Source organism: Hyaena hyaena, unplaced genomic scaffold (assembly GCF_003009895.1).
Source record: "Hyaena hyaena isolate Hyena2069 unplaced genomic scaffold, ASM300989v1 scaffold_371, whole genome shotgun sequence".
Taxonomy (NCBI): domain Eukaryota; kingdom Metazoa; phylum Chordata; class Mammalia; order Carnivora; family Hyaenidae; genus Hyaena; species Hyaena hyaena.
In genome coordinates this window covers 490,265-634,443 of record NW_024081003.1, presented here as the reverse complement: position 1 = coordinate 634,443, position 144,179 = coordinate 490,265, and the positions used below count along the sequence as shown (strand labels likewise).

General features: G+C 40.3%; 1 protein-coding gene across 9 annotated transcripts; it reads right to left on the bottom strand.

Annotated features, from left to right (window-relative positions):
* Positions 1-22,640: 22,640 nt before the first annotated feature.
* On the bottom strand, positions 22,641-143,339 carry RHOBTB1 (Rho related BTB domain containing 1). 9 transcript variants are annotated; one of them, XM_039250497.1, is made up of 13 exons: positions 143,235-143,339; positions 142,333-142,479; positions 128,304-128,403; positions 124,252-124,401; positions 59,327-59,528; positions 58,866-58,969; positions 41,206-41,391; positions 36,755-37,734; positions 35,022-35,140; positions 29,029-29,179; positions 26,140-26,228; positions 23,599-23,704; positions 22,641-23,073 (listed from the first exon to the last, which is right to left on the bottom strand). In XM_039250497.1, the coding sequence occupies exons 5-13, from the start codon at positions 59,516-59,518 to the stop codon at positions 22,904-22,906; spliced, it is 2,097 nt and encodes a 698-aa protein (XP_039106428.1). In that variant the 5' UTR covers positions 59,519-59,528; positions 124,252-124,401; positions 128,304-128,403; positions 142,333-142,479; positions 143,235-143,339; the 3' UTR covers positions 22,641-22,903. The 9 variants fall into 9 exon arrangements, with proteins under 9 accessions (XP_039106428.1, XP_039106423.1, XP_039106425.1 ...); XM_039250492.1 differs by lacking the exon at positions 124,252-124,401 and adding an exon at positions 84,093-84,143; XM_039250494.1 differs by lacking the exons at positions 124,252-124,401; positions 143,235-143,339 and adding exons at positions 84,093-84,143; positions 142,837-142,872.
* Positions 143,340-144,179: the final 840 nt, after the last annotated feature.

The following is a 144,179-nucleotide window of genomic DNA, read 5'->3' as shown; positions in this document are numbered from 1 at the left end:
CTTCCTGCTCTATGTTATCTGTGCCTTACTCTCTCTCTACTGAAGTGTGTGGTCCACAGACCAGAAGTATCTACCTCCCCTTGTTAAAAATGCACAATCTTTGACTCCATCTCAGACCTTCTAAGTTAGAGCCTGCATTTTAACAAGATCCCCAGGTAATATATATGCATATTAAACTTTGAGAAGCACTGCTTTATGACTCTTTTTCCAGCGCCCTTCTGTCTGGGGAAAGAGACTTAATAAATTGGCAAGGCAACGTTCTAAGGGCCTTTCAAATGTTAACTCTTCTAATCACCCATCAGCCACATCACTGCATTCTTCCTGCCTGATGCCTGTGTCAAGGCCCCCTGCAATGACCAGGAGGGTGGCAGGTGCCCTGTTATATGGAGCCCCCACACCAGCCCAGCCACTGGAGGTGATTGGAACCTCTTTCTGGGGTCCAGCAAAGAGCAGAGTCTGGTGTGAGAGGGGGGAGATTTGGATGTGAGGGAGCACTCTATCTCCAATAGTCGTTTCTAAGTTTCTTGGAAAGCTTTCTGGGCTCTGACAGCGATTGCATTTCAGAAATGCGATTGGTAGGTTGGCTTCCACCCTCTTTCCAACCACTCTTGAACCTCCAGAATACTGCTGTTTTAAATTTCAAGTCCTGCCTTTGGGGTGAGTCTCTGGAGGGGAGACCCTGAGGTGGGTGTGCGACTTGGAGCTGCATAGAGCAGTGGTTTAGAGCATGGACTCTGAAATTAGCCTTCCGGGATTGAAATCTGCGTTCTGGCACTTGTTAGTGGTATGGACCTTGAATAAATTACTTACCATCTCTGTGCCTCAGTTTCCCATGTAAAAGGGGTATTTGAAGTACCTACCTTACAGAGATGTGGTAAGGATTAAGCAAATTAATACATGTAAGGTACTTAAACACACTTGATGTTACCTGTTATCGTTCTGTCTCAAGCAGACATAACATCTTTTCTCCATCCTGACAGTGGTGGGTGGCTCTGCTATTCAGTAGGGCCAGAACCAACCTGGAAGATCCCATATCCCCAAAACTGAAGAAGGAGATTGGTGGGTCTCTCAAGGTGAAGAGAGATTAAGGACTACTGTATTACTTTCCTATTCCTACTGTTACACATTTAGTGCCTTAGAACAACTAAGACAAATTTACCATATTAACTCCTGGAGGTCAGAAATCTGACGCAGGTTTCACCTGGCTAAAATCAAGGTGTTGGCTAAAGGCTCTAAGAAAGAAAGCATTTCTTGCCTTTTTCATTTTCTAGAGAGTTACCTGTATTTCTTGGTTCATGACCCCTTCCTCAAGCATCAAAGCTGGCAGCCTGTCATCCAACAGTCTGCCTTGCATGACTCCAACCTCTGCTCTGGTCTTAACAACTCCTTATTTGACTCTCACTTCCCTGCTTTCACCTGTAAGGACCCTTGTGCTCACAATGGGCTCACCTGGATAATCTGGGCTAGACTCCTCATCTCACAATCCCTAATTTCAGCACATCTGCAAAATCGCCTTTGCCATGTAAGGGAACCCATACAGATTCTGGGGAGGTGGGCATGGATATTTTGGGAAGTGAGCCTCTTATTATTCTGCCTGCCCCAAGGGCCAGAGGTTTTCAGCAGCAATTTACTTGGCTGAGTGAATAAAGAAAGCCCCAGTTAATGCTCAGAGGAGGTGGATCAGAAGTTCTTGGTAATCAGAAGCCGCTACCATTATTGGGGGGCATTCCTATATGCCGCGTCCCACTGTAGGTACTCGTATGGTTTTTACCATTTAACTTGCACACTCACCCATTTTATAAATGAGGGAACAGAGGTTGAGGGACATGGGGTCGCTTCTGTAGGGGCAGGGCTGATGTTGGAGCTCAGGTGTTCAGCTCTGGTTGTGAAGTCCATCTTCTTCCCTCCACACTGTGCCTTTTCTTTAGAGGAAGCTGAGCCCAGAGAGGCATGCCTATTTGGAGGCTTAATCTCCTCCCTCAATGGCATGCATTTATACAAATATTGTTTGAATATTTCTACAGCTGAAAGCTGGCCAGAGTAGAATTTGGCAGTAAGCCTTTGGAGTCTCATTACCCAACGGAGGCAAGGGTATTGAGAGCCCCTTGGGGAGGAGGCCTCAGTGTGCTCTGCCCTCCTCTCCCCCTGCCCCTGGCCCCATCTCAATACTTCATGGTTTTGAAGACAATGTGGTCCAGAAACCCAATGCCCTGCACTGCCTAGACCCCCTGACACCTCTCCCAGGGTAGGATCCTCTCAGAGAAACAAATGAGTGTATCTTACTTGTGCAAAGCACTCTGCAAAATTGATTCTGCCCCTCTGGCAGCTTTTGGGATTAGGACTATCAGAAGAGTTCAAGAATAATGGAGATCACTCTAAATGGCATGGGAGAGAGAAACACGGTTTGACGAAATGTGGTTTTGTCATCACAAACTTTGTAAGTGGAACATTCAAGAGCACAAGCAAACTTGGGCAAAGACCCTCCCCAATGGGATCAAGGGCAAGGGGAGACGGCCCAGGGGCGATGGCGGTGCTCTAATTCTGGCAGCGGGTGGTGCTTTCTCCATAGGAACTGTGGAGTAGTCCCATATGGCGGCGTCCCCTGGGATCAGCACTGGGCGGTCCCAGTGAGCAAACAGGCTGGAAAGGGAAATGATAGGGAAGCAAACTCCTTCTTGTGAGAAAGAGCTTCTAGCAATTAGAGCTGCCCAAGAGTGCAATGGGCCAACATAGAGAGCAGGGAGCTCCCTGTCATCAGAATTATTTAAGAGGTCACATGAAAATCTGTTAGGAAGCATAGAGAAAGAAAGAAAGAAAGAAAGAAAGAAAGAAAGAAAGAAAGAAAGAAAGAAAGAAAGAAAGAAAGAAAGAGAGAGAGAAAGAGAGAAAGAAAGAAGGAAAGAAGGAAAGAAGGAAAGAAGGAAAGAAGGAAAGAAGGAAAGAAAGGAAGGAAGGAAGGAAGGAAGGAATCTCTGCTTTGTAGTGTTTTCTAATTTCTGTGGTACACATACTCCCATACTCATTGCAAGCTACCAACTTGTCAAATGTCTTGCAAAATCCCTAAAATTCTAACAACTGATTCTTATAAACTGCTGTGGGTCAACTCCAGTACAACACTGGCGGAAAGTTTCTGTTTCTGTTTGTCATTCAGAGCCCCTGCTGCTTGTGGCCAGAATGTATGATGAAAGCAGCTGCTTGGTTTCTGTTTGGAGCACTTTTTTCCACAGGGGACCAGTCCAAAGTTCTTAGAGCAGGCTAGGGGACTATGTGCTCTCCTTATTTACTTCATCCTCACCCTTGCCTACCTCCTGCACTAGAAGCCTGAGGACCCTTGCAATAAAACCCTCACAGCTGGGATCCGTAGGCTGTCTGTGTTTCAGCTTTGTGACCCCGAGGACTTTGACTGAAGATTTGGAACTTCACCTCCAGTTTAAAAAAAAAAAATTATTTAAATCCAAGTTAGTTAACATATTGTGTAATAATGATTTCAGGAGTAGAATTTAGTGATTCATTACTAACATATCACACCCATATCACACACATATCACTCATCCCAACAAGTGTCCTCCTTAATGCCCATCACCCATTTAGCCCATCCCCCACCCAACACCTCTCCAGCAACCTTAGTTTTTCTCTATTTAAGAATCTCTGGGGGCGCCTGGGTGGCTTAGTCGGTTAAGCGTCCGACTTTCGCTTAGGTCATGATCTCGCGGTTCGTGGGTTCGAGCCCCGCATCGGGCTCTGCGCTGACTGCCAGCTCGGAGCCTGGAGCCTGTTTCAGTCTGTAACTCCCTCTCTCTCTGACCTTCCCCTGCTCACGCTCTCTCTCTCTCTCTCCTAGAAATAAATAAAAACATTAAAAAAAAAAGAATCTCTGATGGTGTGCTTCCCTTTTTGTTTTTATCTTTTTTCCTTCCCTTCCCCCATGTTCATCTGTTTTTTTTTCCTTAAATTTAATGTATGAGTGAAATCATATATTTGTCTTTCTCTGACTGACTGACTTCGCTTAGCATACTCTCTAGTTCCATCCACATTGTTGCAAAGGCAAGATTTCATTTTTTAATCACTAAATAATATTCCATTATATATACACCACACCTTCTTTATCCATTCATAAGTCGATGGACATTTGGGCTCTGGATAATTTGGCTATTGTTGATAATGCTGCTATAAACATTGGAGTGCATGTGCCCCTTTAAATCAACATTTTTGTATCCTTTGGATAAATACCTAGACCTCCAATTCCTGGGTCATAGGGTAGTTCTATTTTTAATTTTCTGAGGAGCCTCCATACTGTTTTCCAGAGTGGCTGCACCAGCTTACATTCCCACCAGCAGTGCAAAAGGGTTCTTTCCCTGCATCCTTGCCAACTGTTGTTTCTTGAGTTGTTCATTTTAGTTATTCTGACAGGTATGAAGTGGTGTCTCATTGTTAACCTCCAGTTTTAACTCGTCATTCAAGAATCAGGATGTCAAATCACCATATGCCAGATTCTCCAATATCACAGGACCTGACGGCATACTTTGCTGGACCAGGATGAGGGGGAATCTCCAATGGTTCAGCATCTTCACCCAAAGTGACAACGGAGACCACACGGTCTGCTGTGAGCAGCAAGGGCTGGAGCAGCTGTGCCGTGTACTACTGTATACAGGAAGTACTACTGTATACAGGAAGTACTATGTATGGAAGATGTCTTTGGGCAGGGAATGGAGATAAACCAAATGGCACTCGGGCAAGACTCTTTCAGTAACCATATGCCTTGGTGATATAGAGCCTCGCTCACTCTGCTTCTTATCCTCCCCTCTCTGAGCTCCAGCATGTGCTGGCGAGATACTCTGACATTGATTACCAAGGATCTCCTACTGGGATCACACTGATGCTTCCTGAAAGACTAGTGGTTGGTTTACCATTCAGGTCCCTTCCATCTTCCTCATTTCTGAATTTGCTGCCAGCACACTTGAGGGCACAGAATAGGTTTCCTGTGTCATTGTTATCTCTCCCAAAGAGGTGTCTTTTTAACAGAGGTGCCTGGAGAGATACTGCATCCAGCTCGCCTCCGCCCTCTCCAGAGAACAAAGACGTCACCCATGTCTGCCAGACTCAGGGCTCATCTGTTACCTATCCCTGCAGATTATAGCACTGGTGAACTCTGGACGACTTCAGAATCTCATCACAGGTTAAGCACTAGCCAACTAGCGAGGTGGAAAGGAGATGCACATTTCATGCCCGGGACCCTGGAACCTAACGCTGCAACTCTGGGCACCCAGTGATCAGAGGGCTTGGTGGGTGTCAGAGACAGTCTGCAGACACACACTCGAAGAGAGAACAGCAGGGTTGTCAGTAGTGTCAGAGATTACAGTGGGGAGCATGCTCAAATATGTGAGTATGGCCCAAGAAACTGACCCGAGACCTAATAGCTTCCACTAACTCTGTGCACTGGGGCATACCACATTCTCTGGCCCTCAGGAGCCTAATGAATACATTTCTCATTTTATTTGTTTATTTGTTTCATTTCATTTTTTAAAATTTGAGACAGAGAGGGACACGGAGTGAGTGGGGAAACAGCTGAGGAAGAGAGAGAGAGAGAGAGAGAGAGAGAGAGAGAGAGAGAATTTCAAGCAGGCTTCATGCTCAGCACAGAACCCGACTTGGGGCTCAATCTCAGGCCTTGAGACCATGACCTGAGCCAAAATCAGGAGTCAGATGTTCAACTGACTAAGCCACCCAGGCACCCCCATTTCTCATTTTAAATAATTGAAACTATCAGTTTTTTTCTTTTGTTTTCTGAAGTTGAGAATCAGTAATAAATGTTGTTCCTCTCCTAAGAGATTCACCCACAGTTTTGTATTGGTTCTGTGGTTATTTCTTTTGTTTTACAGTGAGATTTGTAAGGTTAAAAATGATGTGAAAGTATGGACTTTATTTTTTCTTTTCAAATGGCTATCCATGTGTCTCAACAGCATTTCTTAAAAATTACATCTCTTCCCCTCCCATATGAGGGACAACTTGAATCACAGCACAAACATACTCTGTTGTGCTTGTTTCTATATTTTCTATTCTATGCCACTTTTCTGTCTGTTCTTGGGCTGGCATTAACTGTGTGAATTATAATGTTAGATATTTTAATATCCAATAAGGCTATTCATGTCCTATTTTTTCTCCTGTTTTTAGAGATCTCTTTTGTTATAGCCTATATAACAAAATACCATAGACAGGATGGCTTATAAACAGAAATTTATTTCTCAGGTTCTGCAGGCTGGAGGTCTGAGGTCAGGGTACTAGCAGATTCTGTGTCTGCTGGAACCCCTTTGTGGCTCATAGAAGGCTGTCCTTATACAGGAAGGGGAGAAGGAACTCTCTGAGGTCTCTTCTATAAGGGCATTGATCCTATTCACAGGGCTCCACCCCTATGACCTAATCACCCCCAAAGGCCTCATCATCTAGCTCATCGGGGGTAGGTTTCAACTTATGAATTTGGGTGATGGGGGACGTAAGCACTCGGTCTATAGCACATGGCCATTGTTATCTATCTCTAAGAACTTTAAAATAAATTTGTCTAAATCCAGTAAACAGACAAACACATGGAGGGAAGACTGATTCAGTGAATGGGTATTGAAATGAGTTAGAATCCCTGCTCTGGCACCAAAGTTGGAAACTCCCTAAGCTATGTAGTCTCTCTGGGTTTGTATTCTCATTTGTGAAGCAAGTGGGAAGTTGTACAACAGAGCACTTCAGGATAGATTTAGGAATCAGACAGACTGGGGTCCTACCTCGGGTAAATGACTTATCCTCCCCCAGCCTCGGCCTCTTCACTTGGACACAGGGTTAGTGGCAGGGCGATGGCATGCTCTCAATGAGTGGAAAGAACAAAAAGTAGTGGGTATGTGCTTGGGGGAGCCATTTAGTCACTTCTTCCTGCCTCCAGGTTCTAACCAATAGAGAAAAAGTGCAAGCAGCTAGAAGGTGAACAAGGTCTCAGCTATAGTCGTGGGTTCAGCTGCCCAACAATCCTGAATTTCAGGGTTTCCCCATGAAGCTGGATTGGGAAAGCTTGTCTGAGGCCTTGGGCCAAGTGAGGGCCTCCTGTTGCTTCTCAGATCCCACCTTAGCCCCTGTTGGTGGGGAGCACTCCATGGCACAGTAGGCTCAGGGCACACTTACCCAGCTGGCTTCTGGGTGGGCTGCAGCCTGCTCAATCCATTGCCAGCAGACAAAGGAAGGCCCCTGAAAAGTTGGTGGCCTCCAGCCTGCCTTCCAAAGTCCTGACTCAGAGGTTCTCTCTGTGGCAGGGAACACAAGAGAGTCTTGGTCCTTCTTGCACTTCCTCAAGGCAAGGAAGAGCCAGACTGACTGAGCAACCTTGTCCAGTGAGTGTCATGCTCCCGCCAACCATGTCAGCCACTTCTGTGGGGCAGGAGACAGCAGGAGGGGAGAGAAGCTCAGGAAGTGTTGCCCCAAGACCGCACCAACATGAGAGGGGTGTGAAAACGCTGCTCAGACATGGATGGGGGCTGAGGGTGCCCTTCCAAAACAGTTGTGCCCATGGTGATGAGAAAGTTCTACCACCAAGATGCTTGCAAGTTGGCATTTGGATGATTCCAGGAAACCTGTTGAATGAATGTCATTTCCTACACCTTGCTCTGACACGGTCTGCCTTGTACCCTTCCTCTTGAATGACCTGAATATCTGTTCCTGTTGAAGTTTGTGGGAGCAAGTGCAGAACATCTGGAACTTTGTGGTGCCAGATGCCCAAGATTACATATGAGTTGGTGATTTTGATTAAAAGAAACAGGATGCCTATTTTTAGAAAGGTTACCCTGGGGGAAGGGAGACCTTTTTCCTCTCTGAAACTCCCCTCCTTTGGCCCTCATCTCTGCACTGGGGCTTCCTAGCTGATACCCCTGCTGGCTGCTGCCTCGCACTCCACTCCTGACATGCTCACAACCACTTTAGAATCAGAGAGAAGGAGCAGCCAGAGGTGGTTGGGGTTATGACCAGGCCAGAGGGTTTGATCAAAGGTACAACATGAGCTTACCTAGAACCATCAAGGGGCCATTTTCAGAGAAGAGACAAGTAGGAGGCCAGGTCACTACTGCTTTGCTCTGATGATAAAACATACAAGGTGTGTAAATTACAGATCTTCAAGGCTGACTTCTTTTCCAGCTCTAAGCTGAGGTGGCTGCTTTTAGTTCCTTGATGATGGTTATACACATGGATTGAAACTCAAAGAAGCCTATGTGGTGGGACCTCCATGGAAGCATAGTACTGCTTCTTGAAGCATTTGTGGTCCCGGTGCAGGTCCTAGAATTTAGGAGTTAGTCAAGCAGGTAACTGGGGAAAGGACATCTGATGGCTAAGGCAAAAGTATGTGCAGAGACCATTGGACAAGAACACACCTGGCGCCTGGGTGGCTCAGTCGGTTAAGTGTCTGACTCTTGGTTTCCAGCTCAGGTCATGATCTTCATGTCTCATGAGATTGAGCCCCACATTGGGCTTGGCACTGAGTATGGATACTGCTTGGAATTCTCTTTCTCCCTCTCCCCCGTTCATGCTATCTCCCTCTCAAAATAAATAAATAAACATTAAAAAAAAATAAAGAACATATGTGGCCTATCAAGGGCACATCAAGGAGAGCAGTGGGGCTGGAACACAACAGGCAAGGGGAAGAAGTGGCCAGGAAGGGGGTCAGGACAGATCGGATGGCACAGCAGTTCTCTACCTCCATGAGCATTACAGTCATGCAGTGTGCTTTAAAAACTCAAGATAACTTGGGGCTGCCCCACTGGTATTTCATGTTGACTTTTAGGCCCTGGTTTCTCCACTGAAAATGAATATTGCTACTGCTATTGTTTATGAAGAAATACTTGTTCTGTGAACTTTTACTGAGCCAAAGACCATTAACTCAAGCAGTTCAGACCCTCTTTGGAGAGTTTGTGTGAGGATAATGAGAGAACATGCCTTTAAAGAGGTTGTTTCTTACCTAGGAGATCTGATAGGAAAATAGCTGGGCTTCAGTGGGGGAAGGGGGGTGTCAGTAATCTTTAGACAGTTGAAGCTGCTAAAATATGGTGGCTGTCCTAGCTGGAGAGGAAAGCATCTTGATGAGCTAGGTTGAGGTGGATGGAGTCCTTTTGGTTACATGGGTTAATGTAGGAGTGAAGCAGGAAAGGTCAGGGAGCAGCCCTGGCAGTAGTTTTGCATGTGGAAGATGTCAGATAACAAAGTAAGTGGTGGTGGAGCATTTGCTGCTTGCTCTGAGTCCTGACGCTCCCTTTGGGTGTTGGGTATGCTTCATTGCCTCTCCATCTCCCCTCTCTCCCTCCTCCAGTCAAACTGGAAAACCAGCCAACTCTTTCACTCTAAGATATTGCAGCAGATGGGAACAATAGTGTCTCCCATTCCATGTGTTGTTCTTTCAAGTTGATTTTCCTCCCATTGAGTGGTGGAGTCTGTGCTTTTCCCCCTTGAACTTGAAACTTTTGGCTGCCTCAAACAATAGAGTACAGTAGAAGAGACATGACTTCTGAGACTAAATAAAAAATATGCCCTATACTTCTACCTTCTTCTCTGGGGACACTCAGTCTTGGAACCCAGCTGTCCAAACAAGCCCAGGGAGAGGGACCCCATGCAGAGACCCTAGACAGGTGTCCTAATCAACAGCCTTTCTGAGGTCTGAGTCAAGTGCCAGCATTAACCACCAAATATGTGAGTGTAGCTACCTCCAGATGATTCTAGCCCCTAGCCATTTAATTATCCCTGGCTTCCAGGTCTTAGTGGAAGCTCCAAACATTGTGAAGCCATATTCTCTCTGAATCTCTGAGTCACTTAGTTTAAGTCTCTACTTAAATAATACCTCCTTGGAAGATCACTTCCCCGGCCACCTTTGTCTAAAATGGTATTTTTTAAAAAATTGAGATATTGACATATAACATTATATTAGTTTCAGGTGTATAACATAATGATTCAATACTTGTATATATTCCTAAATAATCATCTCAATAAATCTAGTTAACATCCATCACAACACATAGTTACAATGCTTTTTCCTTGTGTTGAGAACTTTTAAGATCTACTGTCTTGGGGCACCTGGCTGGCTCAGTTGGTTAAACGTCTGACTTCAGCTCAGGCAATGATCTCACGGTTCATGGGTTTGGGCCCTGCATCGGGATCTATGCTGACAGTTCAGAGCTTGGACCCTGCTTTGGATTCTGTGTCTCTCTCACTCTCCGACCCTCCTCCACTCATGCTCTCTCTCACTTTCTCAAAAATAAACATTAAAAAAATTAAAAATAAGATCTACTATTCTTAGCAATTTACATGATCTCACGGTTCGTGGGTTTGGGCCTTGCATCGGGATCTATGCTGACAGTTCAGAGCTTGGACCCTGCTTTGGATTCTGTGTCTCTCTCACTCTCCGACCCTCCTCCACTCATGCTCTCTCTCACTTTCTCAAAAATAAACATTAAAAAAATTAAAAATAAGATCTACTATTCTTAGCAATTTAAAAATATAAAGTACAGTATTACTATTATTTTTTCCTTTTTAAATTAAATTAAATTTAAAATTCCAGTATAGTGAGCTTACAGTATTTTATATATATATATGTATATAATATTATATACATATTGTTTTGAGAGAGAGAGAAAGAGAGAGAGAGAACAACCAAGGGAGGGCAGAGGGAGGGAGAGAGAGAATCCTAAGCAGGCTCCACACTCAGCTCCTGACAGAGTGCTTGATTTCACAACTGTAAGATCATGACCTGAACTGAAATCAGAAGTCAGATGCTTAACTGACTGAGCTACCCAGGCATTCCACAAGTGTGCAATATAGTGATTCAACACTTCCATACATCTCCGGTGCTCATCACAAGTGCACTCCTTAATCCCCATCACCTACTTCACCCAACCCCCATCCATCTCCCCTCTGGTGACCATCAGTTTGTTCTCTATAGTTTGTCTCTCTCTTTTTCTTTTTCTCTCTCTCCTTTTCCCCTTTGCTCAGTTTTGTTTGTTTGTTACTTAACTTCCACATATGGTATTTGTTTTTCTCTGACTTATTTTGCTTAGCATAATACCCTCTTGTTCCATCTTGCATAATTGCAAATGGCAAGATTTCATTATGTTTGCTGGCTGAATAATATTCCATTGTGTACAATACTGTATTATTAACTATAGTCACCATGCTATACACTGCATCCCCAGGATTGACTTATTTTATATCTGGAAGTTTATAGCTGTTGACCACCTTCACCCATTTTGCCTTAAAATATTATTTTTGATTATTTCCTATACTCTTCTTTTTTTCCTTCATAGCACTTACCAGGTAGTCACCACAGGCTTCCCACAGTGGAATGTGAACTCTGTAATGATAGGGACATTGGCATTTAGAGATGTGCCTACACATATTAGGTAGGTGTCTGCACAATAAATGTTTGTAGGATAAATAAAACTTGGCAATTACCACTAGTTCACTCTCCCAAGTCAGGTTAGATACTTAAAAAATTTTTCTTTTTCTTTTTTTTTTTAATGAACACTTGTTTATTTATTTATTTTTGAAATTTACATCCAATTAGTTAGCATATAGTGTAATGATGATTTCAGGAGTAGAATCCAGTGATTTGTCCCTTACATATAACACCCAGTGTTTATCCCAATAAGTGTCCTCCTTAAGGCCCATTTAGCCCATCCCTCAACCCACAACCCTTCAAGCAACCCTTAGTTTATTCTCTATATTTAAGAGTCTCTTATGTTTTGTCTCCCTGCCTGTTTTGTATTATTTTTGTTTCCCTTCTTTTCCATTCATTTGCTTTGTAGCTTAAATTCCTCATAAGAGTGAAGCCACATGATATTTGTCTTTCTCTGATTGACTAATTTCGCTTAGCATAATACACTCTAGCTCCATCCATGTTGTTGCAAATGGCAAGATTTCATTCCTTTTGATTGCCGAGTAATACTCCATTGTATATATATACCACTTCTTCTTTATCCGTTCAATTGACATCAGACACTTTTAAGCAATCCCAGCACTCTTTGCCCTGGAGCCTGCATCATGCCTCAGAATAATTCAACACAATCATGCATTACTATTCTGAGTTAGCAGATGAAATTAAACCTGTTTCCTATATCTGATCTATAGAATTAATTTTGACATGTTCATTTATTATCTTTACTGTTGTTATCTGGGTGTGTCCCACCAGATACTAGATACCTCTGGGGCCATAGACTGAGTCACATACTATTTTTAGCACATAGAAGTTCAAAAAGTTCTAGATGATTGTAATAATCATCAGATCAACCCTTTACCAAGGTAGAAGGAGGACTTAATCAACATGTGATCAAGAGGCTTCCCAAGATAAGAGGTGAATACTTCACATCAGTACAAGAAATTTTGTAGACTGAATGAAAGAAGCTATTTTCTGGCAAATATAGTGGATGAAAAAGTCAATTCTGATGCCAGAGATTTGGGGTTACAAGGTATTCAATATGAAGCTCTGTAGGATTTAAAAAGTGGACCCTTTTCACCTAACCCACCACAAAGCATCCAGATCTTTATTTGCATCATCTGCTTGCTTTTGGTATGATGTGGGGCAAATGGAATTTCTATAGGGCCAAGCCTAGTAGTAGAGGTCAGGCTTGGGGTGAGGGAAAAGGTGGGGTGGAAAAGTGACAGCTGTAATGCATTCTTCCAGACTTAAAGATCAAAAGGACACCATTGACAGAGTTTGCTGCGAATTTGCTCATTTGTTTTAGGACAAATGAGATCTAGAATAATCTTTAACCTGGGAGGCCCTGGCTTCCTGAGTGGATTTTGGGTCAAGTTTTTCTTAATAGAAGCCTATTTTCATGGCAGTCATCTGAGGGCCTCACTCATGCCAAGTATTTTTAAGACAGGAGAGATACATCCCAATTGGTTATGAATGCAATCATTTTGGCTTCAGGATATGCATAATCAAGAAGAACATTCTCAATGAAATTGAAGATAAATACTATTTTCAGAAAGCACTAGTTCCATAAAAAATTACCATCACACATAGAGATATCATCCAACCCTGTTACTGATACATCCGTTCAGCAGAAATAATCCAACCTATGAACAGAATACAAAAAGCTATTCCACTGGAATGAGCTCAGATGTTTACCCCTCCCTGTACCTCCCACCTCGGTGAGTTACAAACAGATATATGGATCAATAAAACCATTTTCTTCCTCAGTGAACTGTTGGAATAAACCAGAACGATGATCCAATGGAAGACACTGCCCTATGGCTGCAGCTGGAAGGGTTGCTTAGTTTTGGGGCAGTTGGAGGAATCCTCTGTTAAATTGAGGAGATAAGTCTAGATTCCAAAGCTTAGGGTCCATGCAATGACTTTACTTTAGGTCCTATGGTAGGCTCAATAAAAATCAGGCAGTGAACACCATGAAAATCAAGCAGTTCTTATTGTAAAAGTCTACCTTAACTCTATAGTCTTTAATCATTTCTCCTGGACTGATTCTGTGTGTGTGTGTGGTGGGGTGAGGAGGTGGGCGGGAAAGGGGAGATTGTGGGGATATCAAGGGGGAATCAGAATTGCCATCCTGAGCCTTTTCCAGAAATTGCTGTAAGTCTATAAAATGCTGTGTGGCAGGAATCTGTTTAGGTTCAAGTAAATAATTATTAAATTTGTTTTGCATAATCTAGGGAAAATTCAATGATGATCTTTCAAAAAGGCACTGTGTACATTTTTGGGAGGATGATTATGTTTGAGATTCTGTAATTTTGGCAAGTTAATCAAGGTGAATTTATCTTTTGATGTTGTTCAAAATGATTTCAGTAGCTTTTTGACACAGAAGCAAAAGAGGATGCAAAGTTTCCCACCCGTATTTACTCACCAGCACATGGCATTTCCATCAACGTGCCCATCAAATTGTCCAGGTGGTTTTTCAGAAGTTCAAAATAGAGGTTAGTAGGCAGATTAGTCTGTTCTCCCAGATGCCCTCGGGTTCTTCTTACTCTTCTGAATGTCCCCTCCATGACTTCTGGTAACCTTTAACAGCCCACACCTGTGACTCTCATGGGATAGGTTTCTTCAGGGTTCTGGAGCCACTTCCTTCAATTCTCTGATGCTAGAGAGGCTTAAATCGTCAGGGGTTTACAATTATCCCCTCCTCCTCCTCTACCCAGAGCGCTTAGCCTTTGATCACCATTGCAGGAATAAGAAAGCCAAATCTGAGGTGTAGTTCATACTCCAGGGCATGCTTTGATATTCAGCTAAGGGTGGCACTCCCTAAAACTGTCCCCTCCTCCTTTCTTCCTTCCTCTTTCTTGATGGTCTCACTTAAGGGCACTTCCTAAATAAATCACTAGAATGTGAATCTTCATCTCAGAGTCTGCTTCTGGGGAACACATTACCTTTCCCATAAGGTAATGCTATGAAAATTAAATGAGATAAATGCATGTAAAGTATTTGTCATAGTGGTTGGCCATGATATATATGGAAAATGTGACTTATTATTATTATGGTTCTCGTATCAGTTATTTTAGACTCTGGTAGATTGGTGCCAAGGCTTGGAACATCAATCCAACTGGTGGCACTGTGAAGAAACACTTGTATACAATTGGGAGAGCGTGTGAGAGTTCATGCTAGCAGTCTTATCACTCAGGCTGTCAACACAAATGTAAGCAAAATGAAAGTAAGGGTAACCAGCAGTACAGAATTTGCTGGGGAGATAGTCCAGATTATTATTTATCATAATCACTAAATATTGGTGAGCCCATTTCTTTAAGAGTTGAGGATCTGAGTTAAGAAGGACCCACTATGACAACTTATTTTTATTTTTTTAGTGTTTATTTTATTTTTGAGGGAGGAAGAACACGCACACATGTGGCATAAGGAGACAGGCGTGAGAGGGGCAGAGAGAGAGGGAGACAGAAGATTCAAAGCAGGCTCTGTGCTGACAGCAGAGAGCCCAGCAGAAAACCCGATGCAAGGCTTGAACTCACGAACCGTGAATCAAGACCTGAACCAAAGTCAGCCACTTAACTGACTAACTACCCAGGGGCCCCATCTATGACTGCTTATTTTTAAAGAGATCTCTGTGATTCACTAAGTAAAAGGCTATCTTGGCAGTTGTGACAGTGAAGTCTGAACATCCCAGTGTTGGTGGGGCTGGGAGGGAAATCACAGTGGTCTGAACATGCTCTATCTGATGAATTAGGAGATATCGTTCTTGGCCGACCACCAAGGGTAGGAAACTAGGGAAAAGGCAAGTTTTATATTCAAGTTGATAGATCCTAGGGAATTTAAGAGTCATAAAGAATCTGAAAGTCTCCAAGAGAGTTTGAACAATCTACTGAATTTGTACTAGCAGGTTACTTTTTCTTTAGACTTCATGTGACATAAAATTCGAAGGCAACCTCCAATGAGCATGCACAAGCTCAGCAGCGATTCTTTTAAGGCAGAAAATCAGGAATGTTAGTGTTCAAGGAGCTCCTGAGAATCCATCTTGTCCCTTTGCCTTTCATGAGAGTCATATGACACAAACTGCCAGAGCAAGATGGGATTGAGTAACTCATTCCAGTACGCCACAACTTTCACCATCAGGAGAGCCTCTTAAAGCCTCTCAGGTGGCAGGGAGGTAAGCCCACTTTCTCTTCTTGCAGGCCAGAAGACAGCAAATGTGTGGGCTGGGTCAGAGTCTTTCAGGTTTTAGCGTCTTGAATTCTATAGAATCCTATCAACTGAGTGCTAGGAGCAGGGAAGGGTTTTCATCACTGAGTTCACTCACCAGTGAGTTCCCACATGTGTCCATCAGCTCAGAGATGTTGATTTATACATCTGGAGGGAGTCCTAGAATCTGCTTTTTAGATCTTGACCCCAAGGTGTGTGTGAAGAAGTTCGTTTGCAATGCCAGGGAGTGAGAATTGACTAGTCTTCCCAACACTAGTGGGGTTGGAGAGTGAAATGTGGATAAGATCTAAGGAACACTATGCGGTCATGGGAGGCACAGGACTGGATGCAGTGTTATGTGGCTGGGCTTTCAAAAAACAATGTGGAGCCTGAAAAGCAGATCAATGAAATTAATGATCCCAACCTGATCTAAGGATATCCACACATGTAAAGACATACATTGAACATGTTATGGGAGTGGGTATGATGGAAGAAGAAGGATCTTGTAGGACTGAAGCTGATAATGCTAAGCACTCAGGGCTTCGAGGAGCCTAGTTAACTAGACTCTTTGCATCCGAAATAAGAAAAAAAAGGTGTCTGTGAGGAATGCAAGAGAAAGTGCTCCTAATGAATCAGAGGCTCAGCCAAGCTTGGCCTTGGGGTGGTGCAGCCCTTAATCCACAGGGACAGGGCAGCCCAGGGAAGGGCCCTCGTGGAAAGTACTATACCCTACGCCATGCTCCTACCACCTGCCTTTTCTCTCTGGCTTGTTCCTTTTTCCTTTATTTTCCCATAGCTCTTATTTTCTAATGTGTAAATCACTGTCATGAAGCATTAAGCATCAAGGTGGGCATTTGTTTTAAAAGAAATGAAGAAAAGCCAACATTGTTCTATTCTGAAACATGCAGTGTTGTCCTCGCTCAGATTTCTTACCTTGATAGTCAACACCCTTGGTTCACAGATTCATTTACTGAGGGCTTAGTATATGCCAGGCACTGTGCTGAGTGTTTTGTTTAAATCATCTCCTTTAATTTGCACCCAAAAACTCAGTGAAAACCATTCCCCTGTTTTAGATGACTACAGCTTAGAGAAGTTGTGTATCTTTCCACACAAAAGTTAAGCTTATCCCCTGGGTAGATACCCACTCTGATTGGAACCACCATGAATCATCAGCTCAAAAGGATGTTTCTTTTTATCAGTCTGGGAAGGAATAATAATAATAATTTTTTAAAAATCCCAAACTTTGGTGTGTCAATCTTAAAAATAAAATAGCCAATTATTTCCTAGCAAAATGAGTTTATTCAGGAATAGCAGGGGAGTTGCAGTTCAGAACATGCAAGCTGTGATGAACCACAGGCAAAGGGAAGGTCAGTTTTTATTAGGTTTCAGGAGGAAATTGAAGGGCGTTGTTTAAACAGCAGTTCATTGGAGAAGAACAAGAGTTTAAGGTTGTGGTGGTTTCTCATTGGCTGCAAGTAGGAGGTTAGTGCGCTGTTGCTGGGGCAAGGAAGGGTCTTCCAAGTTTTTCTTAAAAGTAGGAGATGAAATTCCTATGTGAAAAATATCCTGTCGTGTCAAGATGATTCTTCTTTGAGCGGTTTGTGCAGGCTGGAGAATGGTATATTCGTGAGAGCGCCCCCTTCAGGGCTTCCCACTTTATTTTAAATAAGGTTTCCTTTATTTTCACCGTGGGCATCTAAGCAGAGAGAGAAGTGAATCAAGTTCTTTCCTCAATGATTGCCTGCAAAAATCTAACCATTCTTGTCTTTGGAATGAGAATGTGTTCAGAATCAAAGGATTCAAATACTTCTTCCATGGCGCCACATTTGGGTATCACCCATTTCATCTACATTCTATTGGATATTGTGTCACCGAGATGTTGTGTTCCTAGAAATTGTTGGGATCAACAGGAGTGATTGCTGACAAGTCACTTCATGTCTCCTATCGTTGCTTCTACCACTTTCATGTTTGTGGATGTGCAGCTACATGATCGGTTTCCACCCAACAGTTACTGCTCCTAAATTATTTCCATATTTTGTAGACTGCAGTCTGATAATATCTAACTTACGAGGCGCCTGCACATGAACCCAGTGAAAAACCATGCATCTATATAGTTTAAGTACAAATATATAATTTAAAGGCACAAGATAGGATTTTCAAATCTAGCCAGAGGGGACAGAACAGCTTTTCAGAAGCTTTGCTTTTACAAGTCAACAGTGTTGCCACGCCAGTGCCTTTTCATGTTGCACACATCACCTGTCTTTTAACTGGAAATTCAAGACAGCAAAGTCTTCATCTGAAAATAAATTAAGTCATAAGATATGTAGTCACTGCATAACTTAGCATTTTTAAAGAAAGAGAATACATCTCTGTCTCAGAGTGCTTAATACAACCTCTGTGGTTTTGGTCAGTGCTCGTTCTCCATTTTTCCTTTTCTTTCTTTTTTAAAATTGCCTTTAGCATTTTGTTTGTTTGCTTGCTTTGTTGAGGTCCTTCTTCATTACTAAAAATATAACAGAAACATGTTCTGTTTGGTTGACTTTTAACTCTATATCTTTTTCTTTGTTTTTTTAAGAGAGTGTGTGAGCAAATGGGGGAGGGGCCCACAGAGAGGGAGAGAGAGAATGCCAAACAAGCTCTGCATTGTCAGCATAGAGTCTGACTCGGGGATCAAACTCACAAACTATGAGATCATGATCTGAGGCAAAATCAAGAGTCAGATGCTTAACCGACTGGGCCACCCAGGTGACACTTAACTCTGTATCTTTAATGCAATAGTCACATTCTTCTAGATAAGAGGAGTTATTGCTACTTGTCCACTAGAATCCAATTAGGGTATTGGATTAAATAAATGCCCAATACAAGAAAAATCCTGGTGGCTAAAATTAACAACTCAGGAAACAATAGATGTTGGCAAAGAGGAGGAGAAAGGGAACACTTTTGTATTCTTGGTGGGAATGCAAACTGGTGCAGCCACTGTGGAGAACAGTATGGAGGTTCTTAAAAAGTTAAAAATAGAGCTACTCTACCACCCAACAATTGCACTGCTAGGTATTTATCCACAGGATACAAAAATGCTGATTTGAAGGGGCACATGCACCCCATTTATACCAGTACTATCGACAGTAGCCAAAGTATGGAAAGAAGCCAAATGTCTATTGACTGATAAATGGATAAAGAAGATGTGAGATATATATATATATATATATATATATATATATATATATACATATATATATACACACACACACACACACACACACACACACACACACACAATGGAATTTTACTCAGCGATCAAAAAGAATGAAATCTTGCCATTTGCAACAGTGTGGAAGGAATTAGAGTGTATTATGTTAAGCAAAATAAGTCAGTCAGAGAAAGATAAATATCATATAATTTCACTCATATATGGAAATTAAGAAACACAACAGATGAACATAGGGGAAAGGAAGGAAAAATAAGATAAAAACAAGAGAGGGAAGGAAACAATAAGAGACTCTTAAATACAGAGAACAAACTGAGGATTGCTGGAAGGTAGGTGGGTGGGGGGATGGGTTAAACAGGTTGATGGGAATTAAGGAGAGCACTTGTTAGGCTGAGTACTGGGTGTTATATGTAAGTGATGAAAATCACTAAATTCTACTTCTGAAATCATTATTACACTATATGTTAACTAACTTGGATTTAAATAATAAAAAGAAAAGAAATAACCTGGTAAATCTTTAGCTTGCAGAAAAGCATTCATTTAAGAAATGCTATACTTGTAAAATGGTTTTGAAACTCGAGATTCATTTCGTTCTTTCCTCTGACTAGTAAAAGTAAGTGTCACAGTGATGAAAACTGAATTTTGATAACTGACGTACAATACAATGGAAGTAAGTGTGAAAAAAAATTGTTAGCAACATGGCATTCTTGCTTTTAAATGTCTGTAAAGAAAATACTTGAGTTACCTTGGAACTAGTAGGATTTGTGGTTATTATAATGCCAAAGTAGGATTGTTGAAATCTTTGGTGGTTTACCAAGCATTGCTCTGGGAGAAACATAGATCAGTGTTTTATATAGGTAAGACTCCACTGTTATAGATTATGTACATGATGCCATGATATGGAGTACCCACCTTTGATACATGTGGGAAGTTGTTGGAAGTCTCACTGTCTTCTCTCTGAAGTTATTTTGTATAGTTGTCAACTCCTTTCCATGGAGTTATAGGAGATACACCGCTCAGAAGAGTACCACTATGAGCTCTTATTGGAGACCCCTCTTTCCTCTGAGTTTGTGTAGACTTTACACTAGCTAGAAGTCTAGAAATTGTTTACAGATTTTCCCACAGTCTTTTGTAGATTTGTTTTCAAAGAAAATATTGATCTTCATAAGCCCACAATGTAACCTTTTACTTAATTGCTGGCAGAATTGTCCAAACCCCAGATTATAATAAATCCATTAGGGTAGAGACATTTATTTCCCCTTTCTCCCTCCCTCCTTTCTTCCCTCCCTCCCTCCCTCTTTTCTTCCCTCCCTCCCATCCTTCCTTCCTTCCTCTCTCTTTATTTATTTATTTTGAGAGAGACAGAGAGAGCACCAGCTCGGAGGAGGGGCAGAGAGAGAGGGAGAGCGAGAATCCCAAGCAGGCTCCATGCTGCCAGTGCAGAGCCCAATGTGGGGCTTGATTTCACTAAATGTGAGATCATGACCTGACCCAAAATCAAGACTCAGATGCTTAACTGACTGAGCCTCCCAGGCACCCTGAGACCCCATATCTTTTTTTTTAAGTTTATTTATTTTGAGAGAGAGTGAACACAATTGGAAAAGGGCAGACAGAGGGAGAGAGAGACTCACAAGCAGGGTCTGTGCTTTCAGCACAGAGTCCAATGTGGGATTTGATCTCACAAAACGTGAGAACATGACCTGAGCCTAAATCGAGAGTTGGATGCTTAACTGACTGAGCCACCCAGGTGGCCCACACCGTTTCTGCTTTTTCCAATGCTTATGTCATGTCAGTTAAGTCATGACATAACTGTGTTATCCAAGAACAAAGAGCCAGATCCCTCATTTATTTTATGGCACTGGATTCTCTGCTGGCAATACCAAAAAGATGACAGTCATTTAGCCTGCTTTGTTATGGAAGCACACCCAGCCCCCATGACCCAGCACCTTTAAAGTTTTGACATTTGTTTTTTAAAAAGCTATTAAAATTACATACATGATATTTTGGTAGGCCTTAAAAACAAAGAGGAGACATTTTATAGCTAAACAATTTTATTGACTTTTTGTGAAATAAAAAACACGAAACAAACCACCATGGTTAAAGGCCATAATCAGCATCAACCAAATGAACCAGCCACTTGGTTACAGTAGCTGATGACAAACACTAGTGGATATTATTGCTTATTCCCCAGGTTCATTTACATGTCCATTATGTTTTGGCAAGATTACAATCACATGGGAGCTTTGGTTATATAAATTCAACTCTGACCATTCACTAAAAACCCAACTGTTACCATTTTATGGTGGGATATATGTCAATTCTTCCTGAGTCTTGACATTTATCCTCTCATTCTGTCTCCTTTCTCCTTCTGTTAATGCTTTACAGCCCTACTGACCAAAAGTTAAAGTAAATGCATTTACAACCATCCATCTCTACTCTAGTGCCCTCTCCTTTGTCATGAGAGGGTGATGCATTTCTGGGCCTCTCCAAACTCTTGTATCTGGTGTATATCCACTGCCAGTAAATAAATGTCCATCTGTAATCTGGATAGATTTTCAAATGCATATCGTTGTCAACACTGGGGTTAGGACTCAACTCTCTTCTAACTCCTGAAAGCTAGAAAAAAAAGAATCAACAGCCTTTAGCATCAGTAAGTTGACCTCCCAACAAAATAAGCCCCAGCCCCCACCATACAACATCCCATGGCAGGTAAGGAGCTGTGGCCTTAAAATGCTGTGTATGAGTGCTGTAACATTTTAATGTACAGAGAAGCAATGATTGACTGCTTCTCTAAAGCTCCCCTGCTCAATGCTTTCCATTTTAACACTGAAAACTCAGAATGACAAAGGGTCAGGACTAACTCACAATAGCACCATTTCCTAGACTCTTGGAATAAGATTCCTGTCTGTGTTGGAGAATGCAAGGACCTCAGACGACCCAGCCTCCAGCTTTGCGCTTTCATAGGTCTTGCTGAATTTCAGCAGTGGTGGGTGGTCTGCCTCAGCCTACTTCTACAGTGGCATGAATTTTCCCTGGGAAGAATTAAAAATGTGTGTCTTACAAAGTGAAGTTGGCTGCAGGTGAGAGACCTGAGGAAGCCTGTTTCGGTTGGTAAGATGATGGGACAAAGTCTGGAGATCCTTTCCCTTGCCCATCTCAATTCAAGTCATTAGAGAATCTGCATGCAGAAGCATGGCAAGATCAGGGAATACTGAGAGACACAAACCCTAACACAGCAATCCAAACACCAACGCTCTTACGGTATCTTTTGTATTCAGGTCCACTGGTGGGTTTGCCCTGGATAATGCTGGGATTTAATAAGCCCTTCTAATGATTATAAAGATTATCCTCTTGAATCTGGACATTTTAAACAACAGAAGATTTGATATCACTATATTTTACATGGCACATATAACCATATAATTACTAGCACTTACACAGCAAATATTGTAAATACACATTCTTGGAGTTGACTTGGTAATTATACCAATGTTATTCAACAGAACAAAGATTAAGTACTCTCTAACTTGCGCTTGGGGAAATTTCATTCCAACCCTTTACTTTACCATGAAAGGATAACCCTCTAATTATGTAATAATGCTTGGTGGTCATGTGGGCAAAGAGAATCACAGGGTGACTTCATGGTTAATTTGTGGCCTGTAAAATAAAGTAATACATAGTATTTTCATTTCAACAAAATACAAGACCATATAAAAATATTTTCCAATTTGGAATTTGAAACATGAAAGCTGGATTTTTTTTTCCTTTGTATAAAAAGAAACGGAATAACGGACTAAAGTTTATTAAGCCTTCTAACAAAAAATATACATAGAAGTTTAAGGAATGCAGTGAGCGTCAACTTCCCTTTTTGTCCAGGCTCATTGAAGGGGAGGCTTGTGCTTTGATCCCAACAAAGATAAATGCACAAAAGTGGAGGAAGATCAGTGCCTGAAACCCGAACTACAATTTATCTCTAATAATAGGACTAATTTTACAGTAGTGCTTTTAAAAGTGTGTGTCAGATTACTAATTTTTGTTTCTCTTCCTCCTCAGGCAACTGCTGGAGATGAATTCCAGAAGCACCACTTTCGTCTCGAGTGATGTTTATTTAGTGCAATGTCTTCCTTCTCTCGTTCCCTTTTCACGCGCTGGTAGTGGTCTTCTTCCTTCAGGTACCAGACAGGGGGCCAGCGGTGCCGCTCAAAGTATTCCTGGTTGTCTGGTGAAGGAAAGATGAAGATGATAATACCCTTGGTTCATCAGATGCTTCTATATTCTAGGTTCTGTGCCTAATGCTTCTCATATACACTATCTTACATACTCTCTCAACAACCCACTGTGTAAGGATTAGGTGTAGGACCATTTGCAGATTGTGACACTCAAGTTTTGATAGTTACAATGACTTGCCTGAAGTAGCTGGGCAAAGAGGAACTGAACCCAGAACCTCCTGACTTCAGAGTGTAGGCTTGCCCCCCAGACCAGTGTGAGCAATGACTACAGCACGCTGTGCAGCAGGGAACCCCAAACCCCACTCCACCCAAATCCCTCAAGTATGAAGTTCTTCAAGGAGAATTCCCAACCCACAATTCCTTGTGTCATGTCACATGCGTGTGACTGCCAACTGGTCATAGGGAATTCTCCATGAGCTGCCTGCTGCTTGTGGACCTTCTCCACAAGGGCACAGAGGGTAAATGCTTCAGTTGGAGGGGATGACAGCTGGAAAGATGGGGACCCATAGTCTCACCTGCAGATTTCGATTTGATTTCCTTGCGGAACTTGGAACAAACACTGTTGTAGTTGGTGCAGATGTGGTGCAAACACCAGGCGGCCAACTGGTGGGCATTGTGGAACTACAGGGAAGTGACCAAAAGGGGGGATCAGACTTTGCTTTCTAAAACGGGGCCACAAAGAATAGGAAGGCATGGGAGGAGTGAAGGAGGTAAAGGGCCCACATGACTAATTCAGTACACCTCTTGTTTTGACTACAGTGTTTTGACTCTGGCCATGGTTCCAACGCCAGCCAAATATAGTGTTTGGCACACCCCTTCCTTACCCCTGTGATAGGTGCACTGAAAATAATCGCTGTGTCAGATCAGGAGCTGAGGGTGTGCCTTACCTCCCAGCCTCCCCCACCGCAGGCCCACTCGTGACAAAGAACTGTGGCCTCAGGAAGGTGCCAGCTGGCAGCGGAGCAGGGATACTGACTCTGTTTAAGGAAGCCTCGGCCACGGAGGACTCCGTGTCGCATGTCAGAGCTCGGCTTGCTGGGGCCAAAGATCTGAAAGAGGAGACTGTGGAATGTGTGACTGTCCTATACCTGTCATTTGGTTACATAAGAAGAGCGGGTGGTGTGGGCAGGGTGGCAGAGACTCGACACTCACAGCATCTCGTTTCTGAGTAGATGCCTGGGGAGGTAGCAGCTGAGGGAGCTGTGATCACAACAGACTTGTTGTTCAAAGTCTACAGTCACTGCCCCATACCTCCCTAAATTTGGCCGGTTTCCCCTACACCCCACACTCTGTCCACATCTTTCTCAGACATCCATTAAATTTGTTGGTCTTGAGGTTCTTTGATCGGGTGAAGCCCCGAAACTGACAGCGTGCTTTCTCTGGGTCCCACATCTCTACTGTGAATGAAGGCCCATAGGAAAGCTGAAGTACTCAGAAAATAACTCAATAAACTCTGAGAATTGCAACCCCAACATTATAGACAATTTTGGCTGATGCTTCCCACTTCTCTTGATATCAGGTTTCATTTGGAAAGTAAGGGTACTGGTGTCCTGGCGTTGGCCCATACCTGCCCAAGGGAGTCAATTGTGCACATTTCTTCCCTACTCTGAGTTCAGCAATTTCATGTTGTTAAGGCGGGGGGATTTACACCATGGAAACTAGAAAATGCAACATATTAGGGTCTCAACCTGTCCCCAGGCTCATCATGAAATAAGCCCAGCATGCCACGAGGCTAAGGTCTAATAAATGAGCTAAGATATGTGAGACGCCATCTTAAACTCTTCCTGCCAAGGCTTGTCAGGGCAGGGACACAGAGCAAATTGACACAACTGCAAATCATTACTTCAAGTGGACTGGCCCTATATGGAATTCTCGGTCATTTCATTTTTTCTCCAGGATGAGTACTTACTAGAGAGAGCACAAGTCATAAACTATGCTCCAGGCCTGTTTCAAAAGACCTCAGATTCTAAGTGTGGACAACCAGTTAAACAATTTTTTAAAAAAAATGTATTGCTTATTTTTGAGAGAGAGAGAGAGAGAGACAAAGCGTGAGCAGGAGAGAGGCAGAGAGAGGGGGAGTCACAGAATCCGAAGCAGGCTCTAAGTGGTCAGCACAGAGCCTGATGCTGGACTCAAACCCATGAATCGTGAGATCATGACCCAAGCAGAGGTTGATGCCCAACCAAATGAGCCACCCAGGTACCCCTGGTTTTGATGGGGGCTTGCTAATCTTACTGCAATAGATGTCTCTTCTTGGTTTTAATTCTAACCTCTACTAGCCTGTGTTTCCCATTGGGTTTTAGTAATTTGTGCTTCGATTTCTCTCACTGCCTATGACTGCCCCAAAGGCAGAGAATCTACCATTTGTATCCACACGTCGTTTTGTCTAGGGCAGTGTCTGATATGTGGGGAGAAAATAACAAATTCTTGTTGCGTGCTAAGTTACAACATGCAGGTTGCTGGAAAGTACTATTTTGCCTTTTCTCCTTTGGAATCCAAGCCATCTCCTCTGCCCGCAGGTGGAATGGCAGCTTGGCTGGCTACTCCTCCCTCCTCTCCCTGAAACCACTTCCTCTCCCTTAATGGAGAATGATCTAAGACTTAGTAAACCACTGCCTTAACAGAGAGAGAGAGAGTGAAAACCAAAGCCAATGGTCTGAAGAAAGGACTGAAGAATTTTTTACCCTTCTCTTAGAGTTCCTTTGGGGAGTTCTAGAAACTGTCTGATCTTGGCCATATGTGTCCAAGGTTTCAAACAAGGAGAGACAAAACCTTCCCCTATCATGCCCCAAGTTGTTCTCCCACATGTGAAGCTGGTGCCTCGGGGGACAATGGGGCTGGCGTGGGGTAGGGTCCTTGTTGTTTTCTCAAACGAAGCCCAGCAGGGTGAATGGTGCATGAAACGTGAAACTCTCAGATCTTCTCAGTGTACACAGGGCCCTCTGTGACTCAGTGGTGACATCTTTATTTAGACAGATGCAACAGCGGAATGTTTTATCAGCATTAAATGAACTGGTTGAACACACTGAAAAGGTGAAAGGCAAACTGTTACAGACCTGGGCCAGTTCCAAATAAGAGAGCACTTCCCCGTCGATGCCCACGCCGCTCATTGCGGCCTTGGTCAGCTCCTGAACAGCATACTGCTCTGGGGAAGAGAGGGAACGGGAGAAACGTGAACCATACTCCATAAGCCGGACATCTCACCTAAAGGGTCTGGTCTGGGACGACCTAACTGGAGAGGAAGTATGGGACAGCTCTGGTAGCCAACCGAACTCAGCTCAGGGTGGCCTGTCAGCATGGGAGGTTCTGGTACCCGGCCACTGCACCAGCAACTGTGGGACGCTCAGCTCATTTGCACTCCTGAAATAGCCAGAGTCCTTCAGACATTCACTGTCCAGTGTGATAACTACTGGCCACATGAGATGATTTCAACTTAAATTAAAATTAACTAAAATTAAAAATTCATGCCCTCAGTCACACTGAGGTGCTCAATAGCTACATGTGTATTCGGCAACACAGACATGAAACATTTCCATCCCTGCAAAGAGTTCTATTGGATGGTGCTGCTCTAGAGAGTCGTGCGCCTTCATAGAATCCTCTAGACTCTCTGCTACCTTCCTGTTGACAGCTTCCCCACTCCTAGCACTCCAATTCTCAATAATCACTCACAATAGAGGGACTGAGTAACAGAAAAATGGATCCATATGGGGAATTAAAAATGTGAATGCATATGTCTGTCTCAACAGCTGAAGATGGGTGACATCTTTACTGTTCAGCCTCTTAGATTCTGAAGACTGTAGAAACCTTCACCCAGAGGTAACAAAAACCTGGTTGGGAGAGCCACTTATGGCTGGGAGCTGTGTCTAAGGCTTCCAAGCTGAACTGAAATAGTGGTTCTGAGACTGAGATGTCTTTTGCCTCTGTTTGGGGCCATCACCTGCATTTGGGATTGACCTGTGTGGGTACAATCTAGGCCCTCCATTTCTCGCTCCTTTATGTCAAGGTGCTTTTTTTTCATCTCTAGCCACTGCATCTATTCTTCTAATCCAGTAGATTGCCTTAATCATGCTTACCTTCTGTTCTGGCTCTATGTACTTAGTCAAGATGCCTCTATCTGGTCAATATGAGATATAGGTTTGAATGATTTCTTTGGCAAAACCTTCCTTGACTGGACTGACAAAGAACTATTTGGAACTAAATTTTCCAAAGAAGTCATCAGACTTTTTAATTTCAAGTTAATAGCAACATTTCTTGATATTCATTTAAAAAAATGTTGTAAACACTCTATACTAACCAAAGATTATAAATGATTAAGGGAATTTTCTTAGGAAGCTCTATATTAATCATAATAATAATGATTAATAATATTAATATTAATAATTTAATAACAAAAAGAAAGATGCACAGAAGTCTGTAGTTCACCCAAGAAGCTCTCTTTGGTTCAGTTCATTTCACAGAGAAGTCAGCCCCATGTTTTTCTCATCATACTTAATATTTAAGCAGAAATGGAATTAATTTAAGATTAATCACAAAACTTCTCCAGCAGATTTGGCCCAAATTGGTTTTGACTATTTTTTAAAAAATCAATTCATCCTCAAAGGATAAGTACTTGTAAAAACTGGATAGTCAAATGGATCAGAATCTTTACCTCTGAAAAAAGGAACCACTTCCTGCACTCTACAGAGTTAGCATTTAAGAAGAAAGTACACTCCTCTAGATCTGTGACTTTGGGTGTACTGGTTAAAAATAGTTTTTAGAAAGTCAAATAGCAATGCTTCAACGATCTCTTTCTGTCTTTTTATACAGTGGGGGAAGAAGCAAGGCAAGGAGGATTTTGATCTCCTAGTAGAAACCTGGAGTCCAGAGAAATACATTTTTTTTCCCCTAAAGAAACTGCCAGAAAGTCAAGGGCATATAAGACTTAGTTTGTTCCAACATTCATTTTCATTCACTTAATGATTCAACAGGTATTTACTGGGAAGCTAATATGCTCAGGCACTTTTCTGCATGTGGGAGACAGGCAGGTCAATGTATGAAACTGGCACTATTTCTGTTTTCATGGTTAACAGGCATCAGATAACCTAGTGACAAACACCCAGATCGCTAACTGACACCTGTGGAGAATGAAGCTGAAGGTTTACAAAAAAAAAAATAAAAGGTATATGAATATACATATCCTATTCAGACCTGTTTCAGCTTAATGACTAAACAAATCCAGAAATGATACATAGATTTTGAGAAGTGAAGCCAAGTCCCCCTTTTTTCTTTCTCCCAAAATGCTCTTGACAATGTCAGAACATTTTCTAAAATAGCTTTAAAAAAAAAACACTTACATAATGCTTACTAGGTGCCAGACACTGTTCTGAGAACTTTATATATATATATCTTAACTCCTTAATCTTCATAACAACTCTATGGTAGAATAACATGGTCCCTATTCCCAAGAGAGAGAATGTGGAGACAGAGTGGTTAAGTGTGAAGTCATCCAGCCAGGAAATGGTGGAGTCAGGATCTGAGCCCGAAAAATCTGGCTCTGTAGCCTATGTTCTTAGCCACTGCCTCCTACTGCCTCTTTCTTAAAGACTGTGTCTGAGCACACATTATGGTAATAATATGGATATAATAGTTTTATTTCAAATTCCATGGTCCACAATGAGGCAGAATGTATAGAGCATGGGTCCCAAGAGCAGGGATCATGCATTATTCATCTTGATAACTGCATCACCCGACAGGGCTTACCATGAGGTAGGTGCTTGCGAGATATTTGTGGAATTGAATTGGGCTGTCTGATATGTCTGATCAATTCCTATCATCCTGCACAAGACAGTCCTATATTGGGTGATACAAAGTTAATTTTGATTCCTTGGAAATGTTATTTTTGTTTAAATATAATTTTGACAAACATGACAGTCAGACGCTGCATGGCACCCAGTCATCGGCCTTACCTGCAAGTGCAACCAAGTGTGGCAGGCAAAATCTGTTTGCCAAGGCAATTAATTCCAGTGGGTCCAGGTCCAAGTTAGGCGACAACTGCTTGGTGTAAAGATAATCCAATACCGCTTGCATTGACATCTTGTTTATGTTCGGGAGATATACCTGAAACATCATTTGAAAAGCTAAGTTCTGCTGAAGAATGTGGTGGGTACATTTTCAGGCTATACTGCTTATAAATATCCCAACTGTACAATTTGATATTGGCAAGTCTGGGACACTTGCTTTGAGGCTGCGTGTAGAAGTCATTCGCTATTTACTGCTTTAAACATAACAGTTTGATTTGTAGATGACAAAAGAGTGGGGCTGCCTGACAAAGCGTGATTTGGAATTTTTAAATGGCTATTTGGACTTATAAATCAGACAAATGGGCTGTAAATGTATGATGACATTATGGGCTCTCTTTGCCAAGTACCCTATAATACTCTATTGTGGGGAAAGAAATCTCCTAGCAACATGACAGGTGTTGGGGGGAGCTGCAAACCACACTGTTGCTGACACACGATAGAGCCCAGCTCTCTAAGATGTCAAAACAGAGAATGAGGAACTACCCTAGTTGCCACAGTGACTGGCTTGATTCCAACATTCTATCAATATCGGCTAACACAATATACACGCTTCATTGTTTTTCCTATGACATGGCCACATAGATTCAAAATTACTGGAACATCCGGTATCAGCAGATTCAGAGAATCCAGAGAACTCCTTACCTGGGCCATCTGGGGAATAGTCGGTTGGGCACCGTAAACTCTCCTTTGTAGGATTTACCTAACCTCTCTCCTGAGCACCTGCAGTTGTTGCTAATATTAATACATGCTGGAGTTCACTAGAGAGCCAGGGCATGGATCAATGAGGATGCACACTGCATGGCAGCATACAGACTCCAAGTAAGTCCACAAGATGGACCCCAGCATAGTACAGAACAGTACCATCGGTGTTAACTACTGGAATGATGATGATAAAAATTAATCTTAATTGAAGGCTTCTTATACACAAGTTACTGTGATTTACTCTGATCCTTATATCCTCCCCAGGAAGAAGAGACTATTGTTTTTGCCATTTTATAGATAAGGAAATTGAGGTTTAGGGAGGTTTAGTCCTGTATCTAAGGTCACAGAGCTAGTCAGTGTCTGAGATTTGAACCTAGGGAGTATAATTCTAAGGTCTGTGCTCAGAACCACTGTGCAGTACAAGAACCCTTTCATGGCAAGGAAGCAAAGGTTTGTTTGGCTCACAGTAAAATAAAGTACTGTATTTCACTAACAGTTTTTAAGAATCACATTTCTAAGTTCAAAAGGATGAACAGTTATAAACTTCTTCTTTCCAGTACTTAATAAATCTCTGTACACCACATAAAGATGATTACATCTCTATTATACATGATTACATTTATATTATACATCTAATCTCTCCCCCCCCCCCCTCTCTTCCTCTGTCTCTGTCTCTCTCCACAATCTACATGGGTCTCATGGCTAATGCATTCTGGTGTTGTGGTTCCACAATCATTTAAGCTATCACAACCTTCCATGTCATCTTCTTGCATGGCCACCAGCCATGTCAGATGGGACAATCCTTTCCGACAGAGCTTTCTCTTCATGTATTAGAGAGAAGACCCCCGAAACTTGTCAGAAATATTAAGAAAATTCCACACACACACCCTTTCAGTCATAGTCAATGAAAACAATCATAATTTGGTAAATAAGCTACACGGGTTATTACTATCTCGGATTTGAAACAAGGGTCCTCATTTCAAGTTTCTAGTGCAACCTCTACAATAGATAGAACCTGGCAAGTAGAAACTGTTACTGATGCAATTTTAAAGTAAAGAAGCTGTTGTAATTAATTGCTATTTCAGTGAATCTAACATTAGTTGTACTTGCACATTATGCTTACATACATATACATTTATGTACACATGCATTTATCTTACACAGATCGTGTTTGAATTAGTACAATTTTATAAATAATTGAAGGTTAAGTTATGAAACTTTAAAATTTGGACCATTTTGGTAGTGGAGGTATGTCCATTTTACGAAGTCCTAAGTGCTATAAAGTGTTAGTGCTCATACATATAGAAAGTCCCAGAGCTTTCTGTGAACACCTGCTCTTTCAGCTGTGGGGAGGTCTGCTGTTTTGGAAAATAACAGCTTGGATGCCAGGGCAAGAGGCTGGGACAGGACATTTGTCACTAAAATGAGTGTGACCTTCGACAAATCATTCACCCTCTCTGGCCCTCAGTTTCCTCATCTGTTACATGGGAGAGATTTGGAAGAGGTGATAACCTCCAGCTCTTTCTTCTTCATGGAGACTCTGGATTGGGAAGATATTCAGATTACTTTAGCATCTTTTGGCAAGAGTGTGTTTTAAGTCATGACAAAAAGAAAAGAGAAAAGAAACTGTTTCTGGCAACAAGAGATGACTGATTCCTGTAAGCAGCCCTGGCCCAATACTTCCAATGTCTCTGGAGTGTTCTGACATTTGATTAAAAAATGTTTTTAATGTTTATTTATTTTTGAGAGACACACAGAGAGAAAAATTGTGAGCAGGGGAGGGGCAGAGAAAGCCTGAGACACAAAATCCGAAGCAGGCTTCTGGCTCCTGGCTGTCAGCACAGAGCCCGATGCGGGTCTCAAACTCATAAGCCTCAAATCATGACCTGAGCAGAAGTCGGATGCCAACTCAGCCACCCCGCCGCCTGTGGAGTGTTCTGGCATTTATAGTCATCTGTGACTTGCTCTTTCCTTCTTGTGTAACAGGAGGCAAACAATTTTTTGAAGTGATGGCTTTTTTGGGGCAAATATGCTAGGGACCCTAAGAGCAAATGAAAACCCAACTGAAAACACGTTCAGAGCACACACCTTTCTTGTGTTTGTTTTTTTTTTAATCCTATTTCTGTGATTTCAATATTTATGATTAACCAAATAACACTGGAGAGACTACTTTATAGAACTTAAAAATTTATAAATAAAGCTACATAAGAAATGGAGTTAAGAATTTTGCATCCTACCTGCCGGATGTAGCTTAAAAGAAATGAGTCAGCAAAGAGACTATAACTCTATCCGAAACGATGTCTCTTATTCTAGTATCGTTGGTTTAAAATTTTAATTGCAAAGATCAGCTCAGACTATTAGGCTTATAATTAGAGGCAGTCTCATAGAGAATGAGAAAGTTTTCCAGAATCAGAGCATTGCTTACTACAATTCAGGCATGCATTTTTAATGAACCACTTGCTGAGCACCTCTGGGGAGAGAATTATGCTTACTGCTACATTAAAAGTAATGAGAAAAATAGAAATAAAATACAATGTCTTCTTAAATATTAAATGACAAAAAATGTTAAAGCCACATCAATGGGTATATTTTATTCCTTTCTGGATATGTATCAGAATTCTATTAATGCCAAAAAGAAAGACTGAATTTTGAGGTTCGGGAAGTCAAGTTTTCACAGAACAATAAATAGTTAAAAGGTGGCCTAGAAAAGACAGATCCCAAGTGCAAAGACAAGCCTATCAGTTGTGGAATATTTACTGAGCATTTAACTGATGTTCCTCCCTCCACCAGGGCTAGTTTAGGAAGTGTGGAACTGGGGGCTTTTTAACTCAGGGCTTTCAGGGGACAAAGATTTTCAACCAAAGAATTTAACAAGGATCCTCTGGGACAATGATCACCAACATTCCTTGAGCTTTCACATGTTCCAAGCACCAAATTCCATGTTTTACTCTCATGACTTATCTGTCCACTGAAGAAGGCTCTCTTGTTAGCTCCATATTAAAGATGTGGACACAGGTTTGGAGAGGGTCAGTCACTTGCCCAAGGTCAAACTGAGACTACAGTTCAAACTATGTAACCATTATCGTCTACTCTGGAAATCAAGAGAAGGGGCAGGCAAGGGCACACATGTCAACAGCTCATGGCATTCCTGATTCACTGGCTAAAGGAATTTGGCACAGACCTCTTGTTGCTTGGGTCCATGGTCTCTGTCTTCTAAGCTGGGTAAAAGCCATCCATATCTACTCACCTCAGCTATCGTTCTAAGCGGCAAATGACCTAGTCTTTCTAGGAGATAGTGCTAAACAGGTGGCCCCTTCTGGGAAAGGCTGTGTGCATAGACAAGTGCATTCATGTTCACTGCCAAGTTTTTGTTTTGGTCACCTCTCCTGCCCATTTTAATCTGGAGACGATTACAGTCCATTCTGGGAAGGGATAAAGGGGATTAGCATTTGTGAGGTCAGCTCTGACAGTGTCTCTTTGTGGCTAGGTTCCTGACCTTGATCAAGTTCTCTGCTGGGTTAGTAGCAGGCGCTCTGTCACACCATCAGCACACATTTCAGTGAGCTGGACAAATAAGGGAAGTAACCCTTTGGGCTCTTCATCTCTGGAGATTACTGGAGTTGGTGAAGTGCCATTCGGATGAAGTTTTATTAATCAGTTGCTTCCCCAAATTTTCTTGGAAGTATGAGTGAAAGAATATAAACACTACTGACATCAAAAATAACACTAATGGCAGCTCTTGAGCATCTGCAAGTGTTGACTTTTGCACCTTACCACCACACTGTGGCTATTATCCTGCTCTCCAGAGAGGGAAGCTTCCCAGGGCCACACGTAGTTTATACATAGGGAGCTGAGATTCGAGCCCTGCGCCCTTCACTGGGTGGCCTGAAGCACGCTGCTTTGGTCTCAGTGACACAGCTCGGAAACATCTTTGGTTGCACAGGAAAGACTTCACTACTTAGCTGTGGACCTCTGGGCTTATAAAGGCTGGTAGACAGCTAGAGAGGTCATCAGAGCAATCCTAACATTTCTCCTCCCCCCACAGCAGACAGCCTTTTGCTGGGGGTTGGTTTAGGAGCAGCTGCAGTTTGTTCTGGAAGGGGGAGGTGGCCTAGTGACCTCCTCTGCCCCAGCCATCCCTGTTTGTTATGCGGTGACTCTGCTTCCCTACTTGGGGATGCAAATGCAGGCTCTCGGGTCATGGTGGGAGTGCTCAGATTTCTGGTGTGAGTGCCCCTTTTGAGAAGTTAGCTCTTGTTTTCTCTATTTCTTTTAAAGTGTGGAGAGATGCTGAGATCAGCAAATCAAGTCTCTTAGGACAATAAACTTGATGGGGTCTCCCCCTTTAAAAAAAGATGGTTAAAAAATACTTTCAGAACTCAACAAAAATGCTTGCCCTTCTAGACTAAAGTTAGAAGTGCTTGAATGGAATTTTTCTTTCTTTTCCAACAGGGTTTGTGAAAAACTGAACATAGAGTGTCTTCAAGATACTGTTTGCTCTGCTCTAAGAATATCCTTTTTTTGGAGATAAGGCCAGTGACTGAGAAGTGACTCAGTGGCTTCCACTACATCTAAGCATTGCGAATCATATGTTCAGAGGAGTGGCCATTTTCTCTATTACTGTTTCCCCCCAGTTAACAAAGCCTTGGAGAAGGTAAGTTGGGGCAGAGCTTCGGGCAGCATTGTAGCTCAACGAGATGTCGAGGGCCGTCCAGCATACCCCTCATGGTGAGGATGAGGAGAAAGAGGCACGAAGATGTGGCTTATGAAGGCCCGCTGTCTGGTTAGGGGCTCAACTGAGCCCAAGATGCGGGTGACTGAAGAAACTTTTCACTGCCCTGAACTTCAGGAGACAGACTCTGCTCCTATTGGATGTGATTTTGACAGTGTCTTGCTTGGTGACATTTGTAAAAAAATTATAGCTGATCATGTTTTACAAATGATAGCAGTGACCATAAAAGGTTGATGCACAGATACCACTCAGGTGCTCACACACCACGAGTGAACAGCTGACAATGGCTCCTCATTACAGCAAAATTAAGAAGAGGGTGACCTGACACTCAAGCACTGCCCACAGAACTGGCCCATGGAAGCAGTTAAAGAGTTGAGGTTATCTGGTTAATCAAACACACACACAGTCATAAAGATACCACTCAGGCTTCTCAGAAGGCACATACCTCACTGTTGGCACTTTCCACAAACGAGCCCCCGAACATAGCAGCCATCCACTTGCAGCTACAGATCAGCAATGGTTTGTGGGCACTGATGGCTCCATCATCCAACCTAAATGTCACATCTGCCCAAGGATTGAGGAAACAGAACCATGAGCTGGCATTGCTGAGAGATCTACCCATAGTCATCAACCTACATCTCTTACTCTCTCTTCCGTATCTCTACTTAGTGATTTTGTATCAACCTCTACCTGTGGAACACCCAGCTCCCTCCGTGTCATCCGAGGGTTAAGGAGTAAGTATAGAAGATTACACATAGGATCACAACACAAATTCTCTGAACTATATGATAACATAAAGAAGAGGAATAGTTTTTCCTCCTTACTATGAAAATTTTCAAACATATAGAACAGTGGAAGAAACAGTACAATGATAACTCATTTATTACACTGTTAACATTTTGCCATGGCTCACTTTAACTATAGGTGAATGTGTATGTGTGTGTGTATAGTGAATACGTGTGTTTATGTACATACACATGTATATGTATATGTATATATGTGTGGAGATATTCTTAATAGCACGACACTTCTAACTACTTTATCAAGAGTTTTCTAAAAATAAGAACATTCTTCTAGATAATCATACCATTATTACTGCTAAGAAAATTAGTAATATTATCCATTATCTACTTCATACTCAAAAATTTTCAATTATCTCTAAATTGTATTTATAGTTTTTTTTTTAAGACAATCCAGTTGAAGCTCCATGTTGTATTTGGCCATTATGCCTTTTCATTAAGGGGAGGGCAATTCAATCCATTTCACTTAACGTCCATTGTTTTAATTTATAATATTTCTTTTCATTAACTTTCAAGATTGCTTCTATTTCATGATGGCCAATGTTTCAAGTAAATATTATTCATAAGCTTTGAAATTAATGAATAGACTCAGTAATCAATTATTGAATGTATAGTGCTAGATTTGTATTACCAGCCTAGGCATTATGAAAGATAAAGACAAAACAGAAGTATCCACATCAATAAAAGTCAGGAAGTCAAATTTTGTAATGACACACACACACACACACACACACAGGGCGATTTCAGAAGTTAGAAGAAGTATGTACAAGCAATTATGTGAGGACACTGTGGGCAGCATATCGCATAGTTATCAAGGATAAAAAAGAGACAAGAGAAATCTAGAAGAGCAGGGTGAGAAAAGAAAGGGGGGGAGAGATGGAGAGATGAGGTTCCCCCGATAGGAATGCAGAGGGCTGCCAAAATAACCTCAAGGATTTCAGGGCCAAAGGGTCAGTGGGGAGCAGACGTGGTCAGGGAAGGGAGCCCGAGGGAGCAGTGTGAGCATCGAGCTGACTTGCCTTGGTTCTGGCTTCAGCGCAGGCTCGGGATGAATGTGACCTACCTATGAGAATTACCATGAGGGTACTTCAGAATGTAGCTTGTGTGCAAATCCTGGCTCTACCATTTACTACCTGTACAACTTTGGGCAATATACCAAACCTGTCTGTCAGTTTCCCCGTCTTCAAAATGGAATAGTATTTAGCCCATTAGTCTGATAAGAATTACGTAGATGGATACATGCAAACTAGAAGGATACATTAAAAAAATAAGCATGTACACGTGTTAGTGCTTGTTACTGTCTTGCCTATTCGTGTATGGCTTATGTTTAAAAAAACCCAACCAAAGGGATCGATGAGTTTACCGTTGGACCCCTCACCTGAGAATGACCCTTTGCTGAGGCACTCTTTTATCCGATTGGCCTTCCTGACGTGAAAGGCTTTTGTAATCTCCTGGTTCATGAAGGCTTCCTTATTCATGATGTTTTCCACCATCATCCTCAAATCAAACATCTCCAGAATCTCTGCAATCTGAGCCAGGCCTACCAAGTCCTTTTCTTTTTCATTCAGCTGTCCCGTGTAGAGAAACTGGAGCAGGGTCCGGAAGGGGCCAGGCTGGACAGAGGGGTCCATCCTGACCACAGTGACGGGGCCCACCCGCTTTGAAACGGGATTGACCTGCATCTCCTTGTGCATGCCCAGGAACCCCTTGCTCCAGCCTGATAAGGTCTGCGTCTCCAGAACCGAGCTCTCGCCTTCCAGCCCCAGGCTCTCCTGCTGGGACAGGTTCTGGCTCCAGGACGTCCACTGATTGGCCTGAGGTGTCCTCGGGGTTCCTTCCTCCCGCTCTTCGTCTGGGTCAAGGCTCAATGCTTGTCCCTGGCAATCCCGGCTCTGCTTCTCTTTCTCACCAGCTCCTTCGCTCCAATTTGGGGTTTCTTCACATTCCATTAAAAAAAGATCGTAAAATTTGGAAGAGGAGGTAGCGAGGTAAATTCGATGTGCAAAGATGTGCTCCTGGTCCTGAAGGATGAACAGGACGTCGGCACACAGAGGGTTGTCCAGTAAACAGGCAGCTTCACTTGTCCCCATGGAGGGACATTCTGGAACCTTGATGACTGGCGGAGGGGCTTTTGGAGGTAGGAATGGTGCCTGAAGCAAAGGCTTCTGGACTTTCTTTAGGTGAGACTTCCAGAACTGCAGGTGTCGGCGGGAGATCAGTGCAGCTCGGATCGCATTGTCAAACACATCCTTGATTCCGAACTGGTCAAACACACTCGTCTCATAGTATGGTATGCCCAGCTCCTTAGCAACCTCTCGGCCTTTTTCTGGGGGCAGAATATCCCCTCTCTTTATGGGCCTAAAATGGAGTATTTAAAAAAATTATAATCAGCCTTATTTTAGGGAAAAAAATGGTAATGAGGGCCTATTAAAGCACCTGATAGAACTGTGCCTTTAGAGTCCCTATACAGACTCTTAATAAGGTTCTTGAAAAATCGATCAACCTTACGTTTTCCAAATATAAAAGACCAGGCCTGCAGGGGGAAAATACTTTCAGTAGTAACTATAATAACTGAGGTATCAGCCATTTGCTCACTATTTTGTCCGGGGCAAGTTACTTTACCTTCTGAAGCCTCGGTTCTCCCAACTGTAAAATAGGAATAGTAATAATAAACACCTACATCTTAAAGGACTACTGAGAACTTGAAATGAGATAATATGCTTAGCACAGTACCTGGTCCACAGATATTAGTTGCTACCACAATCACCACTGTGACCGTCTTCATCTTCACCACCATGTTATGCTTACGTTTCGCTTTATATCTTTACAATGAACTCATATACTTTTTCTATGTTGAGCCTCACAATAACCCTAGGGGTGTTATTTTCATTCCACCTGCAGAAGAAACTGAGGCAGAAATTTCTAAAGGTTTTGCCTCAGGTCACATTAGCAAGTTGCTGAGAGATGCCTGCTCAGCCATTAGAGTCTAGAAGTCCCTAGTCCTAGACTAGTTAAATGGACCCCATCCAACAGCCAATTAAGTTTCTTTCATCAGATCCGTGAGTCTCCTTTCAAGCCTAACTGCTTCTCTTCTCTTCCACCTCTGCAGTCATACCCTCAACTTCTTTCATTTGGACTACAGTATTAGCCTCTTCATTGTCTTTCTTCAGACTCTTTCAGCCTATGGTTTCCACTGCTGCATGAAAAATCCTTACAGCACAAAAGCATGACTTTCAGTTCTAAGTCTTTTAAAAAACTTCCTCTGGATCCACACAGCCACTGGAAGAAAGTCTATACCCTTCAGGTTGGCACACAAGGCCCCTTTACAATCTAATCAAACTCAGGGAGGCCAAACCTTTGGAAGCAGTACAGGTGGAAGAGTGCTATGACTATGGCATAGCACAGCAAAAGATGGATTCCAGAACATAATTAACTTTGTTGTTCCATTTTTCACAAACACACACTTGATGCTGAGACACCCTCTTAGGAATTGATCTTCCTAAATAAATATTTGGCCATCAAAACTGAAGGTAATGTGTGTGAAAGGCACTGGCTTTAGGAGAAATATGGTCATCCTGGTTACAATTTGGCTCTGAAGCCCTGGATAGACAGAACATGAGGAAAAAGGCAGGGTGTTGCAAAGGCAGAGAGGTGAGTGCAGGGAAGAAGGCTTCACTTCAAAGTTTGCTCCCCAGGGCATTTTGTGCTCCTCGTTCCTGGGGCTGACTTGAAAATCACTGACTGGTGAAACTCTTCAAGGCTGAGCACAAATATCAGCTTCTGCATGGAATCTCAGAGCTCCGCTCTAGAAGGGACTATTCCCTATGCTGTCCTCTAGCTCTCTGTAACTCTCTCCAGTCCTCCACCCATCTATGGTTGTGAGGCCTGATTATCTCAGCCTGCTCTTTTACAGAAAGTTCTGGATGCCAGGGGAAGTCTCTCTTTCACTGTGAGTCCCCTTTCCCTCTATGAGGCTTCTGACATTCAACTCCTAGTCCAGGCATTTAATAGAGGGACTGTGAAAAAAAACATGAGACATTTTCAGAAATTTATTTGAAAGGCACCACGAACATCAGAAATTGTCTAATGAAAGTACTATTTGCTTTTGCTATGAGAGTGTAAAAAGCTGTATCTGCACAAAATTTTTGCAACAAGCCTATTAGGCAAACATTGAAGGAAGGTATTAATATCAACACATTTGGGGAAGCTATGCTCTCTAGCACAAAATGAAGTTAAACATAAAATATAAATAAAATTATTTTTTATGATAAGAATATGGAAAGGGCATGGGTTTAAGAAAACTCTTACTTCCCTCTAAAACTGGTATTCACATTTTATGCTAAGTAAAACAAATCCCCCTTCAGGTTGATTTTTAAACTTGTGACATTTTTAAAAACATAACTACTAGATGGAGCGCTTGGGTGTCCCAGTGAGTTAACTGTGTAACTTCGGCTCAGGTCATGATATCGTGGTTTCCGGGTTCAAGCCCTGCATCCGGCTCTGCGCGGACAGCTCAGAGCCTGTAGCCTGTTTTAGATTCTGTGTTTCCCTCTCTCTCTGCCCTCCTTTGCTCATGCTCTCTCTCTCTCTCAGAAAATAAACATTAAAAAATTTAAAAACATAACTACTAGAGACATTTAAACACTAGTGTTGCTATTTTGCAACTATAGGTCCATAAGATTTTTTAAAACTATACACCACCATTTTGAGAATGAAACTTTCTGAGGTTGGATTGGGGAAATGAGAAGGTTAAAAACACTTGGATATGTGTATTTGCATGAACCTGATGTTCTGGGGGCCAAGAACTGGACTATTCACTGAATGCTCATTAGCTTTATTATAATAATCATAGTTTTAAGAATGACATTATTATGAGTAGCTAATATTTTGTTTAGTATTTTGCAAATTTCAAGGCATTTAAAAATTTTTTCATGTTTATTAACTTTTTGAGAGAGAGAGACAGAGGCAAAGACAAGTGGGGGAGGGGCAGAAAGAGAGGGAGACACAGAATCAGAAGTAGGCTCCAGGCTCTGAGCTGTCAGCACAGAGCCTGACACAGGGCTTGAAATCATCAACCACAAGATCATGATCTTAGCTGAAATCAGGCACGTAACTGAGCCACCCAGGTGCCTGAAGGCACTTTTTAAAAAAAGTTTATTGGGGTGCCTGGGTGGCTTAGTCAGTTTAGCGTCTGACTTTGGCTCAGGTCATGATTTCACAGTTCGTGGATTGGAGCCCCGCGTCCGGCTCTGTGCTGACAGCTAGCTCAGAGCCTGGAGCCTGCTTCAGATTCTGTGTCTCCCTCTCTCTCTGCCCCTCCCCTGCTCACACGGTCTTTCTCTCTCCCAGAAGTATATATAAAAAATATTTTAAAAAATTAAAAAGTTTGTTTATTTATTTATTTTGAGAGAGTGGGAGGGGCAGAGAGAGAGGGAGAGAGAGAATCCCAATCAGGTTCCACACTGACAGTGCAACTCAGGGCTTGATTGAACTCATGAACCATGAGATCATGGCCTGAGCCCAAACCAGGAGTTGGTTACTTAACTGACTGAGACACCCAGGCATCCTCAAGGCACTTTTATTCACACCACGTCAAAATTAGAAAATTGACTTCCAGCACTGGACACCCCTTTTCCAAAAATGGGTTCCTCACCTAAGAGGGAATGGTGAGCATGAGAAAGGTCAGGATTAACAAACTAACTTAAAGCATGTGGCTGATTAATGGGGCCCCAGAACCACTGAAGAGCATAACCCTAGGCTACAGGGACATCTGTTACCTCTAAACTTTAATTTGGCTAGCACAGCAAAACACTGAGTCCCTTGGCTTACCTCGCTAAAGGGCGTCTGGCTCGATTAACAGCTTCAAGATCAGCATAGCGGAGATCTAGCTGGCAGCCTACTAGAACAACAGGTGTGCGAGGGCAAAAGTGCTTGATTTCTTGATACCACATGGTTTTCACATGATTTAGGGAATTGGGATTAGCGATCGAAAAACAGAGGACCACAACATCAGACCTAAAAGGAAATCACAAAAGAAGCTGTATTGCCATACAACTTTTTTTCCTTTTGTCATTATGGCTCCTCCCCTCCCCCATCCATCTAATGCCATATCATGTCACAATAAAAAAAAAATAGATAATATAATACATCTCAGAGTCATGCAAACAGCCGGATAAGCCCCCACATCCCAGCACCAAACACAGCCTGAGTTCATTTTCATATTGCACTGCAGAACGCCTATGTATTGAAGTTTCCAATGATGTTCTTTTACAATATAGATGACTATCCAAAGTTGATTCAGTACTGGAGCCACAACATGCTGAACTATTTCTGTTTATCACAAGAAATAGTTTCAAGATAAAATAAAATAATTAGAACTACCTTTTACCAGTTTAAACATAAAGGTGACGATGACTCAACCCAATGAGATAATGCAAACAGTTTAAACATTACTGAAAACATAACAGGTATTTGCTGTACAGGGCCAACAAATACATAGAAGGATTTCTGCCCTTCTTCTCACTTAAGCACACATGTAGAGTGTACAACCACTTATCTGTTTCTGAAAAGAATGTCCTGAATTTGCAGGAATTTTGACTCTTTACTAGGTATATGGCAAGAAGGTAGTATTTAACAGAAAACTAGCAATAGTTAGATGGATGGGTAATAAGAGAATGTTGAAAGCAGATTTCTCAAATGTTATATATGACACAGCAGGTAAACAGGGAAAAGAAAAAGTATTTTGTGGTCAATTTTGACATAAGTATCTTCTATTTTTATATAATAACTTACCATTCTAGAAGCCAAAGAACCATTTCATAAAATGGTTGTTCAATTATGGTGTTTGATAGCTGCTAAAAAGTGTCTTTAATAAGAGGTTAAACCAATCATATAGGTTAAAATATGCTGAATGGTGCCTTTGAAAACATTGAGGCAAAAGAATATAAAGAACAGGAAAAATTATGCCCAAGATTCAAGATTATCTTGCAGCTAAATTCAAAAATAAACTCTTACAATTTTATTAGATGTTAATTTATTGCCTTTATTGTTTATGTAATGAGAAGAATCAAGTCGATGAATCAAAACACCTTCTTTTTAAATCATTAATGAGCTTTCACCCCTACATATCAATGAAGACAAACAAATATATCCAGGCAACCATAAAATTTCTAAAAATAATCATTTGCAATGCAGAAAACTGCAGGGTGCTTACATTAAATGTAATTCACAAGTTGAGTCTTTAAATTTATACTCCAGAAAAACTGCACCAGACCACAGCAAGTAGAGAAGAAAATCCTGAGATTAAAATATTTACAAATTGTAAAAGAGGACCTAGGACTCAAAGCAGATGAATGTATTAATCTGCATGTTTAGAATGTCCTTGAAATAAAGATATTATCAGAGATTCATAGATACTGGAAAATATAATATGTGTAAAAATATGCATAAATATATAAATGAAAGGGAAGCCTGTCTTGTCATCGGGATTCTGATTTAGTTAGTGGAATATTCTGTGCACAGCCTTACTTCTAATCAGCATAAATAACGGTACCCAGGAAAGCCAAGAATACTTTGAATTTTACATTTTTTAGGAGCTGAGTTTTCTATTATTCATAATCCTATTTATATAGGATATCTGATACAGCTCTGCTATAAGCTTCATCCAGATCACAAAACAAAGCCACCGTGAATTTTGGCACAGTGAGATTAACATGGCAATATGTGAGGTTCAATATTATAGAGAAAGAATTGAGGAAATGTACCCAGCACCTAAATGTGGAATAGTATGTATATGCATAAAATTGTTCTAATTGGTGTCTATTTCCATATTGAAGCTCATGGCTATAAAGGAAATATTCTCAGAGCTTAATTTATATGACAGACATGTAGCTAAATGTCAATTCTGTTATCTAATTTTATGATACAGCATGAGAGGTTTTGAAATTAGAGCTGGCTCCGTTGCCAAGGTTACAGTGATAACACTCACGCCACTGAGCACACACGAGTTACTATTCCGTTGACCTGTAAACAAGTACAGACAGAACCTTGGGGGTTGGAAACAATGGAATCTCTTGACGATAGTGCATAACGCTGTCACCCAATACAAGTCCGGAGGGCCTGACTTCTAACTGTGTCGCAGCAATATCTCAACGCATAAAATGCTGTTGGAAAGCTAGAAAAATAATTCAATGTTCTGTAAATATTTTGCTTCAAAAGGATGATAGTTAAAGAGAAGGGATTGTACTGAGAGCAATAACATCTTTGAAGCTAAAATAACTTATTGAGTCAAAATTCTTCTTATATCCTTGGAATAAAGAAATTCTTTTTTTCTTTATTTTTTTCTAATTGCAGTTAGGGACTATGAGAATGTATCTCCATTATTTTACACTCAAAGCAGTTAAGAAATAAGATCATATTTTACCTACTAACTTGCTTCAATGTCTTTGGTTTTTAACCGTTGTTTATCTAAATATGAATGCAAGTTAAAACGTTCTATACAAATTACGGAGAATCCTATCTTTAGGCCTGCCATAATAATGTAGTCCCATAACCCTGATTTTAACCAAAAGGCTGGGAATCAATGTAGTGATAGAGCTGCAGAAAGATACTGTTTTGACACATTCTTCCTTATTCTTTTCTAATTCTACATTCTTTTCTAATTCCTAATTCTTCATACAGCAGCATCCTCTGCAATATAAACACCTATACAATCAAGTAACTATTTTGAGAACGCTATATGTTCCCTCTAGATTTTGAGCCACTTTTCTCTCTAGTCAAGGAAGGCACAGGACCTGTAGCTAAGAATATCTCCTACTTTCGGCAGAATTCCAAGGAACTAGAGATATTAAATAACTTTTAACCAAAACATTCATTCCTGTGTGGAGACTGTTCAGTGTCTGACACAAGCTCGTGTTTAAAAATGCCATTCCTGTGGAAGATAAAAAGAAAAAGGCAGGTTCTAGCATTTCCACTTCAATGGCTCTGTTACATTATTTTACTTTGAAGAGTTGAGTTTAAAAATAATTGGGAGGGGAATGTGTGATGAGGGCATTCTCACATATTATGCAGCAGGGGTAGCCTAGAAATGACCTCAGGGTTCCTATTTCAGCTGTAAAAAGAATCTGATAGGATTTAAACGGTGTCCTACAGCTATTTGGAGTAGAAAGCACAAGAATTTGAGATTTCTTTGCAGAAGGAAAGCACAGAGTAGACAAAACTCTAAACTCCAGAACTTGAATATTGAGAAGGGGTAAGAAGAGGTTTGGAAAAAACAAATTTTTTTGTGGACCTGGCTAAGTGGCTTTATTAAAGAAAGCCAGGGTTACAAAGGATTTAAGAGTGCAGGGTCTCAGTTGCTTGCCTACCGAGTATTTATTTTGGGGAGAAAAATGTAATTTCTTTTCCCTAAGGGGAAAATGTTAATATAATATAAAAGTTTCGCTTGGGTACCAACACATCAAATAATGCCCATGAAATGATGTTTTGATTAGTTAAGTAAAAAAGAATCCAAAATAAATCTGTGTATGGAAACAATTGCAAATCTTGCTTCAAACAGGGGTAGGAGGTAGGGAGGGGATCCCAAAAGGCCCAAGTCCTCCAAAAATGCTTGCGGTGATAAAGCCAACCTGAGTTGTACAGTTTTTCTTCAGATATTAAACAAACAAGACAGCATATTTTTTCAGTTAACTTTCAAGGAGAACCCAGGCCAAAGATAGCATGTAAAAAATTGGCAAAGGTATTTGGATAACATAAGGAGTGTGTGCAAAGTTGGGGCCAATCTTTGTTGAAGGACAAAAGATAAAAAATCTGAACACAGGGCATCTTCCCCAGATATCTTGGCCCGAGCTAGCCTTGAAACAGCAAAGGCCGTGCAAGTTCCCAAGGCCTGTCTTTATGTCTACAGTCAAATATAGCAAACGTGGTGGGAAAAGGTCAGAGAAACAACCAGAAGCAACACTGCTTTTCCAATCTGAAATACCAAATTCATCCTTTGAAGAAGTGGTTGAAAAAGGGTAGATAGTCACTATAAAAAAATGTGTTGTTACGAATGAATTTTCCAAGTTCTTTCCTATCACACAAGTGCTCTTATCTTCTTGGTTTATCTTTCCTTTCCTAGTCCCCTCCAGTCTGCCACCACTGTCTAGCTAGGTGGCTTCGGGCCTTGAGTTTTCTTATCTGGTTAAGTAAAGGAAAAATACCTAAATTATCCTTTATTTAAGTCCCCAACATCAGGCCAATCTGATGGGCCATTGTGAAAGTTCATGGATTCCATATGGTTCTCCAGATAGCTGTGAGCAGAATGGCCAAATGCCCTTCTCCCACAGGCCAGTTCCTGGTTGAGCCTCTTGCTGATGGACACTTGGTGACCAATAAGAATGTCCTTGTTAACATGCCCCTTTAAGTCTTTCATTCTGTGGTAGGACCCCACCTCTTTAATATGTCTTTACTACTTCTTATTTCCTTTTTGAGTAAAGCCTCCTATATCTTTTAATATTGGTAAAGATCATCATCATATTTAAATGGGCTTCTTTCCTTCGCCAATGAGCACAGGTCTCCTTCCAGTGAAGGTTCATAAAGGGGTCCCTGACCTCCTCCTTTGGGGATTCAAGCTTCCTTCTCCCCTTACGACCTAGGTAGGTTCTTTACAGAAACATTTTTGAAACCATTCATGTCAACAACACACCTTTCATGCATATAGTCTGACAGCGCTATGCAAACAGATCAAAACAGCAGAGAACAGCTGGGAGCATGGCAGAGAAAAGGGATGTGTAACACATGGCTTTGGAGGATTTTAGTAGGGAAGCAGCCCGGTGTGTATGAGATGCAGAGGGGTTGTCAGTGATCAGTGAACATAACCACCAGGAGATGAATGGCTCTGTAAGCTCATACTCATGGAAGATGGAGAGGTCTGTGAGGGAGCGCCTGGCAAGGGATCTGGGGAGAGCAGGGCAGGACCATGCAGTGCCCTGGATGTGAGCAGAGAAATCAAGTCAATACTTTACCAATAGCAGTGAGGCTTCTTAAGTACAGATGTTATGTGGGGAAAACTGTCAAAACACCCTGAAATATATCCAGATTTGGGAGTGATTAGCATGCGCAACTATTTATTCTAAGCCCACAACTGCATGTTTATTAGGAAGCAACATTGTAAACCAGTCTTCCCCCACCCTCCAAAACTGAGTAGCCAAAGCAATGCACGCTCTTAAGTGCAGGAAAGCCATATCAGCATCCTGCCAATGCCACCAAACCCTGAGACAGATAAACCTTGAGTCTTAAGAATGGTTGGTTCTTCTATCTTGATACAAATATCACAGGGGCACTGGCCTTACCACAGAAGGTTGTGGGTTACCATCCAATAGAAACTGGGTATTTTTCACTCTATAACCATTTTCCATAGTTGGCAATCTATGCTCCCTCTAGTATATTCTTAAATCTCATACAATCATCAGAAAAAGTTGAATGCATGGGAAATTGGGTGAAGCACAAGCAATTTATTAGAAGAAATCTTATTTAATTCCTGGTTAGTGAGAATAGGATGCATTGGCATAAAAAAAAGCTTGCTTAACAGGAGAAAGTGAAATTGTGGTAATAAATTCCTTCCCCAAAACACCTCTCATTTTCATTCCTCTTTGGCTTTCCCTGATGAGAAATGATGGAGGTACTTCTTTCCTGTACTGTTCATGTTTCCTCCTGAGAGCAAGACTAGCTGTAGATACAAGAAAGCCTCCATATCAACCTGAATGCCAGATAGGAGGTCTCTGGGATTAATCTTCCTACGAACTCTTTTGAAATGAAACTATGTAAACCAGCAAGATAATTCCACCACACAAGAAAGTGTGAAGCGAAAGGGTAAAGGGACTTTACACAGACCTCTCAGCAATCCTCTATAAATTCATAAAGGTACAAGGACTTGTCCCATCTCACTTATCCAATAGCAATAAGCAATCATTTCTCTCAGCAATATTAACCAACAATGCATGATGTATCAGGCACTCTTCTAGACACTGAGGACACAACAATTAGTTAAAGATACAGATAAAGATACTGCCCTTGTGCTCATCACCATGCTCATGTCTTAGTGGAGGACAGAGGCAATAAGCAAGAAAAATATGTAATCTAGGTGGTGTGTTAGGTACTGACAAGTGCCAAGCAGAACATAAATGAAGAGGGACAGAAATATTAGGGAGCAGAAGTTGCTTTTGGAATGAGCTGCCCAGGGAAGGCCTCATTTCAGGAAAGACCTGAGGAAGTGAGGGAGCTAACATGCTGCTATCTGAGGGGAGAGCCTTGTGGAAAAAGAAACAGCTCATGCAAAGGCCCTGAGGCAGGATGTCTCCCTTGGATGAGGGAGGAAACAGCAAGAACTGAGCTCAGGAAGGCAATGCTGGACCAAGGTAGGGAGGGCCTCATGGGCTCTGGCTCTTATTTTGAATGAACTGGTGGACTGATGTTTTTTGTTTTTTTGTTTTTTAAAGCAGAATGTCATAATTTACGTTTCAACGGGTGGTGGTGGTGGAGAGTGTCAGGGAAAAAGGCAGAAGGATAGGACCAGTGGAGACGTAACAAACCCAAGAGAGGTGATTGGACTTTGCCCTGGGAGCAGTGCAGATGGTGAGAGGTGGCTGCATTCCATATATATGTGCAGCGGTGAGCCAGCAGGGTTTGCTGAAGGACCGAGTGTGAGATATGTATGCCCAAGTGGAGTCAGGGATGATGCTAGAGTGCTTACCCTGAGCGGCTCTGTCTTCCCTGTTCCTGGTGCTGACATCTGTAGTTCAGCATCTCTAACCCTGAGCTGTAATTATTTATGTTGCTGTCTCCCTGCTGTACCTCGAGTTGCTTCTTCGGGGACTTTGTTCCGTTGCTATTAGTTCCTCTTCCCTTGTGTATATATAACACAGTGTGTGACAAAAGAGGCTCCCAATGACTGTTTATCAAGTAAAACGGCTTTCTAGATATTGAAGGATAAAAGATGTAGACGCAAATGTGTTTGCAGTCCTAACAACTAAAAGAAGGGAGTTCAAGCCTAGAGTAAGTCAGTTATGGAATACATTTTAATAAAGAATGAAAACAGTATGTGAGCTATTATATTTCTTCACACAATTACTGCTGAAAGACAGCCATATAATATCTCTGGTATACAGCGGAGATTAAGCAGTTAATATTTATTTTTAATTATTGGAATTTATCTAAAAAATCCACTTACCCCATCTAATTGGATACTTTTATAACACTGGGATAACAACATATTAATGCTCTCTTCATGAAATTAGATAATGTCCAGAAGTAAAGGAAATGTAAAGAAGCAGGCAGGTTAGTTTAAACCCATTAATTTCTGTGTTACACAGAATTAAGGCTGAAGGGAACACACTCTACTTCACAGACCATCTTGTTTTTTTAAAAAGAAAAAACATAGCGAACACTAAAAAAAATCAGTAAGATAGAAAGATAGCCAAGGTGATAAATTGAAAAGACAATCTGCTAATTTGGTTTATCTTTCTGTAATTCAGCACTTTGTCCTTCTGATATCTAGGCTGGGGACACTGGGGTTCCAGGGGGAGAATAAAGTGGTGGAATGATTTTGGAAACCTAACGAATGGCCAATATTAAAAGTCACTGATAGAACTGTTGATAAAGTTCACTAAGAAACATATCTGTGAAAATGTTCTGTAAACTTTACAGTACCAATTATTGTCTGACAAACATGATCATGGGTTCAAAAGTCACCACAGGATATATTTTGTATGTTGCAGCCGATAAGAATGGCAACACATTCTCATCAAGAGATGTTTCCCTTTTGGTGTACCAGCTCTGTCCCTAATTGAAATGTAACTGCTGAAAGCTAGTAACAGAATCATCTTCGGAAGACATTGCAGAATTACTCAACAGTCTCATTTTTCTTACCACCTAATTTAAAAGGAAAAACTGTACATGCTGAAATATATTTCCTCATCAAAATATTCTAGTATAGAAACATCACCAACTGATGAAAAGTTAACAAAAACAGCTATTATTTGATCCAACTGGTCAAGCTTGCAGTTATTAAATAGTAATAGAAAAAAAGGTAAAAAGAAGGCAGAACACAAGACATTAATACACTGAACAATGCATGTGTCCTTTTTTTAAAAAAATTTTTTAATGTTTTCTTTATTTCTGAGAGAGAGAGAGTGAGACAGCACGAGCAGGGGAGCAGGGAGAGAGGGAGACACAGAATCCAAGGCAGGCTCCAGGCTCTGAGCTGTCAGCATAGAGCCTGACACGGGGCTCAAACTCACAAGATACAGGATAATGACTTGAGCTGAAGCTGGACGCTTAACCGACTGAGCCACCCAGGTGCCCCACAATCCATGTGTCCTATTCTCCTTACCTATCCCAGCGGCCTCATTATTCATATCTCTATGGCACCTTTTGAGGCCATCAGTGCTTTTCTGGGCTATCTTTCCTAGCCGCGTGACCAGTGTTTGGGCAGCAGCCAGTATCTGTCTAGGTCCTGGAACATGAGCGACCCCAGTCATCAATCAAGTCCTGTTGCTATCTCATTTGACACTGCTATTTTCAAGGACAAATCCATCCTGGGGACAGGGCTCAGTTGGACAAAGAAATCCCAGCTTTCTGACGTTTTGTCTTCTGGTCATAATACAAGGTTTACCAGTTCAGAGCAGGAAGGACGGTGTGGGACAGCAGGTCGGGGGTGGTACAGGGCACCGCATATTTTCTGTTGGCCAGATGACTTGGCCTCTTGGCAATCCTATGTTTGAGTGTTTTAGTGTTTTAGTGCAGAATCTATACATTTCCACCACATTTAGGTTTTTGAATCTTTTGTATGCATTTAGTCTAATGCATTTTTGTTTGTTTGTTTATTTATTTATTGGTTAAGCACAAAGCAGTAATAATCCACCTTCAATTTTTCTACTTGCTGCCCTCATCTTTGGGCAAATGGATTTAAAATAAATAAATAAATAAATAAATAAGTTTAAAAATATGATTATTTTAAAAAGTTTTTTATAGTGTTTATTTTTGAAAGAGAGTAAGAGAGAGAGCATGAGTGGAGGAGGGACAGAGAGAGAGAGAGGGAGACACAGAATCCAAAGAAAGCAGGCTCCAGGCTCTGAGCTGTCAGTACAGAGTCCAATGTGGGGCTCGATCCCACAAACCGAACTGTGAGATCATAACCTGAGCCAAAGTCAGACGCTTAACTGACTGAGCCATCCAGGTGCCCCTAAAATCTGATTCTTATAAGGATCTTGGAAATAACACTCAGAGGACAAACAACTTATAGCTGGAAAATCGTTAGTACCAATATAAGTAATTTTCTGTTTAAGAATACTCATTCAAACAAGGCCTTACAAAAATAATTCACAAATCTAAAAATATTTGTGGGGAAAAGGTGGGTTTCAGCGTGTGACTCAGCGTACTTGTCGCCTTTTTCTCCTGGCCTATCTCATCTCCCAGCTCATCTTTTCATTTGCTCATTCGTTAAGAAGACGGTAGGCACGCATGTTTTCCATCTTCATCACCTTCACATTGGTACATGATTTGTGATTCTTACTATGAAAGTGCAAACATAAAATTCAACCTAGTGAAATAGTTTGGAGTTTGTTACAATGGCATTTCCTTGTAAATGCCTTAGAAGAGCCTGCCACGTATAAGACGGATTGACAGATCGTGCACTTATTCAACTAACATTTATTAAACCCCTACTATGTGTCAGGCTCAGGCACTGGAGACACAAAGTAGACAGACAAAATTCCTGCTCTACAGACAGTAGGAGTAATAGCATAAGGCAACTGAAGAAGATGATGAAGGAGCCAATTTTCAAGCGGTGTGATCATGGCGATGAGAGGGACTTGCCAAGGAGTCTTGAGAAACGTAAGGAGAGACATTTCACCTGGATTCTGAAGGTGACAGGGAGTGGGGGAGAGTTTGGAGGGGACGTCTGGGAATTTGTGGCTCTTGTTCTAAAGTCTTAGTATCATTGCGGTAATTAAGTAGGTAAAGAATAGGAAGGTGGGGGTGTAATTTCTATATGGAGGTGATGCATGTTTGTGGACAGAGAGACTACAGAGCACACAGAACTACAAATATTGGTATGTCTGGAGCAAGACACGAGGCTGGACAGGCAGGCTGGGGACTCAGTCCAGAGAAACAAACCAGAGTGGAGTCTCATATCTGACGTGCAGCTATCTCACCCAGGGAAAGGACACTCCTCCTGCAGCTCTGCACCTGATTCTCAGCCAGGGTGACTGCATACAAAATGGACAAGGTCATCTGTATATTCCACTGGTTCTCATTGCACCCTCCAATTCTAGACTGAACCAACTACAAAAGACTACATTGTTACTGCTTCATGGAGAAACAGAGAAATAGAAAACTTTCAGGGAACTTGGGGTCAGCTAACACAGGGTACCTGGTCTAATGTATCTTCTTAGAAAAAGATACAAACATAACCACAGCCTAAGACACAGGCCACTTGGTCAGACTCTGATCCATATAGCTGAGGGCTTATTTCTGGGAAAAGGTAATCAGTATGATTTGGGGACAATTTGATAGTGTTTCATCCTTGAGCCTTGAGATTCTAGAACCATCCCGTTTCCCATAGTAATCTATTCAGGATCTGGTCCCATTTCCTCCCCTAAGTTCACTTTTCAGTGAGAATTTGTATTTTCAGTGAGAATTAACTCTAAGTTCTATAAATTAAAACATATGTTGTCTAACATGCACAATTCTTCACATATCATAGATTACTTTGTTCATAAAAATATTTGTATTTAAAAAAAATATTTGAGATGCAACTTAAATATAATAAACCTTGCAGACTTAAAGTGTTCAGTTTGATTAGCTTTGACTTACAGTAGCACCCCAATACTAACATCTCTATCAAAATTCCAAACATTTTCATCACCTCTCAAGTTTTCCACCCTCTTCATCCCTTTCCCAGGCAGCCAGTGATCTACTTCCTATCACCCTGGATTGCATTTTCCAGAATTTTATAGACATGGAATCACACAGTATGTGTTCCTTTCCTCTGGTTTCCTTCACTTAAAATCTCTGTCTCTCATCTTTAAGAGATTCTTCCCTCTTGGCTGAGGTTCAGTAAAGAGCATGATAATCATGATGATTCCATGGTAGTGCTTACCAAAGCATGGCTTGAGGAGCACCTGCTTTATAATCACCCAGGGCCTGGCTGAGATTTGCTGATTTACCTCTCCCTAGAACCCAGACATCAGAACAGCCAGCATGTGTGGGCATACTCAAACCTGCAGTTTAGTTCAGCCTCTTAGGGAACAACGATTCCTGTTTTTGGGTCTAGCTAGCTATTCTTCTCAGTCTTTCTATTGTATGTTTTTTCTATTTTTTAAAAAGAGATTTATTCATTTTTAAAAGACAGAGAGAGACAGAGTGTGAGTGGGGGAGGAGCAGACAGAGAGGGAGACACAGAATCCAAAGCAGGCTCCAGTCTCTGAGCTGTCAGCACAGAGCCTGACACGGGGCTCAAACTCACAAGATACAGGATCATGACTTGAACTGAAGTTGGACGCTTAACCGACTGAGCTACCCAGGCTCCCTGGTCTTTCTACCCAGGCAAACCTTAGTTCTTTAGGCCACAGCAGGACCCAGGACTTTAGGACAGAGGTGGTAATAATTTTCCTAGATTTCTTTGTGTCTACGTTTAGAAGCGTGGTCTGAGTTACTTTTCCATACAGTACACACATTGGGAACTTTCCTTCTTTTGCCACTTTGCTATCTATTTTCAAGTCTACCATTGGGGTCAGACTCCAGTGAAAGCAGTTCTGAGAGTGACTAAGACTCTTTTATCCCAGGTGCAAAATCCAGTGAGGTGCCAAAAAAAACCCCGATGTAATCTAGGTGCCCCATATTAGAACAACAACAAACAAACAAAAAATCAAAATTAAGGCAAAATAAGAACAAAATATCAAAATATTAAATAAAGTCAGGACCTGTAACATTGCCAGACTGAGCCATACTGAGCTTGAAGCAGAAAGATAAAAGAAAATCAGTGATCCTATCTTTTAAAAGTTACTAGTTATATTTTATGTCCAACATGAGTGCCTTATTGCCTCAGCATAGCCCTGGCCCAGGCCCACCTCCACTTGATATATTTCACTGTGCAAAAGGCTTTTTGCTGTCCTGAAATCGCCATTAGAATGTTACTTCTGGCCCAGCATTTATAACGTGCCGCAGACAAGAAGAGCTAATTCAAAGCACTCTATCTAGACACATTAGACATTTCCTACTTTCCCCCTTGCTCGTAACCACAAGTACAGCCATTCCCAGACAAAACACATAAACACTGGTCACCCCCAGTCCTGAATTTTTAAAAGAGCCTCAACCAAGCATTCAAAATGGGATGTATTCATGGTGTATCTGATTACACGTGCCTTCAGCATGAAACTAGACCTATCTTACCTAAATAGACACACAGAAACCATGGCTCTGATTAATGTTATCATTTAAAATGCATACTGTACCTTTCATAGCAGCTAATAACATTTGAGAAAAATCCGTGTGTGAAAATAATCCGTATTAGTAAATGAGCTCCAACTGAACAGAAAATATGCCCAGAAACTGTGGGGTGTAAGGGCAAGGTTCTGCATGCTTCAGTTCATTTTTTAAAGAGAAAGCATGCCATATAAAGGACCCAAGGCTTCTACTCGCTCTCAGAAAGTTTACTTGGATGTATCAGTTTTACTGAAAGTGAAAGCACTCATGTTTAGCTATATAAAGACTTAAGCTATCTGTTATGCATTAAAGAATTTACAAGGCACAATGGCATATTAGAGCTGGTGATAGATGGAGAAATCTGGCCTTCAGTGTCCACATAGAACAACATACAAATTAGATGGGACTAGGGATACATTTAGGGTAAGTTTGTCACCAGCCACAACAGCACAGTGGAAAGGGAAGGCATAGGTTCTGGAGTCTAACAGAACCAGCAGGAAAATTTCAGTTCTTCTCTCTCCCAGCTGATTGACCTTGGCCCCTTTCTGTCCCTGTTTGCTCAACTGTGAAATGAGCCTACTTTGCAGGGTCACCACAAGAATGAAGTGGTGGACATCAGGCACAGGCCCGGCCTTGATTAAACTGTAGCTGCTATTATCACCACCTCCAGCACCACAAGCTTTATGATGTGTTTGAAGGTTATCTGATCCTGAGACAGATCAATGCTGGAGGTTTTCAAGGAAAGGAAACATAAAGTTTGTAATTATTTATGTGTGGGGTGACTATAGGAGAGGGGCGGGGGCCCAGACGTCCTGTTGAAAGGCAGAATCCACCCTCCTTGTCTCCATTTTTAGTGCCTAATTGTAGACATTTCATTCTTATAATAGTTTGGGAGAAAAACTGGGAGTGATACCCCTTTACTTTATTATTTTATTTTATTTTATTTTTAATTTTTAATGTTTTATTTATTTCTGAGAGAGAGACAGACAGACAGGATGAGCAGGAGAGGGTCAGAGAGACAGGGAGACACAGAATCTGAAGCAGGCTCCAGGCTCTGAGCCGTCAGCACAGAGCCCGATGCGGGGCTTGAACCCACGAACCGCGAGATCATGACCTGAGCCAAAGTCGAACGCTTAACCGACTGAGCCACCCAGGTGCCCCTACTTTATTATTTTAGAGAGGGAGAGAGAGAGTGTGTGTGAGGAGAGGAGAGGGAGAGAGAGGCAGAATCTTAAGCAGGCTCTATTCTCAGCATGGAGCCTGATGTGGGGCTTGATCCCATGACCCTGGGATCATGACCTGAATCAAAATCAAAACTCAGATGCTCAACCAACTGAGCCATCCAGGTACCCCCAGAGTGACAGCCCTTTAAAAAGAGGCAGTTTTCTTGCCAGAAAAGGGCAGCTGATCACAGTCCTGATTGCTACGTACAGTTTTGTTCTTGATATTTTAAAAGATCCAGAAAAGGGCTTCAAAAGTTCACCCAAAGTGGGTAGAAAGTAGGTGGTGGGAAGAAAGGCTGCAAGAGAGTTAGAGTCATTCACTCCAGACAAGACCGGGTTTGACGGATTCCAAATGTGTGAAGTGGTGCTGAGGCCACTGTGCCGTCCCTCTCCATCCATAGAAGGACTCCCATACTCAGTATTTTTTTCTCAGATCGCTGATTTCCCTTCCTGAAGAAAAGGTGTCACCTAGATGACCTTGTGAGGCCCTTCTTAAGCCTTTGCACAAATATGGAAGAGCAGAGACACCTGGTTCATCGGTGTGGGGGTGGGTTGCAGCTGCATCTGTTTAAAATGAGGCTGAGGTAGCTTGGTACAGAAGGAAGAGTGGGAGCCAGGACTCAGGCAGAGGTGGGTTGGAATCTGCCTCTGAAACTCACTCTTGGATGAGTTACAGAGTAAAAGAACTCAGCTCTGTCCTCCCCTGTAGCACAGAGATAATCTCTGCCTTCTAGGGTTCCTGAAAGGATTAACTGAAATGTTGGCAAGGCACCTAATAATTTGACTGGCACATATAAGCCTTCGATAAATTGGAGCTATTATTTCAGTTGGTTGAAAAATGGGTTGAAAGATTAACGCCCTTCTGCTTGTAGTTATACCATACTAGGAAAATTGCAAATTCTAGTAGGCAGACCGACGCCACCATGGCCCCCAGGATCCATGCTGCAAGCACAGTCTATCCATACCAGACAATGTTTGAGGGGACAACTTATTAACCACTGTGGTCCTCAAGGGCAAAGGACACTGAAGACGAAGCCTAAGGCATCTTGGTATAACTCTGGTTTCTCTTACTGTCACCAAAAGAATCACATGAATTATTTTAAAGAGGTTCCAAACGTACTTCCAGGTATAAGGAATATATCACATCCCACTGACTTGTCATTCACACCAAGTACAGTATGAAACATCTGTCAAAAAGCAGGTTTGTAAACCAAATGGATTGTCAGAAATTGTACCTAGGATTTTTTTCCTTCACGAATAACACAAGCTAAAAGTGGAAGTGATTGAGAAATTAATCAGCTCTTGCAAAGCAATGAAATACAGTGACCAGAACCTTATACCAAGTCAAAGGAACTTCTATCACTATCAGACTTGTCCACAAAATGCAATTTTTTGGTGTTATATCAATGTGGAATTGCATAATATTTAGTATTTACAGATACATGCTGGAGGCTGAGGCAGAATAGCTCTGGTTTTTGTTCTTTACCCACAGTGCAATCTGTGGCAGGCCCCCCTGTAAGGCTGTGGAGAATAGGAGACGACAGAGGAAATACAAGGTACAAACATGCGCATAAAGCGAGGCCCATGGAGGGCTGGGTCAGAAACATGGGAGTGTTGCCTGAAGCCCTTTTGTGTCGCTTGGAGAATCAAACTTGGCTTGGAAAACACATCCTGTTTCCATCAAAGGGGGAGGAGGTTACAGCTGATAGAAAGAAGCAAGCGTGACAGACAAGGGAGCAGAACGATGCAGTCTGAACTGATGCGGTCACATGAAGGAGCGGCCTCTTTTTGTGGGGCGTAAACAAACACAGGCCTGGCACGTGCTGAAGCGGCTCCAGACGCACCGGGAGCTGGACGACACCCAGTGTGGACGCCTGTCAGTGTGAGATCTGTGAAGGCCGTCATGCCATTGAATCAATCCTAAGCAGGAATCTCACACGACAGTGGAGCGGCCCTTCTATTACCCAAAGATAAACGTTATATTGTGGGGCCAAGTTAAAACTCATTTTTTTCAACTGCACAACATTCCAGTGGCAAAATGGCACTGAGCCCGTGAAATGGTCCAGAGCAGTTAAACCTAAAACCTCAGTAAGCTCATCTCTAGGCCCATCATCTTCAGACAGCTTTTTGGAAGGGAGGGTACAAAATGTCCACAGAAATCCATCACATCCACCTTTACTTTACTTAAAATCATCATTTTATGATACTTTCTTACAACTGTAGATATTGCAAATCCAACTGTATGGTCTTTAAATGACACTTTATTATTATTGTTTGTATGTGTGGAATAATTGGACAAAAGAAAAACCACAAAATGGCAACTAATATAAGAATCAAATACACCATGGAAAGAAAAAAAATGATAAAGCAGGATATTCAAGGAGATTAAAAGTATCTACAACCCTGGAAATTAACCTCAAAAGTCCTCGTTACCAAGGGGACATTAACATTGATGTTTTACTTGCCCTATTCCCCTTTCTGAGTCCCCACGAACAAGCTGGTCTAAGTGGCAGATTCTCTCAGGCTGTGAACCTCTCAGGAATAGGACAAACCCTTTCAGCAGTTTATTGAGTAGTTCAGACCACGCGGATAAGTGCCAATAAAGTCTGCTCAGAGCCTTAGAGAGCTACCGGCTTGAAGAAACAGAGATGTGGGGTGCCTGGGTGGCTCAGTCAGTTGAGCATCCGACTTTGGCTCAGGTCATGACTTCAGGGTTCATGGGTTCAAGCCCCACATCAGGCTCTGTGCCGACAGCTCAGAGACTAGAGCCTGCTTTGGTTTCTATCTCCCTTTCTCTCTGTCCACCCCTGTTCGCTCTCTGTCTCTCTGTCTTTGAAAAATGAATAAGCGTTAAAAAAAAAAATAAAAGGAATAGAGGTGCTTTCAGAAATGCTTATCTCAATGCCAAGGAGTCATTCGTGTGCTTGGAGTATATGCCTAATCCAATCCTGCAAGGTAACAGGACATTTGAGGTTAATGAGGGACAACTGATCCATGACACCTAAATTCTAAACTTAAGATAAAACGTGTTAATTTACAATTAAAAGGTAAGAAAATCTCTTCCTTATCTGGGTTTTGATAGCTTATAACACATTCATCAAGAGAAAGACCTTAAGTTATGGTGGAAGAAGAAGTTGCTAAATATTTTAAGGCACTTTGACCACGTTCCTAGTCTTATTAATGTCCTTCTAGATTTACTAGAGGGATTTCACTTGGTTTTTCCTTCTTCTGGAATTTTGCTTGATTTTTAATGTAAAAGACTTTAGTGCTTCCGTTCATTTTGGAAACGTGCCTTGTGAAGGATTTCAGAGGTATTTTTCTTTCTTTTTTAAAATGACCTTCAAATAAAAATAATAGACTTTTCAGATAACAAAGCCCAAAGCAAAAAAACATCAGACTCCACTAACATGGTCAGAAAAAGACCAAAGAGATCTTCTGAAGTGGGGTGGCCAAGTGCTAAAATAACTTAAAACATTTTAGAAAAAGGTAAATAAAGTACCATTCAGAAAACCTTCCATCAAAGCAGCCAGAGGAGGAGAGCACACCAGAAACTTCTAGCAATCATCCCAGTTTGGCTAACACTGGTGGTTTCAAATGAGGGACTTCTTGGGAGGGACCTAGCATCAAGGCAGACTGCTTTTCTTAACATCAGAAAACAATGCCATATTTTTTCTTAAACACAGTGCAGAACCCAACACATTTCAAGGCCATGGGATGTGGCTTTTGTTGACCTATGAAGCAACCGTCGGTTTGGGAAAGGAAATTGTACTCAGGCTCAAGCACACTGCCCTGGTCTTGGTTTACCTGCCATATGCAAAACGCCTGTCTTTGTGATGATCGCCAAAAGTATCCCAAAGCCTGAGAGAAACGCTCACTTCATCAACCACATCCCGGGATCGCTCCAGGACCTGCAGGGGAGAGAGCACAGTCCTGCTCAGTGTCATTCAGAGGCTCCTCAGGAGAGGACGTCCAGGTCAGACTTCTCAAATCTTCCTTGACCCACTTGCCTTTAGTTTCATCATTTCATCTTACAGGACTTGAGCGAAGTCCTAATTCTCCTCCTGGAATCACATGACTCAAACCCTCCTCATTCAAGATACTGTAGCCATACTCCTGAGTTTGCATTTCACTTTTGTTTTCTCTTGTGGTACTAAAAACATAAGCTTTCTCTTGCATGCACAAATTACCCCTATTCCCTTTTAAAATCTGACTGGCAATAGCAGTGATGAGCCCGTAGGAGCCTAAAGAAACTCTGTACGTCTTACCTCCTGGCACACTCGGTACTGGTCAATCGCCCACACGGTAGGCACGTGGGTGGCCAGCAGCTGATACTGTGTTAGCGTCGTATTACACGCTCTGGCACAGATCAAGCGTGTCTTCCCCACGGCGTTGTCTCCCACAACCACACACTTGATGGTTTCAACGTTGGGTCTTTCGTAGTCCATGTCAGTGTCCATTTATAAAACTCTGGAAGAAGAGAGTTACAGAGCAATCAGAGGTGAGAGGGGGTCAGGCCATTTCCCCTTTGTCCGGGCACTTCTTCGGAGGTGCCCAAGTATAAGCAAAAAGTTTGGAAGTTCATACTAAGCCTAACTGAAACTCAGGTTTTCTATTTATGTCTCTCACAAGTGCAAAAACACAGCCAGATTGTTATTTTGACCCCGAATGGTTTATGCCGGTTAACATGTTATTTTCTCCTTGGTTTTCTCTAAACACAACCTGCCTACTGAAAATCCATCCAGGCAAGTGAGAGTGCTGGCACACATTTATAGTTCGCTAGCTACTCATGTTGACCCACTAAAGAGACCAGTCACTTGCAGGTTTAACCTTAGACACTGGGGCACGAGTCGCCTTGGCAATATTAGTGCCCATGCCATCTCAATCTCCCAACGACTCACCCTCTCTCTCCCCAAAAAGCAGTTTCCTGCATGTTCTATACCATCACGGTGACTTAGGGAAGGCTCAAAAGTGCAAGCACAGAGGATTAGCCTACTTCAAAGATGAGTAAACTGTCCAACTGAATTTTGATACATTAATAAAATTATATTTATTCATCTATTTTTATGAATCAAATTCATAAAATGATATTCTTTTTTTTTTTAAATATTTTTATTTATTTCTAGGAGAGAGAGAGAGACAGCGTGAGCAGGGGAGGGTCAGAGAGAGAGGGAGTCACAGACTGAAACAGGCTCCAGGCTCTGAGCTGGCAGTCAGCACAGAGCCCGACGCGGGGCTCGAACCCACAAACCGCGAGATCATGACCTAAGCGAAAGTCGGACGCTTAACCGACTAAGCCACCCAGGCGCCCCCATAAAATGATATTCTTAAGAGGGGCACCATAAAGCAATGTATTTTTAAAAATTCTCTTTCTCTTTGTGTTTTCATCAAGAAATCTGGAGCATATGGTAAAGAATGATATTACCAGGATGAGGAGCTAGTTTGGAATCTTCCTGAAACCATCAAGAAAGGTTTAAGAGGGTTGCTGAGTGAGGGGTCAAAAGGAAGAGGAAAAGCTGCTGTGAGCTCTGCTTCCCCAGTAGCTGGAACCTCCCTAAAGGGAGAGTAGACTGCTTCCTGGCAGCAGCAGGATGGCTGGCCAAACAGGGGATTCTAAGGTTTTAATGAATTATAATTGCCCTTTTGAGGAAGTCTATTGTTTTTTTTTTTTAATTTTGTTTTTAAAGTAGGTTTCACCCCAGTGCAGAGCCCATCACTGGCCTTGAACTCAAAACCCTGAGATCAAGACCTGAGCTGAGGTCACAGGTAACATGCCTAGCCAACCAAGCCACTCAGGCACTCTGAGGAAGCCTACTATTAACAGGAGAAAACTGGTTTGGATGGTCACTTTTAATGAGCCAGTAACAGTTTTAATGGTAAAGAAATTGCTCAGGATAGGGCCTGATCATAACAGGGGCTCAGTACGTGTATGTTTAATTGAACTGATTTGAGAAAAATGATAGTTTGGATAATATGAGATTAAGAGTATAGAGGGAGAGTCATAAGAAAGAATATTAAATAGAATGGATCCTTTTTCCCACTTAGGACCATCTGAACATGAGACTGGCTCCTGTAACACTATCAGAGGAGGTGTTGAACCCGAGACTGGAGACTATTTGGCAAGACTTGAGTGGAGTGATTCAAACAACAGATGTGTGGTGAGGTCAGGATCTGGTCTGTAGTTCGTATACCATAGAGAGGCTTAAAATAGACAGATATCTGTGCCCCACCTGGCAAATGCAGATTCTGAAGGTCTGGAGTGGAGAAAGACAGGCTTAAGAAAAACTTTAATTCTGATGATCACCCATGGGTGGTGACTCCTCAGACTGATCTCTTCTAAATCTAGTCTCTGGTTTTATTAGTTCCCTACTTCATAGTATAATATGGCAAAAGCCTGACTTTGGCATCAGGTTAGTGGTCCTGCAATACCTTCCAGAGAACATTTAGCAAAGTCTAGAGACATGTTTGGCTGTCACAGTGGGGTTGGTGGAGAAGCCATAGATGCTTTGAAACATACTATAATACAAGGCACAGCCCCCACAACACAGAGTAATGGGGCCCAACCATCACAGTGCTAGGGCTGAGAAATCCCTGCCTTAGAGGAGATGTGAGTTTGAATCCTACTCTCCCCATTTTCCAGTCATTTTGTCATTGGGCAAGGTATTTGCATTTTCAGCCTCAGCTTCTGCATCTTTTAAGTGGGAACTACAGTATTGGGCTCCCAAAGTAATGAGGTTTTGGTGAACTGACTGATGTGCCTGACACACTCATGACCCCCAGGATTATAATCATGGTGCTGAAGGTGAATGCCTTGAGGAGAACAAAACAGACAGGGGAAACCCAGGATTAGTTGCGAAATCATAAACTTAATAACCACAAAGATCTACACAGAGGATGAATTTCAGTAGAGCAATTACAGAGTAACTCATTGAAAAACAACGAGCACAAATGCAAGAGGGAGCAAAGCTGACGTTGCATCAAGAAGGCAGGGAAACTTCTGGGTGGGAGTTGGATACAGTGAGCTAAGTGATAATAGAATTGGAAAGGTAGGTTAGAAATATTTTCCTGGGGCACTTCTAGTTTCTAGAATAAAAACGGTAACCCTTCTTATGAATAAGAAATTTGATACATTTCTGGTGACATTACTGTGGGGTATATACCCTGTGTCAAAAAACAGGATCCGCGTGGAGCCTCACAATGCTGGAAACTGAAGTATATTATTTTCATCATCCTAAGTGGTGGGAAATCTTACTCTTTGGAAAGTAAAATTTTCAAGAAGAGCCAATCCTTGAAATTTGGGGAACATTTAGATTTAGTCAAAACGGAAATGGACACAGAAAAACACACAGTTGGTTTTCTTGTCAGCTTGCAAACAAGCTTTGAGACCAGCCCCCCCAAAAGAATCCCCCAAATAATTTGAATCATGAAAGCACTGGTAGAAGAGCTGTGTAGCTTTTATAGAAGACTACTTTGAAGGGGATGAAAGCTCTCCTGCTTTTATATTAAGGCTATGATTACAAAAATATCATTACTTGTTTATAGACACATCTCATGCACAGTCCTAAAGAGAACTTCTGTGTCAAAGGTGAGAATAACATCCACGGGTCCTCTAATCTCTAGCAATCTGCTCAAAACCCAAGTGACTGCCAAAGGTGCTAAACCCCGTACAAAAGGGACAACATGGAAAGGAAGTAAAAGGCAGGGCAGAAGTAAACACTCGTAGCCCAGCTCCCTCGCCCTAGACGTGCAATTTCCAGGAAGGGTTTTCTGGATATCCAAATACTGAAAATCTTTTATTTGGGGTAGAAATTTGATTTTGTGGTAATTTAGAAATCATTTGAGGTGTATGAAGTTACCGCCAAGGATGTAAATGCAGGCTACATGTATATTGTAAACTGTTCATTCTTCACACATAAACAAATATTAAGTTACAATAATTATAAAAATGTGCAATATTATCCTTCTTTATTTGTTATGGGCTCTAATTTATTCATACCTAGCACTCCTATGGGTGAATGAGCTCTTAGGACCATCTGGTTAATGACTATCTGGTTTCTGACTTTCATTTACCTAGAATGAGAGCAATAAATATTATTCATTTAACACTGTTAATAAATTTCACCACCATGAATCCTGCTGATCAGTGCAGATATCCTTATGCCTTTAGATACATATCTGAGGAGACAAAGAAAGTATAAAAGTAAAAGCTAGAAAGGGCTGACACTGGTAATCTGTTACCATGGCAGCTTTGTAATCTTACTCAAAACTGACTTTAACTTCATTTCTTACTTTTTCTGAATCCTTGGGACATGGATGCTGATCATTAAGTGCTTCAGGACATACCTGCACATTGTGGACATCGAAAGCAGTTGAGTTTGTTTAGAACTGGCCAGTGAACAAGACAATGTGGCAGGTGGGGAGTGAGGACTTGGTGAGTTGGCCCAGGGTGGCTGCCCCCTGGGTGCTGGTGCCCACCATCAGCAGGCTGTTTAGAGACTGTGGTCATGACCTCCTGGCTGTCAAATGGCCCTGTGAGCCCATGCCGTGATTACTGTCACCTTCCAGACTTCAGGTCTCTCCTGAAGGTCCACAAGGCGATGCATCCCACACTATAGCACCCAACCTTCCCAACACTCTACTTGAGCCATTCATGCTTTTGGTCGTGTGCTGGATGTTGTCATCCAGAAACATTTTACCCCTGAAATCTCAAGTTTCAAAATCCTACTCTCAAAGAAAAAGTCCTGTCTTTATAGCCTGTGCTGGGTGAAACGTGGGTGTGGCAGCAACTCCCATCAGGAGCCGGAATCTGTTCCCCTTCCTCTAGAATCTGAGCCAGCCTTGTGACCGCATGGCCCAATCCAAAAGAATGTGGTGGTGATGCTGTGTGCGTTCCAGAGTAAGGGTCTCCAGGAGGCCTGCAGCTCAACCCTCATGCTGTTGGAATGCTGTCCTGAGGCTGTCCTCTGAGGAAGCTGGCCTAGCCCTACAGAAGACGAGAATTCCCAGTGAGAATAACCGAGATAGCTCTGCTGATGCCTTCACCAGACGCCATATAGTGTGAGGCTACCTGAATCCTCTAGCGCAGCCAACTCTCCAGCTGAATGAAGTTGTGAGTGAGCCCAGCTAAGGAATCACCTAGCCAACCTACAGAATCAGGAGAAAGTATAGATTATTGTTGTAAACCACCAAATTTTGGGATGATTTGTTATAATGAGCAAGGGAGTGGGCAGAGAGAGATACACATACAGAATCCAAAGCAGAGTACAGGTTCTGAGCTATCAGCACAGAGCCTGACATGGGACCCGAATCCACAAACTGTGAGATCATGACCTGAGTTGAAGTTGGACACTTAAACAACTGAGCCACCCGGGCACCCCTAGATGATCTTTTCTACCTACGGTTGATGTATCATGCCAATTTTCTCTTCACCATCATTCTCAGCATCTTGTATTGCATGTGTGGTACGCAGAATAATAATAATAATCTCTCAAAGATGTTCATGTCCTAATCTCTGGGATCTGTGAATAGGTTCTGTTACATGGCATGGGGAAAGAGGGTAGCAGGTGGAATGAAGGTTGCTTGTCTGCTGACTTTATTATAAGGAGCTCATTCCGCATCGCCTGGGAAGGCCCAATGCAATCTCTCAGGTTCTTTCATACAGAGGGAGGCGGAAGATCAGAGTCAGAGAGATGTGTGAAGATGCTGTATTGCTGGCTTTGAAGACTCAGGTAAGGGCCATAAACCAAGGAGTGTACACGACCTCTAGAAGCTGAGAAGGGAAGGAGACAGATTTTTCTCCTAGAGTCTCCAGAAGGAACACAGCCTACCAACATCTTAATTTTAGCCCAATGAAACCCATTTCAGATTTTTAACCTCCAGAACTATAAGATAAGGGGCACCTGGGTGGCTCAGTCAGTTAAGCATCCGACTTCAGCTCAGGTCATGATCTCACAGTCTGTGGGTTCGAGCCCCGCGTCGGGCTCTGTGCTGACAGCTCAGAGCTTGCTTCAGATTCTGTGTCTTCCTCGCTCTCTGCCCCTCCCCCGCTAGCTCTCTGTCTCTGTCTCTCAAAATAAAATAAAGACATTAAAATTTTTAAAAAAAGAACTATAAGATAATACATTTGTTTTGTTTTAAGCCACTAAATTTTTGGTAACTTTTTACAGCAGTGATAGCATACTTTTGCCACACAAAATGGTTTCCTAAATTCTAAGTGTTGTTTGCTGCTTCAGTCCCTTTACATATACCATTCCCTCAGCCAGTACTCTACCACTTTTTGTCTGCTTGGCAAATTCTATTCATTTCTAAAACCCTATTCAGATATTACCTCCTCTAAAAAAACTTTCTTAATTTCCCTGCCTCCACACAGACTGATTTACTTTCTCCTCTGTATCATAAATGATTCCAGGAGAAAGAATCACAAACACAAATACACATATATCTCCATTTTTCCTATATTAGCAAACCATAGAATGGTGGTTTTTGAAATTTTTATTTTTCCTGTGGCTACACCTTCAAAGTGCACATCTAATGCCTTAACAAATCATCAAGTGTTTCTAGGGTACTAATGTATGCCAAGGTGCTTGGAATATGAGAGTATACCATGCCCCCACTTCTGTAAAGCTTTCTTTGACTATTCACTCTGGTCCACAGGTCCCCCATTTTCCAATTTATTGTGACCCTCATCTGGGGACAACCATGAGCCAAATAGTGACATAGCCAAAACTGAACTCAGGTGCCCTCATCTCCTTTTCAAATCATTTCTCTTCCCAATAGTGGTACTTTCTCCCCACGGTCTGTCCTTAAGATGATGGCCTTCCTGGTGTCCTGTTCCTCTTTTAAGACACAGGCTCTTAAGAAGTGTCAGACACATTTACTATGGCTCAATGAGCATCAGAGTCCTGTCTCCATAATTCAATAATTCAGAGCCACTCAAGATTGTTTGCTCTGGTTAGGTGCATTTTAGTACAGAGTCACTTTTTTTTTTCAATGTTTATTTTGAGAGAGAGAGAGAGAGAGAACAAATGGGGGAGGAGCAGAGAGAGAGTGAGACACAGAATTTGAAGCAGACTCCAGGCTCTGAGCTGTCAGCACAGAGCCTGACGCAGGGCTTGAACCCATGAACCATGAGATCATGACCTGAGCAGAAACCAGATGCTTAATCGACTAAGCTGCCCAGGTGCCCCAGTACAGAGCCACTCTTTAAGTCCAGGTGAGTGTGTGAGTCTCTTCGACCATGAGAAATTCAGATATTAGAGAGGGTGGGTAGGGAAGGTTTATCATTTGTCTACAACATCTTACTAAAGCATCTTCTAATTGCTCCAAATCACCCACCACTGGAATATACCACCTCTTCCCATCACCTGTACTGTGTTTCTTGTTCTGTCTGCTCTGTGAATCAAAGCATGGTGAGCAGTCTGCTGAAAGACAAAACTCTAAGGCCCATAGAAAGGCCTCTGTACTTCCAGTTCCACTCAGCTGTTCATAGAGAGTGTGACCAATGCTATTGCACAGACACTAAATTTTCTTGTCCTTTAGAAAAGCTTATAGTCTGAACTTTGAGAAATAATTTAACTTGGTCACTAAAAAAATAGTAGTGGAACAAATTTTTGTGAATTGGAAGAGTTAGCTCAGAAAGAAAAACTGGGAATTTTACATTATTGACAGAAACAAAAGAGAAATGTTAAGAGTTGCGTAATAACTGTAGCCAACAGCCAAGTTTCAGCTGTGCAGATTTCATTATCCTGAGCTCTTAATCACCAGTCCTAGGCAGGCAGGAGCTGTTCTGTGCATAATATAAACATCTCAGCTGGAATGGAGAATGGGTCCAAATCTGGGAAAGAGGCAGTCAGGGCTGGGCTGCACTTCCCTAAATCAAAAGTTTACAGAAATATGTCTCCAGGTTAAAATTGCCTTTCACCATTCAAATCAACACTATTTTTTTCAACTGAAAGTTCTGATTAAAACAGAAAGGAAAAGAGCCAAGTAACAGAAAGGACAGTGCATAAGGTTCAGGAATACAGATAATACAAAGACATTTTTGAAAACATCCACTCATTATCCTCACGTGAGCCCTGTGATAATGGAGACATCCGCAAGATCAGGTTCCCTGGTTTTTTTTTTTTTTTTAAATGTCAGTGGGGAAGGTGAGCCAGGATTGGAAATAAACGTTCTATGTGTCCACTGCCCTTCATAAATGCTGCCCCAGTTTAAAAATAAGGAATAAAAAACCTAGCTTAAAAGAGGCATTAAAAATCCAGGCTAGGTTTCAAAACCACCACAAGTAAGCTATGTGCTACATTCTAGACATTCTGGTTGATTTTGTCTACAAATGTGCCAGGTGACCTCTCCTTTGGTGACTTTGCTCTTGCTACTCTACTCTGACATCCTTTCTTGTGTCCCTGACCCACCACTGCACCTTTAGGACTCAGGCAGTCTTAATTAGTTAAAGAAATAATAGGCTGAGCACTTGGTGAGTGGCAGGCCTACACTAAGTGAGTGGTATAGGTATATAGTGGTAAACAAGCCACGTGCTATTCTTGCTCTCATGGACTTGAAGTCAGGTGGTAGAAACAGGTAGTTGTAATCATAAACTTGATTTAAGTTCCCTGAAGAACGAAAGGGTGTTATGAGAAAATAATGGGTGAGAGGCCTGCAGGAAAGACGAGGGAGGCCTCTGTGAGGAGGTCCCATTTTCCGTCTACTTGAAGAATAAGCAGGGCCCAGTCGTGAGGAGGGAGAGGCCCAGTCATGAGCAGGCCCGCTGGAGCTCAGGGGCAGGGCAACAGGGAGAGGAAGGTTCGAAAGGAGGCAGGGGCCACATCACACACAGTCTTTTAGGCTACAAAGGGAACCTGAATTTTATTCTAAATACAGTGAGAAGACACTGAAATGTTGTAGGCAGAGGAATAACAAGTTCTGATTTGCTTTTTAAAAGCATCACTAATGAGGCACCTGGGTGGTTCAGTCAGTTAAGGGTCTGGGTCATGATCTCATGGTTGGTGAGTTCCAGCCCCTCTTCAGGCTACATGCTGATGGCGCAGAGCCTGCTTGGGATTCTCTCCCTCTCTTTCTGTCTGTCTCCCGCTTGTGCACATGCATGCTCTCTCTCTCTCTCAAAAAAAAAAAAAAAAAAACACTTAAAAATGATTAAAAAAAAAAGTATCACTGAGACTGCTGAGACTCCTGTGCGGAGAACATACTGTGGGGAGCAGAAGGGCCAGTTAGGATGCTCCCAGGTTCTCCGGGGAGAAGGACAGGGGTTTGGACCAGGAACTGGTAGAGATGGAGCAAAACAGACAGACACAAGTTACATTTTAGAAGAAGGTGCACTTCAAGTATTCTTCCTTTATACCACCTCCTACCCTAGGAGAATGAGAATTCAACAAATTCTCATATGTCATATTGGCAATTACGCTTACAGATTTATGTACTTGCTTCCGCCTCACCAAGATTATACGTTTTTGACAGCAGAGACTGTTATTCACCTTTAAATCCTCAAGTTTTTTCAATGCCTTGGCCATATATGGCTTTTAAAAAATATTTGTTCAATGGGATATAAAAGTTCAGCCATTCCACCTTCCTAAGGAAGCCCTCAACCTCGATCTGCTTGCAGACTTGCACTTGACTATCTCTGGTGACTGATCACTCAGCCCATGGCCTTGAGAACAGCAGCATGTAGCTAAGCCTGCAGTCAGTGAGAGGAACACCTTGAGGGACATCTGTGTGGCCCATCATGATAGTGGTATTTGACAGATGGCATCACACCAGCCGTGACTCCCCATCAGGAAGAGCATCAGTAACCATGGGAACAACCAGGGACCAAGAACAACCTCCCACCCCACCAAATAAGACAGGGGGCAGGAGGGACCCTCAATATAGGCACACTGGAGGTTAGGGCTGAATTTGATTTGGAAAAAAACAAAAAAGAATGTGATCATTTATCATGTTCCAGTGGCTAGAGTCAATTTATGAATCTTAATAATATTCACATAGAAGTGTCTCATAAAACTCCCATCAACTTTTGGACTTTAACATCCCCATTCAAAGGATTTCTAACCTTTTTGGTGAGTCACTAACTGGTTGGGAAAGAAGGGGAGAATGGAGGCACATGCACCCACTACCCATGGAGAACAATTTATAATTGAAAGTGAATCTTGAATAATGAAACTCAATCTGTGCCTAAAAGACATCACAAGAGGCAATCAGTTGGACTTGAAGGCAAGACAGCATTGGAAGAATACATACTTTGGATCCCTGCAACACAGTCTCACTGAAATTAGCCTTATTCTACACAGAGAGCAGACTCCACGACAGTACCAGAATAGGGATAAGGAGTAACCATGTTCCAGAAATGGGAATGATCTCTGCCAAATTCACTTCCATGAAGTCAAATGAGAAAGTCACTGAGGACCAAGCAGATTGCCCATTTCCACAGGGAAAAGAGTTGGGCTGGGAGGTACGCAGGATATCTTCGCTGCAGGTGCCCATGGCCTGGGATAATGAGAACTGGTCTGCCTTGGGACCGATGTGGCGGAAGCAAGCTGTGGAGCCACTGGAAAGTCACGAGTAACCTGGGATGCTGTCCTGGGGGAGAAGTAGTCCCAGTGAGCGCCCCTTACTGAAGATGAACCAGGTAGACAGGACTGAGCATGGAAAAGATGAATTTTATTTTGTTTTTCTTCCCCCAGCCCACTTAACCAGGCTGTTTCAGTTTTGACACTGCCACAAAAGTGATTGATCTTGTTAATGTGAGAGGGATGGGGGGAGGAGTACAACCTCTAAGACTGACCATTGGTTTATCTTCAGTGGTGATATTCCTCACTAGTGTTCTTTTTAAAAAAATTTTTAATTAAAACTTTTTAATGTTTATTAATTTGACAAAGAGACAGCATAAGCAGGGGAGGGGCAGAGAGAGAGGGAGACACAGAATCTGAAGCAGGCTCCAAGCTCTGAGCTGTCAGCACAGAAACTGATGTGGGGCTTGAACTCATGAAACTCACGGTTGGGCTGAAGTCGGACCCAACTGACCGAGCCACCCAGGAATCCCTTCATTAGTGGTCTTCTCACCTTCCACAGATGTCTCTATGTGCACAGCACTGAATAGCTTTGCTTGTCCACTCTGGAACTGAGTGGGTTCCTGAGTCACTATAGAGCCCTACCTTGGCTTCTAACAGAGCCTAGGTTATCTAAGCATTTGGCATATACTTCAATCCTTGGCCAGAGGAATCCTTTTCTATGTGGATGGAGTAAACAGAGACCAGTTAGCATATGATCTGTTAAAAATCCTGACATGAAGAGAAGTAGATGCTGTAAGAAACAGCAAAAGAGGGGTGCCTGGGTGGCTCAGTCAGTTAAGCATCCGACTTCGTCTCAGGTCATGATCTCACGGTTCATGGGTTCAAGCCCTGCATTGGGCTCTGTGCTGAAAGCCAGCTCACAGTGTGGAGGCTGTTTCAAATTCTGTGTCTCCCCCTCTCTGACCCTCCCCTGCTCATGCTGTCCTCTGTGTCTCTCAGAAATAAAACAATTAAAAAATTAAAAAAAAAAAAAAAGAAACAGCAAAGGAAGGGGAGCCTGGGTGGCTCAGTTGGTTAAGTGTCCAGCTCTTGATTTCAGCTCAGGTCATGATCCTGTAGTTTGTGAGATTGATCCCTGCATCAGGCTCTGTGCTGACAGTGTGGAGCCTGCTTGGGATTCTCTCTCTCCCCTTCCCCCATTCATTTCTCTCTCTCTCTCTCTCTCTCTCTCTCTCTGTCTCTCTCTCTCTCAAAATAACTACATAAACTTAAAAATCAAGAAGCAGCAGAAGAAAAACATTTTAATATCTGAACCATGTAATTGATCATACAAGAGAAGATAATGCAGGTAAACAAACTAATAGCACATGAGGCTATAAGGAAGCATAAGACAAGTAAAGACCATGTAAAAGTGAAATACAAGAGAACCAAATTAAAAACCATACTGGCAATGGTAAAGAGCTTTTAAAATGTAGTACAGGCCAGACATGAGAAGCTCTATGTATAGGAAGAAGGCCATCTACAAGTGATGTAACAGAAGATAATAAAGAGGCTGACCGTTGATAGGCAATCTTCTGGATAGTATGGCTTCTTGAGGAACTAAAGGAGCAAAGTTTGATGTAATAGGACAAAATTTTCTCGATACGAAAAAGAGAAGAAGGACACAAAGAAAAGAAGATTCTAGATCTATTTTCAGTAAAAGGTTTAAATACCATGGCAGAAAAACTGTGTAATAATCCTACAAATATTTTAGCAAAACATCTTCTAAACCTAATGGCCAAAGACATATCTTTCTAGAAGGAAATGATAATATGGACAACCACATACTTCACCAATACACTATTTTAAGACGGTAGAAAAACACATTGAGAGCCTTGAAAGAAATAGGACATAATAACAAGTTTCTGAATCTGGTCAAATTGTTATTTATGTAAAGGGAACCATAAAGCTATTTTTAGGTATAAAAAGCTCAGGGAGCAAAAACTCAGATTTCCTTGAATTAAACTGCTCAAGGATACTTGACAAAACACTCAGAGATAATTCAAGATTAAAAACTAAAACAAACAAACAAAAATGACTATTTCCATTTAAAAGGACTTTGGAAACCAAACCAACTGAAAATATAAAACTAACCTACATAGTTATTTTGATTTTGATTTCAAAATCAGATAGAAAAATTATCTGTAAAAGATAATTATCTATGAAAGATAACTTAGGAGGTGAAAACAAAGGCAACTTGTAGTAAAAGCATAACAGTAATAACAAACCTTCACAGGCCAAAAAGCATATACTAAAAATGAAGACAAATTCTATAAGGAGAAATTAATGAAAGCTATCAACATGTATGAGATGAAGAATGAGAATCAACATCAGATTAGGAAAGTAAAAGTGAAAAACAACACAGGGAGGGCTTGAAGAGCATAAAAAGTAGTGATAAATGGGGGTGCCTGGATGGCTCAGTTGGTCAAATTCTGACTTTGGTTCAGGTCAGGTTTCACAGTTTATGAGTTCGAGCCCTACATCAGGCTCTCTGCTGTCAGCCTGAAGCCTGCTTCTGATCCTCTGTCTTACTCTCTCCTTGCCCCTTCTCTGCTCCTGTGGGTGTGTGCATGTGCATGCTCTCTCTCTTTCTTTCTCTCAAAAATAAACATTAAAAAAAGTGATAAACTAACAGATATCTCATATTTAAAAAAACTCCATGATAAGAGAGTGAACTGACTTTTCAGATGTTCTTGGCACATTTACAGAAGCTGACTAATCCACCATAAGGATATCCCCCCACCCCCACAATGGATAAGTTGTATAAACCAAATTCCCTAGCCATACACACAAATAAATAAATACATGTAAAAGTTAAAAGGACTAGTTTTACTGACAGCAACAACAACAAAAAACTCAACCACTTGGAAATCTTAAAAAATACGTTCTGATATATCCATCTAAGGAAATATTAATATAAATTGCTTATGTGATCTTGGGCCAATTACTTAATCTCTCTAAACCTCTGTTTCCTTATGTGTAAACTGGGAATAGTTGCCCGCCCCCATTGGTTGTTATAAAGATTACCTTAGATAATGCTTGTAAAGTACTTTGATCATTATGCCTGCCATCAAAAGACTACCCAAGAAGTCTTATCTATTAAGACTCATTATTTAAAATCATATTTATGTTGAGTTTGCATTAATATAGAAAAATGCTAATGTCACATTCTCTGGGGGCAAGAGCAGAAGAGCAATCTAAAAAACAGTTGATGAAAACCAGATTAAATAAATAAGTGTGACCCAAAATTGGATCTTGTTGTTTTTTCATTTTAAGTACCATCTTAGCATGGTGACACATCTAAAAGAAACACGAATGTGACTTTTAGAAAGCCAGGACACATGGGTATTTAAGGATTGAGGGTGTGGTTGACATGATATATTGGGCATCTTGCAGCAAAACTCCTAAAAGTTTCTTTGGGATGTGTCCCTGAAGAGTTCCACCTCTTGCATAACTGCTCAGCTCAGTCTTTCTGCCTCTCAGGACCCCAGATATTTTCCCCTCAAATGTCTCTCTATCTACTCTCCATGATAGCCATGGCTATCTGCTTCCCTTATTTGTATCTCCATCGTTATTCCCCTTCACCATCTAAATGGATCTTCTTTGAACCCACCTTTTATTTTTCATCCAGGGGGAGGGGAGGAATAGGTGTGTATTAACATATGAATACTTAAAATTTAATAATTGTGTCTCCATCATTGAAAGGGAAGCTGTTCTTCCTGGAAGAGCAATATGTGGAAGGAAAATTGGAAGGAAGTACACTAAACAGACAACAGTGATTGTTGTTGGATACTGGGGCTATAACTTGTTGCCATTCTCCTACTTTCCTTTAGTCCAAATTTTCTATGATGAAAATATATTACCTTTTTAAAAATATTGAGATAAAAGTCATATGTCATAAAACTCACCCTTTTAAAGCATAGAATTCAAAGGTTTTTATTGTATTCACAAAGCCCTACAACCATGTCCACTATTTAATTCTAGAATATTTTCGTCATCCCCAGAAGAAACATTGTGCCCACTAGCAGTCATTCTATTCTTCACTGCCCCCCAGCTCTGGAAACCATTAATTTACTTCATGTCTCTAAGAATTTGCCTGTTCTGTATATTTCTTATAAATGAAATCATACAATAAGCAGCCCTTTGTGCCTGTCTTCTTCTATTGAGCACAATGCTTTCAAGTTCATCCATGTTGTAGCATGTATTCATGCTTCATTACTTTTTATGGATGAGTAATATTCTTAAGTGTATTCTACAATGGGAGAAATATTTTGGTTTTTTAAAAAGCTAATGAGTTCATAAGTCTAATCCTTGATTGTTAATTCTATTAAGAGCATATATATATACTTCAATAATAATAAATGATTTTTGATGATGTATAAATTGTTTCTCAAAATCATATACTTATAAAACTTTTTGAGGCTGTTACACTTTTTTTTTCTCACTCAGACTTTCAACTAAAAAACCCCCATAGGAATCTAAATGATAATCTAGCTGAATACCAGACAAAGAAATTGAACCACAGAGAAAGACAGCTGTGGACACCCAGGACATATATATATTTCAAACAGAAGATGAAAAATTCTTGGTTTTTAAAATTTGAGTGTTCAGAGGGAATACTTAGAGTAACTGAAATGAGCAATTTTTAAAAATTGTTTGGAAATATATCACATGAAATATTCTGTGATAATCAATTGTAGTTAAGATATTTGAAGTTTGGATCAATATAGTATAATTCAGCCTTATGTTCATTAAAAAGAAAGGAGTTTCAAATCTGTTTGTATGCTTGCTGTGTATGTATCTGTGTACCTACAAATCACAAACATATAAATATTGATGCACACTCAGTGCATGAATTTAATGTTATAATCTTTACTTGGAAAGGCAGATTCTACGTGTTTTCAATTACAAGGGAGATAGTTCGATCAAGGCTGACTGCAGCTGGCTCACATCCAGTAAGGGTTCAGTGAAAAATCAAATTCTGTAAATGAATGACTTACGCAGGATGTAAAATCTGGAGCATTTCAAACACACAGAGGGTGCACTGGTGTCCAAAAGTGGGGTACTGGTGATATTGAGTCCTTGACCTAGGTGCTGCTTACAAAGTATGTTCAGTTTTCAAAAATTCATCAAACTGTATACTTGTGATCTGTACACATTTCTCTATAGATGTTATACTTAAATATTCTTTGAGTTAAAAAAACTAAAGTCACAAAGGTATTACACATTAATTTTGGAAGGCCTGTTATGAACCTTAGCTAAGGGCCAGATCAGGAAGATGTGTCAAGAATTATTAGCACATTGGTTCAGTCTACAGAGAGATGTCAAAGTTGTAAATGCTGATTTGAGAAGGCTAATATCAAGTCTGTAGACCAGATACATTTAAAAATCCATCCTAATGAAGAAAGTCTCTTTTCACTGAAAGCATTCTCTGAAGATGTCACTGGGTCAGCTTCTGCAGGACCAGAGAGACCACTTGCTGTGAAACGTTCAGATACGAAGACAGTAAAGCAATTGCATTTAATCATTTAGGAGACTACAATATGCCAGTTAGGATTAGGTTACGCTCTGATTCAGACAAATGAAGAAAACTGTTTTGTTTTCTTCCCCCAGGATTTTCCCCAGGATTTTTTAGTAAATTAGAACATAAATACAAAAGTGTCATGGACAAAAAGCAGACTCTTTAAAATCTCATATTTTATTAAAGGATTTTGGCTAACATCATTCCAGCTAATGATTTCAGGACACGTTCCTATACCCTGCAAATCCAGCTATGACTTCTTACATGGAAGATTGTATGTTTTTTTTGCAAGAAGGATGAGGCGCTGTTTCTGGGAGTGGAAAATAACACCATTATTTTGGAGTGAAACTGGTACCAGTAAAATGTCCATATTTTTCATCTAATTATAAGACTTTATTTCTGGATAAATAATTAGGGTATGCAAAAAGATTCTATTAAAGGAATGTTATCATATCACTATTTGTGGAAACAAAATATTGGAAACAATTTTTGAAATCCAATGACAGAAAGTTGGTTAAAAAAACCTGACAACAATAAATGTCCAAATAGTAGGAGAGTATATAACCATGAGAAATGTGTCATAGGAGTACACTGTTATTTATGTTTATGATAAATATATTTACATGAAAAGAAGATTGCAAAAAAATTTACAGAATAACCCATTCCTTAAAAATTAGGTACCTATATATACATAGCAACATTTTGCAGAAGCATTAAGATATTAATGACAACCAGGATTATAATTGATTTAAAAATTTTTTCTTATCTATATAGTCCATCTTTTCTATAATAAACGTGTTATTTTATAACAAAGAAATTTTATAAAAAAGTGAGGATGGGGAGGTAGGAAAACCAGGAACTAGAATATTTATGCATGTGAGAATGCATTCTTCTTTCATTAGACGGAATTAATGTCTACTCTTTACCTTCATTCTGCATACCTTAGAAGTTTTACGTGAAGTGCCTTTCAGTGCCTGCTGCTCCAGGAACCTTTCTTTAAATTCTGAGAGCCATCCCACTCATCACCAGTGTTATCTTGGAGCTCCTGGTCATTCAGCTACCTTGACTTAAATCAAAGGAACTAACATCTCAATAGGCCCAAACACACACAAAAACCACACAGCCACTTAGCCTAGAACAATGCGGCAAGGAAACACCTGCTGAACACCAGGTATAGGAAGAAGCCAAAGGGAAATCCTCCTTCTCTAATCTTTCCCGATCAAGTCATCAGTCTTTGAGAGATTTCAATTCTTTTTCAGAAAAAGCCCTTGGGCTGACGGGGGAGGAGAGTTGGGGAGGGGGGTGATGGGCAAGAAAGAGGGCACTTGTGGGGATGAGCACTGGGTGTTATATGGAAACCAACTTGACAATAAACTATAAAAGAAAAAAAGAAAATATCATGTATAAAATTGGAAAAAAAAAAAAGAAAAAGTCCTTGGTCTACTTCAAGTAAGTGGATATTTAGAAGTATTAGAATCTGAAATATTCTAAGGGTTCACTGTTGATTTCTGTTTGATAAACACAAAGGGAAACAATTCCCCTTCTTTGAAGCCTCTTTCCAGGAGCCTTAATGATCAGCTGCCAAATTTAGCCTTGGCTGCATCTCCACTGTATCTATTATTCCTCCATGCTATTGATGTGAGGCCCAATCTCATCCGTATTTAGAGTGCACAAGAGCCAGCATCTTGATGAAAGGGGAGGTTGGTGAACATAAATTGAAAAGATCCAGGAGAACATACTGTAATGAATGGAAACATACAGCTTCATGGGTTATGGTACTAAAATTACATTCACACAAAGGAATCAATAGCCTTGGTCATATATGAAAAATAATAAAGGAGGAGGAGTTGTAGAGAAGGCAGTCAAGAGATCAGCTGACAAAAATTACTGCGGAGAATTTACTTAGTTTTGTTTTAAGTACTTTGCCTGTATAAGAATATTCTCTTATTTAAAGTTATTTATTTATTTATTTAGTAATTTATTTTTAGTAATCTCTACACCCAACAAGAGGTTTGAACCCACAATCACAACATCAAGAGGCACATGCTCTTCTGACTGAGTCAGCCAGGCACCTCAATATTATTCTTGACAGCACTATTCATAATAGCCAACAGCTGGAAACAATCTACCAGCAGTAGAATGGATAAATAAAGAATAAATTGAGCTCTAGTCATATAATGGGGTACTACACAATGGATGAACTCTTGCTACGTACATTATGAATAAATCTCACAAACATAATATTGAGGGGATGAAGCCGGACACTAAAGAGATTTTGTTTATATAAATGCTAAAAAGTAGGAAAAATGAGTCCATGGTATTAGAAGTCGAGACAGTGGTTTCCTTGTTTGGGAAGTGACTGGGTAGGGATGTAAAAAGGTGCTGGTGATTTTCTATTTCTGTATGTAGGTGATGGTTATGTGGGTGTGTTCAGTTTGTGAAAAATCCTTTAAATTATATACTTATAATTTATGTATTTTTTTTAATAAGATACACATCAATAGAAACATTTTAAATTCTGATTCCTTGGCCCTGACTAAAATCTACTGACTGTAGATTATGGTTCTCCTGGGGTAGTCCAATGCGAAGCAAAGGTTGAAACTCACTGGACCAGATGATCTCTATCTAGTGGTGTGTTAGAGCCAGCCCCTACCAGCCTGTGAGAGCTGGTTGCTAAATGCCAGGATTTTTGCAAACCTGTTAAAGCCAAATGTATAGAGTTGTCAAATTGTGATCTTGTACACCTGAAATTAATGTAATGTTGTGTGTCACTAAACTTCAGTTAAAAGAGTAAACAAAAAAAATAGGGTCAGTATTAAAAATTAAATTATATCAAGTTTTGATCAAAAAAATACTAAAAACAAAGGAACTAAATGCTCAAAGCTCATCATTTTCTAATTACTTTATTATATATTTTATAGTTACCTACATTTTGAGGTTATTTAGGCCAATTTTGTCTGTATGGTGGAAAGACTTCATCGCTGTGTTAATTGGGCCATCTCTCCCCAACTCCACACTCAGTGGCAATGGTAGCTTGAAATGGACCAAGGTGGGAGTCTGTATACCACAGAAATTGGCAACCACAACCAATTTAGGGCTTGCTTTGCTGTTTTGTTGCTTGACTTAAGAAAATGATTAAAAAATGTTAATAATGCAGATTAAACTTAGAAGCGTGTTACGTGTGAATAGTACATTTATGGAAATAGCGTTACAGTATTTAAAAACTATTATCCAGTTCAGCAAAGAAGTAATTCGTATCTTTGATAAATGAGTACAGTTCTGACATGGCTTCATTGTTGCACTTTTATCTTGCTAATTAACATAATGGAAAATATCAGTCAACATTTATATGGGAATTATACCCTTTTATCAATTGTACCGCAGGTAGGTTATGGATAAAAGGGTTCGGCCAAAGCCAATGAGCATTCTATAAAACTCAACTGGATTTATGGAATTTACAATAAAGAGTGTTGTATTCTTTTTTATTATTTGTAAATTGTGTGCCACATACATTCTTTACGTCAGTAAAATTTATAATCGACTTATGTATGCACATAAATGCATTCTTTTTTTCCCAGAGAGCTGGTTGATTTACTAGCATATTGCTCTGTATATCCCCTCCATGTTTAAGATTCCATGAGTGTCTACTATGATTTAAGAAACAAGCAAACAAAATAAGCAGCCTGTAAGGCATGCGTTTCAGCATAAGATATAGTAACAACTATACTTTGGACCTTCACTGCTCAAGACATGGTCCTTAGACCAGCAGCCTTGCCAATTATGGGGAGCTTGTGAGAAATTCATAATCCCACCCCAGAATTACTGAATCAGAATCTGCATTTTATCAAGATGCCCAGGGGATTTATTTGCATGCACAATTAAAGTTTGAGAAACACTGCCTTAAAAATAAACTCCTTGGTATGAACTGAAATTTATATAACCAATTTGGGATTCATAATAAGGTTAGGGTCAGTCACTAGGTCAGCCCCTTCATAGCACAGGAAAAAACATGTAATTGCTATCCATAAACCTGAAGAAAAGGACATGCCGCTTGCAATACAGCTTTGTCAAACACTGAAAGGGAGACTGCCACCAGGAAAATAAAGGCTATTCTGGGCCACTTGGATTATTAACTTAAAAACGGGGGAGAGTACAAGAAGGAAAACAACATCAGCTTTCCTCCATGTATGTGATGAATAGGACATGTTGCCAAAGACTTTGTTCCAGAAATCCAAAGCAGGGCAGCGACTGCCACATGACAGAGTGCGGCAGCTGGGGAGAGGAGTGTGAGCAAACACTTCCCAGGGATGTAATTTAGTCCAGGGTAGTTATCAAGTGCTGAGGGTAAAACGGGGAAACTGTAGTGCTTATGTTTTTCCTATCCATACATCAGTCAGAAGTATAGGGTGAAAGGAAAAGGCAGGGCCAGAGCACAGAGAATACTTAATGCTACAGTTAATTGAAATGATGGTAGGAAACTCTCATGTATTTTGAAATTGAAAGCAAAAATGTTCTACTGGCAGTAATATTCTTTGGAAGTATTTCTTCGTTACTCAGCTGAAAATATAGTAGTGGCTTTGAGACGCAAAGGTCTGTGTGGAAAACATGTTAGATACTTAAACAGTTCTGGAAGGAAATGGGAGCCACAAATCTCCAAGAGGAGCTTGGTATTAGTTTGCGGCAGATACTGAAGCAATAAAATAATTCAAGTAAACCATAGCAGCCCTAGAATACAAAGAAAACAAATGTAGTTGTGACTGGGCCACTGGTACCCCAAGAGACCCCAGTGCATGTTTTTACCCAAGAAAAAAGTTACTGTAACAACCCCCTGCAATATCAGAATTCAAACAACTCGAGTTCATTTAGGGGAAAAAATGATATGACTGCCCTAGTGTGTTATAACATTTTCCCTTGAAGTACTCTAGAAATGCTTAGAAGAGAACTATACCTTACTGAGAAACTACTATGTGGTTTACATGTGTCATTTCATAACATCCTCATAATCCTCTAAGAGAGGTGATACTATCTGCATTTCATAGATAAGGAAAATGAGGCCCAAAGAAGTATTTCTCCATCACATAATCTATAAAGAGCCAGAGCTCCAACACAAAATTGAAAAGCTCCATACTTGATGAAAACTGATTATTCCACGAAGACAGGGTGGTGGGGATGGAAGTGTGGGGCTGATATGCTTTAAGTAAGCAGGAAGACTGTTCTACACCAGCATCAATGAAGAGAAGTCAGGTTTCTCTGAGTGCCCTGAGATTATCACCCATTTAGGGATGTATCTTACATTTAAGATGGATTTCAAACTTGATAGTTGTAATTTTGGCTATGCTGGAGGCTTTGGAAGACTTGTCACAGTTCAGGCAGTGTTATGTCCTAGAATTGAGTCCTGGGCTCAGACTTGGGAACCCAGGTTCACTTCCAGCTGCATTAGATATTAATCATGAGAGAGGGTAAGGTCTATCACTTCTCTAGGTTTTTTCACTTACATGAGGTTGTCTTAAGTATCTTTGAGGACCTTTTTGGATCCATGATTCCACCCTCCACAACTCACCTGTTTTAAGATCTGACTTTCATCAAAACATGTTAGAAATGACCTGGAAGGTTAACAAATTTATCTGAACAAGCTGCCTATGGAGTTCAAGTCAGATTAAAAACAAAGCAAACCAAACAAAAACCTCATAACAATAATTATTTAACCCCTGTACTCGGCCATCTCAAAACTAACCTGGAATAAACCTGGTTTAAAGTAATTTTCCCCCCTTAGGAATTCATCTAAAACAAATATATGTTCAAGTTCTTAAGCAGACCTGGTTCAAATCCAAGCTCTACTTTTGATTGCTCTTTGAACTTAGTATATCTGGAGTTCCACTTTTTGCTTCCATAAAATTGGAATTGATAATGAAGATTAGTCGAAATGTAGTAAAATGTCTGGCATCTAGTAGGTGCATAATAATCGCTGGTTATTGTTATTCCAGTGCTCATTAGGGGCTTGGATTATGGTTGAGTAACAATTCAAAGAACTTTCTTCACAGAGGGATGGAGCCTGAGACAGTAACTCATTAGTACTGGGAACTTGGCATCAAAATGTATCTATGCACTAAATTAACACAGGTGCAGAATGGAGAAATGTCATTGCTTCTTCTGGACCTACTGGCATCCCTTTCTTTCTCTGTAAAACTTCCTAATTCACCCCTTCGTGGATAAAACCTTACCAGAGACATGCTACACACTTGATGGGACAGCTGGAGAGAGTGTTTGAAGAGAGAAGTGTCATGAGACATCTGGAAAGCGTGGCTGTCATACCCACAGGTCATTTCAGATTCTTAGTTGCCCATTTCCCAATTTATGCTCTATGTGCATAAGGAATATAGGATTTCAGGAAGAGGATGTAGTACTTTGTTTATAAAGTAAAAAAAGAAAATTCTGATGCTGACATATAAATAACCAGTCCATATACATCCCATCCATTTGAGTGACTGCCTCTTGGTCTCCACACCAAAGCTTGCCCCCGCTTCAGCCCTCTCCCACTATTCTACCTCCCGCCTCTGTCTATACAACATAAGCCACTCTTTTGTGACTTTGTTTTCTTCCTTCTCCAAAGTTTGTTTTGGTGTTGTGAGGTTGTTGGAAAGCCTGAGTAGAGAAAAGAAGATGAACACAAAAACCAAATTCATATCACATGTATTCTTTGAACCTATTTACAGGAAGCCAGAGTGAGGCCTTCAAATAAACAGACTAAATTGCCTGTTTTCCAAAAGGAAGACCAATAGAAAAGATTTTTTAAAATTCCTGTTTCCTACAGGTAAATTTCCCAAGTGAAAAACATAATAAAATTTCAAGTGTTTCCACATGTTTTGAGATAGGTCAAGCATATTAACCAAAGCCTTCTGAAGTTCAATAAAGCAAATGAATGATGGCCAATTAAATTATTATTAGGGATAACATGCTAATTATAAGGTCTCTTTTGCTGTTAACATATGATTCAAAGTATAATTTTACTTTTTTACTTATTTATTTTTAGATTTTTTTAAAGTAAACTCTACACCCAGCATGGGGTGTGAACTCAGGGCCCCAAGATCAAGACTCACATGCTCTAGACAGCGCCCTTAATTTTACTTTTAAAAAAATTATAGGTTTATAGTTGCTATACTGATATTTTTATGACATATCAGTGTTACAGTTAACCAAATATCAGTTGATGGTGAGGTCTTAACCTGTAATGGGATCTTCTCAGTGCTCTTATGATCTATTCTGTAACGATACACTATATAACAGCTTATATAAGACAATGCCGTTATATAGGACAGCTTATAACAACCTCTTAAATGCTTAAAAGTATCTCTTAGCTAATTAAGTTTTTAGGGCTATTAGCTTGAGTTGGAGATATTAGCACATTTTTTAAAAGATGATATATGAAAGTTTTATTTATTAATTGTTCTCCATTTCATTTTTTATTACTTTTTTATATAATACTCCCTACAAAGGATTATTATATTGTACTCTAACAACTGTTACAAATTATTCTGCAAAAAGTAGGCAAGAAAGGAAGAGAAGTCTATCAAACCTGGTAAAAATTGAAAATGTCCTGCTTAATCTTTACTGGTCATTTTCAGGACTTTGCTTGGGATTTATCTATTATGCATCCAAATCTATCTGCATGGCCCATTTTAGACAAATTGAGGTTCCAAAAGGAATTGAGTGCTTTAAAGTATCATGCTAAATAGTAAAGCTTTCTGAAAGATGTTGTGCAGATTCAAACAGTTGACAATTTTGTTACAATGCTTTTGAAGCAATAACACCTTTGAGTTTGAGATACTGTAATTTAGCAGTTCTAGATGACTGCATAATCTCTCCCTGTTGGGTTGAAATTCTACCTTCTGTCTTTTCCTAAACTTGCACTCATTTATCCAGACAAAATATGGGCTTGGAATTTCTTCCACGCATACCTGGAATTGCAAAATTTCCATTTTCAGAATGGGAAATGCTGAACTTCTCATAAATGTACCATTGACCTCCCAATTCAGCCTTTTGGCATGTATGATCTTGATTTATTCTCTAACTTTTCATACATGAATGTTTAATATCTTGCCTTTTAAATAAATCTGTTTGTAAGATGCTTAAGACCAGAGATCCCCTGATAAAAACTTTTTTTTAAATCTTAGTGCCATGCCAGAAAATACACATGAATACTTATTATTTCATTATTTTATTTAAGGGAATGGTCATTATTCTTTTGCCCGTTGGGCCATTTCATGTTATTATATGAACTGTAATCACCACGTTATCTTAGGCAAGTCACTTAACCTTTCTTGGCCCCAATTTCCCCATTGGAGAAGGATTTTTCAACTAGAAAGTTTAGGTTTTAGAGTAAGACAGAACTTATAAAAATATCCTGTTTCTTTCTAAAAGTAGGAATTGGATATATTATCTAGCCTCTCTGAACTCCCAATTCTTCACTGGTCTTATGGGAATCAAGAGAGTGGTTTCACTCCATAGGGTTTTTTGGTGCAGAATGAGAACATAAATGTAAAGAATGCAGCACATTAACTGAACTTTGGTTCATACTAAAAAACGAGCTATTATTATATCAAGTTTCTTCTAGCTCTAGAGTGTTAAGATCAGGAAAGAAGTAAAACTTTAATTATCAGACATCCAGATCACCAGTATCTGCAATGATTCTGGCGTCACTCTGATCCTCAACATAAAAAAAAAGTCAAAGTACAAACCGATTCAAGGTACATTTTAGTGCCATTTTACTCACAGAGTAAATAAAATAATTTTATTAATCATTGAACTTGTGATGTTCATAATTGAGTCCATGAAAAAAATGTTAAAGTCAAGTTGTTTTAAGACAAATGACTTAGAAACCTGTTCTGAAATAGATGCTCAGAATTAGACACAGGATATCATCAAACTATGGGCATGGGTTTGCACAAAGACACTGACCTGTCTTGCTGGAAGTGAAGAACAGAACACCCTGCTCACAGCTGGGCTTACCTACATAGGAGAGAGAGACACTTTATAAGACTGCTGCCCAGGAGCACATGGGAACCACTGACATTTTCACCACACAATTTTCCATCCCCTCCCCACCCAAAGGGCAGAATCTGCTTTACTTCTGCTAAGTGCCGGTGTTAAAGTGGCATTTCTTTGGGTCAAACACATCCTGAAATAGCTAGGTTAACATTTTGTAACATTTGTGAAAATATATTTCTGAGCATTTGGGAATGATACAAAAAAAGCACATAACCCAAACCAACGGATAGGAATAAGGAAAACCTTATAGGCATTTTAGCACATAGAAATCACACACATGGAAACACTACTCCTCCCGGATAACATTTTTTGGCAATATTATCATAAGTATGATTCTAGTTTTTTTCTTTTAAATCACATTTGTATAGTTTGTAACTTGTGTTGGGAGAATGACATCAAATCATTTGTGTTTCTATTTTCACCTCTATGCTCACACACGGCACTACATACTTAAATTTGCACTACCTTCAAAATTTGGGAAAATAACAATCAATGTTAGACGAATACTGACCATGATTTAATGCTTCCCAATAATCATTTCAAAGTCTTCCTCACTGAGAGGAACCAGTTAAACCTCTTGCCCACTATGTCTACATATGATTCAGGAATCTCAGAGGCAACCTAATATAATAATTTACTGCCTACTCCACCTGCAGAGCAGTAGGCAGGCATTATTTATATCAAAAATAACTCGGGTTTATTTTCCAGCAACCAGTGACTCTTACGCATCAACAAAGTTATTGGAAAGGAAATATAATTCCAAGTTTCTAAAGAGTGTTTGCAAACAAACTTATCAATGTATGTTTAGAAAAGCCTGAAGCTTGCAGGGGGTCACACAAACACAGCCCATTGGCTATTTATATCTGCTGACAGTGAGAGGACTTTACACAAAGATGAAAACTACTGATAACAATATTTTCCTCAGTTTAGAGAGGATACACAGGACAGTGTAGAGTATGCAGCACAGCCCTGGTTGAGGACAAGGGAGCCCCAAACTAGAGAAACCTCAAGTTGAGCATCTGGCTGGAGTCCAGCAGAACTGCATGAACAGAACAGGCGGGGGAGTTCAAAGTCAAGGCAACTCTTCTGGTCTTAACTTCATGGATCTTCCTAGGTCTGCGTGCCTTTGTATCTATATCAACCTTCATGCATTTCCCACCCCCCAGTAAATGTGTACAGTCAGCCCGAAAGGCACAGCTTGTGTGCTGACGTGCAAAGCCAAGTCAAAACCCTGTGCTTGGCGCTCCCTTCTAACTTTCTGGCTTGTCCAAGTCTAAATATTGACATTGCTCCTCAGTTGAGATGTTTGATACTGCTGAGGATGGAAAAGGCGAAGCTAAAAGTAGGATCTAATGATATATTTTTACATAGTTGTGCCTTCCTTCCACTTCTAATACTTCTGCCTCTTTTCTTTTTCTTTTCTTTCTTTCTTTCTTTCTTTCTTTCTTTCTTTCTTTCTTTCTCTTTCTTTCTTTCTCTTTCTTTCTCTCTCTCTCTCTCTCTCTCCCTTCCTTTTTCTTTCTTTTGGGAGAGGGTGTTGTATTCCCTTGTCTGCACATCTCCCCCTCTCCACCCCTCACCCCATTGTTCTCCCCGATAGCTGAGCACACAGAAACAAGGTAAGGTGTTTTGCAAGCCCCTCATGGCACCTCCTGCTGTTGTCACAGCAACTCACAACAGACTCCATAGACACCGGGCTGGGGGTGGGGAGCGCCAAACTGTGGGCTGACCCGTCGACTCTCGAGGGGGTGCAAGCGCTTAAGGGACTAGCGATCCACCTTTTCAGGTCCTCCGGCTCCCCACCACTGTTCTTCGAAGGAAAAGAGACCTCTCGTCGACGCAGCACCACCCCCTCCCTGGCGCCGCCAGTCTGCTAAGGGTGCCTGTTGTACATTTTCTCAGCTCCAAGAAGGGGTGCGGCTGTGCGGGCGCTCCTAGAAATCGCTTCTGCTTGCCTCCGCCGTGAGGGTTCCGGGCCTCGCAGATAGGCGAGGGAGGCTCCCACCTCAGCTCGGTCCCTCAACTCTCTCTCGGGACGCTGCGGGCCGCGTGGCGCGCCCCCGGGGCCCCCACATGCCTCCCGCGGGGGCCCGGGCGGTGGGGGGCTCCGCGGCGGCTGCTCCAAGAATAAGTTTCATACCATAGCGCACTCACGACACAGAACCTACCCAGAAGCCGAGCGAGACGCGAGCTCTCTCCGCCTTCAAGGGCTGGGGGGAGCGAGGGGGTCCCCGCCACTCAGCAGCAGCCACGACTGCGCGCGGCCGCGGGCGTGCGGGACCCCTGCGCGCCGCGTGCAGCCCGCCGCCCAACTTTGCACAAAGGCAGCATGGCACTGCCTCCCGGATCGGGCTCGCCCGGCGCCGCGGCCGCCCTTCCCCGTGCGGGGGAGCGGGGCTCGCCCTTTGCCACCCCAGCCCGCCCCTGCTCGCCGTGCCCCCACCCCGCTCCCCGGCGGGCCAGCCTGGCGGAACCGAACGGCCGGCCCCGAGCTCCGCCGCCGTGGCGGCCGCGGCTCGCACTGTGACGTTAGCAGCCTTCGCGGCTATTTATATCCGCACGGTTGGATTTCATTCATGAAACCAGGGCCTGGTGTGTCTGTGCGCTGGGGCGCCGGTGGCAAAGGGGCCTCCGCTTTACGCAGACCCGGGGGGCTCGGGCTGGGAGGCGGGTGCCCGGACAAAGGGGCGCAGAGCACGGGAGACCCCGACCGTTCTCCCAGGCGGCGGGGAGGGTCGGGTCAGGGCGATCTGTGCCTCCGTCCCTATTCCCCAGCGCCCCACCCACACCCCTACAACTGCTGGCCCTTTGTCCCAGGCTCTGGAAAAGTAAGTTGGGCCACTAACCGGCTGGGCAGCATGGCTTTCTTCCCCCTAGGAGCTGACCGGCCGCGGACTCCGAGGGAGGACATTGGCTTTTGTTTCAAAAGCAAGCCCAGCTGCTGACTAAGGACTGCGTTAGCCCAGCCTCCTCCTCTCCTGGGAGGCTGCACGTGCTGTCGGGCTCCCCCCTCTGAGTTACCTTCCTTTGTGACTTGGGGTCCCCGCAGGGGGCGTAAGCACGACCTGGCTGTCCCCAGAGCCGAGGAAGGAGGGGATTTACGACCTCCTACAAACGGCTGAGTGAGGAAGTGAAATTGGCTTCGGGCGCTCATGGCTTGTCAGTCTTCTTGGAAGGCCAGGACAGTGCATTTCTCCTCAGGAACTTTTCCCCCTCTTCTAGGCTGCCTGTGACCTCTGAGGACAGGACCAGGGTGGCTTTCATGCATTCATATAACAAAACCCTACTGAGTGCGCACCACGTGTTGGGTGCCCTGTCAAGCTCTAAGAGAGCGACAAGGAACACCATCAACCTTGTCCTGGCCTTCAAGGAGCTTTCTTTCAGTCAGCAAGCTAAAATTCGGGTGGCTTCAACCTCCTTACTCCCGGCCTAGAAAGAACTGGGGAATAAAAGTATTGATGTGTTCAGCCTCAAGGAGTTTATGCATTTAATAAACCCGTGTCTAGGCAGCTATTGCCAAAGATGGCAACTAAGGACTGTGTACTTAGTCCCCAAGGAGTTCTCAGGTACTGTGTTCCTGAGGTGTTGAAGGGCTAGGGAAAAGGGAGCCTTCTAAGGGCAACTGCTTTGTTTAAGCCATCCCCGTTAGACTGTTTTTGGAAATGGAGTTATTGGTCCAAAACCTTTGATATCCAGAAGACAGAGAGGGTAGTGAAAAGTCAAGTATGGGGTTCTACTCTAAGAACTTCAAGATAGAGACATGAGGAGGTGATCATTCACTTGGCACAAAACAAACCTCCGTTAGTCTATTTAAAAATGACCCCATTTTGAAAGGTTTAATCAATACAGATTCTTTTCAGGAACACATTTCTTGGGAAAAGTTAATTAACCCTGTTCATTCCTAGCAATCAGTCCTTTTTATTGCAAACTATTTCTCTTCAAACTGCCCTGAGGACTAAGAAATAGGGTGGAAATTCATAAAAAACGGGAATCAGCCTGTGTTGCAGCACTCATATGTGGTAGGCAATAGTCCAGAAGGTTTAAAGTAATTTTCTCAATTAATACAAATGATGAGGTAGGTGCTATTATCATAATGATTTTATATATGAGAAACTGAGGCATGCGGAAGTAGGTTTTTGGTTTGTTTTTTTTTAAGATTTTTGACAGCTGCATTTGAATCTGTGTGGCCAAGACTTTCTTTTATCATTAGCCTGCTTTTTGACATCCTGCCTTTCCTCGATATCTTGAATTTCCTCAATTATAAATTAAAAAAGAATTAAGCAGCATGCTTAAGCAGCAAGCAGGTGCTAGGACCAGAAAGACACCTATACAAAGATACCTATACCCAGTTGGTAGGCTAACATTTGCCATTCCCCCGCCCCCTGCCCCCCACCCAGGGGACACGGAGGCTCACTTAGGTCTTCCAGAATCTGCTTCTTACAATAAGGGCTAAATAACAAACAGTCATCATGGAACTACCCAGTTTGATGCCTAAACTTGAGGGACACTGACAGGAAGAACTTGCAGGAAAATAAATTGGTGTAAATGGTAAATCAGATAAGGCAGAGGAAAAGTCACTGTTCTAGGAAGTCCCTTTCAAACAAGAGCAGTGATCTGAGGAAGAGATTGCCAAGGTGGTGCTTTGTAGCCCCCAAATTTTACACATAAAATCCCTGATTCTGGAAAAGTGGGAGAAAATGAGCAAAAAGTACAGACTATATTATGTCAACAGGAGAGAAAAGGAACAATACAAAGAATCCCTTGAGTCACTGTCATGAATGTATCCTTGTTCTCGGTTATTACCACAAAATAATTCACACTTGCATACTAAAGTTGTTGCATGCTAATAAAATCAATACTATTAGCTTTTAATAAATGTTCAAAACTGGTACTTAAGCTTAATTAAACCAGCACCTTGTATTTAAACACCTTCAGAATAGCTCGAAAGCGGTAGAAAAACTTTTGACTAGCTTTTATGGTTAAATATTTACCAAAGTCATAGGAGTAAAAAAAAAAAAATCTCAAAAGCAAGAAACAGAACTGTTCCATTATCACAAATGAACTTCTTACTACTACCTCTGTGTATTTGCGTCCCCTCCCAACATTAATCTGTTCTTCATCTCCAGAGTTTTGTCACTGTGAGACTGTTACATTAATGGGAAGCATACCATTGACTTTTTTATTTTTAAACTAAGCATAATGCCGTTGAAGTTCATCCAGAGTGTTGAATGTATCACTAGCTCATTCTTTTTTATTACTGAATAAATTTCTATTGTATGGATGCACCAGAGTTTGTTCATCCATTTATTACCTACTGAACGATGTTTGAGTAGTTCTCAGTATTTTACTATTACTAATAATACTTCAGTAAACATTTGTATATAGACATTTGTATGAACACAGGTTTTTATTTCTTTGGGATGAATGCCAAAGAATACAATTGTTGGGTCATATGCTAAGAAACTGTCAAACAATGTTCCAGAGCACCATTTTACATTTCCACCTCTAACATATGAGAGATCTAGTTTCTCCACATTCTTACCAGCCTTTGGTATTATCACCATTTTTTTTAATTTCTTTTTTTAAGTTTATTTATTTGAGAGAGAAGGGAGAGCATGTGCATACATGCATGAGCAAAGGGCAGAAATAGAGGGAGAGAGAGAGAAATAGAGAGAGAGAGAGAGAGAGAGAGAGAGAATGAATCCCAAGCAGGCTCCACACTACAGAGCCCTGTGGAGGGTTGGAACCCTAACCATGAGATCAGGACCTGAGCCGAAGTCGAACACTTACCCAGCTGAGCCATCCAGGCCCACTATTTTTTAAAAATTCACTTGCTCAGTAATTTTGTTGGGACAACACATTGTTTTAATTTTCATTTCCCAAACTGCTAAAGATTTTGGACATCCTTTCATGTTCTTTTTTTGCCATCCACATCTCTTTTTGCTGAAATACCTGTTCATGACTTTTGCTTCATTACTTTTTTATTACTGAGTTTTGAGAGTTTTTTCAAAAATATACTCTAATATCATAAAATTTTCAACTTGCAGATTAAATACTACTTCAAGACAATTCTATTTTCAATTCAATCATAATTGTTCAACATTTCTGTTGCCATCAGTTTTATAGACAATATTCTTAGTTGCATAAAGTATTCTCGAGCACTTACATAAAACTCCTCTAGTGAGAGCCCTTTCAGGATTATTTTAAAAATCTGCATGTCAGCGGTGGGTAACAGTCTCAGAAGTGCCAGCACGTGGCAGCAGCCCAAGGGGCAGAGGCCCTGCCTCCGCGCAGGAGCAAACGCTCCTCCAGCACCCAGGCCCAGAGAGGCAGCTACCACAGCCACGGACGCCACGACCACGAGGACCACCTTGCGCAGTCCGAGTCTTCCTCTTTGAATGTGGGGAGGGTGTCATTGCTATTTGGAGGATAGTATCCTGGGTGGTGAGTTCCAGGTGTTTCAGAGAAATTTCTTGGGCAAGTACTACCAGGTCTTGAGCACATGGAAGAGAATGAGCTCACCCGTGCCTTTAAGAACAGGTGCATTTGGTAGAAAGATGCTAAAAATCGGTTTTTGGAGCAGATTCCTGGTGTCACCATGGTGGCTCTCCTAATGGCCAACAACTCCTTGGCACTGTGGAGATGGAGTGGCTAGTGGCATAGTTGATATGCTGACCCATATTTTTGGGTTTTCTGGCTTTTAAAGAAACATTTCTGGACTCCAGAACAGAATAAGGCCTCTGGGCCCTGGACTCAAGCAATGGGTTTAGTGGCAACTTGGTTGTACATCTTGCATGTCAGTTCTAGAAGAACTGTGACTCTAGCTCCCATGACTGGCAGTGGGGTGTCTGTACAGTGAGGCCCGAAAGGTTGGGTGTGGCTCTGGCTAATGATGACAGGCAGGTAAGACTGACTCTGGTCTGGGACTCTTCATTAATGCCAAGCATCGAAGGCTCAGAAAGGAAATGACCTGAGCCTTCTGGCATCTGTGTTTTTCCTGAAACATTTCCTGTATTCAGGAATTCTAGTACTTCTTCTGCCAGAGTAGATATTTCTCCAGGATGTGAGACTACTCTGGGGCCAGATGTTGTCCAGCACTCTGTAGGGAGGGGAGGGGCCCTTCCCTAGCTTTAATGTAGTTGATACATCATCAAGATAGAAACATCTGCCAATGAACCCTTTCTGTCCCAAATACTACAGGCAGGTTTTGCATGAATCTGTGTGTCCATAGCTTTTTTACTTGGATAAGAGTAAAACCCCTTAAGTGCAAGTATCTAAGCTGTGTGAGTTTTTTGACTACTTGGGAATTTATCTCAGGTGTTACTCAAACCAGTTCTTGAGATCTCTGAAGCTTATATGTTCTGTTCACTGTTTCCGGGAAATCTTGTCTGTGGGAATCAACGGAAAGAGATGTCCTTTACCTAAAAACTACAAGTGGAAATTAACTCCTAGTCTTGGGTTTGTGGTCTAGCTATCACTGTTGGTACTGATTTAGTCTCTATGAGAAACATTTCTTTTAATGTTTATTTTTGAGAGAGAGAGAGAGAGAGAGCAAGCAGGGGGATAGAGGGAGAGAGAGAGAGAGACAGACAGACACAAAGACACAGAATATGAAGCAGGCTCCAGGCTCTGAACTGTCAGCACAGAGCCCATTGTGGGGCTCAACCCACAAACCGCAAGATCATGACCTAAGCTGAAGTCAGACACTTAACCGACTGAGCCACCCAGGTGCTCCTGAGAAATGTTTTTTTTTTTTTTTTTTTAAGTGCCATTTAAGTATAGACAGATATAGAAAGTATAGGTAGATGGACGGACAGATGAATACGTGAATACTCAAGATAATCTAGTGGATCCAATCTTGGAATTTTCATGATACCCTTTTGAAATATTAAGTACAGTGTACTTTTTAGTTCTAGGAAGGCAAACATGTTTTTCATGTTGGAGTTCCTGTTTTACTGGGCACTAATGGATATAGACTATGTGCTGATATTAGACACAGAGGTATTCTTTTTTTTTAAATAGCATGTTAAATATATTTGTGCAGGTTTGTGTAAAACTCCTTTCTGTACAGGGTGCCTGGGTAGCTCAGTCTGTTGAGTTTCTGACTTTTGATTTCAGCTCAGATCAAGACCCCAGAGTCATGGGATCAAGCCCTGTGTTTGGCTCAGCATTGAGCATGGAGCCTGCTTGAGACTCTCAGTCCCTTCCTCTAGCCCTCTCCCCTGCTTGTGCTTCTCTCCCTTTCTTTCTGTAAAATAATAATAATAAAAAAATCCTTTCTGTATGGATCCATTCATTAGGTTTTCTGTTGGGTTCAGTGAGTTTGGCAAAATGTGATTTTACAAGCTCTGCAAATCTAACTACATTCTCTTCCTGCCCAAATCTCTCATACCAATATTGTGTTCCACTGGTCTAGCTCAGCAAGTGTAAGAGGAGATAGTAAACAGCTTTTGTGGTTATCTGTAGGTCTTTATTTAGTGTGGCATTACTAATTGGAAAATATATGTCATACCTTTAGAAAGAAGAAAACACAACAACCTAATGCACAATGTGTGTCTTTGATTTTTTTAAGTAAAAAATATGATAAAAAATCTGCACATGAAAGGGACGTTTGTTTCAGGAATAAGCTATATTTCTGATAATATTAAAAATGTGTTAATGCTAGACTTAAGCTTTACCTGATGAAAAATAAATGACAAAATTTATGTGTCCTAGCGTATTTAAGACTATCTTGCCTGACCTACTGTTTCATACAAGAAAATACCAAACTATGTTTCTCTTCATTAAACAAGTAGAAGGAAAAAAAAAAAACCACCAAAACTCCAGAAAACTTGAATACACATCATGCAGTGGAAATAGTAGGAAAATATAATTGTATTTTGGCTATCCCACCAACAAGCCACGTAATTCTGTGCTAGTCCCTTAATCCATTGCATCTCAAAGTTCCATTATAAAATGAGGCTAAGAAACATAACTTTATAAAAAGTTGTTAAGAGGACTATATGAATAAATGGTTGTGGAAAATGTAAATATGAAGCTCTGTACACACTGGTATACGTAAAAATGGACTTATCAAGAGGACACTTAAAAACATGGCACAGTGTATCACTTGATTTGGGAGCACCAAAGATCAATCCTACAGGAACTATATCATTCCCACAGCTCATCTCCTGAGTTCTATATGAACTATATCATTCCTACAACCCATCCATCTCCCAAGTGCTGACTGTAAATATTAGACATAATAGTCTCCACCAAATTCTCTCCATAAGGTAGAAAGTTTAATATTTGAGATTTGATGTTTCTGCTCCGCCAGTGATTTGCAATTGCTGCATTTTCTCCCATCCATAGAAGTGAGCTAAACTACGTTCAGAAACTAGAAACATAAATGGACTACACACACACAGCCCATTTTAAGAGTCATTCCACCTATGTTCATATCACATTCTTCTGCTTACCCAGCATCTCTAATATATGTCACTTAATCTTCATGACAAGCTTGAGAATTATTATCTCAAGTATGAGAGAGAGATGGGGAAATGAAGTTTCCTAGAGGGTGACTTGCTCTCAGTTAGTACAGGGGGAACCAGAACCCTGATCATCTGTCCATGTGAAAGTAACTATTCAGAGGTAATCTGTTGCACAAGAAACTAACTTGTATATAGATACCAGTAACTTATGTGGAGTTACCACTATACAACTTCCATATGGATACAGTGTTTTTAGAAACACATGTGGCCTGGAAGCAGACCGACCAGTCAGCCCCTAGGAGAAAAGCTGAATTGTGGAGCCTTTTCCTTAATTGGCATTTGCCCTCTTTTCATAATGGTTCCTTATCTGAGAGCAGAGGAGTGACTCCTTGCCCTGGAGACAAGCAGCTGTCTTCATGCACACAACCGAGTCTCTCCTTGGCCCTGTAAATATTTGGGTTTGCCGTAATATTTCACATGACCTCTAATGTACCACTTGATCAGCTCCCCCTTATGAACAGGTAGTTAGCTGGATCACATGTGAGTGAGATAAGCAGATAGACGCCAAGATCCATACTGAAGGAGCACAATCCCTTAGCCTGTAAACATAAGCTGATGGGTTCTGGGTTCAGACACAGGTTCTCACTTCCCATCCTGTCAGTAGTAGAAAACACTGAGGTTTTGCTGAAGGGCATGGTGTCCTTGTGTCTGCCTCCCCACAGAGCTTTGAACAGCAGTGTGCGCAAGAAGGCTCACATTGAATGGTTTTCAGTAATGGTACATGATAAAGCTTCTACAAGACATCTTAATTCTACTTTCTAACTACTCATATGTACAGGCCACCTATGTTACTTATGAAAAAGCTGCAATTTTAAGGGAAAAAATACTCTCCATGGCTTTGTTTGTTCCACTGTAATCACTGCCAACATTATACTGGTCATTCATGAAAAGGCACTTTGAGGTCATGAAAGTGTTTTGCAAAGATTAAAGTGTAAAAATAAACAGATAAGGTACTAATAAGCACAAATAATAGTAATAAACACCAAGATCACCACCAGATATTTTAATCCATAGTTATATTAGTATTCAGTAAGCACCTGCTGTGTTGGGCATGGTGCTAAATGCTTTCACATTGACATTAACTCTTTACAGTGACTTTATGAGGGAGGTGCCACTATCATCCCCATTTTATAGATGAGGACACTGAGAACCAGAAAGATCAAGTCGCTTACCAGAGTTCAAATACCTATTTAAGTACTATTCATTCTAATGTTCATTTTTTATTGTGAGAGAGAGAGAGTGAGTGTGCATGTGTGAGCCTCAGAGGGGGAGGGGCAGAGAGAGAGGGAGATGGAGAATCCCAAGCAGGCATCTTGGTGTCAGCACAGGGGCCAATAAAGGATTTGATTTCATGAACTGTGAGATCATGAGCTGAGCTGAAATCAAGTGTCGGTTGCTTAACCAACTGAATCCAGGTGCCCTAAGTATTATTCATTTTAAAATAGGAACTCCTGGGGCACTTGGGTGGCTCAGTCTGTTAAGCATTTGATTTCAGCACAGGTCATGATCTCATGGTTTGTGAGTTCGAGCCCCACGTTGGGCTCTGTGCTGACAGCTCAGAGCCTGAAGCATGCTTCATTTCATATTCTGTCTCCCTCTCTCTCTGTTCCTCCCCTACTCACACTCTGTCTCTCTCTCCCTCTGTCTCAAAAATAAAGATAAAAAAACTTTTAAATAGGAACTCCTGATAAAGATTCTACTTTCATATAATTAGCACCTCACACTTATGATTATTTATTATTCAAAGTAATGCTGCATGTATGACAGTGTATGACATTGCACTGTGTAATTGGAACACTGATGGGCATCTCTTAAACTTTGATATCAAACTCAGGTAAACTACCTTAATACTTTGTATTTTAGAAACCTCTAGTGGGTTAGAGGTTAAGTAGATTTGAAGAGACTCATTTTTATAGGACCATTTCAGGATTCCCAGGGTCCTTGACACGGCCAGTGCCTGTGGGTCAGGTGCCTGTGAGTGATATGGCCTCACCACCACCATGTCACAGAAAGTACATAATTCATGGAAAAATATGCGATGCAATCCCTAGTTCATTTCTTGATATTTATTGAAATTAAATTATTGCTCCACTTCCTAATGGAACAGGTTGCATACTATAATGGTTTCACCTTGTGCCAGCAATGTCAGGTTGATGAGATAAGAGGGGAAGGTTATGCAGAAAAAACCCAGCTCATTTTAGCAGATGATGTGATTATGAAGTCTGATTTAAATATGTGGGTAATATAGACAAGGCAGGGACTTAGGCTCTTAGTGAGCTTATCATTCTCAATTACCAAGTGAAGGGTATTTCTTGATGTTTAAATATCCACATCTATCTAGTGAGGGAATAAGTTGTATACATAAGAACTCATTAGTTTGAAAGTGATGCTTCTTTCTTCCTAATTCTTGGCCAATCTTAAATCCCTGTTGAAGACTCTCTGTCCCTCACTCCTTTCTCTGAGTCACACAACACCTGAAGGGACAGTGGTGTTTGTGTGTGATGCACAACCCACAGGCAACAAAGCAGTACCTGAGTGTCTTTTTTCCTAGCAGTTTTCAATAATCCAATCCAAATGATACCTCTTTTTAATAGTAAAGGTGATATATCATCTACTCTGAATGGAAGTAGTTCTTCTGCTTCCGAAAGAACAAAAACTGTTGCTCTTATAAGCACTACTGCTTGTACTGTGAGATTATTGCTGGGCTTGATAACACACTTTTTCTCAATAACACACTTGAGGTGGCTAATGGATGAAAATAAGCATATACGTCCTGCACAATAGTTTATAGAAACAGTAGGCACACAAAAGACATGCTGGTATTCTTTTTAAATTTGCACTCTTGCATCCTACCCAGTAATGGCGGACTGAGACACTGGGATATACTGAATTGCCTTCCGAATGATGAAAGGAATACTAGCTAATATACAGTATAATTGAAGCTTTAAATTTATTTTAATGTATTCCATTTTATTCTGATTTTATTAAACTTCATTACTAAAATGTAGCTAACTTAATTAGCAACTATATTTTGGTAAACTTAGCAACTATAATTTAGAACGCTTGATTAGCTAGTTCATCACTTTTTTTTAGCCCTACCAAATATGTGAACAACAATAAAGATAGCCTCGTTGTGAGTCCGGTCCATTGGCTTGCAAATGAGGTAACAGGAACTCGAGACTGACAGCTATCAACTCCTTGTGGGAGAATTTCCTTAGGTGAGTCAAGTCACTTTTCTTAGGGCTCAGTTTCCTCATCTTTAAAATCAAAGTGCTCACACTGGAGTAAAAGAGTTTATTTCAGTTTTGAGATCCAGAGCGACTTCACTATTTATGTTGGAATTATAAAAAGGCCAAAGATATGGTTGTCTCAAAAAGTGCGTCACACTTTTGTTATTATGAAAGCTTTGAGAAACATTCAGCAAGCGTTAAATGAGTTCCTTGCATGTACTTATTACTAAATTAAACTAACTTTCTTTAATTACTCACTGATAGCCCTCATTTGGCTTGGAATTAGTGTTGCCAGATAAAGTACAGGACACCCATGCAATATTTGGGATATATATGTGTGTGTGTGTGTGTGTGTGTGTGTGTGTGTATACACACACATACATATATATATCAAAAAAAATTATTGATTGTCTGAAATTCAAAAGTAACTGGGTATCCTGTTTTTATTTTGTGTTAATTAATTAATTTTCTAAATCTGGCAATGTAATGGGTTGGCAAAGATGAACAGGGAGAAAAATTGGATGGAAGGAAAGCAGAAAAAATATTTTTGGAGTTATCAGATAGTGAATTTAATAGTAAATAGGAGATATATTAATCAAGTAGCCTTTCTCAGTTCTCTTGGACCAATCCTGAGTGTAACTCTGTTATAAAGGGGAATATTTCTTTATTTATTTATAAATGGTCAATTAAGTTTGGGAAATACTTTGCATTTTATCCTCTTCTTAAAGTTGTATTTCTTATTGCAAGACTTCTCAGGATGTGTATATGTGACAGTAAATTATGCATCAATAAGAGGGAAATAGTCTCATGTTGAACTGTCCATATTTATTTGACGAGAAACCCTTTTTGGACATTAGAATACCTATCAGCAATCCAGTGTTCCACTGAATAATGCACTTCCTGAACATCAAAGTAAATAATAGAAAAACAGTGTACTAGTGGGTCATTCATTCCAAAGGAACTTGACGGGGAGGCTTCCTTCTGATTGGGCCGACATGTGGGTCACTTTGGTCAATTATTCAAGAAGTAACTGTCCTGGGTTACCCCAAACCACAGATAATTGCCAGCTATCATTACATAGCACAAATACATTCATTTAAATTGCCAGTCCAGTATATACCAGCAGTGCTGATTATAAAACACTGTAATTATTTAGGGTAGTATAGAAGCAGTGACCCAGTACTTGAAAGCATTTTCTTAGTCTACATTTGTGGTCTATAACTCATAGTCAGTGATAGATACTCAGGAAAGTCCAGTTTTTGATTGCAAAGGAGATAGGAACCCACATGTGCACCAAGTTTGTTTGTCGTTTGAAAAAGAACATTGCTGTTTTAAAAATTAAGTCATGCTGTTGTGGCTGATGACATGTCTTTCATTTAAACATGTTATTAAATTCATAACAATTTTTAGCCATTAGTTTCCTCAATGGACATATCTAATTACTCTCATGTGGGAGTCTACAAAAGTTTTAGTTGGGACTCATTCGTTTATAGGTTGATAGTGCTCTTCAAGTGACTTCAGCTGTTCCCAGACAGTTTGGTGTTGTGCTGTACCCACCACTAAGTTTTAGGAGTCAACTCATATTCCCTCCTCCTCTCATGTTTCAAACCAACCTGAATCAAATGCTAATTGGTACTGAGAATGCTAAAATGCGGGTCCAAGTGAGAAAGTAAGTAGAAGGGAGAAAAACACCACAAAGTTTTTGGATAATCACAGATTTAGTAATCCAGTTCTGAGTAACTGAAAGAGTTTTCTTAATAATTTGTCCGATGATAATAACACAACAATATTTATTGAATGCTTACTCCATGGCTACACACTGTTTAGTGGTTTGCAATGCATGTTTTATCTCATGTAATCCTCAAGGTAACCCTATGAGGCACTTTTATACTCTTGTTCAGGTGGGAAAACTGAGGTATAGGGAGGTTCAGTCACTTCTGCAAAGTCACATCCCTAGAAAGAGGAGTTCAAGGATTCTAAGTCTAAATTCAATCCCAGACTCATAACTGTTATAGAGTACTGCTGCAAAGTGGAAGGACTTAGTGTGAGCAGACATCACTTGTTGAGTGTATTTTCTCTGCTTTGCCAGAACAGACACAGATTTCACTGTTAATCGGATTAAAAAGTCAGTAATTGGATCCTCAAAACATGTGGTTAAAAGAGTCAGTACAGGGAACAAAAAGGCTAATGCCAAACTAAAGGAGGTGGAAAAGTCAAGAACTTCTAAAGAAGAAATCACAGAGAACTGGACTTGCTTCCATTTTTATACATATAAAATTGAAGCGTGAAAACATTTAGTTTCAAGAGGTGTACTAACAGAATGCTAATGCAATCCTAAGTTTTCTGAAAAATGTTAAGGCACCTGGGTGGCTCAGTTGGTTAAGCATCTGACTCTTGATTTCGGCTCAGGTCATAATCTCACAGTTCGTGAAATCGAGCTCTGCATTGGGCTCTGCCCTGACAACACAGAGTCTGCTTGGGATCCTCTCTCTGCCCCTCCCCTGCTGCTCACACTTGTTTGCTCTCTCTCTCAAATATAAATAAATAACCTTTAACCAAAAAACACCCTCCAAAAAGTTCCAAAATTTCTGAGCTGGCCATCTTGCAAAAGAAACTCAACAGGTTTTAGTTTGAAAGGGTTTGGGACTTTGATATTACACAGGTCAGAGGAGCAACATTACCTTTGATGAGAAAGCATAACTGGATCTTTAAATACTTGGAATTAAAATATTTTTTATATATGAATTTTAAAATATTTTTATTGGAGAATATCTCACAAAATATCAACCATCAACCATATTTTCAACAGAGAGGACAGTGTAGGAGTGCAATGGCAGAGAAGGGACTCATTCTCCCTGTGGGTGGCAAGGGTGTCAGAGTCTTCCAAGAAATGTCCCAGAAGGACATCATTTATGTTAGACCTTGAAGGATGAGAGGAATTCTTGCAGGAAGAGAGAGTCATTCTGTGTAGAGGGAAGATATTAGCAAAGTTCTGACAATATGAAAGAGTATGATAGTTTTCAGTAACTAAAAGTAATCTGTGTGACCATGGTGCAAGGTGAAGTTATAAAGATTACCCAGCTATGCAAACAGAACCCTAAGATATCATTCTAATGAATTTGCTTAAGGACACAGTGAAACTATATGAGTGATTTTTAAAATTGTACTTAAATAAGGTATAATTTACATATAGAGGAATGTCTATAACTATGTTCAATTAAGTTCATTATAGGTAAATACCTAGGTGACCACCACTTGGATCAAGATGAGGCTAGCATTAATGCTTGTGACAAACCAGATATCATGAGCACATACCCACAAATCCTGAACATATTGGTAAATAAAAATATTAGCAATCTAGCAATTTAACAATGGATAACTCATCAAAATCAAGTAGACAGGAATGCAAGGTTGGTTTAACAGTCAAAACCAATAAAGTTAATCAACATATTAATAGAATAGAATACTATATAATCATCTCAATAGATACAGATACAGTAATTGATAAAATTCAACACCCATTCATAACAAAAAACCTTTATCTGAGTATTTAAATCAAGGGAAAGGCACGGTCAGATCAGTGTTATTTCAAGTAGACTTTTTCTGAAGCAGTCATAGATTTGGTCGTGGAATAGGGAGCTAAGGATGACATTCTCTAGGAGAAGCTTCCAGAGATATGGGAGAAAGCAAAATCCACAGACCTCCAACTTTACCCTTTGAGGAAATGTGCAAAATGCTGACTGCCAAGTGAGTAATAGATTTACTCCAGACCTCTTTAAGACCTATTCAGACAAGCATAGGACTCAGACAGAGTCCATTAAAAATGTGGTTGCTCTACACATCACAGGCAGCAGTGCTAATGGATATGGTTTACATGATTCTGAGCCTGGCTGCTATATGGTGAAACAGAAATAAGAATAAAAAGCTGAATAGCTCAGGCCTATAGTGATGGCTCAAGGCAATAAAGATAACTGGTGGAAACCTGAGTCCCAGTGCTGTTTGCCGCTCTCCAGATGTGTGTCTTTTAGAAAGACAGGTTATTCCTCTGGGTTTGTTTCTGTGTCTGTGAAATAAATGGATTAACCTAGGTCAGCCATAAAATAAGTCAGATCTAGGTTTCTTTTTTTAATTTTTTTAAAAAATGTATTTCTGAGAGAGAGAGAGACAGTGTGAGCAGGGGAGGATCAGAGAGAGAGGGAGACACAGAATCTGAAACAGGCTCTAGGCTCTGAGCCAGCTGTCAGCACAGAGCCCAATCCAGGGCTCGAACCCACGAACCATGAGATCATGACCTGAGCTGAAGTCGGACGCTTAACTGACTGAGCCACCCAGGTGCTCCCAGATCTAGGTTTCAATCCTGGCTCTATACTTTACTGTCTATGTGACCTGTGCCTCAGTTTCTACATTTGTATAATGAAAAGAAATTTCAAAGTGTTTCTCTACAGATTAAATTAGCTCATAAAACTAGAGCTCTTAACACATTTACAGAACATGAACTTCCAAGAAAAGTAGATGTTATTAATGTTTTAAAGAATTAGCTAATAGGCTTTAAAATGCCATAATGATAAATAGTAGACTGGAAATACTAATTTGTTCTGACATGGAGATTGGTAGGTGTTGTGGAAAGCTTTGAAATTCTGCATAGCCTGCCTATCATCACAGGTGGTACTGTAAGAAGCTAGATAATTTTAGCAGGAAGGAAAACAGAAGGGTAGATATTCTTTCATGATTTAATCTTGGTAGTGTACCTAAGCTTTCATTACCACATGCAAAAAATTATGATGGCATTTTTTATATTCTGATAAGTACTAAGTGAGAAATCTAATTAAATGAAGCAACCATAGAATTTCCATAGAATGCAATTAATGTGACATCCAGACCCCTTATTGATTATGGTGGTGAATATAATCAAATAGTATGTGTATCTAAGTAATCCAACACAGTTTGCTGTTCATAGACATACATGTGGTTTTTGCCAGTCATAAATAAGCTGTTCACAGGAGGAAAGTGCCCCCTTTGAGAACATAAATTTAATCATCTGCATTTGCAACTTCATATACTGAATCAAATATATTAGACTGCTTTTTCTGAAAGCCATCTTCATAGTATCCATCTGAGAGTTTGAACTACTTGGTTGGACCATGTATTCAAACTGTAAATACTCACAAGAGAGATTTAAATGATACTACTTTTGGATCATGCCCGTACTGTGCACATTGGATTCTTTCTTAGTTGTGAGCAGTTATAGTCCATGTCATGAAGGGCTTGTGGCGACTACAGTTGGAATGTACCTTCTGTGGTTTCATGGGCTGTAAGGGCACCTTGATTACTCCCACGGGCCTGTACTCTTTGGTGCTACTCCATTGTTTATTACCTCTAATACCCATGAACTGGCCATTTCAGGAAGGCACCCCGTCACCACGGTATCCACAGGGCTGAGAGCAGGATTGTGAAGTCTTTTTCAAACTTCTTTCTGTAGCCCTTCCTCAGTTTTCTACTGACTTGTGGTTGGGTTTGTGGGTAGGGGAGTCAACTCTGTTCTGTACTCAGTCAAGTGTGCTTTACTCAGACCCTCTTTTTCTTATAACCCTTTGATCAGCCAGAGAACAAGGAGGGGAGTCTGCCATTCTTAGAGGGCCCTGGGATTCCCTGGATTTCTTCAGTCGTCCTCTGTTGATGCTCAAGGGTCACAGTGCCATCCTGCGCAAGTTATACTCAAGACAGCCCACACCAACGTCATTTGGGGGCATGTGGGAAACTTTGTATTCAATGAAAACACAAAACAGTGAGGCAGAAGTCCGGGTAGAATTGCCTGACAGAGTTTTAAACTACAGTACAGGAGAGGGAAAGCTCAGTCTAGAATAGTAGTGGCACTGGAAAGAAAAGTGCTTTACGAGCAGCCATGCGGCTTTGCAGCTGGACACACCTGGGTCGGAACCTTGACTCTGCCGCTCACTAGCTGTGTCATTCTGGGTGCATTATTTAGCCTTGTTGGGACTCTGCTTCCTCCTCCCTAAAAAGGAGGCCTGTGTGTTGCCTACACATAATAAAATCACCACTGTGCATATGTTACATCAACATCTAAGTAGGCTTCCTTGTGTAAGAAAATGAACACAACCATGTTGTAAATACAGCCTCACTAAACTGTCATGTAGATCTAGACTCAGAGTGAAGAGATCTTGCCTGAGAAAGAGCTCAGCTATTTTCTAGCTATGTGACCTTGGGAAACTTCCCCAAGCTTTCTAATTCTTAGAAATGTCTGGAATGGACTTAACTACACCCACCTAGGATCAGCATAAGTTCAAGTGCATTACTCTGTGTGGAAGTGCTGTTACAAACCGTAAATTCTAAGTAAGATAGGCTATGCTAAGGATATGTTATTGCAGTGCCATTAAATGTAGTAATAATTTATAGTGTTTTTAATGAACTGGCGATTTTTCTACACCTGAGATCCAATGGTAGGACTACTGTGAGTAGAAACGTTCAAAATGAGCCACATGGTAGAAAATGTCTGCTGATTATATGCAGTTAGTGGTCTAATTCTTGTTGGAACCAACATGAAAATCATCTGGTTATCCCTGGCTTCCAGTAGAAACAGGAGATACTTTCCTACAACAGACAATATATCAGAATATACCAATGATTATATGTTCTTTTCAAACATGAGCACACAGAAAGAGCAGAGGATAGAGGAATGATTAATGTTTAATAGCAGCCATTTTATAGACTCAGTTCAAATTGCCAATGCAAAATAAAGTTAGGCTCTTATACCTACTCTTTCTACAAACAATTTTTTTTGCCTTTTCGGGGAAATTTCTACACCCTCAGGAAGAAGCAAATTATATAGTGTCTTTTCTCCTCATAAAATGTCTAGTGTAAATGTCTAGATCCTTATAATTTTCTGTTTTCTTGTAAAGAAGTTTTCCACTTGGCAAGTACTTAGAAGCTGTCCTTTGATAAGGTTAAAATGATTTACTATAGCTCTGGAAATAACAGTTGGCTTAGTCAATTCTGGGCCAATAGAAATAGTTCTAAATATGCATGGTTCCTGGTCCAGTGGCAACAATTTCTTTTCTCGGTTAGTCCTGGCTTCGTCAGCCTAACCTGTCTACTGACAGTACAGTGAACCTGCTCCTTTAAGTCTTGAAAGTAACTTCACTTAAATTTTCTACCAGTTTCAATGTACTTAAACAAATATGTCATTCTTCAGAGTTAGAACATCCTAAATGATTACCAGACATGTTGTTAGGACTGAAAGCCCATTTTCTAGCATCTCAGTAAAGTCTTGATTATAATGCTGACTGCATACCACAGGTACAGATATGATGGCAGATTTCTCCCAGGAAGGATCACAAATATGTATAATTCACAACCAGAGTGATCTGCATAAACAAGCAGCCATACAAACAGACCACACCATTTGGTTTGACTAAAAGTTATGGCAGGAATGTTCTCAGGGCTACTCACTGCTGGACGATTTTCATTATTCTCTGCTCTATACAGGAAGCCCAAATGGCTTAGCAAATATTGACTGAATTATAATTCTGACATCATTAATCTTTTTCTTCACATACTTGAGGTGCATGTTGCTCCCAATTTCACAAGATGAAAGTGAATAAAAAGTTTAATCAGCAAATAATCTGAGTACAATAAAAGAGATCCCAGAAGGTAAATTTACAGGTATTATAAGAGGCTTTTAGGGCAGCCTTGCAAAAGTCTCTTTTGAAAGTTGCACCCTTTGCATAAAAATGTCTCTGAGCAGAATAAAATATTTAAACAGCAACATTAACTAAAAAAGAAAACCTCAGCATTAGTAAAGTGCACACTCAGGCTCCCCCTTCCTATTTAGGAAGCTTCCTGTGGTTTGTCATTGCCTTTTAAATATAAAGTTATGTGTTCTGTTGGAACAGGACAAGGATTTCTTCAGACCTGTGGGCCTTGAAGAGAAATCCAGAATGATTGTAAAAGGAGCAAAGATTTTTGATGGTACATTGCTAACACAGTTCATAATTATTTGGATACATTCCTGTGTCATCCTTCCCTGTATCATGTAATTTAGTGTCACTTTCTCAATTATAAGTTTCCTGAAGTAGTTCTCTGTTCCACACATTATGAAGTGCCACATCTGATATTTGGTTCCTACACATTAGGTAACCTCTGAGTGAATAAAAGAATGAAAAAGTATTTGGTAATACTATGGCTTATTTCAAACCAACTAAAGGAAAAAACTGATTTCTTTGCTTTGACACATCTTATAATTTTTTCCCAACCATCTCAAGCCACTGTCTACTCCAAAATGCATGAAAGGTGCATGATGGGACCGGTTATGCGGATGTGTGTTAAGTGATACATATGCTTTTCTTTTCTTCCAATCTCTGTAAAAACATATTTCATGCAATGTTCTTGTCTAATTTATTGATTTTGCTAGTTAGGTACTTAGAAATAAACACTCAGAAATATCATTGCCAACTTGCTTACAGAAGACAGATCTGAGAGAAATGGTAAAGGGAGTGGAGTAAAGGCTGGCGCCAGAAGGGATACAGGACTGACCAGAAATCCTTTCCTGTGTTTTGGGCCACCGCTGCCCTCTAGGGGACACATGGAATATAAGCAAAGTGTCTTAAACTGCCAGAAATTTGAGACCTTGGAAAATCATTTCGTCTAACCAACTTTTATTAAGAAGGACATAATTAAAAACTAAAACTACTTCAAGGCTACCTGTATAATCCTAAAACGATTTTTACATTTGCATGCTTTTATAGGATCACCTGAATTAGAGTTACTTTCAGCACGTAAAATATTCTTTCTTTTGTCTATCTTAATTTTCCTGCAGCATTTTAAACATGTTATTTCTTGTCCTATTAAGGAACAGCTGCTTACTATGACTAACATGTTAGTCACTGTTTGTACTTGCAGCAGAAACCTGAAACCCCAGCCCCTTCCGTCTTTCTTTATAAAGTTCGTTCGTACGGAGGAAAATGTGCAAACATTTCCAAAGTTGTGGAATTGTAACTCATTTCTGGAAAAAGAAGCTTCACTAATTCAAAGTGAAGAGCAAAGTCCAACTTGTGACTTTCACATGGCAGACCCAATTTGAAATACCTTCTAATCATTCAAACTTGTTTGTATAAAACTTAAAAAATTGGGGGTAATATCTATTGTAATCCTACTTTATAAGCAGAAATTAATCTGCTCTATCACTTCTAAAATTATGCTTTAAGCATAATTTATATGGTTAATACAAAAATGAAGTTTCTGGAAGTAAATATTTGGCTTTAAGAGAGAATTTCATTATTTTAGGACAGTATTCTAGAAGAATTACTTACAAAACATCCATTTGCTCATGTATTTAACATCTGTTGAGTATTCCATCACTAATAAAATACTATATTAAGGATTCTAGGTGTACAAAGAAATGTACCATTCAGAAGAGAGCATAATTAGTATTACAGTATCATATTTTCCCCTGTATTTAATTGTATTCAACAAGTATTACTGAGTTGCTTAAAATTTTTATGGATATTATCTACTAGATTTCAAGTATCTCAAGAATAGGGAAATTTTGCTCATCTTTGGATTATAGAATATTGGATGATTTAATTTCTTAAGCTTAATAGTGGTGCTTTAAGCCTGTGTTATTCTCAGTCTATAGATGAAGTGAATTATTCAGCAATTTTTAAGTTAGCACATAGTGGAGATTTAAACCCAAGAGTGTCTATATCCTTGACATTATGATTCTTTGCTGCTTATGTGCCCAGCATAGCACCTGGCACCTAGTAGGTGTTCATAACTGTTTGTAAAATAATTAATTGGTGTGCTTTTCCTTAGTAGTGTACAATTAACAACCCAGGTTTGAACTGTGTTGGTGTACTTAAACATGGATTTTTTAAAATAAATACAGTACAATGTTGTAAATGTAAGTTCTATATGATTTTCTTAATAACATCCTCTGTAGCTTACTTTATTGTGAGAGTACAGTATATAATACATATAATATACAAAATCTGTGTTAATTGACTGTTATTGGTAAAGCTTCTGGTCAGCAGTAGGCTATAAGTCATTAAGCTTATGGGGAATCAAAAGTTACTCATGGATTTTTGACCGTGTGTTGGCGGGGGGAGCATTTAGTGCCCCTAACTCCTATGTTGTTCAAGGGCCAACTGGGTTCTTTGCCTTTATTTTGGTATTTCAGGTGCTTTCAATAGTGTTTGACACATAATAGGCCTTCAATAATTAATCACTGAGTGGATGAGTGAATGAAGATTTCTTGGAAGTCATTTTTGAGTATTTTCCTGCTACCTTAATTCTTATGGCATATCCATAACAGTAGAATAGTCTTAAGATTGAATGAGACAAGCATTTCGTGAGATATGTATCAGTGGTAGTCCCTAACCAGCTCTGCTGAAATTCATTTTCAGTTAAACTCAGGACATCCGATATATTATTGACCTGCCTTGTTGGCAATTTTATTGCCTAAAAACTTGAGAAAATGAATTGAGGAAACTGGTATTTTTTTTAAAAATGAAATTCTAATTCATGAGGGGGAAACTGGTCATGTGGAAGTAACAGGAATTTTACAGAACAATAAAAATGTAGTTTTAAAAACTGTGATAGGGAGAGAAAGTCTGAAAAATATGGCAAATTTATGAGAACAGATTTTTAAAAGTTCAGGGAACAGATTAGAAGAATTCTACAGCACAAGAATTTGAAAGGGAAGATGCCTTGAAAAGATTGAGAAGTTTACAGAAATTCTAAACATACTCCCAAACTCTTAAGATCAGTTTTTTCTAGTATTATAATTCTGAGTAATTTCTTTTATTAAAATGCTTTTTAACATTTATTTATTTTTGAGAGAGAGAGTGAGTTTGCCCATGTCAGTCAGGGAAGGGCAGAGAGAGGGAGACAGAGGATCCGAAGAAGGTACTGTGTTGTGAGCACAGAGCCCAATGTGGGGCTCGAACTCACGAACTGTGAGATCATGACCTGATCCAAAATCAGGAGTCAGTTGCCCAACCAACTGAGTCACCCGGGGGCCACATGAGTAATTTATTTAAAATTTTACCGCTTTATATTTTTAACTTGTCTAAAATTTTCAGATTATCAAAGCAATACTGGTTATATTATAATCTACAGAATAGAAAAATTTACTTTAAAATGAGCCATTGCTACCCTTTTTAGCCATTTCGTAGCCATTTCTAGGAATTAGTTGTACATAATTCTGAAGCAAAAGAGAAGACAAACAAGAAACCAATTTTTTCCCTTTTCTGTGTATTTGTCACTTTATGAATTGGGTATATGTTTATTGAGAATCTTCTGTGTAGCAGCACTGTTCTTGGCACTGGGGACACTGATGTGAATAAGGCCAAGTCCTTGTTCTTAGAGGGCTTTTTTCTAGTGGGGCAGAAGGATAAAGAAGGTGTGTCTTTAATTACAGGCAATTTTTATTTTAAGAAAACTAAGGCTGAGTGGGGGAGAGGGAGAAACGCCCTTGTGGTTGCTTCAGTCAGGGTGGTCCAGAGGCTGCCTTTGAGAAGATGGCAGTTCTTCATCAGGGGGTTAAATACTATGAATCGGCCTTGGGAAAAGTCAGGTGTCCTCCAGGCAGGAGGACAGCAAATGTAAAGGGAAACCCGCAGATAACCTGAGACACGTTGTAAAGAATGTCAGCATACATGTTTGCTTTTTTTGTGGTTTGTTTTGTTTGTTTTGTTTTGTTTTTTGTTTATTTGCTTTTTAAGCTCATGGAGCACATTGTTCCAGTAAAAGATGGACCTGCAGCTGAGAGGTGATGGTAACACTCATGATTAGAAAGAGAATTGTAGGACTTCTGTTTTCTTTGCCCGTGTCAAGGAGAGACTGGGAATGACAGACAGCTACTGCTGAGAGGGAAGACAAGATGAACAGAGAGGGTGTAAGAGAATGCCCATGTTCTCCATGCCTCCCAGGACTCTCAGTGGTGGGAGCTGTGTCCCTGCACATCACTTTTTTTCAGTCCCTTAGAAATGACAGCAACCTTGGGGCAAAGAGACAGCGTTGATGTTTCTATAATTCTTTTGAGTATCTCAAATCTCAGTTACCAGGATTTTACTGAAATGTGAGATTTGTCGTCATCACCTTCTTTGTTAGCTTGTTCTACCTGAAGTTTTCCTTTCCTTCTGGCTTAAATTTCCCTAAGGAGTGTGATAAAAGGAGAGCTATGGGTTATATTATGCTAGTGGAGGAGGGGCCAGGTCCTAGGAGAATTTGGCTCTGGAGATGAACAAAAGGGAGCAAAGGAACAGAGAAAGAGTGCAGTGCTAGGGAAAAAGGGGGATGAGGCCTCACAGGATGACTTGGAAGCCTCTTTCCCTTCTTTTCCAAAGTCCTGATTTACCTTCTTATATTATTTAATGTCCCCACAATTTTCTCTCTCTCCACCTCCAAACAATTCAAGTATGGCTCCATCCGAGCTGCAGCAGGAATACTAGTGCCCGAATGTCTCCAGGTGAAATCCAAACCATCTTTCTGGAAACCTGGAGAATGTCATTTATAACCACAGGAAGAAAACTGGGAAGAATGTTCAGCAAGTGTGGCATTGTGATCATTGTAAGAGTGTTCTTTATTCAATTCAAAATTCGAATGGAGTGTATAAATTAATATGGTCTTCAGACCTATAAGATTCCTATTTCAGAATTTTAAAAGCATGAATATAACCACCCAAATATCAAGTTTGGACTGTGTATTTCCTCTTTTTAAAAAGTTTGTTTATTTGAGAGAGAGGGAGGGAGGGAGCAGGGGAGGGGCAGAGAATGGGAGAGAGAGAATCTCAAGCCACCTGATGGGTGGCTCAGTCTCATGATCTTGAAATCAATGATCTGAGCCGATATCAGGAGTCAGATGTTTAACTGACTGAGCCACCCAGGCATCTCTTGAGTATTTTGAGTCTTAAAAATAGGAGGATGTCTCTTCCATTTTAGACACTGTTGTAGGTTCCAGGGACAATGAATAAGCTGAGATCCCTGCAGCATATGAGACCTGTGACACCCTTACTGACCATTTTGAGGGACTGTGGGAAGCATGTATGGAGATTGGCAAATCGGGAGAAGCAGAGGATTCACAAATGTGGATCTGATTTCTAAAGGGGCAGGGATGCAGTTTCCTCAAATGTACATATCCATGAGCCTCAAATCACTGTGGTAAGGCTCACAGCTGGATTCCAAATGATTCACCATGGAATAGATCATGAAGATGATGAACATCACTTCCTTCTCTGAAAGGGTTAATGGACTAGCCAGGGCGGGTAACTAGTATATCTGGATTTCTGCCATATATCTGCCAAGGCATTTGCATAGCATCTCACTGGATAAGATGAAGAAATATGAGCTAAAAATCCAGGGTGTTGGCAATTTGTTGAATAGCCACACCCAGAGGACAGAAATAAATGATTAATAGCTGTCTGGAAGGGTATTTCTCCTTCTTTTTTAAATGATTATTTTTGTGGGAGAAGAGAGTCAGAGTGTGACGGGGGGGGGGGGGGGGGAGAGAGGGAGAAACAGAATCCAAAGCAGGCTCCAGACCTTGATATAGGGCTTGAACTCAAGAACCATGAAATCATGACCTGAACCAAAGACAGCTGCTCATGTTAGGGTATTTCTAATGGTGATGCCTCTGGCCTGTTATTGTCAATATTTAAAAAGATCAGGTATTGGGGCGTACCCGTCAGTGGCTCACTTGGTTAAGCGTCTGACTCTTGGTTTTGGCTCAGGTCATGATTTCATGTTCATGAGTTCAAGCCCCACATCAGGCTCTATGCTGGCAGCATGGAGACTGTTTGGGATTCTCTCTCTCTCTCTCTCTGTCCTTCCTCCACTCACACTGTCTCTGTCTCTCTCAAAATAGATAAATACGTTTAAAAAATAAAAAGATCAGGTATTAATATAAATAGAGACTATGCTAGTCAGATTTACAGATGACACAAGTTAGGAGTTTACTTAGTGGATAAGTGGGATGACAGGATTAGAATACATATTCCATTCCAAAAGGAAAAACATTAAAGTTGGTGGGATAGAGCAAAATTTAATGAGGTAACATTAAAGGAAATAAATGTGAAGTCCACTATGATGGTCCAAAGCAAAGAGTCAAAAACCTAGCTACACAGGTACTGGATGGGGTACATGTGACTCAGCTTAGGTATTTGAGAAGCACTTAGGAATTTCAAGTGTCACTCTTATACAGTTGCCACAAAAGCGAATGCAGTATTAATAACAAGACAGTGCTTGGAATTAATTGTGTTTTATCCTGTGCAAGTCTAATTATACCCTGAATTTGCAAAACGTTAAAAAATTGGACCATGTTCAGGGGATCTGGGTAGCTCAGTTGGTTAAGCATTGCATGTGACTCTTCATTTTGGTTCAGGTCACGATCTCACAGTTTGTGAGTTTGAGTCCCACACTGTCAGTGCAGAGCCTGCTTGGGATTTTCTGTCTCTGCCTTTGTCTCTGTCTCTCTACCCCGCCTCCCAATAAACAACATAAAAAAAATGGACCATGTTGAGTGGAAAGTGATGAGGGCATTGAGGAAGGAAACTAGAGAGAATGAGGAAGCACTGGAAAGGAGCTTCTTCCTGTGGTATCAAAGAGGACATAAACATTTCATTAGTTCCAAAGGTTACAGTGAAGGCCATTAAGTGGAATTTACAGAGAGCCACATTATATTTAACGTACGGACTTTGTATCAATTAGAGCAGTCTGAAGTTGGGAGGACAAGAGATTCATTCCAATCATCAGTGGTGTTAGAATATCACTTCAGTCATCCGAAGAGTGCAGGGTCATCATTTATGACCTTTAAGGTTCCCTTCGATGTTAAGAGTCTTTAGTTTCAGAGCTGCTTGCTAACCATTTATTGTACAATGGCATTGACTTAGCTCTTTTGGTTACTTTTAGGCTGTACTTTTAGAAGTTGGGGAGGTGGAGCAAAGTGAGATCATACAATCCCTTCCTCCATCTCAAGGTGAAAGCCCTAGAGAGCAGACGATAGGATTACGAACATTTTCAACAATCTCAGTTGTGATGTCAGCAGGGAAAGAACTGGACTAGAACAACTGCTTAATTGATACATACAAGGCTAGTGGGGTAAAACCCATCACCCAGAAATTCCATTTCCAGTGTGGTCTCCATTGGTTTCTGGCAGAGGGGACCACTCAGTGCTATGGGTGAGGCTTGCTGTCTGTCATTTAGCAGAATGGCATGGTGATTGTCTGCCTATAATAGGCAATGTCAATGTCAACCCTTCAAAAAATCATAGGTTGTGGTTGTTGACAGTTCTATTCCAACTATGTACGTTGCATTAAAAATGCTTCCTAGTTTTGAAGAGTGGGACTTAGGTGATGTGAGTGGTAGGCACAGCTTACATTCAGCACAACTAAATGCTACCCTCTTTAGGTATATAAACCCACTATTTTACCATAAGACATGTATTTATTCAAGAGACAAGGAATATGATAATGATAATACATGGCTTTTCCTTTTCAGCACCTTATATCAAATATTTGCTGATCAATACAACTCAGATCTGTGTTAAATATTAATTCTGTATTTCTTGGTTCTTGGTAATTGTATAAAGTTCAGTGCTGCCCATTTACTGGAGGAACTAATACGTTTTTGATCAAAATAACCGTGTGGGAGAAGAAGGGAGGAAATAGTGGGGGAGAAGGAGACAGGCAACCATGAGAGACTCTTGAATGCTGAGAACAAACTGAGGGCTGATGGGGGTGGGAGGGAGGGGAAGGGAGGTGATGGGCATGGGGGAGGGCACTTGTGGGGATGAGCACTGGGTGTTATATGGAAACCAATTTGACAATAAACTATTAAGAAAAAGAGCCTAGGACATACTCAAATAAATAACTGAATAAATAAATAAAAGTTTTTGATAAAAATAGTTCACTATGAGATTTCAGACTAATTTTTGACTGTAATATAATTCTTTTTGCACTTATGTTACACAAAATAGAAAAGCTTCCAAACAACACAAGAGTTAAATATTTTCTAACAATACAAAGCTCAGAAAAGAGCTTACATAGCATTTTTTCTGCTTGCTTTACATTTATATTTGTGTCACAATACAAATAGGGCTTTTACAGTCCAAGATTAATGCCATGGTTTTCTATGTTCATTCTATATCATCCAAACTGCAGTTGGACCAAACAACAACAAAAAATAATCAACTGAATGCGGAACAACTTATTGTAAAAATATTCATGGATGCTTCAAGTCAATATCAGAAAAAAATGTTCCAGAATATATGCATAACTCACCATTTTAATTTTGGTAAAACTCCAGAGAACCGTTGTGAGGATTCAATATAAGTAATCCGTGTAAAGCTCTGCCAGAGATTAGCTCAGGGTAGCTAGGGTTTATGTAACACTCTTATCATCATCATTAGTAGTAGTGATAATGTAATTAATAATATTAGCACCTGAATCTAGAGTCAAGTAAATTATCCATTTGATATGTGAGAGGGCTGTTTTTCCCTTTATGTCTAACGTTTTCCACTGGTTCAAAAACAGCTGATTAAAAAATAATGAAAACTAATAATCTAATTTCTGTGGCTGCAAGCATCATCACTGGCTGGGCACACACAACCAGTGGTGGTGGATTAAATGGCAGGCTCAAGGTCTGTTTAATCTAACTATGGCTAATCTTTCCTAAATAGCCTTGTCAGATGTAATTTGCTCTATGACAGCCCTGCTCAGAAAGTAGCCTCGTTTGGAAATAAAATGTCTACTGGTATTAACATACTTCTCCTTTTTAAGTAGAAACAATTGTGGTACAGAAAGCAAGAATGGTTTTAGGTTTAAAAAAGTGGAGTTCATGAATCCTTTAACTATGTCTACAGGAGTAAATGTTTCTAATGCAGAGCAATAAAGGCAAAAGTCAAGAAATAAATTGCATATCATTATATAATATGTCTACTAATTTTTCTTTTATGATTTTCTTTGGATTTAGTGATTCAATATAGACTGCCTTGAATATAAATGTAAGCAATTGTTAAGAAAATTACTTCCAAGAAAACAAGCAGAATCTTTCCTCCATTAAAGGGTTTTCATCAGTTAAATACTCTCATATCTTAGGGCAGATTAGATTTTAGTGTTTAGAGAAAATGAGATGCTGGAAGCTAAGATTATCACAGAATCACAGGGCTGGAAGACCATCAAGAGGTCATTTAGTTCATCCTGTCACGATTCAAAATAGCATCCAAGAAAGAAAAGTATTCATCTTTTTCTTGAGAATTTTCAGCATCAACTCCATTGGAGCCTCATCTGAGATAGCCTTCTTTTGCTTGTTCTTTGTTTTTAAGAAGTACTTCATTTCTGAAGGAATTTTAAGAAATTATGTAAGGGGTTATATCTTAGAAATATCAGAGCTACAGTGAGTAGGGCAACACCTTTGGGTTTTATACTCCAAAGAAGCAACCCTGACATCTGGAAAAATGGAGAAACCCATTAAGAAAGGAGGCCCGGGTGGATGGAGAGAATATAGATTCAAACCAAGCATTACAAGGATGAAGAACCAAGAATATGGAGAATGAATTAATGCTACATTACTTGCAGAGGAGAAGAAATGGACCATTTTGGAGAGACTTGACTTTAGATATCAGGAAGAATTTTCTCAAATTGAGGAGGTATGCGAAACACTGAAATGAGTTCCTGTTTGTATTATACAGTGTCAATCTTCAGTGACGATCTTTTCCTAAAGAAAGATTTTAATGTTGAAACTAGTTTTGGCAAAATAGTTTCCTGGGAAATGGAAGGATGACCTCAAAAAATGACATCAAACTTACTTAATAAATATTTGTTTGATACCTATGATTCTTTAAGATGAAAAAATCATCTCCAGAATTTTCTATTCATCTCTACAACATGAAATATAATACTCCTAATAGCTAACATTCATGATCAAAATCCAAAATATTCCACTTGTGCATCACTAAGCTTATAATTAGTTTAGGAGTGCCTTCACCTCTATCCCCATCAGCTCCAGTTAAATAGGTGTAAGACCTTTTTCAGATTAGTTTTAGGTAAATAATATAAATGTATACCTGGGAACAATTAAAACTATATTTCAATTAACAAAATTGAATATATATGTATATTTACATATATATATATATATATATATGTAAATCATCAGACAAGGTTTCTCCACATGTCCATGAAGATAAAAGTGTCAGATACAGAGCACCAGCTTCTTGGGTAGGAGATTTGGGTTTAGGCTTGTTTAGAGGAAACAGCCAGTATTATCGGTGTTTTTCTCTAGCAGCCAGGGAGTACTTATCTACTTCTCCTAGTCAGAGACTATGTTGCTATTAGTGGATTCTAAGTAAAGACATAAGTTTAGTTGGAAGGGCATTTTTCATACCTGAGTTTTAATCTGTTACTTACTGGTTGGGTGAAACTGAACCTTTCTTTCTTTGAGGATAGTATGTCAGACTATCATTTCTTACAAGCATTAGTTCTTTCCTGTGGGGTGGGGAAGACATTGTGATAGCATGTATGGGAGTGGCTATATTTTAAAACCAGATATGGATGAGAGATGATTCTTTTTAGTGTCATGTTCCAGAAATGGAACTTTACCTTTGTATGTGTGGCTGAGAGTTTGACAATTTTAAAATGATCTCATTGACAATATTTACAGTAATTAAAAAGCTTCTTTATAGCCAAATGCCAATATATTAACTTATAATAAGAAATATATCCAGCAAGCTAATGAGTTGTATTGACTGCTGTATTTTCTCCCTCTAGGTATAGATATATACATATAAGTAGATGGGAAGAGGAATTCTAATCAATGAACTGATTACCAAGTGAATCTGGGTTCAGGACCTGGCAAGTGTAAATGGCTGATGTTTCAAAGCCATGACAATCTAATGGATTTTTCTTCAGAGATATATTTGCTGCATGGTCTAGAGATCCATTCTTAGGCCAGGATCTTCTTACCCTATTAGGGCTGGAAAGGCACTTCCCATATTTGCCCCTTTGAACTTCCTTTTTTTGTGCCAACTTCTGATGGACAAGAATGCTTACTTGTAAGGGATTTTTAGTTAAGGATAGACTAGAAGCTGAAATTTTAAGCTGAAATGCTTTTTATTAGTTTGCATGGAAATGCTAGGTAACAATTGTGTAAATGTTATATTGAGTTTATCTGGAAAAGATTGAGCTTCAGCACTTCTCCATCTATGCAGTTCTAGAAAATCATGATACTTGGTAAAAAGTTCTCTCTTTAAAAAAAGAATATGGGGCACCTGGGTGGCTTAGTCAGTTAAGCGTCCAACTTCAACTCAGGTCATGATCTCGTGGTTTGGGGTTCGAGCCCCGTGTTGGGCTCTGTGCTGACAGGGCAGAGCCTGGAGCCTGCTTCAGATTCTGTCTCCCTTTATCTCTGCCCCTCCTCAACTTGTGTGCTCTCTCTCTCTCTCTCTCTCTATCTCAAAACTAAATAAACATTAAAAAAATAAAAATAAATAAATAAAAAAGAATGTTTTTCCTTAGCATGAACATTGTTTTTCAGTTTTTTCATATAAGAATCCCTCCTTGAAATGCTCCTTTTTGGCAAAAGCTAACAGAATTATATAAAAAGATGACAATCGATGAAAACAGAAACAGCATAATAATGGTTTCTGGGATTACAAGACTGAGAACTGGGAATCAAGCCCAGTTCAACATTTACAATAATGGGATGCTCACTTGTGTTTCATGTTCTGTGAGGGGTGGTGGAAAACAAGGAAGTGTAAGGGAGTCTTATTTGGTTTTCTGCCCATCTAGTTCATTGTGGTATAAATTCACAGTTCTCCTGTAAGGCTATATAAGGACACGGAGTTCTCAAGGGAAGATGATATATCCAATTTAGAAGCTGCAATACAGGTCAAATAAATGTAAATGGGAATAATAAATGCCTTTGGAAAAGTCTCAGACCAGGAAAAGCCTTGAGGTATTAGATACTGGCATTGTGGCATGTAAGGAAACCTATGATAGCATTTCATTTGGACATTTTATTAGATGGAATGATTTTTAAAAGGATGAAATTTCTACATTTCACACATTTAACTTATACTTTAATATTTGAGATGTTTCTTTTGATTACAAATACTTTCTCTACTTTTTATAACAGAGTAAAGATGGCTAAAATCTCCCACACATATATCCATATCCATATCCATACGTACATATATATATATATATATATAGAGAGAGAGAGAGAGAGAGAGAGCGGGAATCATTATGTAAAGTAATCCACTGTGCTCATTTAAGGGTCAAGTTCATCTGACTCTGAGTTAGGAAAGAGCACACTGGGGTGCTGATTCCTTTTATGACTGATCTCGAAGCAGGAAACCTGATGATGGTACTTCAGTGACATTCCTCTTTAGTAATGCTCCTTGTTTTAAAAATTTTATTTTTAAAACATCTGAGTCCTGAATACATAGATACTGTTCAGTAGGTCCCATGGCGAATCACACAAATTAAAAAATATTACTTTATAATATGTTATCTTATTAGTAGATCTGATGTAATGGAGTTTATATTTCAGTGTGTACAAAAATATTTTTAATGTTTATTTTGAGAGAGAGGGAGAGTGAGTATGAGTGGGGGAGGGGCAGAGAGAGAGGGAGACAGAGAATCCCAAGCAGGCTCCACACTGTCAGTGCAGAGCCTTATGCAGGGCTCAGTCCCATGAACCGTGAGATCATGACCTGAGCCGGTTAGGAGTCAGATGCTTAACTAACTGAGCCACCCATGCACTCACCCCCAAATTTTTAATAATACAAATATTTTCCAAAAATTGGTATAGTGATACCTGGATCTTTAAGTACATTTTAATTTTGAAAGAGACAATTTCTGGATTCTGGAAGCATTTAAGTATCCAATACACACAATGTGTTTTAAATCATCTGCCTTTGACAGCTAACATGCCAATATTTAGGCTTTCATATGTGAAATTAGGGCTGGAATCTTTGCAATACATTTTTAAAATCTTTAGCTTTATTAGCTAAATTTAAGAGTTTTGAGATCAACAAATAAGGGAAAATTATATGTTATAGTTATTGTGAAAAGAAAGGATATTTCTAATTAATCAAAAAATCTGACTTATGAATGAATGAATTTCCTTGGGCTTTGTCCTCTATAGGATTAAAGTGTGAAATGATATTAGAGGGTGTTGCTGAGTCAGTGCTTAGGGAACCTTTTGAGAACCTTGGACTTCATATGCCGTGCCGGTTGAGAAGCAGTTTTGCTGATAGCTCGCTAGAGTGCAATATGGAGAGAGAATGCAAATACTGTAGAGATGTTATCCTTTTTATTAAGCCTTAATATATCACTCATGTGGGGTTATACTTGTTCATACTAGCAGCCACAACAGCCATCTTAGTGACGGAGATATTGATAAAGAAAATGAAAGGAAGAAATGGAGGCACATAAGAAAGAGGGAAGAAGAAATAGGCAAGATAGAAGCCCCACAATTGCAAGTTATTCCATAGGCAGATATAAATGATGCAATTTATTTACTCTTGAACTTTTGTCAGATGTAAGTATAAACATTTTGGTTCTTTCTTTTCAGTTAAGATTTTAAGCCCTGAAAATCTCAACACATCTTTTCCATGTCACTGGATGGGTGCTACATGGTCATTTTATAGAAGGGCCATTGCTTACCCACATGGATGAGAGCAGGGAGAAAGGGGGCTGCTTGATTTAAATACCCTAACTCACAATTTACTGTGGGTTTAAAATCTCTGACTTAATGTTGCATTAACTACTGGTGACTGCTTTACTGCCTTTAAAACATGCATATATAATTGGATACTGTAATGCTTTGCGGGTAAAATAAATACCAACTCACACTAAAATAAATACTCTGCATGATGAAGTTCATGCAGACATAAATTAATCATTTACCAGTTAACCAATATGCACAGGAAAGAAATAGATCACTTATTAAAGGTTGCCTCATCTATAAAACGGGAAAAATAAAATACTGATATATTTTACAGTGGTACTGTGAAGGAAAATATATAAAATTATTGCTAAGCAGTTTATAAACCATAAAATCCAGTATGAACATTAAATTAATAATATTTGTACTAATTCAGATTCAACACCCTCTGCATTAAATATATCTTTTTGCCTATTGAAGCATACACAAAACCAAGCTGAGGCTTTTTATTTAATTTTTAATGGTGTCTTCAGAATTCTGCAATGCATTGCAGAAGTTATTGGTTATGTTTAAAACTTTTCGGTGGCTCACTCCCACCATTTCTCAGATACAGTTCTCGGCCATTCACATCCCAAAGACCATTTTTAATTTTTTTTAATGTTTATTAATTTTTGAGAGACAGAGACAGAGTATGAGTGGGAGAGAGGCAGAGAGAGAGAGGGAGAGACAGAATCTGAGGCAGGCTCCAGGCTCTGAGCTGACAGCCTAGAGCCGGGAAGTGGGGCTCGAGCTCACGAACTGCGAGATCACGACCTGAGCCGAAGTCAGACGCTTGACTGACTGAGCCACTCAAGCCCCTCCAAGGCCATTTTCATTTTTTTTTTTTTTTACGTTTTTTTTATTTATTTCTAGGAGAGAGAGAGAGAGATAGCATGAGCAGGGGAGGGTCAGAGAGAGAGGGAGTCACAGACTGAAACAGGCTCCAGGCTCTGAGCTGGCAGTCAGCACAGAGCCCGACGCGGGGCTCGAACCCACGAACCGCGAGATCATGACCCAAGCGAAAGTCGGACGCTTAACCGACTAAGCCACCCAGGCGCCCCTCCAAGGCCATTTTTAAAATACTCTCCAAGAGAGCTTTATGTCTTTCACTTGCATGGCCATAGTAGTTATGAAGGGAATTTAGGCTTGAATTTTTTAGTCAGGCCGAAGTTGTTAACATGCTCTGTGCCTTGATTTAATCTAAATTCTAGGCTGAAGTAGGGAAGCATTGTTACGCTGGGTTGAGGACCGTGCACTGGGTCTCTGCATACTGCATAACTGCAGGGTGACCCTGTGCTGGGGCAGCAGCAGGGTCTCAAGGCCATTGTGCTGCTCAAAATGTTAGAGGCTTTGGAGATAAATCAAGCTTCTTTCTGTTTCTCAGAAATTGTTTCTCGAGTCCAGAAATATCATTCAGGGGCACAAGGGAGAACTAAGTAACATAGAACATAGTTCCTTTTTTCCTCTACTACTTTGTTTTTAAAGGAGTCTTCTTGTTTAGAAGACCAACTCGTACAAAACCTGTAATCTACTCAGCACATTTTTAACATTGCCAGTGTCCCTTTGACTCTCAATGATAAAACACATGAGATGTTTCTTCACTCACTCCCTTTTTACGGGGGCTGTTAATATAGAAATAATCTATTCCCACAAGGTACATACTGTATGGTTCCTTGCATATGTCATTTTTGAAAAGCTAAAACTAGAGCAATGGAGAAAAGATTAATGGTTGCCAGGAATTAAAAAAGGGGCAATCCAGGCAATCTGAAAATTCCTGTGGTATATCCTAATTTGATCAGTGTCAGTATTATGATAGTATAGTATAGTTTTGCAAGATGTTACCATTTGGAGAACAGTTAAAGCTAAAAAGAAACTCTCTGTAATATTCCTTACAAGTCCATCTATATATCTCAAAATAAAAAGTTTAATTGAAAAAAATATAGAAATACCTCCTCATCTCCCACTATGAAATGATAAATGGCTGACTGGAGATGTCTGAAATATTGCCAGGTCTCCCCAACGTATCATGTGTCACCAGCAATAATAAACAGTGACTAATCTTTGGTCATGAACTATATTTATGGCTTTCTTGTCATCAGGAAGTACGTAGTTTCTTGAATCAGGTTTAAGGATCTAATATTTATGCTACGAACATGTGTGCTAAGAAAAGGATACCTATTTAGAGCTTAGCATTTCCATCTCTCTCTTCCTCTGTTCCTATCTTTTGCATCAGGATTCACCCAGGAGTGTTCTGATCAAGATTCTAATTTATCCCAGTCAATTCACAATTTTGGTGATAACAATCTCCTCATCTAATAGAAAAGGAATACGGCTAAAACGCAAAACATATCCTACTTAAAGCTTATCAGTGATCAAAAGGAAGCACATTGAAATTGCTTCTTCCATTTCCAAAATCCAGCTGGGGGGTGGGGGATCAAAGATGTCCTATAGGAGCAATAGTGGCAAAACATCAGAAGATAAGGACCAATAGAAAGCAAATGAAAGCTTTGAAGGAAATGAAATAAGGTCAGTAAGTGTGTAATTCTACTTCAGTTCAGTTTAACTAATATCTATCAAGTATCTGCCAGATACTAGTCATTGGAGTAGGTGCTTGGGATATACCAGTCAAAAATAACAAAACTTGCTGCCCTCATGAAGCTTATAGTCTAATGGAGGGACACAGAAAATGAATAATTACACAAATTATTAGAGAATGACCAGTATTATGGAGAAAAACAAATCAAGGAAGGAAAATAGTGTGGGGAGGGGTTACATTTTTAATAAATTTATATTTTATTTAAGAAGATTTTGGGGGGGAGTGCCTGGGTGGCTTAGTCAGTTAAGTGTCTGACTGCAGCACAGGTTAAGACCTCATGGTTCATGAGTTTGAGCCCTGCGTTGGGCTCTCCTGGTGACAGTGCAGAGCCTGCTTTGGATCCTTTGTCCTCCTCTCTCCCTGCCCCTCCCCCATCTCTCTCAAAAACAAACATGTTTATATTTTTGAGAGGAAGACAGAGGATCCCAAGTGGTCTCTGCCCTGACAGCAGAGAGCTCGATGTGGGGCCATGAAATCATGACTGGAGCCAAAGTCAGATGCTTAACTAACTGAACCACCCAGCACCCCCCCTCCCCTTTTCTTTTTTAAAGTTTCATTTTTAAAAGTGTGGTCAGTGAAGGTCTCATTGAGAAGTTGACATTTGAACAAAGACTTGAAGGAGATGAGAGAGTAAATCACGTGCATTCTTGGGGGAAGACTGTCTCAGACAAGAAATAGCAAGTGCAAAGGCCCTGAGGAAGGGATATGTCTGGTGTGCTAACAGAACTATAAGGAAACCAGAGTAATTGGAGTGGAGTAAATATGGGAGTTGGGGCAGGAGATGGTGGTCATGGTGGTCTGAAACGTATATGCCCTTGAGGACCATTGTTAGGCTCTAGCTTTTACTCTGATTGAAGTGGACCTACTGGAGAGTTCTGAGTCAAGAAACAAAATGATCTGACTCATACTTTATTGAAGATAGAGTGTAGGATGCAAGGGTAAAACCAAGGAGTTAATAAAATGAAAAGTTCACCTCTCTTGTCTGCATATGTTTAATGGATATGAGCCAAAAATTAATGAGAGACAATAGCATGCAATTATCTGCAAACATACTGAAGTTGTAACTACACAAAGCTAAAACTGGTTGGAAGAGAGAATTAATGAAGCAATCAATTTATTAATCAACTGATAAAGCAAAAGTTGGTGAGTTTGAAAACATTTTAGACTAAGGTGATAAGCAACTAATGATAAAAAGTAACTATTGAAGATTGAGAAATTTCAACCTCTATTGCTAAGGAATAGATTAAAAAAAAAAAATCTCCCTCCTTGGCACAGTCTGGGTTGTCGAATTAAACAGGTATAGACTATGACCTTGAGATGGTCTCCTCACATGCCTTTCAGTCTCCTGCTTCTCAAGAGCTGGAAGTAAGGGAGACTTGAGTTAAGAAGAAAGCAAACAAACTCCCAAGAAAAGGAAGGGGGCCACAGTTTGTGTTATGCATAAATGTTTTTGTTTTCAACTTAAAATATTTGAATGATGGAAACATAAAAAAAGAGTTGGGTTTTCTCCAGGGAACAAAGAAAAGAGAAAAATAAAAATAATGAAAATTAAAAAAAATAAAAATGATGAAAGGTGAATTTAGCCTCATAGTCAGCCTTCCTGGCTGTTGGAATTATTAGGTTATGAAACAGAGCTCTCCCCATCTCTCCGGGGCCAGTTAGGCTTAGAACAAATTGAACCTGAAAAAGTGTCAAAATTCACAGTAGGAGCGCCCACTCAGAGCTCCATTTCTCTCTCTGAAGTAGGTTACTACATTCACCTAGGGAAATTTCTATTGAATTGTAATTAGGTGGCTAATTAAAAAGTGGATTATCAACTATATTAAAATATGCCAGGACGATGTGCACATCATTCATTCTTTAATTTAGGAAATCCACCTTTTCCTTAAAAAAATTCTCTCTGGGAAATTCCATGTATAATATGTACATTTTCTTTTTTCTTCTTAAATCACTTTTATTGAAGTAAGTCTAAGGTTTTTGCTTATTGAGGTTATGGATTATTTTGAGCTTTTTCTGTTAATAAAAAGCACATACACATCATAGTTACCATTCTTACAATGAAAATCAGTGGCTATAACAACCGTGAGGCAATGCCACTTCTCCAAAAGAAATGATAACTACCATTTATTTATTCACTGCTGATATATGTCAAATATTGCATGTATCATTTAATTTTCTCAACAATCCTGTGACATAACTTTCTGCCTATTAAACAGATGAGGAAACTGAGCTCAGAAAAGGCAAATTGTTCAAGGTCACACAGCTTGAAGATCATAAAGCTGAAATTCAAACACAGGTCTCTTTGACCTTGAAGGTTTTGCATTAAGCAAGAGTCTTCCCTTCCTACACTGTTTTAACATGAAGCTAAAACTATTTTGCTGCATTCAATTTATTTTAAAATTGGTAACATTTGTGTACCATATAAATAGTCAAGGTCTTATGTTAACCAGAAGGCCATATTTCCGTTTGTCCAGACAAATGATGTCCAGACATTAATTTATTTTGTAAAGTAAATGATCATCAGGAGACTTCCTGAGCCATTACTAACAGCAGGAGTTAGACAGACAGTAATAGTCACCTGGTACTGTAAGTTACTTTTTATTTGTCTTTTCCTATTTTTTTTTCTAATTTCTAAGAAAGTACAAATTAAATGCTAGCCCATGGACTTTGGTACAATCCTATCTGTGAGCTTGGTAGACTAGTCAAGCATTAAGTGGGTCAGTCCATTCCTGAAGGCACCTAAAAATTGGACAGTCCATCTGATGACGTAGCAGATAGGCCTGATTGTGCTAGAATGGGCTTACTGAATTGTGTGTAGTACTCAGTCTTGATACCATGAGGGTGATTTGGAGCTCCTTATCAAACAAATAATGACAACAATAACAATGTAATTATACTAATATTTTTTGAGGGCCTACTCTGTATCAGACATTATGCTCATTACATACATGACTTCACTGTTCTCTAGGGTTTCTCAGTCTTGGCACCACTGACCTTTGGACCAGTGGACTCCTTATTTTGGGGAGCTGTCCTGTGCATCTTGAATAGCAGCATCCCTGGCTTCTACTCCCCAAATGCCCATATTGCACCCACTGCCTCCAGTTGTGACAGGCCAAACCATCTTGAGGCATTACCAAATGTCTCCTGTTGGGAGAAAAAATCACCCCTAGATTAAAAGAATCTCTGTTTTACTTCCTCAATAATTTTAGGAGTTTGGTACTATTAGACTAACAATATTATTGATGAGGAAACTGTGGCTCTATGAGTTTCAAGTAAGATGCTCGAGGTCTCACAGCTAGTAAATTATAGAGCTGTAATGCACATATATTGCCTGCCTCTTTTGAAGGCTGTTAGTATGTGGTTCCAATTCACAAGTGATGATGTTTCCTCTTCTCCATCCTCTTCACTTCTATATCTTGTTGTGGGGGTGCGGCCCTGGGAGGGGGGAAGGCATGCACGTGACATAGTACATGGAACTTTTATTGTACCATGGCCTTTTATTTGGCAGATTAATTCCATTTTAATTGGAGTTCTGGAAACTAATGAAAAAAAATTACAAGTGTTAGATGGTCTGTTCTCAGGGTTTTTGAATCTGTCTAATTTAATTCTAACCAATTAGCATGCTATTATGGAGGAGTAATATGTTGAGAATCAATATTACACTAAACACTAATATTTTATTCAGTATTAAAAATTTATACACGTGGTAATACAAGTGCTTTATTTCTACTTTGTCTAAATGAGGAGAAATGCTTCCTTAGGGCGATTCCAACTACAAAGGAAATGTTATCTTCTTAGGATACTGTCAGCATTATGCTTTCCATGGATCATGGCTTAAATGAATTAATAAGACTTAATTGAATGAAATTTGCTTATTTTATTATAAAGTGTATGAATTTTAAAGTGAATCAAAAGTTGTTTTCCATTTTATACTTCTATCTCATGTTAGATGTCAACAAAAGTATATTATTGTCCAATATTGCCAAAAAGGTAAAAATAATTCATACTTATCCCAATTTTAGGATATCCTTCCTCTTTCTCTCCCTTGCTTCCTTTTCTTTCTTTGTCCATTTGGATATTCTACCCTTTTTTGATTCAGATATAACCTTAGGCTGGAATTGGTACCTAAATGTATCTGGGCCCTGCACTTTGTGACTTTTTTTTTTTTTTTTTTTTTACAAATAGTTTATTGTCAAATTAGTTTCCACATAACATTCAGTGCTCATCCCCACAAGTGCCCTCCTCCATGCCCTTCCCCCCTCCCCCCCACATCCATCAGTCCTCAGTTTTTGTCAGCATTCAAGAGTCTCTCATGGTTTGCCTCTCTCCCTTTCCCCCACCATTTCCCCCCTTCTTCTCCCCCTTGGTCCTCCGTCAAGTTCCTCCTAATCCTCCTATACGTGCAAACATATGATATCTGTCCTTCTCTGCCTGACTTATTTCGCTCAGCATAACACCCTCAAGGTCCATCCATGTTGCTACACATGGCCAGATTTCATTGTTTCTCATTGCCATGTAGTAGTCCATGGTATAGATAAACCACATCTTCTTGATCCATTAGTCTGTTGATGGACACTTAGGCTCTTTCCATGTTTTGGCTATTGTGGAGAGTGCTGCTATGAACATTGGGGTACATGTGCTCCTATGCATCAGCATTTCTGTGTCCCTTGGGTAAATTCCTAGCAGTGCTATTGCTGGGTCACAGGGGAGTTCTATTGTTAGTTTCCTGAGGAACCTCCACACTGTTTTCCAGAGGGGCTGTACCAGTTTACATTCCCACCAACAGTGTAGGAGGGTGCCCGTTTCTCATTTTGTGCCTTTTTTGCAAGAGGAACTAATAAGCTAGATAAACTGTAAACTGGAGAAACATCTAATAATCACCTAGCAATAGTTCAGTTAAGTATGATTTCAAAACCGGATGTCACGTTCAACTTTCCAGATTGTGCCCCTGGGTGCCTTTCCCTGCATCTGGCCTTGTCATGTGCTTTGGTTTCAGATCCTGGGCCCACTATGTGGATCTTGTGAGGCTCTTCCTGACTTCCCTTCCATCTACTTTTTCTACTCTCCTAAATTCAGTGGCAGTTTCAAGCTTCCAAGCTTGGGCAGCACTGAAAAATTTCTACAGTTTGAATCTAACAAAGGTATTTACAGTTGTTTTTTTTAATCATTTATGCACTTTAATTCACAACTTCTCAAATATTTGAAAACTAAGAGAAAACAACGCTTTAAAAAATATCTCTAACTTGTTGAATTATTATACTCTCTTCTTCAGTATTAGATTTAGAAAAGCTTTGCTTCATGCTTTAGTGATCTCCCAACTAGGTTGGCAAGATCAATCAGTTAATATGCACATACCTTGAAAAAACTACCCTTTGAGAAAAGGTTGCTTGTAATTCTAAAGGCATATTAGAAGTTAAAAACTAGCATGCAAAATCAAAGAGAAAAAAATTGAATAAATTAAGCTAACCAAAAAATTAGAAATTGGAAGTATGTTCAGCATAGTAATCACCATTACAAATAGGAAAATTTAAACTAAAAAAATAGTATTTAATGGGTTGACTTTTCTAAAATATTGATTGGATTTCACTAATAAGCATTTTATGCATACGGCTATTCTGAAAGTTTCTTTAAAAATGAAAGACTAATGCTTTAATGAGAGGTATTATTACATGAACATATTTGAATCTGGCTTATGAAAAATAGGACTTGAGAATTTAAAATGTGTGCATAAAATGCAAATAAATTTAATTAACTGAAAACCCATAAGACAGAACTTCTTCAAATAAGCAATTACTTTGGGGACTAATAGAGTAAATAGGATCCTGATTCATTAGCACAAATATCCATATGAGAGAAGGATCAGCAAATTTTATTCTTTAAGTTATTTATGCACACATGGTAATATCTCATTAATTTATGGCTTCAATAAATTTAAAATCTTTTGATAATTTGTTCATGAGCTGGGCTGATGTTTACCTTTGCTTTGCAAGCGCTTTATTTATAGGTAGATAATATATGATGTTTTAAACATTTATTTTCAATATTGCATGCACTTTTTAGACACAGAATAAACTATTTTCAGTGAACCTCAGGCACTTTACAAGCTCCTACATACATCCAATCTATATGCTAATAACAAAATGTTCATATGATTTATTATTACAGGTCTCCTTAAGGATTTCTACTTTGTAATGTTTTGTTGAAGTTACTACATGTAGTTTAAAGGATAAAAGCTACATTTATTTAAAAGTTATCTATAATTCAGTCTCCCCACAAGTTCACATATGCCTACCTCCCTAATTGTTAGAATAAATGAAATTAATTAATGAATATTCATAGCTATACATAAATAATTATTCCTTTAGACATGCATTAGCACATATAAAGAAAAATAAAATATAGTGAAGAGTGAAAATAACAGATGATTTTGTAGGTGGACAAAGTAGTGAACTGTCTCAAATCATTTTAAATCCTTCAAGCACAATATCCTAGTAGAAGAACTTGATAATGCTGCCCTTTCTTTAAAAACTGATTTTGCTCGTGTGAGATGAGTCAGTTCTAAATCACTTGTAAGGTGGTATGCCTTTCCAGTTTAAGACAGTTAGTGTGCAGGCCAAATGGGGTGGATGCTCTAAGCTAGGGCTTCTGGGATGAAGAGAAAGGCCACTGCACAGCAATGTGGCAGTTCTAAACCTTCCTTGTATGTGGCCATGACTTTTCAGAGTCCACACATAAGTTTTCACTAGAGAATTAAAAGCATATATAAAATGGGTAGAAGAGTTATGTTATTTTAATTATCAAAACTCATATGTCGTTCAAAATGACTCCAATTCTAAACCAGATAAAACATGTCAAACTAGAATTTATAAAAACCACAACTGAAATAAAAAAAAAATTGAAATTCTCCTTTTTACTGAAATATTATGAACACAAACCTGGATATTATTCATAAGTCATGCCACCTTCATACTAGAAGCCTTTCCATTTCTTTTGTGAATATTGTGAGGAAATTAGAAGTAGAGGAACGGCAATTCATAGTTACTTACCATACAAAGGTGGAAAATAAGCTTCAATTCCATTTTCATAACTTAATCAAGAATACTTGATGAGAGGCGTCTTTCATGTGCTTCTTGAATGTTATAAAATCTGGGGAGGAGATACAAACAGGGACTATTTCATCATCAAGAAGAAAACTGCTCAAAATAATACTAGTTTCTTATGTCAGTGATTAGTTTTCATCAGAATAAGAGCTATCCCAGCCAGCCATATGCCATGTACACATTGACCAGCTGCCCACAAAAGCTTAAGCCTCACAGGCTGAAATGACCACTCTGCCACTAGAGAAAGATGCCCCAGGGTTTTATCCCACTCAGTATTTGTCTGAATGAACTTTATGTCCTTAACTTCATGGAGACTCCATTCCCTCATGGCTCCAGTGGGAGTAATAAGACCAGCTAGTCAATGGGTTCTGACGATCAAATGAGATGATGTCTGGAAAAAACATTTAGTTAACAGTGAACGTACTTATTTATGCCCTGACTCTTCATCTTAAAGATTTGGGGTGACTTCCAAGAAGAATAATCATGAAATATTAATAAAAATAACAGGGTTGAGAGTGAAAAAGAAATGAAGTTCATATGCTACCTATATATTGGTTAACAGTTGAAATAATTGAAGTTGCCATTTGGATTTGAATTTCTTGGAAATTTAGGTAAAAGGAAAACATAATTTCTTCTATAACTCCTATTGTTAGGAGAAGATGCATTACTTCTCCTGAAGAAATCTTCCTGACCCAAAATTCATGGAAAAAATTTTCATGGAAAACAGGATATACAAACAGTGAAATTAAATCAACTATTTAACAAAAGTGGGAATGACTACCTACCATGAAAACTGAAGGGCAAAACAGTACTTATGCTTGGAGGTAGTTATTATTGCTATAAAATCATATTACTTGTAAAGACAAACATGAAGCTTAAGTTATGGGAATCTTAAATAAGAACCCACTGACTTCCAATTAACAAATCACCTGGCTTTCCTCCCTTGTTGTGGCTTCCTAACACACACACACACACACACACACACACACACACACACACACATTCTCGGTAGTTGGGAGGTATTTCCCAAGGAAGTCATTGACTGATGGTGACTCTCGGCCAGTCACTGCTCATTTGTAAATAGTGGGTAGAGCGGAGAGCATGAAGTGTGAAACTAGACGTGATACTGCCAGCTGCACAGCCCATTTCCTGGGGCCAATCCAAAAGGGAAGAAAGAACGATACAACTAAATGATTATATAGTTGAACCCTGAGCAATGCAGGGGTTAGGGATTGCTGACACGGCATGGTCACATATCTGCATATAACTTTTTTTTTTAACTTTTATTTATTTTTGAGACAGAGAGAGACAGAGCATGAGCTGGTGAGGGGCAGAGAGAGAGAGGGAGACACAGAATCTGAAACAGGCTCCAGGCTCTGAGCTGTCAGCACAGAGCCCGATGTGGGGCTCAAACCCACGGACCGCGAGATCATGACTTGAACCCAAGTCGGACGTTTAACCAACTGAGCCACCCAGGCACCCCTGCATATAACTTTTGACTCCCCCAGAACTTAATCCGAATAGCCTACTGTTGACTGGAAGCCTCATGGATAACATATGCTACCTGTATTACATAGTGTGTTCTTACAACATATGCTAGAGAAAGAAAATCGTTAAGGTTGAGAAAATACCTTCATAGTATTGTACTGTATTTATCAAAAAATCTGCATATTTGTGGACTGCTACATTTCAAACCCATGTTGTTCAAGGGTCAGCTATATAAATGAAACAAATCACAATATGATTCCTCTTCCTTGAAGCTTTTTCTTGGCTTCCTTAAAATCTCACTTCTAATCTTGTATGAAACGTCTCTCGAATTTTTCTTCTGGCTCCTCTTCTCCCTTCCGTAAATGTGGGCCTTCATCAAGGAAGCAATTTCATTCACACCCATGGCTTAAATGTCTTAATACCTTTTTTCATGCTTTCTGGGCTAGATCCTCATCCCTATCATCTCCAAAATTTGCTTTTCTTCCATACTTAAAATCATTGGCATTGTCCCTCTCCCTGGCTTGAACACCTGGAGTCCTCTTCATTCTACCCCATCTCCTCACCTCCCACACACACACCTCCAACTGATTATGACCACTTTGTGCACCAGAAGCTTGACTTCTCCTTTACATGTTCAAGGCCACTGTCATGGCAGAAATGCACCCACCATCCACCATCTATCTTCCACGCAGACAGTGGCCTCCCATCTCATGTACTCACTGCTTCCAGTCCTTGTTGGTTTCCAATTTTCCTGATGATCCCACTTTTCTTTTATGCTTCCTTCATGCTTCCCCACTTGCTTAAAACTTCTGACACTTCCAGTCACTGTAGGATCAAGTCTAGGACTCCTCAGCAGAGCTTTCCAAGATCCCAGATCTGTGCATTACCACTTTCCACACGGCCTTTCTAACCATACCAAACCATTTCTCCTCACTCTCTGGCTCCTCCAAAAAGTAGTTTCCTGCCACTGCGATTTTGCAGTGGCTCATCTTTTAACACCCAGTTCCAATATTAATTCTTTCAGGGATCTTCCTGAATTCTTGTGTAAGAATATATTGTACTTTTCTCTGACTACCCAAGGATCCTTAACTGCAACCTTACTACAAAATCCCATTTATAGTACTCTGACTTTATTTTCAATAGCTCTAAATAGAGCAGTGCCAAAGAACCCTCATATAGCTTAAAATCTAGTCAGGGGAAACCCACTTTATTCACATTTCTAACTTCCGTGGGGTAATATTCAATACCCCAATATGTGAGTGCTCTATAAATTATAGATTAGATGATCAAATAGCACATGAGAGGCTCTGAACATAGGGTTAAGAACACTATCCTAGAAGATATTTTCTGAAAAAGTGACATTAACAGAACTATCCAAATTTGGGACACAGAAGGAATGAAAGGAGAGAGGATGAGAAAAAAAAAGTACAGGTGGACATGTTATTTTCCTCTTTTTTAATCTTAACACAAACTTGTTTGATCATTTTATAGAGATCAAGTGAGGTTTATATCTGAGGGAAGATGTTGCATTTGTTTCAGCAAATCAGATCACAAAATATTTAGTCACTATGCATTCGAGAAATAGATCTTATGGCAGATCTCCCATCAGGGCTGGAAAATTTCTTCCTGGTGCTTATCTTAGCACCAGACACATGCAAGATATTTTAATATTTGTTTATTGAATAAGTGGTTGCTCATCCAGTTACCTCCCTCCAGCTGCCCTCCAGTCTCTCACTTCCCCTTTATAGCCAGACCTACTGCAAATAATTACCAATAGTCATCTTTCTTTTCTTTCCTCCCATTGGCAGCTTAAACTTCTGCAATCTGACCTTTGCCTCCTCACAGTGTTCACTGGCTGAGGTATTAACTTCCACTCTGCAGTCTCCCTGCCACTCCCCACCCCTCCCCCTGCCAATGGGCATGCTCAGACTTTTGTGTTGTAGCAGCAGGTGCAGGGAGAGAAGTTGAATTTCGCCTCAAAGAAGTTGCTGAGAATGTGCTGTACAATGTATCAGCTCACAGCCTCCTTCTATGACACAGGGATGCCAGCAAGTGGATGAGGCGAGTCAACACTGCTTCATGAATGTTTGGTTTATTTACCTTGCTTGTACTAGTATCACTGGATGGAGGGACAGGCAGCATTGTGCTCATAAAATTCCTTGTTCTCAGGTCATATTTTCTCTCCAGTTCAGACCCCAGGACCTCGACTTGTCTATTGTCAAAATCCACCTCAGTTCTGCTCTATAGTGGTCAACAGCATGTCAAAATGACTTTCTTCTCTATTAGTGCTGGCTCCCCAAGTATCATGTTAAGAGAGATGTAAAATATGAAATGTGAAATATTCTCAAACAGGCATGGCCACAAATAGAACTAGTTAGAACTCGATTTCCCATACATATCACTTAGTGATTTATCTTTATTTTAATTCAAAACAATTCTCTATGGATCAGTGTTCTCCACTCTTGCTAAATAAAACAAACAGTTCTCAATCTTCCACATTCAAACCAACTGACCATTCCCGCCCTCTTGAAATGAAATCCTGGCTCCCTTGCTCCCCCTCCCCCCCACATATGATCCAGCAGTTTCCTGGGTTCCCTTCTACTTCTCTCACTTTTCCTTCTTTCATCCTTTACAAGCTCATCCTTCACTACTTGGCTGCATGGATTTGAATTCCTTAAGACTTTGGTCCTAGCATTCTCTTCTACCACTCACTTTATAATCTTTCTCTAGGCAGTCATATCCACCTATGGATCACATCCATCATATCCACAACTATGGATTGAAGATGAGTCACAAGTTTATATCCAAACGGCAGAACTTTCTGACAAGCTCCACACCCATAATCCAATGTCTTTTTGCTCTGTCCTTTAATGTTTCCTGCAGAACTCAAACTCTACGTGTCCAACTGAACTTAGTATCTGCCTTTGCAAACTCATTCCTCCTCCAGTGTTCCCTGACACTTTGCACGGGCCCCACGTAAATATTGCAGAAGATGGCCTATGACTTTACCTCCTCTATGTCTCTTGAATCCGTTTACATTTTAGAAATCACCAGCATCTCATCCTTCTTTCTCTTGGCCATGCTACCAGTATCTCTGTACTGAAAATGTTCAACTGGTTTACATAACTTTTCCCCTTGCCAATCCATATTCTGCATTCTAGCCAGAAATATATTTTTGAAATACCAAATTGATGATGTAACTAATTATAATCCCCCATCCCCTCCCCCAACCTTCACATTCGTCCTAGGATAAATACATTTCTTCACTATGGTTAAAAAGTCTTTCATGGCGATGGCCCTTGATCACATCTCTAGAATCAAGCTGTTCACCTCTGCTCTCTGTACTTGATTTTCCTTCAGTCTCCCACATTGCTTCTGCTCTTTTCTGCTTTCCATGCATCATGGCTTTCCATCCCTTCCACGTCACGCCTTCTGCCTGTACTCCTTGTCTAGTTGACTCCTATGGTTTAGATCTCATTTTCCAGAACTTTGCGTCTCTTCTTTGTGGCATATTGAGAAGAGTTTCAGTTTCATACCTATTGGTGTTATCCTTTTATTGTAGGTTTCCCCCACCAACCTGTAGTCCTAACGAGAGCAGGGGATACCTGATGCAGTTCATTGTATCCTAAGAGCCCAACACATAGTGGGTACTCAGTAAAGTTGACTTTATTGAATGCATGTGTATAAAATGAGTATGAAAATAAACACATATAAATTCAGTGAGAAAAACCTACCCATTGCATAGCGTTTGAAAATTTTAAAGCACAGTATTGAGATCAGTAAAAGAGCATTGGGAATTTTTGGAGGCTTTAAGAAATTAAAGTAGGAGGGCTTCCGTTCTCACACAGATTTAGTAGTGGGTGGATGGGAGTGATAGGGATTTTTTTTTAAAAAATCAGGTACAAAAAGGTGGTTTTATTAAAGCTTGGGGACAGGATTCATGAGTAGAAAGAGCTGCCCTGGGATTGTGAAGAGCATTGTGTATATCTGGGAGTTAGGGGAGGTAAAGACTAGGGGAGTGTCCAGAAGGACATTCATTCATATGTTAAAGAAGACTCACTAGGCCTAGCTATTGTCAAGCTAAGGTTGATGGGGATTTTTTAAAAGAAAAACTTCACCTGAGCCCAAGCAACTGATTTTAGCATGTAAGAAGTATGCCAGAGTATGAAAGTAGTACTTGCCAACCCTATTCTTGACATTTTTGCTCCTGCATAGGTTGAACAAGAGCCATTGCAAGAAGAAGGGATGACAGACCAGGGACATGCTGGGGAGACAAAGGAGAGAAAAGGTTTCAAAAATGTTTTAGTCTCTGGATTGTGGATATTCTGCTGGTTATGCCTTTTTATATCCTTGCTTCTAAAATCCATGTCATTTCATGCAATATAATTGTCTCTGCTTCCATATGGCGACAGAATTCTAGCAACTATATCAGGATCTCAATAAATAGGCAAAATGAAAGTGTTGCATAAGTTGTTTTCCCTCAGTTACTTTCCAAATAGGAACCCCCCAATAATAAAACACAAATTTTGTAAATTAGCATAGTATCAGTTATGAATGTAATTTTGCAATTATGAGAGTAAAAACATCCCACAATGAAATAAGAAATGCCATCTGATTTCAATTTAACTCAAAGGGGGAAAAACACATTCCATTTAAGAATGACAAATAAAGCTGTCAATGTGATCCATTTATAGCCCTTCAGAGAATGCCACAAATCCACATAATGTTCTGAGAAGCTAGTTATTGTATTTGCTCTCTCAGAGAGGGAAGACGTAGAAGTCCCTGACAGACTGTTATCCGAGGAAACTAAGGTTAGGGGGAATAACTTACATTAGTCAATATCCTAGGTGCAGATGCCTTAAAGGGTAGAAAGAGAGCTTCAGGCATCTTACTTAAATCGTGTGCAGCAGAAGAAAGGGTGAGGTGCAAGGAGTGATGGGGTATGAGACAATGGAGAAAGCTCTGTTTTCCTTATCTGTTCCCACCCCTCCTCCTCACAGTGTTCTGTGAGGGTCTTGCTGCCCTAACGAGGCCTCTTTCTGCAAGGCCTACTAACAAAAAGTACAGAAGGCCATTACATCTTAATCATAAATGTCCAAAGTGCCCATTATTTGTGAACATTTCTTATGGGTTACTTCAAGCTCAGGTACAAAGACACTTGCCATAAACAAATGTTGGAAATATAATCACCATTCCTTATTATGATACTGAACTTGCTACTTTTAAGAACCAGTTTGCTGTTAAATACACATACAGGTATTCATATTTAAGTATATATAAAATATGGCCCTCTGCAAGACATAACTGATTATATTTTTCTCCACATTGGCTGCTAAAAAACTGAGAACAACATTTGTTACTATCTTCTAGCAAGAGTGTTGAATTTCATGGCATAAATTTTGAGTATGAATCTCTCTCCTGGCCCCATCTTACGTTCTTAGCCTTATTTTTTTTCCTTTGACTCATTTTTTCTTACCTATTGGAAATATATTTTATATTGCTGTACAGTATGTATTTTTATTAGCCTTTCTCTATAAGCCTTAAATCCTTTCCAGCATATAAATAAAACATTCAACCTTTATAGATAGCCTTTTTTTTCCCCTTTGGAGGGTTGCAAAATTTTCCCAAGGCAACATATAATTTATTACTACAGATGCATGAATATTAACACATTGGGATTCATCGTAATTATTTTTTGTGATATTTAGTTTAATATTTCAGTTAAATTTTGTTAGTATTTATACATATACTTTTAAAACTGGGATTCCTCGCCTGTGCTCCATGGACTCAAATTATATGCAAAATTTGAGCATGTAAAATTTTATTAATGAGGTATTTCATGATTTTAATCCAACTCTGAAAGGTGATTTTGACCCAAAAGATTAAAAAAAAATTACTGCTCTGCAATGGAATAACTATAGAAGACCAGATCTTGGTCTTCTGACATTCAACTAATAGACAGAATACTCACTGACTACCTACTAAGTGTCTGGCACTGTAATAGATACTCAGTAGCTATTAGAGCAGTAAACAGCAGTAAAAAGGTAGGCTTGACCTCTGACCACAGGGCACTGCTGGTCCAGTGGGGATGAGACTAGACAATAAAAAAATGAACATAAGCAAGCAATATCTGAGGGGATAACATTTGAGATGGAGGAAGCAGCTAATGTGAAGACCTTAAGGGAAATGTTATAACCCATAGGTCTTCTAGGAAATATGAATGGTAGATTTCCAAATTCACTTTCAGTATTTCAGTCTAGAAATATTAGACTAATGATCTTATGCATGAAAGTTAGAAGTCTTTTCCTTGTTTTCATTCTTTTAGAAGTTAAAATTCCTAATGTGAGGGAAATGTATCCTCAGAAGAAGAACATGATATATTTTATTATACACAAAATTCATTCAATAAATATTTGGGTCTACCATCTTGAAGGCACTATGGGACATGCCCTCAAGGTGCTCAGCACAGATCAAATAAAATATAACTGCCATACATGTAACTATAATGTACCCTAAACCAATCCTGTATTGTTCTGTACTGTAGGTTTATGAGCCAAGTAAATTCTAGGGCCCAGACGCTTTAATATATAGTTTGAAACCCAAAGCTCTTTAGAAAGGCACCAATCACCCTGTAAAAGTTGAAGATGGATGAGTTGGAGAAAGCAACACATAGTGAAAATTGGGATTAAAAATTCTTTGAAATAAGAACCCTGTACTCTGTGGTTTGGAAAATGCTCTATATAGTCCTTACTGTGTAAATCAATAAATTAAGATGTGACTAAAGATCATAAATATCTCTCACATTTTTAGATGTTTTCCTGAAATAAATTCTTTATGCGTATATTAAATAATATACTAATAAGATGATGACAGCACTGAGGTCACAGAATTCTATGTGATGCTTAACTGTGTACCGGAAACCATGTGAGAACTCTTTGCTTATGCTCTTGGAGGTAAGTGAGATTATTAGTGCTGTTTTACAGATTGGGAGAAACTGAAGTTTGGAGAAGCAAAGCGATTTGGCCACAAAGCTAGTCACAGGAGGCAGTGGGGATGGGAAACTCAACGGTCTGACCCCAGAGCCCTTAGGATCCCAGTCAGCTCTGTGGAGGCAGATTGCTTCGTGAATTATTTCTGACAAAGTCATCTGCTTTGTGGTTTAAATGGCTTTGGGGAGCAATATTTTGAATGATTAGTCTGAGCTTATCATGTGCAAATTAATTTAAATATTATCCAAAATGATATAGGTAAGATGGCAAATCTATTAAGAGTAACACATGCAATTAAAAAAAGTTTCCTTGATTTGGGATCAGAGTACATGATTTAGATTGTCCTTAATATTCCTTCTTCTAGGAAAAAATAATGAAGAGTTGAATGAACTTATTTTAAAATCCTCAGAAGTACAAACATTATTTTACTAACTTGTTTCTGCCTTCACAATTTTTGATAATGAAATTTTAACTCAGAAAGGGAGATTTTAAAGCTTTATCGAAATCCAGATCAAATAATCATTTTTCTCTTGTTTTACTTCCCCTGAAACCACTCTTGCAGACTGCTGGGTGACCACACCCCTTTCAGTAATAACAAGGGCAGTAGCAGCAGGGGTAGTAGATAACAGCCCCGGGGATCTCTGATTATATTAGATTATATTATCACATATCTATGCTGTGTCACCCACTGTGCCAGCACCGTACAACTTCATTTTATCCTCACTACAACCCATTAGTAGCTCCTTTTATTATTCCCAATTCCCAGTTTAGGAGATGGGGGCCCACAGAAATTGCACACATATGGAAGGCTTCCCAGCTTGTTACTGGAGGAGCTTACACCAGCCAGGCCTGCTGACCCTAGAGCCGAGGCTGCCTACAATTTCCCTCTATGATCTCCCTTTGTCTGATCATCTTCCCATCCCTAACTGACACATCAGTAGGGACACAATATTTCCTAGAATAGGCAGTCTAAGCCCTTTAGAATTTAAGGCTATCTACAATCTGGACTCTAAAAACCAGTCCAATCTAATTTCTCCATATTCCTTACTAAATACCCTCCAAGCCTCAGAGAACCTGTCTTCTGTGAAAGCTTTAAGAAGTCTCTTAAACCCACAATACAGATAAATTCTCCTGGTCTTAACAGCCCAGTTCACATTCCACTTTTCTAAGCTGCCTTCCAGACTCACTAACCTGAGTAAGTAGTCTGAAGAGCTGACCTCTGCTGTCTACACTGCAGATGACTCTGATGCCCATAAGGGCTTTGGCAGCCTGGGGTCCATGGAATACTGTGAGCATTCTGTTGGAAAGTGCTCTCAGGACCATATTCAGGGCTTTTCTCAGTTTCTCAAAGCTTAACAACCCCTCAGCATTATCACCCCCCCCCCCCCAAGATCTGGAAACTAATGTTATTAAATGCTAATGTTCACTGAGAAAGGCTGCCAGATTTAGCAAGTGTAAATATTATATGGGACATGCCTATACTAAAATGTGATTTGTTGTATATTTGAAATTCAAATTTAACTGGGCATCCTGTACTTGATCTGCAACCCTGTCCTTGAATGTTTTGTGGGTATTAATCTTATCTCTCTACTATACTGAATGTAGTCATCTAGAGGGTGGGGGCTTCATTATTGCTCCACAAAACTTAACACTTAACTCTCATTGCTAATTACTGATTTACTTTTGTGGTCCAGTAGAAACATTTTGGAACATTCCAGATTTGGGGCCAGTATCAAATCTAGTAACTATATCATGATTACATGGCTTTGGCTATAAAGAAACAGATTCCCGTCATACCCAGTGTGCTGTTTGCTAGACTGAAACACATCAAACTCTTCCCCAATTACCCTTGTTTAAAAAAAATTTCTCTTATAAGGAATTGGGGAAAATTCAAAACATACTAAAATTATTATTGGAACTCAAAGTGAGGTCTTCAGACAATTTGATTGAGAAAATCTCCAAAGGTGTTAAAAATGCAGTTGTCTGGGTCCAATCTCAGACCTATTAATTCAGAAATGTGCAGAAAGGCTCTAAGCAATCTGGGTTTTTAAAAGCCTTCCAGATGATTTTTATGCCCTTTAAAGTTTAAGGACTGCTTTTTTTATGGGATGTAATACTCTAGCAAGGATTGCTTTTTAAGTTAGAGAAGAAAAGTTATTTTAGTCCTTAAAAACAAGCCATCATCATTTGGGGTTCAAAATATCAATCATCTTTTAAACGTATCTTGAATCTATCACGGTAGTGGTTAAGTGCTCAGCACTGTAATTCTGCCATTTGCAGCTCTCCAGCATTTAAACAGAACTGGTAAACTAATGATAGGTATTAAAAGTCTGCCTGTGGATCATTAAAACAGTAAATGAGTTACTGAAATTTATACAGGCCATACAAAATTTAAAACTTAGATGATCTGAAGTAGAATGTTCTGCTGTGTACTAATGCCGCTGTCCAGGATGGGTATGGGAAACCTAAGCCTCTTTGGAATTTCTAGGGGGAAAAATTGTCATTGCCTAAAGCTCCCTACTCCTGTCCCTGAGGTTTTTGACTTCTTGGTGAAAGGTGTGCTAGTTTGGAAGTCAGGATATAGCGGTTCCATATTTTATGTTCTATGTCCTCATGAATAAAACGATGGTTTGGACCATTGGTTCATCTCCAGTGGCCTTCTAAACCCAAGTTTTATTATAATTCTGAGGTTTAGTTTTTCTGTTGTAAAATATGGGGGTTGGACCATGTGCAATATGTCCACTTGTTCTGTGTGTCCCAGGGTTGTGTTGCTGTCTCCTTTACTGTACTTGGATCCCCATTCCTAATTTAGGCTGTAACAGTGTAAGATCAGTGATACTCCATTTAGGTTTTCCCAGGGATGGAATGATATACTGGCCATTAGCACATGTCCTTTGTAGGAAATAATTATTCATTATAGAATTATAATCATATTATTTATAATTATTCAACATACACTCATTGATCACCAGTTATGTGCTATGGGTCACTGTGGTAGACCTTGGGAATACAATAATGGAAAAAGTCAGACAAGAAGAGCTCTGGTCACATGTGGCTTATAGTCTGATGATGGGAATGATGGCGGAGAAGATAAAAACACCAACCATATATACGCTGATGTGTAAATAAAATAAATGCAGTTGGTTCTCAGTTTAGAATTGATTACTAGGCCTGAGCTAGAAAATGACAGAAGAGTATTTGGGAAAAGTCTCTTGGAGGAGGTGACATTTACTTGGACCCACAGGAAGGATAAAAGACCAAGGAGGGGATTGAAAGAAAGAGCAGGGCAGGGAAAAACATATTCTGGAAGTCCCTGGGAGAAGCAGTTTATGTGGCTGGCATCCAAATATCCTTTCCATATCTGAGAGATCATTTAATCCAAAACTAGAGAAAGGAAGTCAAAGGCCCAGAGGTTTAAGGTCAAATGGCCAGACAGTCAATGGGAGAACTCTTCCATGCCTCAGTCCAGAACATAAGCCCTTCTTAGGATCAGTCTCACAATGCAGCAGGAAGCACCACAATGCTTTGCTTCAAATCCTGGCTCTTTGATTGTCCCTGGGGACCAGGGCTTCTTTGAGACTCAGTTTTCTTTTGTGTGAAACATGGATGACATTTGCTGCATCAGGGATTTAATGAGATAAAGTGGCTCAGTGCCTGGTGTATCATAGCTGCCTGATAAATGCAAACTCTTGATTTTTCACCTAGTGACTTCCACCCATACCGAACTGTTGGAAAATAAGTAGGTCAGAGGTTGAGTTACTTGGATAAAGGAAGAGTGCTGGCAGAGAGGAAGTTCTGGAATACTGAGCTGGGGCCTGTTTAGCAGCTGTCCATCTGAGAGCTGAGTGAAGAAAATGAGAAGAAAAGGTCACTGAAGGTGGGAAGATGTCAAGGAAAAGTATCCCCAATTTCATGGTTTTGCTCACAGCTTAATCTGCTAGTGGTGAATCTAGAGTTGCCTTCATAAAACAGCAAAGGCCATCCTTAGTAATATTTATACTTAAAATTAGCATATAAGAAGCAGGTTTTACTTTAGGAGACCAGTAAGCAGAAAAACGACATGCTTTATTATTAAATACATGCAAAGAGAAAAATGTGATGTTAACATATCACTCAATCCATTGGGAACAAATTAATCTAATTAGATTATTAGATATTAAAATGATTGCTGGATATTAAAATGATTGCTCGTATTAAGGATGCTTAAAAACCAAGCCCATTATATTGGAAGAATGAATAATTTATCCAAGTAACTATGAAGATTCTTTTCACTGTGGACAAAACCACAGATTGAACTTCAACCTTAAAATACAGAGAGGCATATTTTGTGGATTAAAGTGGACAGCTATCTATAAGGCCACAGCATCTGTTTGCTCTCTCCTTAGAATTCCCCAAAACATAAGGGAATATTTATGGTTCAGGCACACTTGAACCAGGGCTGAATATTTCTTAGTTTCAGAAGTTCACTGGGTCCCTTTCCCCCCAGCCATAAGGTAAGTGCCATTCCAAATATAACTTTTTGAAATGCTGCTTACTTTATGATTCTCTGTCAATGTTGTCTTATGGGAGAAATTTTATTTCAAAGTTTCATATGATGTGAATTGAACTCATTATTTTACTCCAAACTCATTGTTTAATTGACAGGAAACATGCATTCTAAATCATCTTGTATGCATGGCAGAAGCAGCTACATAAATTTAACAATGGGTGGATTATTACTATTTTGCATATTTATGGAGTTTTATATTCAGGAAGCATTTTACAAATCTTTTATTAGTTAATCCTTACACTTACGAGTGAGTCTGACAGGTGGTAAACAATGCTTTGAGTTTTAAATTGTCAATTCGTGAAAACTTTAATGGGTATAAAAATCTACAGCACTCTTCCTTGCTCCCAAACTTGCCAAGAGCGCATTTTTTGATACTTTTCTCCTCTCACCTGAGACCAAGGCTAGAGGCCTGGAAGCAGGTTCATGCTCACCATAAACACAAATATTACAAAAAGGGAACAGGCCAGATGGCCAACATCAGGGGAAACCTCACAAGACACCAAGGAGATACTGACAGCGCTCCCAACAAAGCCGCACCCCAGTAATAGAGCACATAAAAAGACACATAAAGAAGCAATTTTTCTAAAACCATACAGTAAATTTGGTTTTCAGTTCTAATGATGCCATACCTACCGTACTCACTATGTAATGCCGTCATCAGTTCTCTTAAGATGAATGCATGTATATTAAATAAATAACTCAAACTAAGAGAGTCTGTATTTTCTTTTTTTCAAAAAGTCACAAGCTAAAAACACTAAGCTCCTTTGAACACTCACTTCAAACTTTTAGGGTCCTGCAATCTGCCCCTCCTCCAGATACCAGAAGGTGTTGGAGAGAAGGGCATGAAAGCCTAAAGCCGCTGTGGATCAGAGTCTCATTGTTGACCCAAACCGTTTACAGCCTGGGGCTTTCAGAGCTAACAAACCAAGAAAAATCAATCACGCATCACCTGAGGGCTGGACACCAGGAGCCGCAGATGCTGCACCTACTTTCTGAAGACTCCAGCTTGGACACGTCCTGCCCAGATTCTAATCTCTTCCGACCGAGGGATAGGGACTCTATCCTTCTAATCCTTCAGGCCCCCAACTCCGCCTGCCTGCGGGGGGCGGGAGAGGAGGGTGAGAGGGTGAGAGAGAGAGGGAAATAGAGAGAGAAAGCTGGACAGTTAGGGTGCAGGGTGCAGAAAACACCCAAAGTATCTTGGAAGCTAGCACCCTCTGGGGCCCTGTGCTTTCTCAGTGCAGCTGCGAAGCTGTCAGGAGGTCACTGTAAGGTAACCAGGTCACCCCCACCCCTTTCAGGGGTGCAAAGGGATGCTCCAAGCCCTCGCGTCCCCCGAGTAGGAGGATAATAGGGGTGCACGCACAGGGGGACCCTCTGAGGAACACCTCCCACCCAGGCGCGTCCCTCATCTCCCCCTGACGCGGCTCCGCCCCGCCCGCGCCGACTCTACCTGCGGGCGCCGGAGGCGCGGCGGCGGCTGCTGGCGGTGCGGCGGGCGGCGGGGCGGGCGCTTGGGCTATGTAAGGCCGCCTGACCCCACCCCTCCCACCTCGGGCGCCCCCCGCCCGCCAGCCGCCGCCCCGCCCGGCCACCTCGCTGCGGCCCGCCGCCGCCTCTCCGCGGGGCGGGGGCTGCGGGGCCCTCCCCACCCTCGCGGCCTGCGGAGACTTTCGGGCGTGGCCCTGGGCCGCCCCCGCTGCCCCCACGACCCGGGCTGGCCCCCTGCGGCTCCGGCTCTCAAGGTCTCCCCCCTCCCAGCCCCTGCCAGCCGAAGTGCGTGAGGCCCCGCCCTTGTCTGCTCAGGGCTTGGAGGGACCCCGCCCCAGTGTCGGCGTCCCCACCACCCACCTCCGGGACTCTCGTGGGGCGCCCGTCGTGAGTGGGGCGACTCCTTCTACCAATGGAGGCCAAGTCTGGGAAAGTTTCTGGCGGTGTCAAGGGTCAGCGTTTTCTTGTCGGGACGTTGTCTAGCCAAGAGGTCGAAACCCAGGCGATTCTATCTGCGGTGTCTGCTGACATCACAAACTACACATCACTCTGTGTCGTGTTGGGTAGTTTACACGAAGACTATCGTTACTGCAGCCGTCTGCACGTTCGCCTTTCAAAACCTCAACCGAGTGACCTTTCAGCAGAAGGGTTAAGGAACTTATTTTTTAAATAAAAAGTTAATGCTGGAAACCAGTACATTACATACTAGCTCTGTCCCAAGTTCCAAGTATTATCGCGTCTGAATAATTCCAAACTTTTAGTTACCGGGATTACATAGGCCAGTCACTACCTTGCATCCCCAAATCTCCACAACTTTTCCTCTCTTTAGTCTTCTTTTTTATTTTCCTTGCTGTATGGAAGAGTGGTGAAAATGAAATGCAACAAAAACAATTTGAAGAGCTTTTAACAGCTGGCATAAAAGTTTATGGGAGACACAGCCTGCAATCATTGAAAATAAGATTTGAAAATTATCTGTAGACCTCACTGTTCAGTTTTGCCTTTTTGCTTGAGTTTGAATTATGGAAGGCTAGTGGTATGTATTAATTTTTAGCAGAAATAGTACTTTTCTAAGAATTATTCAACAGATGAAATGTACAATGTGGTTATGATGTCAGATCAGGGTAAAACTCCATTTACAGAAGAATGTATTAACCAGATGATAGGAGACACACCCTTTTGGTGTAGTACAATTGGTTTTGTCTTCGAATTTAAATACTAGAAAAAGGAAAGCTAGAAAACATAGAAGCTCTATAGTCCTACCTGCTATCTAATGAGGATATTGCCTTCTTAGCATCCCTATTTCTT

Coding starts and splice junctions, on each gene's coding strand:
- RHOBTB1 (XM_039250497.1), bottom strand. CDS start 59,518: ATGGACACTGACATGGACTACGAAAGACCCAACGTTGAAACCATCAAG. Junction 29,180..35,021: donor TGGAAAGTGCCAACAGTGAG/GTATGTGCCTTC, acceptor ATGATGTTTCAG/GTATATCTCCCGAACATAAA. Junction 23,705..26,139: donor CTTATTTGGAACTGGCCCAG/GTCTGTAACAGT, acceptor ACTTCCCTGTAG/TTCCACAATGCCCACCAGTT.